Here is a 144,179-nt window from a genome sequence, read left to right as displayed (position 1 = left end):
TCTGTTTGTCTGGCCTGCTGTTGTGGAATGTTGTCCTCTGGCCACAACTTGGCCAGTGCATTCTTGAACGCACCACTGGTGTGAGTTACTGCATGATTCTCAAACAAGATTGGTTCATTAACATTCCGTCCTGCCGGGAAACTCCTGGAGATCTGCCGGCCTCTGCCTACCCAACCCACCCACTGACCAGAGTGCTGGAACTAAAGGCTTGTGACTAGACCCACCCGGCACAGAGTGATTGTTATCTTCCCATTCATTTGCTAATGTCAGTGTTTCCCACTGGCTAGATCCTGTGTTAGCTGCTCAGGCCGAAAGAAGAGAGGAGAAAAATGACAGCCCTGGAGAGGCACAGACGTGCTCCAGAGGCCAAGATACATGGCCATGTTCCTGAGTACCCTTCACTGTCTCTCCTGAAACTCAGAAGGTGCAAGTTGCATGCTCCAGCATAGGACATAAATGGGAGTGTCTGCTGCAGCACAAAGGCCCCAAATGCCTAGAGCACATCGAAGACTCTGCTTAGATTCGTTGAACCTTTGTGAGATCAGCAAATGTTTATCCTAACTTCAGATACACTCCCAAGAATTTGCTTTTAGGAGCTGTGCTAAGAATTTGGCCCCTCTTTTTCTGGTATTGTATTATGTTTTCAAAACATATGGGAGAGGACAAACTTATCATGGAAGGAAAATTGACCAAACATTTCACCTCTCCTATTTAGTTTGACAATGATTGTTAAGGCCAGGGTAACTGAAGCTTGTCTAGCCAGCCATTTTATGTTGTTACTACTGTTACAAGGAAATGCTTGTTTGTTTGTTTTTCAAGACAGGGTTTCTCTGTGTAGCCCTGGCTGTCCTGGAACTCACTCTGTAGACCAGGCTGGCCTCGAACTCAGGTATCTGCCTGCCTCTGCCTCCCAAGTACTGAGATTAAAGGCGTGCGCCACTACTGCCTGGTATAAGGAAACTTTCTTATGCCTGAGTTGACTGCATATTCTGTTATGTTCTGTGCTCTTAGAAACCAATCACAATAGAGGTCAGTTGAAACTGCTTTGTATAGTTAGCCACGATAAGCTTGGACCTGAACCAACTACCAGGCAGTACGTCCTGCACCTGCACACGAGCTTTTATGGTTTTTACACTTATAAGCTGCCTCTGGGGTGGATCCTAACATAAGAGAGACACCTGGACCAAAATAAGAAGCCATTTGGAATAAGACTTCCATTTTGAATAGGGATCAAGTAAAGTTTTAAATTACCAAGACCTTCCTGGATAACTGACATCCTCCTTGGGAGAAAGAGCCGTCTACCTGGATAACTGACATCCTGGCTGGCAAGCAAGATGTGAATGTCAGACAAGGCAAGTCCCGTCCCAGAGTTGAATACGCCAACCAATGGGAACAGGATAAATGCACAACCAAGACATGTTCCCAAGGAATTCCCTTATCCCTATATCCTGATTGCTGGAATAACTCGGCACTGATGTTTGTGAATTTCAGGGTTAAAAGCTCTGTAGGAGTCTGTCTCAGGGTTGCAGTCAGCTCCTGAGTCTGCTCTATTGCCCTGATCAATCAGTCTTGGTGTGAATGCTCAATAATCTATCCCTGTCTATATGATTTATGAGGTAACTCCTGTATCCCAATGAGGATAACTATGCTTGCATAAATAAATCGTCTATTAATCACTGAGGAGGAAGAAGAGAAGGAGGAGGAGAGGAAACCACCCCGAAGGTGCCAAGGTTCTTAGGTAGTGAGCCCTTTGTAAAATAGAAGGGCTCCTACAAGGAAAGCTAACACATTAGTTTCATCCTCCTTCATTTCTTCCACTCTAAACATGCCCAGGAGCAGGATGGCTGGCACATTCCTTTGATGCTACCACTGAGGTAGAGGCAAAAGGATTAGGAGTTCAAGGTCACCATTTAGGAATTCAAGGCCAGCCTGGGATTCCTGACATTGTGTTAAGAAAATGAAAAACAAAACAAAACAGAAAAAAATCCTCATTTTTGCATTGTAATAAAGACTACAACTAAGACAAATCCTTGACTGAAGCTCACATCTCATAACACCAAGTCAAGAAAAATATCCCTGTAATATTTAGTTAGCTGCCCAAAAGGTAAGATGGTAGATAGATAGATAGATAGATAGATAGATAGATAGATAGATAGAAGCATTAAGATATTTGTGAGTGGTATCTCTAGATGATAATGTTGATAATTTTAATTTTTCTTTTTTGCTCATGTGTAATTTTTGATGTTTAAACAAAAGTCTCCTGTGAAGTTGATGAATTTTCTATAAAGAAATAAGATCTAGCCTCCTGAAGCCAGCAGTAGTGAACTGCACCCAGGGACCTGACCAAGGCACTGCTGAAGTGAGCGTCATACCCTTCCTTGATGCGCAGAAAAAGCTGGACATCAGCCTAGAATCTCGCTTTCTGTTCCTAAGTGCTGAACAGCCCTACAAGAATACGCCTCGGTACCACGCTCCTGAGAAAGAGTGGGTAGAGTGTGTGCAGGGATCGGTGCGACCCAGACGAAAAGAGAGTGCAAGAGAGAGTTCTTCGAAGAGTGCTTTCTTCAGTTCAAAGCTTTCAGGAGAATGAGTGAAATCAAGCAACAGCAGGAAAAGCTAATGAAAGAAGGAAATACACCCGTCCACCTCACCGCGTGGGCATGGAGGAGCCCAGGCCCTCAGGAGAGGAGCTGGAGGCTTTTCATCCTGTTTTCCATTGGAGAGGATGTTTAATGAAAGCTCCTTCATCAAGTATGAAAAATAAAGAATTACTCAATCTTAACAAAAAAAAGAAAGAAAAGAAAAGAAAAAAGACAAGAAAAGACAAGACAAGAAAAGAAAAAAGATCTGGGTGCGGTAGAATTTGCCTGTATTCCAAATACTTGAGACGTGACAGTAGGAAAGCCAGTAGCTCAAGTCAGGTCAGCTTCAGCTATATGATGAGTTTTTGAGGCCAGACAGAGAGAGAGAGAGAGAGAGAGAGAGAGAGCGCTTTGCTCAGCCATTCACTCCATAGAACCCTAACCTAACTTTGGGAGATCAAAAGACCATCAGGATTTTTTGGTGGGGAAGCTGAGGCCCAGAGAGATGAAGTAACAACTTAATGAGTTGGACTCTTCCTCTGATTTAAACATTGTCTTCTGCTTCCAGAGCATTTGCCACACCTTTGATGAGTGTTGAAGCCCACACATAGTGATTAGGTTCTCATCTTTAATCTTTCTGACTTTTGATGTCTTTTTGGCATGGCAAGTTTTCTCTGCCCCTTCCTTCCCTCCTTCCATCCTTCCTTCCTTCCTTCCTTCCTTCCTTCCTTCCTTCCTTCCTTCCTTCCTTCCTTCCTTTCATTCTTTCTTTCAGTGTCAATTGAGTGCCTGATTTCTTTGGAATTTCTCCTTCAAGAACTCCTGGGGGTGGGGGGGTAGAGAAGCTTTCTACCCCTGGTGGGGCAGGGCCATCTTTAACTATATCCCTCCCACATTTGCCTCCTGATCTCTACTGGAAACTTTCTCCGAAGTTTCCAAGGGTGAATCACAATTCCTCCTGGCCATCATTCCTGCAATCAGGATCTTTTCTTGATTTGAGGGTTTTTTTTTTGAGCTGACAGTTACACTGCCTCAAGGCCTCAGTGTTTACATCAGCTTCTGGATGCATTCCCAACTCCCCTGATGTCCTTTTCTTGCTGAAAAGCTCAGTTTGTGAAGTTTGAATGGACTGAGGACAGAAGCCAAGAGAAATCCCAGCACTGCCTCTTCTCTTTCCTCCCCTCCCTTCCTTTTCTCACCACATTCCCTTTTTGAAGATAATTTTTATTTATTCTTTGACAATTTCCTATGCACATAATGCATTTTGATTATATTAACCCCCATTTTTTCCTTTATCACTCCCCAACCCTCTTTGAATCCATTCTGTTTCCTAATATGCTCCAACTCCTACTTTCATACTTGCTTTTACAACCCTGTATTTAGTCAGGGTGCTTTTCGAGTGCATGTGTGTGGAGTTATTTACTTTATTATACACAGTTATTTAAAGGTGGCTACACCACTGAGGAAAATGACTCTGTCTCCCCCCAGCAGTTAGTAACTACCAAACTCCTCATCTGTGGACAGGATTTTGTAAAAGTAACTTTTATTTGCCTGTTGTAATTGTTGTCTCAGAGGCTTGCTGCTGAATAAGCTCTCCCTTTCTAGTTCTTTCTGAACTCTGACTGGCTGGTTCAACTCAGCTGTTCTGGCCCAAACTCCTCTCCAAGCTGACTGATTCAAACTGGCTTCTCTTGGCTTCTGATTGAATTGCTCTGCTTAGTCTCAAGCTAACTCTGTCAATATGTTCTGATCTTCTGGCTCCTTCTCATTTTCTAGCTTGTTCTGTCTTCACCAATATCTAGATTGTTCTCTCTGCAACCTGTCTTTGTTAAACTGTCTCAGTAAAACTGCCCCACTCCCCACACCACCACCTATGATCCCATGCCACTCTCTTACGTTACCTCTCTTTCCTGTCTGTTCTCCTGAGAGTTGGGTATCTCTGGGCCATTCTGTCAAACCTTTTCTGACTCATCACTTTGTCTGCCCCTCAATTAGATGGCACTTTCAAACATGTCTGCCTTCCGGTGTGTCTACATTCCAGCCAGATCACATAGATCTAGAATGTCTTCAGATGTGCTCTCTTGCCAGATTGGCCATGTTGCTGGATTAAAATTCCTCTATAGGGCTTCATCCTCTTGGAATATTGACAGGCCTTGTGTAGGCAACCACAACTGGTGTGTTATGAGTACAATGGCCACGTCCTATCTGGAAGGCAGTGTATCACTGCACCTCAACCCCATCCTCTAGCTCTCCCTTTTTTCTTTTTCTTTTTCAGTGTTGTCAGACAGATTCAATTATCTGAGGCTCATCTTCAACTCCTCCTCCTGCATCTGCCTCACCAGTGCTGGGATTCCAGGGGTCCTCATTTTTATTTGTTTTGTTTCTTGAGACAATGTTTCATAGATCCCAGGCTGGAATTGAACTTGTTGTAAAGTTGAGGGTGAGGCTGACTTTGAACTCCTGATCTCCTTGTTTTTATATTTTAAATGCAGACTTATGCCACTGCACTATGCTTAGGTGTTCTAGTTTTGATGGAGTTATGTCTAGAACGCAAAGTCACCCTGTTTGGGGCCTATGCAAAGCCTATGAGAAATCCCAGCACTTCCTCTTCTCTCTCCTCCCTTCCTTTCTCTTCTCACCACATTCCCTTTTTGAAGATAATTTTTATTTATTCTTTGACAATTTCCTATGTACATAATGCATTTTGATTATATTAACCCCCATTTTTTCCTTTATTGGTTCCTTATATGTGGTTTCCTTGAAAAATATCAGTCTTGTAACTTATACACAATAACACACAGAGGGCTGGGGGAGGGCAGGGGAAAGAGAATGTCTGCAAGTTTCTAGATTCTGAGAGTATAGACTGGACCTATTGATGGAGATATAGGATGAATCACATATATAATTTAAATTCTTTCTTTCTCTCTGTATCTCTGTCTCTCCCTGTCTCTCTCTGTCTCTATCTCTCTCTGTCTCTGTCTCTCTCTCTCTCTCTCTCTCTCTCTCTCTCTCTCTCTCTGTGTGTGTGTGTGTGTGTGTGTGTGTGTGCAGGTATTATACATATACCAAGGCATGGACTTCAGAGGACAATCTCAGGTGTAGCCTTCACCTCTCACCTTTATTGACACAAGATTTCTAATATTTTGTGTAAGCCCCCTCTTTTGTGCTCCCAGAATTCTCCTGTTTCCTCGTCTCATTTCTGCCAAAGAGCACCAGGATTTCAGATGCTCAGGCTATGTGTTCAGTTTTATATGAGCTCGAGGGATTTGAACTCAGGGCTTTCCTGTTGCTCGGCAAGCACTTTACATCTCACATTTTAGGTGCTTCTGAGCACAGGTGGCTGGCTGTGGGTCTCCATTTAGACCCAGCTCAGGTCCAGAGGTTTCTGGGACATGCCAAGGTTCCTAAGAAAGAGAGGAAGATCAAGTCATACCTGAGCTTCCAAGGGTACTTAATCTCTGTGGTTGATGATGTCCAGTGGGTAGAAGTAGTCACAAGAATGAAAAGTCCCCATGACCTGGCCTATTCATGTAATGTCATCACTTCATGGATAACACGACCATCCCCACTCTGAATGCTGGGTTACAGATGAATAGCAGAAGTGTGTGTGATGCCGGGCCTAATGCTTCCTAATCCCACACCCTCAGCACTGCTGTGTGCCCCCCTGCACAGGAGTGGGCGGCAGTGAGAGACCGAGGCCTTGACATACTGAGACGTGATATGAAAACTGAAGAAAGGCATTCAGGTCACTCTGGTGACTCCTGAGTCAACTCTGTAGGTGAGACTGAGGACGTAGTGGCAGACTGGGAGAGCTGACCAAGAGGTGCTAGGGACAGTCTTTGGGGGCTTGCCAACAGCATTAAATAGTTGCAACAACATTTGAGGTATTCATAGTACTGAGAATGCTGGGTCTCAGGGTCCTGAAATTCAAAGCGACCAATTGATGGGAAGGCATTTCCTCCATAGTCAGGCTGCATGTGCTAAAGACAAATAAGGGCCCAGTCCAAGGGTTGATCACACTTGTACATTTCCTTTGCAAATCTGAATTGCAAATATAACCAAATTTAATGACCCTGGAACTCAGAACCTGGCTCTAGCCAGCAAGAGCTCAAGACCTGAAGTTGACAGAAAGAGGGGAGGAGGAGCCTGGCTGTGGAGAGATACACCTTTAATTCCTACACTGGGCAGAGAGAGGCAGATGCAGCTCTGTGAGTCTAAGGCCAGCCAAGCTACGTAGCAAGAACCTTGTCTCCTTGAGGAGTAGGAGGAGGGACAGAAAAGAAGGAAGGGAGCAGGAAGAGGAAAGAGGAGTGGAGAAAGGAGGGAAAGGGAGGGAAGGAGAGAGATTGGAGAGGAAGGAAGAAGAGGAGGAGTGAGGAACAGGAAGAGGTATAGGAGAGGAGAGAGGGAAGTGAGAAGAGAGGAAGAAGGAGAGAAGGAGAAAGGAGAAGCAGGGGAATGTGTGCCTGTTATAGAAATAGATGATGATAGATAGATGATAGATAGATAGATAGATAGATAGATAGATAGATAGATAGATAGATAGATGGAGATGATGGATGGATAGATGAAGAAAGATAGATGATGGATGGCTAGACACATACATACATGAAGTGATAGATAATAGATAGATTCGATAGATACATACATATATACATACATACATATGTACATAGATGTATCAATAGATGATAGACAGAGAGAGAGAGAGAGAGATGAGGGGAGAGGGAGGGAAGGGGCTTCCTTCACAGTTGATTGGTTTTACTCAGTCCAAAGATTATTTAACCAAGACTATTAATTCAAGGAGGCTGTCATGTCTAGGGCAGCCTATGCTGGAGCCCCAGAGAGGCCTGCAGGATGCGATCCCACTGAGTTACAGGTCAAGATCATCATCCTATATCCCTTCATGCAATATTGAAGTCATGACAGGAAGGACAGGATTTGCTAGGAAACAGGTCAAGTGTCAAAGTTGGTCCTAATGACACCCCGGGGCACTTTAGACAGTGTCTCTCAGTGACTTATTGTAAGATGCAGGGCATTTTGGGCCAGCCTTGCTCTCCATAGCTGCATGTCTTTGGGGAATAATTCTAACTTCTCAGAGTCTCCTCTAACCACCTATGTTCAGGGAGAACGGAATGGTAAGTTACAAGGCATAATAAGGGATTGGTTTATTTGCCTGTCTGTTTAATACTCCCTGGGGCTGCCTGACCCCAGCCTCCTACCACGCTCACCTTGACTTTAGGTGACCTTTCTCTCTACCTTATCTTGCTCACCTCTGACCTCAGAGCACCTCTGCTTTCTGTTACTCCTGGGAGAATAGAAGTAGGAGACAGTCAGAGACCCTGGCTTTGAGACCTTTCAGTTTTTCAGGCTTTAGACCCAACATGCAAAAAGCTGAGCATGGTGGTAATCCCAGAGCTATGGTGCTGGATCCAGGGAGCTTGCCGGCCAGCCTATCCAGCCTAATCGATGATCTCGAAGCTCCCAGATGGCAACAGCTACCCATTCAGCTCCCACAGGACCTGTGGTGCTCCCAAAGATGGTGTTCTGGGTCTAGAACCTGATCATTTATGGCCTGCTATTGTAAAGTCAAAGAGGGCCATGGAGACAGAGCCCAGACCAGAGCAACAGCTGGTAGCCATGATGCCCTTGCTAAGTGGTCACCAGGCGCTGTCTTTATCCCAGCAGAACAAGACTAGCTGCTGCTAGTTCCACGTCCTCCCCTCCTCCCATACCCCTCATGGGCTGAACAGAGTCCAGCACCTAGTTGTATATTAAAGGACAGCAGGCAAGTCCCTAGGGCAACAGGGACAGTGGGGAAAAACTACAGCTTGGAAAGTTGCCAGCTCTGGGAGCTACAGAAACTGTTGTGGTCTCATCGAGGCTTAATGGAGCTGGTGGCTTCAAATAGGTAGCGTGACTCAGGGTCAGACCTAGACACAGGGTATGCTAGAGCAGTTCTGCCCTCTGGATACTGTGTACAGTTGGGGGAAGGCTTCTAACCTCTCAGAGGCTCCTCTAACCACCTATGAGCCAGGAAATCAAAAGAATAAATTAAGGTGATAAAGGAAATACTGTAAGTAATTTTCATTCCAAGACCTGAAAAACAACCAGGTTTTTTTGTTTGTTTGTTTGTTTGTTTTTTGTTGTTGTTGTTGTTTGGATTTGGTTTTTTCGAAACAGGGTTTCTCTGTATAGCTCTGGCTGTCCTGGAACTCACTCTGTAGACCAGGCTGGCCTCGAACTCAGAAATCCGCCTGCCTCTGCCTCCCAGAGTGCTGGGATTACAGATGTGTGCCACCACCGCCCGGCTTTTTTTTTTTTTCAGCCAGTTTTAACTGGGCAGGATAGTGTACTCCTAGCTTTTGGAGGTAGAGTGGGAGGATCAGAAGTTCAAGGTCATTTTTGGTTCTACATAGCTAGGCCCTGCCTCAACAACAACCAATAAAACCCTTAGCAAATAGCAGTTGGCTTCAAGCTGAGTTTGGTTAGTAGGTAGCCGCCACCCTAGCACTTGGAAGCTGAGGCTGGAGAGTTGAGTTCTAGGACAGCCTGAGATACTTACATAGGGAGGTCCTGAAAGAAAAAGTGGTTTTTGTCTGCTTGCTTGCTGGTTCAGCTTTTCTGTAGCTATTTCATTCTATGCCTGGCCTTTCCCAGCTGACTGCCTGGGGTGCTGCTGGTTTACCACCAGTCTGCGCCAGTGGACTAGACAGGGCCTCTCCCTGAGCCTGGAGGGCACCAAACTCAGGTTCTCTGGCTTGTATGGCAAGTCCTTTATGGAGTGAGGTGCCTCTGCAGCTCCTATATTCCTCCCGCTCACACTGTGTCCTGCGGCTTCTCAGAGCGTCCCTGCTTCTCACCGGATCCTGGGAAGCCACTGCCATGTTACAGTCGTATCCTTTGCCACAACAGAGAACCACAGAAAAGGAGTACAGACTCAAATCCACTCATTACCACTAATGTAAAGACAACTCATGGCTCTCAGCCTCTCCACTGAACCGTGACTACCAGAGTAAGTGGTAGTGTCAGAAGGAAAACTATTTTCCCTTTCTTGCTTATAGTTCTTAGGTAGGAGGGGCCCTATAACATTAAGAGAGATTGTCTTAGGATTTTACTGCTGTGAACAGACACTGTGACAAGGCAACTCTTATAAGGACAACATTTAATTTGGGCAGACTTACAGGTTCAGTCCATTATCATCAGGGTGGGAGCATGGCAGCATGCAGGCAGGCATGGTGCAGGGGGAGTTGAGAGTTCTACATCTTGTTCCAAAGGCAAACATGAGAAGACTGGCTTCCAGGCAGCTAGGACAAGGGTGTTAAAGCCCAAGCTCACAGTGACACTCCCACAAGGCCACACTGACTCCAACAAGGCCATACCTCCAAATGGTGCCAATCCCTGGGCCAAGCATATACAAGACATCACAGAGGTCAACAAGTGAAAAAGGAAGAAGTGCCCTACTGGTTAGCCTCCTAGTTAGCCTTCCCAGACCCATGGGAGCCACCCAGAGAACTGAGTAAATCTCATTGCCTCTAAAATCAAGAAGAGGAACATATGGGACCCTCTGAATTGGGGACAGCTCAGTGGGGAGTCACCGAGGAGAAGTAGACAAGTAGGGCTGAGACTTGCCCACAGACTTAAGTGGCTGATGAGACTTCTCCCAGTGACTCAGTCATCCGATCCTAGCAACAGGTGTTCTCACTGATGGGACTGTTTCTAGACTCAAATGTTCCTTAGGAAAGTGACTATCAGGGCTAACCTGATGCCTGAAGTTTGCTTGATTGTCCCTACTCCATAAGTGGGATGGGGTGGTGTGATCTGCTGTGCCTGGGATCCTGTGCTATGGCACAGTGCTATGGACACATATCCGGATTCCACCATTTTCATAGTTACTGAGGTTCACTGGAGTAGAGAGCTGGGATTCTCACAGGCTTTTGGCAAATCAGAGAGTGCTCCTGTCTGTTGTATGTGTGCCCAGAGCCATGCATTTCTTGCTCCTCCCTGGGACCCCACTGCTTCCAGACTCACTGACTAAGTACACCCTCTGCACTCACCCACAGGGACCCAGCAAGTTGCCTCTTGCTCTCTACCTAGTACCAAGGTGCTCTTGCAGGACCCTTAGCGTGTCGTGACCCAGCAGCCAAGCCATGGTGAGGCGGCATCCTGCATTAAAGGTCACCACTGAAACCACAGACTGATTTTATGTTCTTCTTCCTGGTTCCTGACACATGGCCTCACATGGTCCAGGCTGGCCTCAGACTTGCAATATAGCAGAGGCTGTCCTTGGACTGTTGATCTGCTGGCTATCACCTCCAGAGTGGTGGATTCGCAGGCCTTCGTTGTCACAACTAGCTTGGCTTTAAGTTCCTGATGGGCAGAGGGAAACAGCTATTCATTCGTTCACTGATTCTCCAAATTGCCTCCTAACTCCTAGATCTCCGCTTCTCCTGGAAGAGCTCCTGGCTTTCCAGATTCCCTTCTTCCCCTGTTTTATAACTTCTTTTTATTGAATTCCTTGTGGACAAAATCACATGCTATTCTTTTTGGAATGGGACCCTTCATTGTGTCCCTGTCTTGAGAGCACAAGCAGCACACCTCCTCCACGCTGGAGAGCACCTAGGAGCTCTTTGGAGGGCCTAGCAGGGAGTGCAGCTATTCACGTACCTTGGCCAGTGACGGGTGCTCCTCTGGTGTGAAGGTCATCCTCTTCAACTGAGTGTGCACTCTGGAAAGGATGCATTTGGAGTAGTTAGGGAGGAAAGGGATGCCCTCCTAGCAGGCCAGATTTTTAGCTTTGATCCTGGCAATCAATGAGGTGTCAGATACTGTAGTTATTGCTGTAGTTTAGAAAGGTCAGTCCATTCTGAGGGCATCTATATTGATTGGGGCCTATGTTGGTCAAATTCAACCCTTGGGGTCTGTCTTAGTCAGGGTTTCTATTCCTGCACAAACATCATGACCAAGAAACAAGTTGGGGAGGAAAGGGTTTATTGAGCTTACACTTCCACGTTGCAGTTCATCACTAAGGAAATCAGGACTGGAACTCAAGCAGGTCAGGAAGCAGGAGCTGATGCAGAGGCCATGGAGGGATGTTTCTTACTGGCTTGCTTCCCCTGGCTTACTCAGCCTATTCTCTTATAGAACCCAAGAACACCAGTCCAAAGGTGGTACCACCCACAAGGGGCCCTCCCCACTTGATCACTAATTGAGAAAATGCCCCACAGCTGGATCTCATGGATGCACTTCCCTAACTGAAGCTCCTTTCTCTGTGATAACTCCACCTGTGTCAAGCTGACACACAGAACCAGCCAGTACAGAGTCCTGCGGTGGCGATGGGCCTTTGCTCCCCTCACAAGCCCGGGGCTTGCCTTGTTTGCCTCCTCTCCCTTCCCTGCACTTGAAGGATGCTGGGCCCTCCCTGGCCCTGTGGGCTGGGAGGTCACTCTCCTTCAAAAGCACAAAGCCCTCATTGTGCTCTGTAGCAGAAGAAAATGCAAATGGTGTCCAGGGTGTGACCAGTCCCAGAACTGGCCGGCACTGTTTTTCCCTTGTGGTGGCCTTGGTTTCCATTTCAGAGGGCTAAAATATGAGAGCGGATTATCACTGCTACTTGTGAGTGTGTGAGCGCGTGAGCACAGCCACGGCTGGGATGTGAGCATCATCAGCCCATAAGGCTGTGAGATGGTGTGTGCCCAGAGGTGCCCTGAAAGCCTCGTGATCAGAATTGAAGGCAAATAAATCTCACTGAATTCCCCCACACTTAACTGAGCACAGTGCTTCAGAGGTCAGGAGGATTATGCTTTAGTAGGCCAGACAAGGCTCTAAGACCTTGCATCAGAACACCAAAACAAACAAACAAACCTGGGTATGATGGCTCATTTTTTCAATCCCAGCATCAGGAAGCTAAGGCAGGAGGATTGCCCTGAGTCTGAGGTCAACCTGAGCTACTTACGGAGTTTCAGACCAGCACATAGGAATCCTTTTGCCTTACTCTTCTGAGTACTGGCATTATAGATTATATGAGCCACCATGCCTGGCTTTAAAATAGGAACTATTTTATTCATTCAGTCATTCAATCATTGATTCATTCATTTATCTACCCATTCTCTTCTCCCCTCTCTCTATCTCTCTCTCTCTTCCCCCATCTTCTTCTCTCCTCTCTTTCTCAGGCTGGACATTGAATAAACAGGGACCTTTAAAACACAAGAATGCTGCCTTCACACAGGTATGTTACAGTACAGGGGCTAGAGAGATGGTTCTGTGGTTAAGAGCAAGTGCTGCTCTTGTAGAGTTTCCAGGTTCAGATCCCAGCACCCACATGGTGGCTCACAACCAGCTGTTACTCCAGTCTCAGGGGATCCACAGGCACCAGGCACACATGGAACACATATATACATACAACATACATGCAAAACACACATATACATAAAATAAAATAAATCTAACAACAGCAACAGCAATATAGAATGTTACCTAGTAAAATCTTTGTTACGTAACCAGCCCCATGGATCCCAGGATTCCTGGAGCTTTTGAAGCTTAGAGCACTTAGATTTATAGGTTGCAATTTTTATTAAAAACCTCACCAGTACTGGTTTTTATCCTGATAGGCTAAGAAGGAAACTAACATCAAATGCGTACTTATTCCCCTGTAAACTCAGCCCCTTATGCACGCTGACAGTCAAAAGGAAGATGTCATCTGTGTACTTCCACTTAAGGCTTGGAAAAGCAGGACACACTGCTAGGCGGAGCAAGCAACAAGCCCCTGTGTCCAAGAACTGCAGTCTGTGAGCCACACGATTCAGCTTTCATTCTGTGGGTTTGCTTGTGTGTGTGTGTGTGTGTGTGTGTGTGTGTGTGTGTGTGTTAGATAGGGCCTCACTGTGTTGTTCTGCCTAACCTAGAACTTGTTATATAGATCAAGCTAGCCCCAAACTCACAAAGATCTACCTGCCTCTCTCTCCTGGGTGGTTCAAAGCAGGGGCTACTATGCCAGCAGGGGCAGAACACTTTAAACATATGAAAGCGATGCAGTAGTTACTGTGTCTATTGTTTCTGTCAAAGCATGTCCATGAACACAAGTCAGCCATGTATGATGATCGGACTGCTGGCTCTTAGGTCCAGGGCCTGCCTGCCTGCCTTCCTCGGCAGACTGCTGTGTCTTCTGGGTACTACCCTCTTCTACACAGCTGTATTAGCATTTCAGGCAGTGCAGGTTGTCACTGGCTACATGCCCCTCACCACAATGTGTGTCTGCAACTAGAATCAGCAGGACTACATAGCACAGTGTCTTTCACCCAACCAGGGGGAGGCGTTGTGCAGATTTATTTATTTAAGTGAATAAATAGTGCCTTGGGTTGTCATGTGCTCTGAGATGGAGCGTAGGTAGATGTTTGTTACTGGACAGGGAGCACAGGGAGAGACTGATCTGGAGACCTCTTACTGTTAACAGTTAGCCTGTGGCAGATTCTCACTGGGGATTCCTGAGGATGCTCAGACGGGGAAGAGACTTGGCAACTGGGAGAGTTCCCTGGGTGTTATGGCTTGAACATAAATGTACCCCATAGCCCCCCACTGGCTCACATGTTTAATCATTTGGTCCCCATCAGGTGGCACTATCTGGGGATAGTGTGAGACTTTGGGGAGCACCTCGATGCAGGTGCTGGGTCACTATGGGGAGGGAGGTCTAGCCTCTGCTCTCTCTGAGTGATGTAAGCTGCCTCTTAGAGAAGCCTCCCTACTTCTACACCTTTCCTGCTATGATGGTGAATATCCCTGCTAACTACTAGCCAAAATAATTATTTTTAAATACTGAGCAAAGTTTACTATTCAGAGTTCATATATCATCTAGTGTTTATAACTTCTGAGAAATAGAAATGCCTTTGGATACATTGTCATCTCAAGTCGACACTTACTAGTCCAACAACAAAAATCAAAGGATCAAATGAAATCAGAAGTTTCATTAAACAAAGAAAAGGCTATATATTTTTCCATTGTTACTTCACAGAGAGAAAAGGGATGGAACAGCAGATCAGTAAGCATGTCCGTGTCAATGTGCATTTGACATCAAGCATTAACTTTTACCAAAGTTAACATTAACATTGCAAAATTAATTAAAATTACAAAAGAAGACATTCTAGTTTTCCCACTTGTTTAATAACGAAAAGTGTACTAGTGACAGCAATTGTACAATTAAGTAAATATTAAAATATGCAAAATTAAACTTCTGATTATTAACCATTTTATTGATCAATGTAAATGGTAGCAAATTGCACATACTAAGATTTTCGTCTTCCTTCTTTATTGTGTTACCACTAAAACCTTTATACTCAGTCTGATTTAGTACTAATGCCACAGAGATGCCATTTTTAACATCATAAAAGTCAAAGACCATATTTTATTATCAAGTCTCTAAAATTACACTTTTATTAAACTAATAAAGTGTATTATAAAATATATAACTCAATGTTGACAATTTTTAAGTCATCAAAATAACGTATAATAGTTAAATACCTCTTAAATATACATGATATCTTCTAAAGTTAAAAGTAATATGCACTCGACCAGTTTTTAAAATCCATTTGGAATATTAAACATGATAGAAGTAGAAAATAATCTCTTATGAAGTTCTCTAAGAATGGAAACAAGTTTTTGATTAGACAGAAACTGTTCCATCTCCAGGGGAGAATACTCAGTGTAACTGTAGCTTCATAAAACAAATTGGGTAGTGTTCCTTCTGTTCCTATTTTGTGGACTAGTTTGAAGAGTATTGGCATTAGATGTACTTTGAAGGTCTGATAGAATTCTGCACTAAACTCATCTGGTCCTGGGCTCTTTTTGGTTGGGAAACTTTTAATGACTGCTTCTATTTCATTAGGGGTTATGGGACTGTTTAGATGGTTTATCTGATCCTGATTTAACTTAGGTGTTTGGTATCTATCTAGAAAATTGTCCATTTCATCCAGATTTTACAGTTTTGAAGAATATAGGCTTTTACAGTAGGATCTGATGATTTCCTCAGTTTCTGTTGTTAGATCTCCCTTTTCATTTCTGATTTTGTTAATTTAGATATGGTCTCTGTCCCTCTGGTTAGTCTGGCTAAGGGTTCCTCTATCTTGTTGATTTTCTCAAAGAACCATCTCCTGGTTTGGTTGATTCTTTGTATAGTTCTTTTGGTTTCTACTTGGTTGATTTCAGCCTTGGCTTTGATTATTTCCTGCTGTCAACTCCTCTTGTGTGCATTTCCTTCTTTTTGTTCTAGAGCTTTCAAGTGTGTTGTTAAGTGTGTGTGCTCTCTCCAGTTTCTTTTGGAGACACTCAGAGCTATGAGTTTTCCTCTTAGCACTGCTTTCATTGTGTCCCATAGGTTTAGGTATATTGTGCCTTCATTTTCATTAAATTCTAAAAAGTCTTTAATTTCTTTCTTTATTTCTTCCTTAACCAAGTTATCATTAAGTAGAGCATTGTTCAGCTTCCATGTGTATGTGGGATTTCTGTTGTTTTGTTGCTATTGAAGACCAGCCTTAGTCTGAGGTGATCTAATAGGATGCATGGGATTATTTCAATCTTCTTGTATCTGTTGAGACCAGTTTTGTGACTGATTATATAGTCAGTTTTGGAGAAGGTACCTTGAGGTACTAAGAAGAAGGTATATTCTTTTGTTTTAGGATGAAATGTTCTATAGATACCTGTTAAATCCATTTGGTCCATAACTTCTCTTAGTTTAATTGTGTCTCTGTTTAGTATGTGTTTCCATGATCTGTCCATTGATGAGAATGAGGTGTTGAAATCTCCCACTATTATTGTGTGAGGTGCAATGTGTGCTTTGAGCTTTAGTAAACTTTTCTTTATGAATGTGGGTGCCCTTGAATTTGGAGCATAGATGTCCAGAACTGAGAGTTCTTCTTGGTAGATTTTTCCTTTGATGAGTATGAAGTATCCTTCCTTATCCTTTTTGATAACTTTTGGTTGAAAGTTGATTTTATTTCATGTTAGAATGGCTACTCCAGCTTCTTTCTTGGGACCATTTTGCTTGGAAAAGTGTTTTCCAGCCCTTCACTCTGGGATAGTGTCTGTCTTTGACACTGAGGTACATTTCATGTATGCAGCAAAATGCTGGGTCCTGTTTACATATCCAGTCTGTTAGTCTATGTATTTTTATGGGTGATTGAGTCTGTTGATGTTAAGAAATATTAAGGAATAGTGATTGTTGCTTCCCGTTAATTTTGATGTTATTTTTATGTTTCTATGGTTATCTTCTTTTGGGTTTGTTGAAAGAAGATTACTTTCTTGCTTTTTCTAGGGTGTAGTTTCCCTCCTTGCGTTGGTGTTTTCCATCTATTATCCTTTGTACAACTGAATTTGTAGAAAGATATTGATAAATTTGGTTTTGTCATGGAATATCTTGGTTTCTCCATCTATGGTAATTGAGAGTTTTGCTGGGTATAGTAGCCTGGGTTGGCATTTGTGTTCTCTCAGGGTCTGTATGAGATCTGTCCAGAATCTTCTTACTTCTTAGTCTCTGTTAAGAAGTCTGGTGTAATTCTGCCTTTGTATGTTACTTGACGTTTTCCCCTTACTGCTTTTAATATTCTTTCTTTGTTTTGTGCATTTGGTGTTTTGACCATTATGTGATGGGAGGAATTTCTTTTCTGGTCCATTCTATTTGGAGTTCTGTAGGCTTCTTGTATGTTTATGGTCATCTCTTTTTTGGTTAGGAAAATTTTCTTCTATAATTTTGTTGAAGATATTTACTGGCCCTCTAAGTTGGGAATCTTCACTCTCTTTTATACCTATTATCCTTAGGTTTTTGTCTTCTCATTGTGTCCTGGATTTCCTGGATGTTTTGGGTTAGAAGCTTTCTTAGTCAAGGTTTCTATTCCTGCACAAACATCATGACCAAGAAGCAAGTTGGAGAGAAAAGGGTTTATTCAGCTTACACTTCCACATTGCTATTCATCACTAAAGGAAGTCAGGACTGGAACTCAAGCAGGTCAGGAAGCAGGAGCTGATGCAGAGGCCATGGAGAGATGTTACTTACTGACTTGCTTCCCTTGGCTTGCTCAGCTTGCTTTCTTATAGAACCCGGAGACTACCAGTCCAGAGGTGGTACCACACACAGGAGCCCTCCCCCCTTGATCACTAATTGGGAAAATGCCCCACAGTTGGATCTCATGGAGGCACTTCCTCAAATGAAGTTGCTTTCTCTGTGATAATTCCAGCCTGTGTCAAGTTGACACATAAATCCAGCCAGTACAGGGCTTTTTTGCATTTTCTTTGACTATTGTGTTAATGTTTTCTTTTTTTGTTTGGCCTAGTTTTTTTGTTTTTGTTTTTGTTTTTTTTTTTTTTGTTGTTTTGTTTTTTGTTTTTTGTTTTCGAGACAGGGTTTCTCTGCATAGCCCTGGCTGTCCTGGAACTCACTCTGTAGACCAGGCTAGCTCGAACTCAGAAATCCGCTTGCCTCTGCCTCCCAAGTGCTGGGATTAAAGGTGTGTGCCACCACCGTCTGGCATGTTAATGTTTTCTTTTTTTTTTTAAGATTATATTTATTATATGTAAGTACACTGTAGCTGTCTTCAGACACAGCAGAAGAGGGCATCTGATCTCATTATGGATGGTTATGATCCACCATGTGGTTGCTGGGATTTGAACTCAGGACCTCCCAAAGAGCAGTCAATGCTCTTAACCACTGAGCCATTTCTCCAGCCCCATGTGAATGTTTTCTATGGTATCTTCTTCTTTTTTTTTTTTTTTTTTTTTGCAGTTCAAAAGCTCAGTGGAAAATAATTTTTTTTAATTACATGCTCATGAGTTATGTGCTATAGCATCCCAAGAGAGGTAGGTGCCTATTCAAATGCAGGCACTGACCTCAGCACTGCACTATTTTTTTTTTATTATTCGATATAATTTATTTACATTTCAAATGATTTCCCCTTTTCTAGCCCCCCCCACTCCCCGAAAGTCCCGCAAGCCCCCTTCTCTTCCCCTGTCCTCCCACCCACCCCTTCCCACTTCCCCGTTCTGGTTTTGCTGAATACTGTTTCACTGAGTCTTTCCAGAACCAGGGGCCACTCCTCCTTTCTTCTTGTACCTCATTTGATGTGTGGATTATGTTTTGGGTATTCCAGTTTTCTAGGTTAATATCCACTTATTAGTGAGTGCATACCATGATTCACCTTTTGAGTCTGGGTTACCTCACTTAGTATGATATTCTCTAGCTCCATCCATTTGCCTAAGAATTTCATGAATTCATTGTTTCTAATGGCTGAATAGTACTCCATTGTGTAGATATACCACATTTTTTGCATCCACTCTTCTGTTGAGGGATACCTATGGTATCTTCTGTACCTGAGATTCTCTCTTCTATCTCTTGTATTCTGTTGGTGATGCTTGCATCTATGACTCCTGATCTCTTTCTAGGTTTTCTATTTCCAGGGTTGTCACCCCTTATGAATTCTTTACTATTTATATTTCCAAATTTAGATCCTGAAAGGTTTTGTTCAATTCCTTCACCTGTTTGGCTGTGTTTTCCTGTAATTCTTTAAGGGATTCTTGTGTTTCCCTTTTTAAGGACTTCTATCTGTTTACCTGTGTTCTCCTGTATTTCTTTAAGGGAGTTATTTATGTCCTTCTTAAAGTCCTCTATCAGCATCATGAGATGTGATGTTCAATCAGAGTCTTGCTTTTCTGGTGTGTTGGGGTATCCAGGACTCGCTGTTATAGGAGAGCTGGGTTCTGATGATGCCAGGTAGCCTTGGTTTCTGTTGCTTATGTTCTTGCCCTTGCCTCTTGCCATCTGGTTATCTCTGGTATTAGCTGGTCTTGCTGTCTCTTTTCCCTCCTGCAAGCCTGTGAGTCAGTACTCCTGGGATACCAATTCTCTCCAGGAGGAATCTGGGTATGGGAGCTGTGGCACAGGGTCAGCTTTGAGTGCAGAGTGAAACCAGAAGGATCCTGTCCATGGGTGTTCTTTGGTTCCTGTGTCCTGATGGCTCTGGGTGGGTCCCTCTTGGACTAGAAATTTGAATATAAGTGGTGGTCTTATCTGTGCTCACAGGTGTGTCCGCATTCCTGGGAGACCAGCTCTCTCCAGGAGACCAGTTCTCTCCAAACGGTATTTGGGTATGGAGTGCTGTGGCACAGGATCAGCTCCAGGTGTTCCAAACCAATTTTTTGTGTTGCTTCTTGTCATTAGAAAAGTAACAACTGAGCCGGGTGTGGTGGCGCACGCCAGTAATCCCAGCACTCGGGAGGCAGAGGCAATCCCAGCACTTGGGAGGCAGAGGCAGGTGGATTTCTGAGTTCGAGGCCAGCCTGGTCTACAGAATGAGTTCTAGGACAGCCAGGACTCCACAGAGAAACCCTGTCTCTGGGGGAAAAAAAAGAAAAAAAGAAAAAGTAACAACTACAGCTTGGCATGGTGGCATATGCCTTTAGTCCTAGCAGTCATTTCATTAGGCAGAGGCAGGTGGATCAATGTTGAGTTCAAGGCCAGTGTGGTCCACATAGAGAGCCAGTACTGTACAGATAGACCCTGTCCAAAATAATAACAATAATAATAATAATAATAATAATAATAAGCTATCAGGCAGGCATGGTGGCATATGCCTTTAGTCCTAGCAGTCATTAGGCAGAGGCAGGTGGATCAATATGAGTTCAAGGCCAGTCTGGTCCACACAGAGAGCCAGTACTGTACAGATAGACCCTGTCCAAAATAATAATAATAATAATAATAATAATAATAATAAGCTATCAGGCAAACAGGAATGTCTATATTTAGCCTGTCTTTCTCTTACCCATTAACTACTTAAAAATTCCCAAGGACAGGTAATAAAAATACTATGCCAACAGTATATTAATTTCTTACAAAGTTGTTACTTTGGGGACAGGGCATGGAAAGAGAGGGAGGGTCTCATGACCAGCCTCAAATTTACAATGTAACTGAGGGTCACCTTGAACTCAGCATCCTTCCTCCACTCGCCTAGTGTGGGGATCCCAGGGCACAATTCCTCAGTGCTGGGGCTGCATGCACAGGCAGCACTGCCTGGCTTTCTAGGTGGTGCTGTGGGTTTGAACTCAGGTTCTCAAACTTGCAGAGTAAGTGTTCTTACCCACCAGGTCATCTCTCCAGCCCCCAGTTCCTCACTGTTGAATGCACGCATGAAATAATCAAGCAAGACCTACACAATATGGTAAGTTATTCATTACCATCTGGCCTCCCCAATTAGGGAATCATATTTGTGAAGTAGAAGGTCCCACCATAGAAAAAGGAACTGCAGATACACCGTTGTCATGTTCTCAGTTGGTCTTGTCACTGAGATGTGGCTGAGGCTCTGTTAATTAGATGGCCTTGCCCCAAACTCAGTTGGAAGCTCATGACTCAAAGAAGGAACTGCATACTTCTGTTCTAGAGAGGGAAGCTCTCCTGCCATCTTTGATAACCCCTTTCATTTCTTTTTCCCTGTATAGAGATTGGCTGGGGCAAATCGGTGCCTCTTGCTTCCACTTTATGTCTGGGTGGAATATGTGTGTTCCTGAGAGATTCATCTACAAGTCAGACTGTGGCTTCTCAGTGAAGCCTCACCTTGATATAGAAACCTTGGCATACTCTGAACTTCTGCCTGGAATGTGAATATAACTGGAGTGACTACAGCCACCACCTTCCCACCATGAAGGGACGCTATTCAGGATTAAAGCCAACCTGCTGAGGGAGATAAAGAAGAAAGACAGAAAGACCCAGGGCTCCTGGTAGACTTCGGACACCTGAATTGATCCTGGAAGCAGAGTTATTAGTAAGCTGTCCTTAGCCAGATTTTTCTACCTCTCATATCTGTCTTTTCCTTTCTAGCCAGTCTGGATAGTTATGGTGCAGCGCGAGGATAGACTGAGAGACAAACTATCAGCTGAGAGTAGCCACAGCAGCAAGAACTAAAACTAGACCTCCCATATTGGCTAATTTGTTCCTGTTTTTTTGATTTCTTGGGATTTGTTTGTTTGTTTGTTTGATTGATTGATTTTGAGACAGGGTTTCTCTGTAGACCCCTGTCTGTTCTGCAACTCACTCTGTAGACCAGACTGGCCTCGAACTCAGAGATCCACCTGCCTCTGCCTCCTAAGTGCTGGGATTAGAGGTGGACACCGCCACTGCTGGGCCCACTGTTTCTTTGAATTTTATTCTAACTTTCATTTTATCTGGTAACTTCTGGCTTTGTGATTCCTGGCACATAGGCTGGGGAAGCCATGCTGTGTGGAGCTTGCCTAGTGTGAAGACCTCTAAGAATGGTGGGTGGACTTCCTTTGTCTCATAGATTTAAAGACTCCCCCTTGGAGACATCACCGTGTTGCCATTGGTGTGATGCCTTAGATTTCCCATCTCTCCCACTCAGGACCCCTGTTGCACTATTCACTCTAGCCACCTTTCCTACTCTCCCCGTCTCCTCAGACAGGACTCCTCATTGTGCGTGGTCCCTATGGCCGTGCTCCTATAACGCCTGATACAGATCTTCTGAGATACAGATCTCAGCTTCTTTTTCTAAAATGTCTTTTATCTATTATCTAACTGGCACGAATTAGGTCAGCAGGGGCCTTTGGAGGTGATATCTCATCTGTGGTTCCTTCCTGTTCCTCCCTCTGCTTCTCACCTGTGCTGAGGTAAAGAATACTCTCCACCACACGACGTTGCCACCTCATACTTTCGCCCGAGTGCTCAGGGCCAGGCACGCTGAGCTGGAACCTCTGTGATGGGCAGAACAAATCCTTGCAGCTTCAAGTTGCTCTCGAGGGTATTTCCATCACAGCTACACAAAAAGGATTTAATATGGCCATGTCCAGCAGCACAAAAATCTAGACACGGGGATACAAGATGAAGAGAATGTCACCCCTCTACCTACCAGCTTCCTGTTTCTGTTTCATCGCCTCTGAACCCGCTAGTTTTAGAATATTGGGGGCTGTGACAAACCCCACAACCAAACGCAACTTGGGCAAAGGAGGACTTATTTTATCACACAGTTCCAGGTCACAGTCCCTCACTGAGAGAAGTCAAGGTAGAAATTCAAGACAGGGCTTGAATGAGGAAGGACAGAGGAACACTGCCTGCTGGCTGCTGGCTAGGCTGAGTTGCTTCCTGGATTTCAGCTAAGCTTTCTTACACGGCCTAGGGCCATCTCTTTCAGGACTGTGCCACCTATAGTGACTGGGCCCTCTTACAGCAATTATCATTGAAGTCGGCCTCACAGATAAAGCCACAGGCCATTCTGATCTGAGCATTCCCTCCTCCCAGATAATTTTGAGTTGTGTCAAGTTCACAATAGAAACTAATGCAGGAGTCAAAAGGGATTCTTCTACTTGGAGGATTCTGGGACAATTCCCTGGAAATACATACTGGTCTCTCAGACTACTCATGACAATCAATGGGTTGAAGAAACACTAGCTATGCTGACATTAGTGGCTATGGTGGCTGTGGTAGCTATGATGGCTGTGGTGGCTATGATGGCTGTGGTGGCTATGGTTAAGATGACAGTATGAACGATGATAATAGTGATGACTATGGTGGCTATGATGGTTGTGGTGGCTATGGTAATGGTAATAGTTAAGATGACAGTATTGACGATGATGATGGTGATGATGACTATGGTGGCTATGACAGCTGTGGTGGCTATGACAGTTTTGGTGACTATGATGGCTGTGATGGCTATGATGGTGGTGGTGGCTATGGTGAGTGAGGACTGTGATGACTACGCTGCTGTTGATGATGGCCATGATGACAATCATTGCTGTGATCACCATGTTTGCTCTGATGAGAGTGATGACCAAGGGTTGTGCTGATGTGACGAGTGAAAGGACAGCATCCAGCCATGGAAACGTGTTCTCACACTGGCCTCATATCCAAGGGCAAACACTCACAAGCTAAGATCCTTCAGAAGATCTGCCCTGACAAGGGACTTGATAGAGAAAGGGAACACTGGGGTTGTAGCTAAAGGTTAGAGTGCTTCCTTAGTACTCACCAGATTTTGGGTCCCATCCATATCACTGAAAATAAAATTAAAAGGAAATGGAGATTATGTGTCTCAAAGTGAGGGGTCCACTGTATAACATGGATCATAGCTTCTGCTTTGTTTTGAGCTTGCCATGTCATAGCTATATTTCTGTTTGAAGTAATATACTTTTCTATTTGTTTTCCTCTACTTTTTTTTTTTACAGGACCAACTAGTGATAGACATCTTTTTTTGCTTTGTTTTGTTTTGTTTTTTGTTTTTGGGGTTTTTTTTTTGGGAGGGGGGGCTGGTTTGAGACAGGGTTTCTCTGTGTAGCCCTGGCTGTCCTGGAACTCACTCGGTAGACCAGGCTGGCCTTGAACTCAGAAATCCACCTGCCTCTGCCTCCCAAGTGCTGGGATTAAAGGCGTGTACCACCACGCCTGGCAATAGACATCTTAATACTTAATAAAAGTAACCATCAGGGCTGGAGAGATGGCTCAGCGGTTAAGAGCACTGACTGCTCTTCCAGAGGTCCTAAGTTCAATTCCCAGCAACCACATGGTGACTCACAACCATCTGTAATGGGGTCCGATGCCCTCTTCTGGTGTGTCTGAAGACAGCTACAGTGTACTTACATATATAAAATAAATAAATCCCAATAAATAAATAAAAGTTAACCATCTGTAGTAGCTACTTTTCTAGGTGCTGTGGAAGTACCCAATATGTAGGAGACAATTTAAGGATGGGTTTAAGAACACAGTTGGAGATACAGCCTTCATGGTGAGAGAGGTGTGACCATGGTCACATTGCATCCACAATATCAGAAGTGTGACTTTCAGAACCGCACAGCACCATATAGGATGGATACTATCTCCCGGCCTCCGGTAGCGAGCTCACTACGGTAATAACAATCTGCTAATGAGTAGGAGTCAGATGCATAGACATCATTTCTGGGATGAGTCCATAAACAAGATGAGTCAAATGCTCTTCAGTCCTCTGTGCTTTCTGATGCCTGCATGGGCTGTGAACTCAGTGGCCGCAGAGCAAGCAGCCACCTTGGTCAAGAGGTGTAGGACAGTATAGGACACCATATTCTTGCACAGCATAATACAAAATTCAAAGGTTGGTTTCTAAGGACAAATTATATTTCTTCAATATAATAAAATAGAGACAGATTTTTTTTCAATGTGCCAGGGGAGCCAATGGTAAGCAAGACGGTGCTTCTATCCAAAGGAAACTTACACAGATATCGAGATGACTGATAACTAGACAGGGATATTTCAGAAAGACACCGAGTATTTAGTCTAAGCGGCCAGCACATGGTGGAAGTTGTGCTTTATTAAGTCATTGGGACCCTAGGAGGCAGAGGCAGGATAATTGTAAGTTCACAGCCTGGTGAGATCCAGGATAGACAGAGCTACAAATGACACCTTATCTTGAAAACAAAGTTTCTGAAGAAAATAACCCAACTCTATACAGATAGGTGAAGGATTGCACAAGAGGTTGGGGAAGGCGTGAAGAATTATCTTGCTCAGGGGTCTCAGCAGGGGTTGGTGCTGGTCTTCCTTCCTTAAGAATTCCTTAAGTGGGGGGAGGGGTGCTGATACTGAGAAGGTGCAGGTGCAGTTAAGGGAAATTGAACTTGAGAAAAATAGGCAGGTATGATCTTTACAGAGATGCAGCTATTTTTTGCAGAAGCCACTGAAGAGGATCAAGTCAGAAGAAGGCAGAACAATTTGGTACCTAGTGGGAAAGATTAGATTTTGATAAGAAACTCCAGTCCAAAGGCATGTTGACCTTGTTTAACTGGGAGTAAGTAAATTGCAACTTTGAGGAAAAGGCAGCTTCACGTTAGGCATGGCTTCTTAAGCTAAAAGAACATGCAATTAGGCACGAAATTGAATATTAAATGAAAATGTGAAAGGGAATCAGAAGAGATGGAGCTGTGACTTGGAAAAGCCTGTTAACTGCTCCCGTGCCTACTCCTGCACACAGGCAGCCTGGTTTCTTGAGAGCTCAGTATTGTTTTATAAAACAAAAATCCCAGCCATTTGATTTTACCGAATGAAGACACGGGAGCCAAACACTGTGGTGAAAGCCTGCTAGCTCAGAGAGGCAGAGAAAGCCCCTGGCTGACTTTCCTACACCACCGGAAGTCACAGAAGGGAAAAGCTTTTTCTCCTTCTCCACGCTGTAAATACCCTTCAACTCAAAGAACTTCCTTTCTGTTTACTTATGTTCACTCCCCTCTGCGTAGGCTCTGCCTATTGACCTAGGATTAACTTTAGCTCTTGGAGTAAAGGTGTGTGCCAGGGCTGAGCCACACCACAAGTATTTGTTTACTGTAAACAGAAAGCTCTTGGGTTAAAGGTATGTACTAGGGCTGAGCCACACCACCACAATGTGATCAAACAAAGGTAGTGTATCGCAGTGTTGGAGATAAACTGAGTCCGTTTTATCTGAGACCAGAGAACCTCTGGGTAGCAGCAGATGAGAGATGGGGGTACAGGAAGAAAAGGGGTAGATCGGCTGGCACTGGTCTTAAGTGCTCCTATGCTCTGAGGACAAGCCCCACTCTGGCAGTCAGTTAGGGATTCTGGGAAAACACTGTGCAGCTCGGTCTGAGAGCAGTAGTTACTAGCACAGGCAGGCAAGAAATTCCAGCCCTTTGGCCATTTGCACTTAGAATTCAGCTGCGCCGCAGAAGCTGGCCAGCTCCTGCTTACATTTTAATTTTTAAATACGGGTGGGCACTGGAGAAGGAACTTGCAAAGTGGTTTGGTTTTTAAATAAAAGAGTGAACTGCAAAACCAGGCATCAGCAGAAAGCGCTAGGTCAAGAGCGCAGACACGCCCCCAAACCACACCCCCAACGAAATGCCAGCCTCAGACTCCCACGTCTGGAGTGCCCAGGCTTGTGAGGTCAAGAGCGCGTAGTTTGTGTGTGAGAAAGGGGATGCTCAGGTTGCACAAACCTCCTCCGTTACCAGACGGAGCTAGAAGTCAAAGAGATGCACTGAGTGTGTGTTATGAGGGGACACACAGTACAGTGACGCGCAGATACGCCCCAGCACCACCGATCGGATCTTGGGGGGCGATGCACGGATCCGGGACACGGATACTCCCCAGTCCCATCCCCAGCTGCGGGGATAATGCGGAGCGCACGGGTCAGGGGCACAGATGTTTTCCCAGCCGCAGCCATAGGGTCTTGAGAGGCCCAAGCACACAGGTTAGGAGCGCGCAGTGCACCGACGCGCGGATCACGTTAGTCTTGGTCGTGGGTCCCCACAGTCACAGGATTCTTGGCTCTGGAGCTCGGACCGGGTTTCAGTTCTAAGGCCGCTGACCCCAGGGCGCGCGCACCAGGGGCGCGCAAGGCCGGGGTGGGCGGGCCGGGTGCGGGCGCGCGCTCCCGGGGGCGCGGCGCTGCCAATCGCAGACAAAGGCCGCCCAGCAGATCATGTGGTGCGGCGGGAGGAAGTGCTGCTTGTTTTCCCGGCTCGGCCCCGGAGCGGCGGGCGCGGCGCGATGCGCGGGTACCCGGGAGCGAACGGCTGCGAGCCCCGATGAAGCTCGAGCGGCCCCAGCCTGATGGAGGCGCCTCGGTGGGAGCCGGTGCGCAATGGCTCGCTGCCTCCTACGCTGAGCCCCGCGGTGCCGCCCTACGTGAAGCTCGGCCTCACCGCCGTCTACACCGCCTTCTACGCGCTCCTCTTCGCGTTCATCTATGTGCAGCTCTGGCTGGTGCTGCGTTACCGTCACAAGCGGCTCAGCTACCAAAGCGTCTTCCTCTTCCTTTGCCTCTTCTGGGCCTCGTTGCGTACTGTGCTCTTCTCCTTTTACTTCCGAGACTTCGTGGCAGCCAACTCGTTCAGCCCCTTCGTCTTCTGGCTGCTCTACTGCTTTCCCGTGTGTCTACAGTTCTTCACCCTCACGCTCATGAACTTGTACTTCACGCAGGTGAGAGATGCTCACCTGCCCCGGGCGCCCACCATCCTCCGGGAGGGCGCTGGTCTCCTCGGCCGCAGGTGGAGAGGGTCGGGGCGAGGTGAGGGTCCTAGGGTCCTGAGACCGTCCATTCCATCTGCGGGCCCTATTCGCAGTCGCTATCCCCCTGTTCCCAGGAGGACCCACCGGGTGCCGGGAGTCTTCTGCGCACATCACATTCGGTGCTGATGTAAGGGGTGTCTGAATTCTACTTTTCCACTGTCTCCCTTGCTCATCTCAAGACACCTACCCCTTATCCTGGAAGGCCATTTGAGTGTTGGCTCCACTTTGGGGCCAGGGCACAGACTCTTGGAGGTAATGATGGGACAGGCTTGGCTTTGGTGAGATGTTTTGAACCTTCGGGATTAGGATCCCTACTGTACTGTGAATTAGTAACTCATTCCACAGGATTGCTTCACCAGGGCAGTCTGGTGACACACCCAACTCTGCAGTTGCAGGAGGTTTTTGGCTTGCTATCTGAGCTCATCGGAGAAGCCCCAAAAAATAAGCCATAAAATTGAACGTGGACTCTTTTACAGGACCAGCAGCTTCCGTTTATGAGAGCGGTAGTTAGTAAGCTGAAAGGTTGCACGAGGACTCTTGTGGCTGTGTCTAATGAAAGTACAATGATTGCCGAGGCTTTACAAATACCGAGTAAATACCGAGTAAAGCACTTAACAAAGGCTTAATGATACTGATGCTGCCCTTGCCGACTCCCGGTAGCTTTCCAGGCACTGAAATGTCCACTTTCAGTCGTACTCTGCCCAAGGGGCAAGCTCTTCTTGTGCCACCTGTTGGGGGTGATTTACTTGTCTTCTTCTTGGCCGGGGCCCCGTGCAAGCAGGCATTCCGTGCCTTAGTACAGTATCTCTAGTTTTCAAAAGAAAATGGTATTGAGGAAAGGATAATGGTCCTGGTTAGATATCCAGGATCCAACCATGGATAATGGTTGGAGTGTAGGTCAGTGGTGCAATGACTAGCTAGGGTCTGACTAGCTAGGGTCACAATTGTTCTTGCATGGTAGAAGCTGCTGATTGAAAATTTGGGAGAAATAGTTCTGACTAACAAGTACCAGCTGTATTGGTAGACACATGAAATCCTAGTACTTGAGTGGTAGCACAAAGATCAGGGGTTTTAGGCCAGCCTCAGCTACACTGCAAGTTTTAGGGCTAGCCTGGGATACCTGAGACTCTGTAGGGTAATCTAAAGGAGGGAGGAGGAAAGATATCAGACATTTTGGGTGTGGTGGTTCATACCTGTAATCTTAGAAGTTGGGTGGCTGAGCCAGGAGGATTGCTTTGAGTTCTGGCTTGAGCTACAGCTTGGACCCTGCATCCCTCCCCCATCAAATGTAATCTTTAGTGGAGTATGCTTATGCATATGTTATTAGTAATAATACTGGGGTAGTGGGCATGGCCTGTCAGCGTGGTGCTGTTGAACTCCAGTCCAGGCCACTGGGCTTCGTGAGATACACAGGTTTTTTAATTGGATGAAAATAGAGTGGTTCCTGCGAGATGCATGTGTCAGGTAAGGTGGTGTCGCTTGGAAAACCGTGTCTCAGGGAGATTTTATCTTGTGTCCCTTTTGAGTACATTGCCCTGGCTCTCTGGCAGTCACATGCCAAGCCTGCTCTTAGAGTCCGACTAAGGGCCGGCTGGTACATTTTCTGCACCATCTGCTGGTTGTTGAGTAAATGCTGAGCAAGGGGGAAAGTGACCAGGCAGACAGAACCACTGGCCAGGAGGCCCCCAGTCACCATCCTTGTTTCTTTTATGCCCCTCACCCCCAAACCCCTCCCCTCGTGGGCATTTTGTCTGAGGACTCAGAGAGCTGGCAGGAGAAGGCGGCACAGTGAAGGCATTCCTAGCTTCCTGATAAGAATTCTGCTCCTTCTGGAGAGTTAGAAAGTTGGCTCTTGGACTGCAGCCTGCTGGGATGAAATGTGGCTTTCCAAGGATTTCATCTCACACCATGTAAACCCGCAAGTGTGGGGGAGGGACATGACTACCAGTTAAGAAGTGTGTTTTGGGTGGGTCTGGTGGTGTCTGTCTGTGGTCTCAGCAAGTGATAGGTGGAGACAGGAGGATTGCTCAAAGTTCAAGACCAGGCTAGACTATAGGGTGAGACTTATTTCAGTTCCCCCTAGAAATATTCAAATCCAGTTGGGGTGATAAAATATGTACATGCACACTTGCCAGTGTGACTTAAGGGGCGGAAGAAAGGCAGGGCTGGGATGCTCGTGCAGGGCCATGTCTACATCCCCAGAGATGGAGGCCCTAAGGCAGGAGGTTAGGTAGGAGAGAGCTAGATGGCTTAGGGGTTGGAAATGATCCAGAAGAGGGTCTGGGAGGTAGCTGCCTCCTGTTGTCACATCCTTACACCTGGCACACTCAAGTCACTTAGCCTTTCTTGTCATCCACTAGCTGTTTCTTCTCCTTCCCAAGACTCAGAAAGAGAAGGAATTAGCTACAGAGTGAGCTGTCATCCCAGGGAGAATGGCCCGCTCTTGGAATGCCCCATGTATTTTTATTTTACACACACACACACACACACACACACACACACACACACACACATACACACACACACAGAGCAGTTTGGAGAAGGGTGTGTCCCACTCTCTCGGCCTGTCACTCTCCTTTGAGGGCCTGTCAGAAGAGCAGTGCCTTGCTTGGTAGCTCAGCCTGACTACCTGGTCCTGCCCTGTCTCTGCCTCTATGGGTGGCTACTTTGTCTATGAGGTAGCCTTTAGTTTCCTTCTGGCACACTTTCTGATTCTTTTGCATGGAGCCTTAAGAGCAGTAGGATCCCCTGTACTGTTTAGCCACACAGATGCTAGGCTGGATTTCCCATCTGGGCCTGTTTCCCTTGCTTGAGGGGAAGGCCCTCTCTCTTACTGAGAACTGAGCTGGGAGCAGGCACCACCCTGAGGCTTTCAGACTCACAGGATTTCAGTACGATGAGCTCTGCCAGAACTCTCTTAGTAAGTCACCTTACTCTGATAGCTATACCTACTGGGCCCACAGAGTCTCAGGCCAGTGAGTGCCTGTTGAGACTCCTCAGGGACCCTGGAGGAGATGCTGTCATGCGGGCTCATGAGACTCTAGTTCAGCCTCACTTTCTGATATAGCCAGAAAGATGGAGGGGCAGCCAGTGACTGGCTTGGCCTGCTAATTGGAAGAAAGCTGTATCAGCGTGAGTGTATGCTGTCCCTAAATACTTGGGCTCTATTTAATATACAGGGTATTAAGGACCTGATTTTCCCAGTGGTGGATCTTGCAATTGAGTTGCACGCACCTCTGGGGAGGGCCAGACATACGTAGAAGCCTTGGACCTAAAGTCTGCTGAGCACCACAACAGATCATTTTCTTCACAGTTTGGGCAGGATGGGGCTTTGACACTGAGGCCTGTGGTAGTTTCTGTACATGGGATATTGTAGTGTCCCCCTTACTGGGTTATAGGGGCAGATGGTCCAAAGCAAAAGGCTCCTTGCATGGGGCAAGCCTATTTTCACAACAGAGGCTGAAGGTCATGAGGTGGTTGGGGCTCTGAAATCCTGTTTGCTGTGTGTACCAGACACCAGAGAAATTTCTAGCCCAGGACTTCAATTTTATAGACTCCTGGTGTTGGCTGGCTGAGATGACTACAGAGTACTTTTTTGAACCCACGGGAGGAGTGTAGACATTGACTTGGGAAATAGGATACACCAGAAAATCAAGTCTGTGGACTAGGTTATGTCACCACTAGGAAAATGGGGTAGCAGATTTCGGACTGAGTGTATTCTTGTTATGGCTTCTAATGGTCAGTTCAGTCAAAAATTATCTGTTAAATACCTGTTGGATGTTGGGCCTTTGGGGGTTGGGAGGGGGAGTCCTGTAGGCCTCTTGGTGATTGTGAATGGTCTAAAGCTTGGGAAACAGACAAAGCAGATATTGCTGCTTCCCAGGCAGCTCGTGTCAGAGCCGGAACTACGCCTCCTCTGGGCTGTGCATGACGCATAGCCCAGCTGCATGTGTGACCACAGCAGCAGTGTTTCCGACACTGAATGTACTGAGTTGCTCCCTGTGTGCCTGCTACCTGTATGTGAGACACTATGCGTGCATGCTTGTATGTGTATGTATACAAACGCCTGCAAGTACATGTACCTGTGTACCGGATGTGAACCCTTATATATGTCAACATGCGTGCTTGCATATATGCCTGTGTGTGCCCTTTTGGGTTTTTTGTTTGTTTTTTGTTTTTGTCTTAGGGTTTTATTGCTGTTAATAGACACATGATCAAGGCAACTCTTATAAGGACAACATTTAATTGGGGCTGGCTCACAGGTTCAGAGCTTCAGTCTATTGTCATCAAGGTGGGAGCATGACAGCGTCCAGGCAGGCATGGTGCAGCAGGAGCTGAGAGTCCTGCATCTTGCCTGTGTGTATATGCTTGTCTATATTTTGGGTGTATACTCGTGTGTGTGTGTGTGTGTGTGTGTGTGTGTGTGCATATATCCTTGCTTATATGCATCTTTGGGTATACGCTTGATATGCACGCTTGTATCTGTCTCTCAATATCAATTTGTCTACATCTGTATGTGCCTTGGCATATTTGCATGTGCTAGTGTTTGGATAGCTGTGTGATCTGTGTGTGTGTGTGTGTGTGTATGTGTGTTTGTCTGCGTGCCTACTCACGGAGAGCCTGTACTCACTGCATCCACTGTCAGTGTTCCTGCCCCAGTGCCTCCTGGGTAGAGCCTCCTGTTGAGCAGGCCAGGCTCCTCTGTTGTCCCCTCAGTGCTGTCTTTGATTGATTGGGTTTATTTTTTTTTTTTGATTGTTTGCTTTTGTTTGTTTGAGACATCTCATAGATTGTTAAGGTTGGCCTTGAACTTGCCAAGTAGCCCAGGCAGGCCTTGAACTCTTGATTCAGGCTCCTGAATAGCAGCTGGGACAGCAAGCCTGGGTTACCATATGTAACTTTAACCTTTTTGTTCTCTGCATGTTGTTTCCTCCCTTTCCCCAAACTTCCTTTGAATACTTGGCCCTCTGGGAAGAGGCAGACACCTCCCACTGTATTTTGTGGTTCAAGTCCTCTGACCTTGGCTTCCCTCGGTGGAGGCTTCGCTGAGAAAACTGCAGAGCAGCAGTTAGTCGTCCTTGGGAGTTCCTAATGCTGGTCCCTGCATTTAAGTTCCTGCTTTTCCATGGTCAGAAAAATAGACATCCAGGACACGTGCCCTACACGTTGGTGTCATTGTGTGGATGAGTTGGCGACCTATGCCAGGGTGCATCTGCCATCGTCCCTACCTGCCAGGCCCCATCCCTGTCGCCTGTCCATTGGATATTCCTCCTGCTAGCTTCTCAGCGCTGAGCCCAGCATGGGAGCACGCTGAAGTGGGCAGGGAGCATGAGAAGGACTGAGCAGCCCTGAGGCACCTGCAGCAGTGCCTCCCTGGCAGGAGCCAGGGTTTGGGCAAGATCCAGTCCTGTGTCTACCTCCTTCCGCCCTTCCTGGAAAGTCGCCTTGAATTTCCCTGTGAGGAGAAAGCCACTTCCAGACTGGAAGTCCTGCTAGTCTTGAACTTCAGCTGGGCCTGTGACCACTTGTGGTCTCTATCACATCCCTTTACCCCTTTATTGTATCTTTAAATAGTCCTTATAAAGGTTAAAAAGCATTCTTAACATACAGGTTTAAAAATAGCCTCCAGGGTGGACTTGGTTAGTGGACTGCAGTTGGCTGGCTAGCCCTGGGGTCTTGGTCAGTGGACTGCAGTTGGCAGGCTAGCCCTGGGGTCTTGGTCAGCAGACTGCAGTTGGCAGGCTAGCCCTGGGGTCTTGGTCAGCAGACTGCAGTTGGGAGGCCAGCCCTGGGGTCTTGGTCAGCAGACTGCAGTTGGCAGGCTAGCCCTGGGGTCTTGGTCAGCAGACTGTAGTTGGCAGGCTAGCCCTGGGGTTTGGTCAGTGGACTGAGGCTGGCTGGCTAGCCCTGGGGTCAGGACAAACCTGTTTGTTGTCCTAGCTCTCACCCCACCTTTATTCTGTGGGGCTTGCTGAAGCAAGTCCTGCAGGCAAGCCATTCATTAAGTGTCAGGGTTCTTACTACTGACTTAGTATGGCCACAGGAGAGGCCACACTTCCAACATACGGAGCCTTGGGGCAAATTACATCCCACATGTAGCTTCATTGAGCAGTCAAGCCTTCCTCTTCAAGTCAGCCTCAAACAGCCACCACCATGTCTATATGGACATTACATATCAGAGTGACCCCGTGTCTAGCTTCTCTCACTTAGTATATTATTTATTTGGGGCTGGGGATTGGTCCTTGGTCCTCCCGTGTCCCACGTAAGCACAGCCATAAGCTAGGTCCTCAGTTCCCTTTGTACTTGCTGTTTTGAGGCAGGGTTTCCCTGTGTTGCCTGAGGTGTCTGGAATTCACTGTGTAGTCCAGGCCAAGTTGTGATCCTTGTGTCTGTCTTTCCAGGCAGCCAGGGTGACAGGCTTATACCATGAGGCAAAGCTGCCTTTCTACTTGGAACCAGCAATCCTTACTTACTGCCTTTCCTTGTTTCTCTGTTGTGATGTGGGCTTGTCCCTTCCCTCCTGATGGCTGTTCTTTAGAGTCCTACTCAGTAGCCAGACCTGCTGGCACAGGCCTGTTAACCCTCCTATGCAAGAGACTGAGGCAGAAGGACTAACATTTTAAGGCTTCCCTGGGTTACAGAATGAATTCATGGCTAGCTTGGGTACCTCGTAAGACATTGTCTTCAAATAAAAATGTAAAGAGAAGGTTAGGGATACAGCTCAGTGGAAGAGCACTTTATTTAGTATACACAAGGTCCAAAGTTCCATCCCCAGTGTGGGGGTTGGGGGCCTCAGCCAGGCCACTTCCCCTTCAGGGGTTCCCATTGTAGAACATGAGGAACACCATCTAGCACCGCATGACCCACAGGTCATGGGTTCATGGGAAAGTCTAAAAATCTCCACGTTTGCCTTATTTCTGAAGCAGAAAGTTACTTTATCAGAGGAAACCTGGCCATTTTGGGCACTAACTTGTTTTGTGGGTTTTGCAAATTTTGCTTTCCAAGAAGGAATCCTGTGTTAAGATGTGGAGGGTGCCTGCTGCATGCTGGCCAAGTGACCCTCTTTCATGGAGTCCTCGGGCTTGACTAACGAGTTTCTACTGTAGAAGAAACACATCGCCCCTGTCACCTGGTCAATCTCCCCTGGACCCCTGTGGCAGACAAGCAGCCCTGGCTACCAAACTTAGGCTGTGATTGTGCTTCTCAGTGCGAAGATGATTAATAGCACCCTGTCAGCTATAACCCTGTCACTCCTGGGGCTGAGGAGAGAGCTTGTGACAGAGGCTGGCCTCGGTTGTTAGTTTCCATGCCAACACAGATGAACAGTGTTTCCCTAGTCAGCTTGGGATGGGCAGGGCAGAGCTCAGACTGAAGTGGTCCTTAAGGCAGCCAGGCCCCCTCTGCCTCTCTGTTGGACAGGTAGAAGTATGCACAGCCCCTTTGAAGGAGGCCACAGTGAAACCTGTGGGTACAAGGACAGAGGGTACAGACATCTCTAGGAAATCACTCAGATGAATGTGTGTACCACCCTGGGTATATGACAGATGCTGAGCCCACACAAGACAACAGTCTGTTCCTGGACTCAGCATGTTAGTCCCTGAATCTGGCTCCCAGGAGACCAGCCAGGGAGAAGCAGGACTTCCGCTGATCAGCATTTGCTTTGGCTTTGGGTTCAACTTGAAGAGCTTTGCATAGGAGGATGGCCTTGAAGGCACTGTGTAGCCCGTGCTGGCCTGTAACTCATCATCTTCCCACTGCAGACTCTCTTAAGACCGGAATTACAGACATGTACCACCACATCCAGCTCTAATTGCCCTTCCTAAGTGATAGGGCATCCCTATGGGACCAAGAGTGATTTTGCCTTATGGGACCATGTGTACAGCATAGCCTGGGCCGGCCAGGCCAGTCAGCTCCACTGTCATGAACACAGGCATAGGTGTGCATTGCAAACCCTCCCCTGATCCTGAGACCCAGCCATATCTTCCATCTGGAAGAAGACAATTAACTGAGACTCCAAAAGCACATTTTCATGTTGCTGTCTTGCAATGGTGATGTCAGCGGCATATCCCCTACAGTGACTCTGAATTCTCCAGGGAACCTTGTAGGAGGGGCACACTCTGCACCTGATTTCAGGTACTCTGGCTGTCCCCCGTCCTGTTCTCTGAAGAGGGAAGCTCAGCGCCTGTAGCTGCACACCCTGAAGCAGCGGGATGATGGCTGGTGCTGGGTGGCAGTGGAGGAAGGAGGGGGCCAGTGCTTCTGGGTTTGTGTAATTTCCCCAGTCTGTCAGGAAGTGGGCAGGACAGCAGGACCATGAGTGTGTCACTGAGTCCATCACCTGATTCTGATGAGCATTCCCTTTATGGTCAAGAAAGCATCCAGCCTAGTCTTCTGATATTTAGAATCACAGTTTGGAGACATGTCTGATGATACACAACCCTAGTAGCCATGTAAGACCAGCACAGGTCTCCATGGCACCTGTCAGGAGGCAGGTGTTTGGCTAACCCTTTACACATTTGACTCACCTGGGTCTCAGAAACACACCTGGCAGGTGCTGTTATCCATCTTATTTTATGGATACCTGATAAAACAGCAAGGTCAGGTACTACCCCAGGTGCACAGCTGATCATTGGTGAGGCCAGCTAGATTCAAATCTGGATTCGGCACAAGACTTCCCACTCTTGGCCTAGATGTTCCTCTGCTTGAGATGGATATGCACAGGTGGCCCGTGGAGACCCAGTAGTGTGGAACTCGGTGAAAATGTAAGGATTAGAGCGCTGTGCTCTGAGTGTCGTCATAGCCATCCAGGCCTGGAGAAGGCTGAGGGAACTATGGATGGAAATGCAGACCCGTTCTCGTCCCACAGTTTGTTTCTGCATACATCAGCAGTTCTTAACCTGTGGATCATGACCCCTTTGGGATTGAATGACCCTTTCATGACGGTTGCCCAAGGCCATTGGAAAACACGTATTTACAACTCATAAAAGCAGCAAAATTATAGTTATGAAGTAGCAACAAAAAAATTTTATGGTTGTGGGTCACCACAACATGAACTGTATATAAGGATCACAGCTGTAGGAAGGTTGGGAACTACTGACATATGTACATATACCTAGGAAAAGTATAAGCCTGCCCAGATCAAAAACACTAGCCTCAGGGACCAGATCACCCTGGTAGTGAACAGAACCAAGCAGGACTTAGCTGGCACATTAAAAAAACAATCCAGGCGTACATAGTAACACATGCCTACAATCCCAGCACTGGGGACACAGACAGGAAGGCTCCTGGAATTCCTGGCTAACCATCATAGCTTAGTTGGAAATTGCCAGATTTGGTGAGAGATACTCTCAAAACATAGTCAAAGAATGATTTAGGAAGGAAGAAGATCATGATGTTGATTGTGTGTGTGTGTATGTGTGTGTGTGTGTGTGTGTGTGTGTGTGTGTGTACATGCAAATGCTGGGGATTACAAGTGTGTATACATGTCCTGAAAATAATGAAAGTATAAGTTAGGAAGCATGAATGCAACTGTCATTGCCATGGAAACATATATCATCAGGAGTTCCAAGGGCATGAGCCGCCTGTGACATCAACAGCCTATGATTTATTAGGGGACAAGGGCAGAGGTCAGCCACTTCTCAAAAGAACTGCGTCACTGGCAGGGCCCTAGCCCACCTTTTGTCCTCTAGAAGGATGTGGAGAAGGGCCTGGGGTTCCTGAGGGGTTTTAAGGTTACCTGTAGTTGGAGGGAGTCAGAATCCCACCATGCAAGAACCCCAAATCCCATCATCTGTCATCTGGAGCCGCTTCAGGCTGAAACTCAGATACCCAGCCATCAGCATAGAGAAGTTACTGAGTGCCATCGAAGACTTGTGTAAAACGCTGTCCTGGTTCTGCTAGGGCAGACCGGACCCCGTGAGGCTTTATGCCTGTCCTATACTCCCTTCCCTTTCCTCTTGCTGGAGACAGACTCTGCATCGTTTCTGATGTGAGGCGAGCAAGCTGTCTGAACCGCGTCCCCAGCCCCTTCTTACTTGTCTGGGACAGGACCTCAGCCATTTGCCGGAGCAGGCATAGAGCTTGGCTCCTCTCTCCTCAGCCTCCCAAGAGGCCTGCGTCATCAGCACTCAGCTCCTCACAGGATGTAAGCAGATGAAGCAGGCTGTGGTGGTGTGGGCCTGAGAGACAGAGACAGGTAGACTGATTTTGTTTTTTGAGGCCAGCCTGTGCTAACTGAAACCCCCTCCCCACAATGATAACAAAAGGCTGATGAAGCTAAGCTAAAACTAAAGGGTGTTTTTAAAAGCCCCTTGGAAAGTCCCTTTGCAAACTAGGTGGTGGTGGTGGCAGCGCACGCCTGTAATCCCAGCACTTGGGAGGCAGAGGTAGGCAGATCTCTGAGTTCAAGGCCAGCCTGGGCTACAGAGTGAGTTCCAGGACAGCCAGGGCTACACAGAGGAACCCTGTCTTGACACCTACCTCCCCCCAATTTCCCAAAAAGCCCCTTTGCTTCTGTCATGGAAGAGGCCAGAGAGGACAGGCCTATGGATAAGACTGGTGTATCCTCGCCCTCCTTCAAGGCCACTCCTGTTCCCTTTCTTTCTCACTGTGGGGGATCCCCTAAAAGCTGTGGTCTCGGGGTTGGGTGAGGAAAGAGGAAATGCCCATTTCCTGATCCAGTCTCTGGGAGCCTGTCTTCGTCACTGTTCTATTGCTGTGAAGAAACACATGACCAAGGCAACTCTTATAAAAGAAAGCATTTATTTGGAGGCTGACTATGGTTCCAGAGGCTTAGCTGAGAAGACTGATCCCCAGAGAGAGAGACTCAAAGCCCATGTCCAGTGACACATACTAACCCTTTCAATCCTAACACCTTTCCACTCTCTGGTGATTAAGCATTCAAATATTTGAGTTTATGGGGCCCATTCTTTTAAAAATACTTTCTATCATATTTTTATTATTTAAAACAATTTTAACTTTATATTTTGATCTTCTCCTCCTCTCTCAAGTCCTTCCAGATCGTTTCTCCATCCCTGCCCACCCAACTGTAGATTCTTTGTCAAAAAACAAAAGCTCAATACAACAATAAAACAAATCCAAACCAAGGAAACAAAATCAAACATTACCTCCAAAGAATCAAGACACCAAACTGTAACCCAATGAAATCACACAAAAAATACTGTGGAGTCCATTATATGATGGTCATCTACTCCTGAACACGAGGCCTGCCCTGGAGTGGTTGATATACCTGCACAGTGTCACTCCATTGGAGAAAACCGATGCTAGGTTTTCATTCATTTGTTTATTCATTCATGTTAAAAATATGTAACAATAAAGCATAAGAAAAAACAAAACTATATCACTTCAAAGTTGGACAAGACAGACTAACAGAAGAGCCCAAGAGAATACATAAAAATCAGAGACCCACTCATCTGCATACTCAGGTATCCCATAAAAATCTTCAACTAGAAACCATGATTTATGTGCAGAGGAGCTGGTGCAGAGCCATGCAGGCCCCTCGTCTCTGAGTTTGTATGAGCTCATGCGGTTCATAGGGCCTTGGTCCCTTGTCTTCCTCCCCTCTGGCTCTGACACTCTTCCTGCCTCTCTCCATGTGGCTGCTGAGCTCTGAGGGGAGGGATTTAATGGAGACATTTCGTTGGGGATGAGTGTCCCAAGTTCTCTCTCTGTAATGTGGTGGTGGGTCTGTGTTTGTCCCCCTCTGCTGCAGGAGGAAGCTTCCCTGATGGTGGCTGAGCAAGGTGCTGTTCTGGGAGGAGAGCAGAATGTCAGTAGGAGTCATTTTATTGCTACATTTCCCCCCCTTTTTTCAGACTAATATTATTTGGTTTTATCCTAGTTCCCTGGGCTGTCTAGTCTCAGGTTCATGGACACCAAGGCAGTGTCAGGTATGGGTATCATCTCCTAGAGTGGGCCTTAAAGGTCAAATCAGTTATTGGCTGGTAATTCCCATAAGCTTTGTGCCACCATTACCCTAGCATATCTTGTAGATAGTACACCATTGTAGATAAAGGGTTTATGGCTGGCTTGGTGTTTACAGTCTCTTTTGGTAAAGCCGCAAAGCATCCTCCTCTAACAAAGACACTGGAGTATAGAGAATGACGGCTCTTCTAGGCACCAACTGGACACGCCCATGTTCAATTAGTTGTGTGAGTGTTGCCTTCAGCAGTGGGGCCTTGCTGTCAGTTTGTGGAGAGCAACCTACAGCAAACATCCTGGTCTTGGTAACGTCCTGGGTTAAGAGATTCCCATGGGGTCCCTTTGGCCAACAACTCAGTTAGATAGATGTAACCCAAACCTGGTACTGGATGCTTCTTTTAGTGACAAGAGATGGCCAGTTGGGACTCTGTCTCCTTATGGGAGGCCATTCTTATTCAAACCATTCCAGATGCCACTGCCATCCCTTTGCTTGGTTCCTCGCCTCTACCCTGCTCAGGTCTCCCAGTCTTAAAATTTTAACAAGGGCCTCACATCCTCAAATAACCTTTGTCTTGCATGTCACTTGCATACGTTTTAAAGGGTGATTACGTCCAGGTTTGACTCATGGCTCCCACTTCCCTCTGCCTGTGGTTTTGGGTGTACACTTCCCTTCAGGCCTTCCCCAGCTGCCAGGCTCGGTGCCGGTGACCACAGTCCACACTGTCTCACCTCTTAGCACATGTGACAACCCTCCTGGTCCCCACACCTCAGCAGACTGACCTTGACTGCTGAAGAGGCCCCATGACACCTCCTGGTTTCTTTCTGCTCTTTTCTAAAAAACAAGCAAGCAAACAACAACAACAACAAAAAAGGGATAATTCATACCTCACATGATTCTCCTTTTAAAAGGACACTGTACCCAGGCAGCGGTCACGTACGCCTGTAATTCCAGCACTCTGGGAGGCAGAGGCAGGCAGATTTCTGAGTTCGAGGCCAGCCTGGTCTACAGAGTGAGTTCTAGGACAGCCAGGGCTACACAGAGAAACCCTGCCTCGAAAAACAAAACAAAACAAAACCCAATAAGGACAAACTTTATGTTCAAAATATACTTAAATATGTGTTGATACATAGAATATGTTATCTGGGCCTGGTTCTTCCTCCCAACCCCATGTTCCCAGAAATACAACTCAGACTCAAAATATATTTACAAATACCTATATTTACAAATACTTTGGTCATATAGCTAGGCTCTTCTCTGACTAGACCATAACTTAAAATATTCCTTTTATCCTAATTTACATTCTGCCACGTGGCTTGGCCACCTGTGCTCGGATTCGTCTGTCTTGTGACATCTTCCCACGCCAACCTCTCATGCCTGGCACGCTCCCTTTCTGCCTCCTGGATGCCCTACCTTCTATTCTAGCCTTTCCAATAGATTTTTTTTTTTAATTGACAGGTGATGCATCCATACAATGCATAAGGTATTTTCTCCAGAGTTGAATGTCCATTCTCGCGTCACTTACGCTATTCAGTTTCAAATGTCAGGGACTGGCATAAACTTTAGGGCACTTAAGGATGAAGGAAGAGCAAAGCTTGGGTGGCCTGTCTGAATTCAGACAGCACGGAGTTGCCATTCATGGAGGGTGGATGAAGCTTTTGGTCTTGATCTTGATGTGACCCTGGCTGTTAGCTTGGGAAGATCATGGTGATGCCCTTCTATCAGAGTGGCTTCATCTGAGTGGCAGCTTGAGCCAGGGCTGGGGGTAATATAAGACCCTACAGGATCCCTGGGTTCACTCTGATCCACTCAGTCTCTTTCCGGCATCATTGTGTGACTTAGGTCACACCTGCAGCACATGCTGAAAGCAGAGCTGGTGGCCCAGTCTGAGGCCGAGTCCATGGCCTGTAGGTCTGTGCTCCCACCATCCATAGTTAGAAACTTCTTTACAGTTCTGTGTATCTGGCCCTTTTCTCCAGTGAGACTGTAAGGCATTGAAAGCAGGACTTGTCTTTGCCTTCTCTTTTCTGACAGCATCAAGCATGGAGCTAAGCCCATTAGACATGACCGCTCAGTCATGTCCTGGCTGGCAATGCAGTTCCCAGAGGCACTGTGGGTAATGGCAGGTGATCTCACAGTAAAGTCACCAGAGCCTTAGGAACCTGTAGATAGTTAGACAAAGTTATATACTTTGAGCCCCTACTGTGGCACAACCTGATGTATTTTCCATGGTAATATCAAACACTTTGGTATATGTACATATGTGTATGACAAAATCTTGGTGCGTGCGCGCGTATGCATATGCGTGTGACAAAATCTCGCCTTGGTTGGCCTCAAATTGTTGAATCTCCTGTGTGTGGGGATGGTGGGTATATACCACCACGCCTGCTTTATATACTGCCATGCCTGCTTTATATATACCACGCTTGCTTCAAAAACACTCTTTGAAAACAATGTAGTTTCTTTCTTTTCTTCATTAAATATTTTAACAAAACTTCTGTATTTTACTTTTGAGATATGGTTTTGCCAAGTTGCTAAACTCACTTTGTAACCTAGGCAGTCCTTGACCCTGGTGCCCTACCTCAGCCTTCCAAGGACTGCTTCCTACTGTCAGGAAAGGTGCCTGGAATCCGGCTGCAAGAGGAGGACTCTAAGTGATGGTGACATTTTGTTGCTGTCTATATTCTATGCCCAACTTCCTTATTTTTCATTGCAGGTGATTTTCAAGGCCAAGTCAAAATATTCTCCAGAATTACTCAAATACAGGTAAGTACCCCCAGAATGGTGCTTCTTAGGCAGAAGGTGAAGTACTTGCATGTGGAACCTGTTCTGCCAGCCAGCGTGGACACAGTTACCCTTCTGTAAACATCCAGTCAGCCCTGCAATGGTCCTGTTTGCCTAATGGAGTATGTTCTTGTTCATGAGAGCCTGTACATTGATAGGATTTGCAGAGGGCCTCTGGAACAGCACACACACACACCACCCCCACCACCCCCTCTCATATTTTCTCCAGGTTTGCCTTGCATACTCTATCCACCTTCCTCAGCCTCCTGCTTGCTGGATTTGCAGGTATGCACAATTATGCTTGCTTCAAACACTATGTTGGTATAGTGCTCACTAACATGCATGAAGCCTCTCGTTCAATCCCTGGTACATAAAAATGAGGTGTAGCACACACCTATGATCTCTGGACTCTAAAGGTGGAAGTGGAGGGACCAGAAGTCCCAAGTCATCCCAGCTAGATACCAAGCTTCAGGTGTTCTGGTTTGTTCTAGGAGCCTGGAAGAGTGAGGTGGTCTGGAAGGACCTTGAGTGACATGCTCGGTTTATGGGAAAGGTGACAGTGCATGCTCCTCCTGCATCATCAGAGAAATCAGTCATTCTCCAAAGCTTAGAATGGTCAGATTTGGGTCAGGTATGATGGTGCACACCTGTAATCTCAGCTGTTGGGTGCTGAAGCAGGAGCTTGCATTTGAGGCCTCTCTGTGCTTTGTAGCGAATTTTGAGCTAATGTGGGCTAATTACACCCCATTTCATCAAGGGCAAGTAGGAATTGTCAGGTTTGGCTACGGGGGCATAGGAAAGACCTCAGGGAGGGCTGGGGCACGCGGCATGCTTTGTGTTTTGTGAGCTTGCCCCAAAGAACTCCATTACCACAGGCACAAAATGCTGGAAAGGTGAATCACTGTGTCACCACAGGAATGTACGTGGATTTTATTTCAATACAATCAGCCTTTCTCATCCTTGATTCAGTCATCAATGGCTCAAAAATACCAAGAAGTGAGCTGGTGAGCTGGCTCCGTGGATGAAGCTGTTAAGCCTGATGGCTGAGTTCTATCCCCAGGACCTACGTAGGAGAGAGTAGTAACTCCCATATGTTGTCCTCTGATTTCTACCTGTCTGCTGTGGCACGTGAACTGCCCCCGCCCCGCACACTGCACACACATAAAAAATGCCAAAATAACCCCTCAGGAAAAAACCCTCTCAGTACTGAGCATATACATGTCAGTTATTTATATAGGGTGTCATGTATGACATGTCCATGTCATGTATGACATGGACTTGATTCGGGTTCTGCAGGAGAATATGTGTACATAGGTCTAAAACCATCCTTTAAGGGTTGTCCAGGCATCGTTGGATTTTGGTACCTTTGGTGTCCTGGAACCAATCCCTTATAGGTACTGAGTGATGACTGTGTATGTAATGAGGATTTTCAGACATTTTTTATTCAACATTCTAAGAGTATTACTCTTAATTTAAATGGTTTTTTGTTTTGGTTTGTTTCTTTTTTTTTTTTTTTTTTGGTTTTTTGGATTTGTTTTTTTGGAGACAGGGTTTCTCTGTGTAGCCCTGGCTGTCCTGGAACTCACTCTGCAGACCAGGCTGGTCTCGAACTCAGAAATCTGCCTGCCTCTGCCTCCCAAGTGCTGGGATTACAGGCGTGTGCCACCACCACACGGTTTAATTTAAATGCTTTTAATCGTGTGTATGTGTGTGTGTGTGTGTGTGTGTGTGTGTATTTATGGGGATACCTGAGGAGTCAGAGGTGTTGGATCCTCTGGAGCTGGAGTCATGGAATTGTAAGCTGCTTTCTAGGGTTGCTGGGGATTGAACTCAGGTCCTCAGGATGAGCAATATACTTTCTTAACCACAGAGCCCCCAGAAGAGATGGCTTTTACTCCTAGTCTGTATCCAGGATACAAATTCAGAAAATTGTATATGGATTGAGAATATGTGCCCACCATTGACTGCTCTGCAGTCGTTGCTACTGCTGTGTATTCAGTACGTGCTTCCATCACGTGGTAGAGCGGGAGCTGAAGTGCTCTCAGATGCTGGGATGTTGGAGCCAGGAGGCAGAGCATCTCAAAATGGCAAATGCCCTCAACACTCAAGCACCTGGAGATGCATATGAAAACATAAATGGTTTGTTCTTTACACTTGGGGTCTGTTCCCAAGATGTCTCATTCTAATGTTACATTCCCAGCTTTTTAAAACAACTTGATTTTTTAATTAATTGTACTTTGGATTACACCAGGGCTTTTGCATAGTCACAAGCATTTTGGATGAGGGATACAGTTTGAAGTGAGTTCACATGGAAGGCTGTCATGTGGTCACAAACCAGCTAGTCTACCCTTACACTGTAATCTTCCATTCATGTACTAACCAGGCTGATCCTAACCTTTGTGGTTTCTGGATTAGTGATGCTCAACCTGTAGACACACGGACAGAAGCGAGAGCTACTGACGCCGCCTCCTCCTGGGCTCCTCCACCTCCCAGGGCCTGCAGTGGTCTATGCCATCGAGATTCTGTGTCTTCCCGACAAAGCATCTGAAAGTTTGTGTTCTGACCTCTTCTTTCCTTTTCTATTTTAGCGTGGTGGGGGTGGAGATCTGAACCAGTGTTTCAGCATAGGGTGTCCTTAAATGCCTTAGGTAGTAGAAAATAGCCTTCAACTCCTGATCCTCCTGCTTCTGCCTCCCCAGTGCTGGACTGTAAATGTGCATCACACATTTGGGGATGCCCACCCCAAATACTCACGTGGAGGTCAGAGGAGGCCATCAGGTGTCCTGCACTATCACTCTCTGCCTTTTTCAGGTTTCTCACTGAATTTGAACTAGGTTTGCAACTGGCCAGCCCTAGAAATCATCTCTGCACACCACAGTGCTGGCATGCCCGCAGGTGCGACCACACCTGGCTTCCGCTTCCTCGAGAGCGATCGTGCCGTGAGCACTCTTCCTTCCTGAGCCGTTCCCTTAGACTCACATTCTAACTTTAAAGACTGTTGGATCATGAAGGTTCAGAGAACAGGCATTTCTCTGTTCCCAGACATTTAGGAAAGGAAGGTCACGGGTAGGAAGATCAGTCTGTGTAAAGACCACAGTGGAGAGAGAACTGTGGATCTAGCCTGCATCTCATACCCTCTTCTCATGGGCCAAGGGCAGGTGAGCAGCAAGGAAAGGGAGGAAAGGAAGGTTTGTTGGTTTTGCTGTGGCAACTGGATAGAGCGTGGAATGCACCCACAGCTGGCAGCAGGCGCTAGGGCTCATGTCATTGGGTGCTGTGCCATTGTGCTCCATGATGCTCCTCAGTGCTCTATGGCGCCTTGTGACGCCCTTCGTTTTCACAATACTTTATCCTTTTGGTACTCTCCCAGTGTGCTTTGCTGTCGTGATGAAAGAACAATAGCCAAAGGTTTAATATTTACGTGCATCCCGAGGAGTCACCTGGACAGATGCCCAGCAGGCTGTGCTGGCCCAGCCTGGGGATGTCTTCATAAAGCCTGTGTGCCTATGCCTGCAGAGTCTAGACATAGCCTGTGCCTTTCGCCAAAGCTGAGCAGCTGCTAGTAGAGTACCAAACAGGGTTTCCGGGAAGCTAGCATGCCCTGGAATTTGCTCAGGAGGCTATACCTGTCCTCCTTCCCTCGAGGCACATTTTCCATTTCTGTGGAAATTTCAACACACATGGAAAACAGATACGATGGTCACAGCTTCACGTGCGTGTCCTTTTTGAGGTAGGCAAGAGTGACTGTGTTTGGTGTTTTGTGGGGAGTGGAAGAACTGAGTGAGTGCCTTGCTTGATATGAGAATGGCCACGCAAGGACCCAGTGCCTCAGGCGCATTGCGTGGCAAAGCCTTCTGGACTGTGGTGCTTTCAAAGAGAATGGTCCGCAGAGGCTCACATACTTGGAGGCTTAGTAATCAAGGCTTGGGACTGTTGAAGAAGACTGGAAGGAGGAAATATGTTACGAGAGGCGGACTCTGCCGTTTCAGAAGCCATGCCAGGCCTAGTGTCTCTCGGCCTGCTGCCCGTGGGTCAAGATGTCAAGCTCTCAGCTACTGTGCCCTGTATTAGTGCCATGCCTGCTTTCTGCCATGGTGATCATGTATTAACCCTCTGAAACTGCAAGCAAACCCCCAACTAAAGCCTTCCTTCTATAAGTCGCCTTAGTTGTGGTGTCTCTGCATAGCAATAGAGCAGTAACCAAGACTCAGGGAAACGGCGAAGCTTTCCCCGGGTTGGTGTGCCGAAACTGTCCACTGTACCTTCTTCCTAGAAGCCTGAAACTGTGTCCCTACAGAGACATCCCTACCGAAATCAGATACGCCTCCCTCCTTATTCACCTGTATATAATAATCCTACCTCGTTGTTCAATATTCAGGAAACTCCTAATTACATATATAAAATGTGCTAGGTTTGTAGGCTCCATCAGAGCACAAAGCCCCGGCAAAGCTTTTTTGTATCCATGTTTTCTTCATGCCAACGGTTGGGTCAGATCCTATAGCAGTGCAGGGTCTTGGTAGGAGCTAGAGTTTCCAGATGCCCTCTGCTGTAGGCCGTGGAACATAGCATCGGCTGCGTAGTTTCAGGAAGGGATGCAGTCCCTGGGGAAATGGCCTTATTTCTAAGATGGGTTTGAAGTGGTGCATGTTGCAGAGCTGAATTGGCGAGTGCATTGCACACTAAGGGCACAGTGGGGCCGCAAAGGAGAAAGTGCGGTGGGTTTAGAGGGCTGTGATTGGGACCAGGACTCTCCAGTGCCCCGGGGCTCCCTGGGAAGGCACAGACAGGTGCAGTCTCTCCCACCCAGGGCTGCTGCCTTAGTCCTTTCTGAGACCTAGCCGTGGTCAGGTGACAGTTCCAATACTCAGCCTATGTAACCAATTCCGCCCTACCCTTCCTCTGTCCCAAATGCCCTCTGTGCCAGTGTCCAAGCCCAGTCCGTGGGAACCTTATCTCTCTGGACACACACAGGGCACACATGGGGGGACAGGAAAGGAGGGATGGAGCGAGGAGAGATTGATCTCCAGTGAGCGAATGCACCCCTAGTCACTGTACACCTGGCTGGCTTATGTGACTTCCCCTTATCAGATCGTCCAGAGGTCCAAGTGGCTCTGGATTCAGGCCTGTGCACGTAGGTGCCCATAGTCCTGTCTACCCGGGAAGATGTCCCTTGTCCATGGCAAGCTGTCTCCCACAGGAGGTGCTGTGATAGAGACAGAGGGAGAATTAGTTAGGTTCAGGTTCTCACGCAGGACTTTGGGTCTGAGTTCTTCCTTCTTAGGTGAGGTCTCCTGTATTCCAGGCTAGGCTCCACCTCATGTTACTGAAGATGACCGTGAGATTCTGGTCCTCTCCTGCTTCCACAGCTCAAGTGCTGGGATGGCAGGAAGATACCATCCATTCCCAGCTTACACAGCACTGAGAATCAAACCCAGGACAAGCACTCCAGCAGCCAAACTGCGTCCTCCACCAGCTCCTTCCATCTCAAAACATATACAACAGTGGCAGGAGCCCCTGCCTGCTGTGGTGTGGGCACAGCCAGGCTTCAGATGCTGAACCGTGTATAGGCGGAGGCATGAGCTGATTCATCTCATGGACTCTGAGTATAAAGGGAGCCAGGAAAGCAAAGACAAGGGAGTGTGCATGTGCGTGTGTGTAGGTATGGAGGGTCAGAGTTGGCAGTGTGCACCTGCTGAGCCGTCTGTAAAGCCCTCACACCGATCCATTTTTGAGGCACACAGCTTCCGTCCATTTTGCTTGTCAACTGCAAGGGTCTGCCAGAAGAGAACGTAACATGGGGGGCTGAGAGAGGAACCTGAGGCTGCTGCCTCGAGTCTGTGACACCTGTGTGCAGCTCTGAGCGGCTGTCAGGTGAAACGGCCAGCAGAGTGAACGGTTAGAGCCCTGGCTCTGTAGTCTGGTGTTAGGACACTTACGGGAGGGGTGTGCAGTGCCCTGCCTTCCGTCCTTAGTAATTTAAAAAGGCAACTTTTATCTATTTAGCATTTATTACTTGCTATGGTAGGTTTTATTGTGGGTTTCCTGCGGTTAGAGCTCGGATCCAGGCCTCTGTGCTAAGCAAGGCTCTGTTCCCGCCCAGCTGTGGCAGTGTTTGGGTTTGAAACCTTGCATCATGTTGTACATGAATGTTTTGCCTGCATGTATGTGTATGTATCTCATGTGTGCCTGGTCTCAGAAGACATTGGCTCCCCTTGGACTGGAGTTATAGGCAATTGTTAGCTGCCTATGGATGAAGATGTAGAACTCTCCTTCTGCAGCACCACGTCTGCCTGGACGCTGCCATACTCCCCACTATGATGGTAATGGACGGAACCTCGAAAACTGTAAGCCAGCCCCAGTTAAACGTTTTCCTTTATAAGAGTTGCCATGGTCATGATGTCTCTTCATGGCTTCTAGAAGGTCCTCCGGAAGAGCAGTCAGTGCTCCTAACTTCTCAGACAGGTCTCGAGCCCCTGGGGCAGGTTTTTATGCACAGGGAGCAGTCTCTGCAGTTAGGGAACTGGGAGCTGGGGGGGGGAGTTAGACATTATAGAAATGATTATGTTAAACATATACAGCTGATCTTTACATTTGCAAAGAATAGTCTGTGACTCACAAATAACAAACTCTGGATGCTTTAGTCCCTTATAGAATTTGGTGTCGATCTGTGGCCTAAACTCATCCACTATAGTATGTAACATGTCTCTAAGTTAAATGCCTAGCTTAACGTGAATGTTATGGAAATAGTGTTTTGAGTAATAGTGTCGTCTTAGGGTTTCCATTGCTGTGAAGAGACACAACTCTTCACAAGTGTAAAGTGGCCAAGGCAACTCTTACAAAGGAAAGCATTTAACTCTTACAGTTTCGGAGACTTAGTCTATTATCATCATAGCAGGGAGCACGGCAGCATCCAGGCAGGCATGGTGCGGGAGAAGGAGCTGAGAATGCTATATCTTGACCCAAGGCAGCAGGAGGAGGCTGTGTGCTAAACTGGATGTATCTTGAGCATAGCAGACCCCAAAGCCTAACAAGTGCTTTGGAGGACACACTTCCTCCAACAAGTCCACACCTCTTAGTGCCACTCCCTATGGGCCAAGCATTCAAACCCAAGTCTGTGGGAGCCATAACTTTTCAAACCACCACACATATCAAGAGGTCGTATGTGTTCAGCACAGATGCAATTCAGTTGCTTTGGTTCTTGGCTGGTTGAGTCTGGGATAGGGATATAGTGAGTATGGAAGACCGAGAAATCTGTCATTAGCTATGGCCTTGTGAGGCAGACATCATGAAGTTTTATTTTTAGATGAGGCTTAAAAAAAGATTGTACTGTGTCCCCTTCACCCATACGGAGGGTGACGGGGCAGAGCAGTCTGCGCTCCCCTGGAGCTCCTGAGCCCCGAGCGTTCTCATCCTCAGCACTGGCGACTTTGGCAGGGTGCCCAGGCAGGCCAGCCAACAGGCACAGACCTGAAACAGTCCTCGCCACCTCCTAGAAATGAGACCTACGAAAGCTCCTCAGGCAAGGGGTCCCAGAAAGTGGTCATTTTGTAATTTGAAACTGAGAATGTCTATTGCCAAGAGCTATGCTCCTGCCTCAGCAGTTAGCCCAACATCCCAGCTTCTTTCTAGACTGACCCAGAAGGTATAGCTAATATGAAGCAACAGATCAGCCAGGCAGTGGTGGCACACGCCTGTAATCCCAGCACTTGGGAGGCAGAGGCAGGTGGATTTCTGAGTTCGAGGCCAGCCTGGTCTACAGCGTGAGTTCCGGGACTATACAGAGAAACCCTGTCTCAAAAAACCAAAAGATAAAAAATAAATGAAAAATAAAAGATAAATGGAGCGGCAGATGATGAAGCATGGCTTCTGTCTTCCCAGGTTACCCCTCTACCTGGCCTCCCTTTTCATCAGCCTTGTTTTCCTGTTGGTGAATCTGACCTGTGCTGTGCTGGTGAAGACAGGGGACTGGGACAGGAAGGTCATCGTCTCTGTGAGAGTGGCCATCAATGACACGCTCTTTGTGCTCTGTGCCATCTCCCTCTCCATCTGCCTCTACAAGATCTCCAGGATGTCCCTGGCCAACATCTACTTAGAGTCAAAGGTAAAGGTGGGAGTGTGATCAAGGTTCCTGTTCTGAAAATGGCTTCCTGGCTTGTACACAGGACACAACAGATCTTGTACACAGGACACAACAGATCTTGCTCACTCTGGATCACTGAACTTTGTGAACATTGTTTCCAGGTGGTTTAGCATAGTATAGTGTGTGTAGAGTCTCTGGGAAAACTTAGTCTGGTTTAGAACTACGGCTGTTTAACTGTTAACTTATTTTTGTGGTGTTGGACATCAAGCCCAAGGCCCATGTGTGTTAGGCAGGCATCCATCACAGTGTTACAGTCCTGCACATTTTAAAAATGATTTGGAGACAAGGTCTTTGTATGTTGCCTGGGCTGGCTTTGAACTCACTGTTACCTAGGCTGGACTTGGCAATCCTCCCGCTTCAGCCACCACCATCATAGCTAGGATTATGGATTTAACACCTGCAGGTGTGACTTGATGAACAGTTTTAGTGCATAAACTAATGTCAGTCTCCCATTTCAATGGGGTAGGTGGTATTAAACCCCCATTTAATGGACAAAGAAATCAGGCTCAGCGAGAGGTCAAGAAGCTTGTGCCAGGTCAGTGCTCATACATACAAAACTGAAGTGAATGTGGGCTGTCATGGGCCAGGGTTCAACACTAATAACATTTGTTGTCCCTCCATGATGACTCAAATTCAGGCTGTGTCCTCACCAGCCTCTCCCTGGCTATGGGAATGTATGTTCCCAGCACTTACTGAAAGATGGAGTCAGACTTAGAGGAGGCAGCTCGTGTCTCTTAACCCCCACTGTGTCTCACAACCCGACCCTCCATGCTGTCCTATCCCCAGGATTATGAGATGGGCAGATATACAGGTGCCCTGTGGTACCAAATGCGTCAGCCAGTTCCCTGAATCCCCTTTTCTGACAGGCTCGCAGCCTAAGCCCTGGGAAGCTTAGGTGGGTAAGAATGGGGTAGGTGGGTATACAGAGAACAGTGCTGGGCCTGAATAGCTGGGGAGGGGAGAGAATGACCCCCCCACCTCCATCCTTCCCCTCATTGCTGTTGCCCGGCCTTGCCAGTTGTGAAGACATTGGTTTTTCCGGTGTCTGCACTTCTGAAGGCAGAGCCTGTGTACCCCGTGACAGCTCTGCTGCAGGTTTCCTCTGGGACTCTCTGGCCTTAGCATGCCTCTGGCCTGAGAATTGCTGGGCAGCTGGACTCCCATCAAGTTGTATCTTTAGAAGTGATCAGTAGATGAAAATTTCTGCTTCCAACCCTCACCCGGCACCCTGTGATTCAGCTGGACTCATGAAAATCCTTCACATTAGCTGGGCCAGTTCTTTCATGATGAATATTGAGTTTTACCCTTGAGTTTTGCCATAAAGTTCATTACCTTATCTCTTATACATGAGATAAATTTTTGGGAAAACTACAGTTCTTTTTAAAAGGAAGGATTACATGGTAGATTGTCAGGTGTACTTAGCCGACCCCTGTGACAAAATGAATGTTCTCTGATTTAATGACTTCTCGGTGCGCAGTACGTCAGCTCTGCCTTTCTTTGTTCCTGCTAACTAGATGGAGGTCTGTTAACTGACTGCAGGAACTGACCAACTTTATAAAGAGGAATAAGTCACAGATACCTCAAGTGACCACACCCCAGGGGCCAAGCAGGACTTCATGTTCCCAGTCTAAAAGGTTCTTCTGCACCGTGACTAAGGCTATCTACCTCCTGACTGGGGCTGACCTGGAATTCTAATCAGCCAGGATCTTGTTACTGAGCAGTGGAGCTTAAAGGGATCTGATAAACATTTTGATATTCTGATTCTTAAAGATCATTGTGGGCTGGGGTGATACCTCAGTCAAGTGCAGATCTAAGAACCTGGGTCGGATTCCCCCAGAAACTGTATTAAGAGCTGAGGGCAACAGTATGTGCTCGGCAGGAGACAGGATCAGCTAGCTCCAGGTACAGACAGACAGACACAGGGAGGGTGGTAGCTCGTGTGCCTGAGGTAGGTAGAGCAGCAGTGGTCAGTTCCTGTTGGCTTTGTCTTCCAGGGCTCGTCAGTGTGTCAGGTAACTGCCATCGGTGTCACCGTCATCCTGCTCTACACCTCTCGGGCCTGCTACAACCTGTTCATCTTGTCATTTTCCCACATCAAGAACGTCCATTCCTTTGATTATGACTGGTACAATGTATCAGACCAGGTAGGTGGAGCAGGAGAGGTGCTGTCTGCACAGGGCCCAGGTCAGTGGTAAGATGTGGCCTCGGTGGGGACCGGGCTAGCAGGTCTGCTGGAAGGGCAAGCCCCGTTTCTGCTGTTGCTCAGTGCTAGGTGCACAAAGATAAACAGGCATTTTCCTTCCCTGTGGGAGTTGATTGCCCACTGAGGTGTAGACACAGATAACCCAGTGTGGTGGAAAATGAACTGTTCGAATGGGTCTCTATTGGATTCTTCTACAAACACTTAAGTGTCACTGGAAAACCAGCAAATACCCCAAAGTGTGTAAGTTTAGCTATAAAATTCTACCAGTGGTCACAACAGGAGCTGATCTGTTAAGACAGTGAGCTAAGTCCCAAATGGCTACATGCACATTACCCCCAGAGAAGCTGAAACTATGACTGTAACCTAGCAGTGCTGGCCAAGCCTGTCCCACAGGTGCAGCAGGGAGAAAGCTAGGCAAGGATGCTCAGGTTCATGGTGTTTGAGCAGACATGAGATTTCCAGGCTGTAAGCAGTGGCTGCTTATAGAGCTGTTCTTCATACACAAGGGTTTTTAAAAGCAGGCAGTAGCACTGGTATGTGTGGATTCAAACCATCATGGCTACCTACTTCACCTTTTTATCGTTCCAAACTCAAGTTCCATCAAGCAGCTGACTTGCTTTTAACAAATGACTTCCAATTTTCCTTCAATCGAGAGCTTAAGAGTGCTATGCTTTGGGGTGTGGTGGTCTTTAGATGCTCATTTCTAGTGGCTTTGAGTGCCTGTGCCTTCTCCGTGAAAGGGCAGCCACACAGGCCTGCGCTGTGCTGATGGGGGAGACGTGAGCATCGTCTCTGAGGACGGCCATTGGTCTGTGCTTTCAGCACCGCGTGAGACGTGGCGGCTTGAGGACTGCAGCTCAGTGCTCTCTTCCTGGGTTCTTCCCACCATAGCCATCCAGGGCTCTGCCTTGCTCAGAGCACGTTTCCTGGACAACCTGCTTCTGGTCAGGTCTCACGGGTGGGGAACAGTGTGGCTACTGTCAGGATGACGCTGGACAGACAGCTGCTCTCTAGGAGTCAGGGCTGGGAGGTCGGCTCTGGGCCCATTCCTGAACCACAAAAGTAAATGACTATTCCGTCATAAATCATCATCCTAAATGGTTTTCCATAGTCCTCCAGGGCCTGACCATCACTGCAACCTAGTTTCACAGTGCGAGCTTTAGGGGGAACATTTCACTGTTTCTACGAGTGCTTTCTGCTCTCTGTCCTCCGACACGAGGTCTCATGACTTCATTTTCCTTACTCTGGAACAGGCCGATCTGAAGAGCCAGCTGGGCGATGCTGGCTACATAGTGTTTGGCGTGGTACTTTTCGTGTGGGAGCTCTTACCCACCACCTTGGTGGTTTATTTCTTCCGAGTCAGAAATCCCACGAAGGATCTTGTAAGTATCCCGTTTGTTTGCTGGTGTCCCTAATGCTCCTGAAACTAACAAGTAGGATGTGTACCCGCCCCACCCCACCCCCTTCAGTGGACCTTCTTGCATCCAGGACTCTTTCAAGGTTTTGTTTGTTTGTTTATTTATTTATTTATTTATTTATTTATTTAGATTTTCTGAGACTGGGTTTCTCTGTATAGCCCTGGCTGTCCTGGAACTCACTCTGTAGACCAGGCCTCGAACTCAAGAGATCTGCCTGCCTCTGCCTCCCAAGTGCTAGGATTAAAGGCGTGCGCCACCACGGCCCGGCAAGAAGAATCTTCTTTTCCCTTAATTCTCACAAAGAAAATGTTTGGGGATTTAGCTGTACTTTACAAAAGAAATGAAAGTTAAGTACATCTCATGGTCTGGGGACAGTGTTCACTGTCCTCCAAACACATACACTGCTCCTTCAGCAGAAAACAGAGCACTAGAGATTTGGCATTTGGTAGAGTGTATGCCTAATATGTCTGAAGCCCTGGGTTTGATCCTTAGTTACACATAAAGCCAGGCATGTAATCCTAGCACTGGGGAGATAGAAGCAAATGGATCAGAGAGGTTCAGCTGTCCTTGTCTATGTAATGAGTTCAAGGCTAGCCTAAGCTACGTGATACCTTGTCTGAAAGTACCAGTTAAAAAAGGAAAACGGACTCACTTTATTCCAGAGTGACCACCACTAGTCAGGGTGGGAGAGTCGTGCATGGCATCATGGTGGCCACCCACATCTTAACCAACGTTACAAAAGAGAAAACCAAGCTCAGGATCCCCCAGAAGCCTTGCTGTACCACACAAGCTAGGCTACGGCTTTGCCGTCGGACATACACCAGGGGGGTGGGGTGGGGGGGAGTTCTGGCCAGTTTGAGCAGGGAGGCACTGAAGGACCCATAGGCGTGGCACCCCCTGGTCCACACCCAGATAACAGCTTGCCACTCCTTTTCCCACTCACCTCTGGGTGGTCACCCCTGAGCCAGGCGCAGTGGCAGAGCAGGGTGAGAAGGGAGATGAAGCCAACCCGGCTGTCTATGTCCTCTCTGCCAGAACGGACTCCAACAATGTATGCTTGCATTTTTGAGAATTCAGTTTGGGGCAAAAAGTATGAAAGGAGCAAGTGAGGATCTTGAGGTAAGAAACACCCCCAAGAGCCTGTGTAATTATACAGGTGTGCCTCTATGGGGACCATCTGCTTAGTCTAGGGAACTTCTTGAGACAATCCCACTATAGGGCATGGCTGACAATGAGCTGAACCTTGACCTATAATCCTCCTTGGTAGGATTATAATCACGTGCCTGGCTATTTAGACTTCAGTGAGGAATACAGTATAGTAGACTGTATATTGCCTGGTGGTGGTAGTGCACACCTTTAACCTCAGCACTTGGGAAGCAGAGGCAGGTGGATTTCTGAGTTCGAGGCTAGCCTGGTTTACAGAGTGAGTTCCAGGACAGCCAGAGCTACACATAGAAATCCTGTCTCAAAAAAAACAAAAAAACAAAACAGTATATTCATCATTGGAAGAGCTATGGATTAGCATTATTAACTATATATGTACATAATGGATTTCACTGTGGACTTTATAAAGGCATATATTATCTATCCACTGTTTCCTACTGATCTCACCAATTAGTCCTCTTCCTATTTTCAGGTCCTTTTTTAAAACCTATAGATCCTCAAGGAAAGAGCAGCTCTTCCCTCCTCTGTGCTGCATTTTGGGAACTGTAGCTCCATTGGTAGAGTGCTACTGAGCACACAGGAAAACAGATTCACTCCCCAGAGCCTGAGAGGTAGAGGAAAATAAACTCCAGTGACATCTTGGCTTGAGACTAGCCTGGGAGGCGTGAGACCCTGTACCCACTCCCGCCCCCAACCTCACAATGTGCACAGACCCATCAAGCACCCAGCTAGCGATAGCGCTCTTTCCTCACGCTAGCTGGCAGGCAGTTGTCAGTATGGATGCTAAGATGATAACGTCTTCTTCTAGACCAGTCCTGGGATGGTCCCCAGCCATGGATTCAGCCCCAGGTCTTACTTCTTTGACAACCCCCGGAGATATGACAGTGATGATGATCTTGCCTGGAACATTGCCCCCCAGGGACTTCAGGGAAGGTAAGAGCCAGCTCCTGCTGGCGAGTGCTGGACAGATGCAAGTGGAAGACGCCTGCTGCACAGAGCTGCTCTGCAGGGTTAGGTCACCGTGGGGTGTAGCCAGGTGTCAGAGATCTTTAAAGGCTCCCTCCCCCAGCAGTTTTCCTACTCAGTGTTCCACGGAATGCTTAAGAGCTGTGCTGGTTTTAAAAGAAATCAACCTTTACTTATAGGACCTCTCCGAGCCTACCCAGAGAAAGCCAGAGCATTTGCTGCTCGAATCACTCAGTGGAACGTGATCTGGGACATCCAGGCAGACATCTTGGATCCTCTTCTAAAGCCAGAGAATATATGAACAATTATCACTAGAGTGACTATAAGAACCAAAATGTGAAATTTGTCATTCTTAACCAGTTATTTACTAAGATATTCACAAGTGTCATCTCATGCATTGTTTGCTTCAGTCCTGTGAGGTCAGTATAATTAAGTTCTCATGGCTCAGGATCTGTGGGAGTCCCTCTACTGGGTAAGCAGCGTGGCTGGCCTGGGGCGTACCTCAGTGCCACAGCATATGGGAACTGCCTTCCTTGAACACTCACCTGCAGACTGGACTGCCCTTTCTGGGGTGGGCACTTAGACATGGTAGCATTCACAGTGGTGTGGGCGTGCTCAAGACAGGAACCGAGCTTTGCCTGGTGCCTGCAGCTAAGCAAAGGAGGGAGGGAAGCACCCTGAGGCCCTAGGCCCCACCTCCTCAGGCACCTGCGTCTAACCCAGGGCTTACAAAGCTGTGCTTGCTTTTTGCTCTGTCTGTGTGACGACAGTGAAAGTCCTTGGAAGTGGGGGAGGTGCTCTCAAAGGACCTTGGTTTGGGATACAGAAGTGAGACAGAACACATTGCTGTCTCAGTGAGTCTCAGTGAGGAGGGAGGAGAGACCCCAATGATCAGATAAACAAGACAAGGTAGCAGTTAGGGGAAAGCAGAGCTGCCGTGTCAAGTACAGACTCTGGAAGCGAGCCAACATGCAGAGTTCTCAGGGTCAAGAGCCATGCTCCAAGACTTTGAGCTCCACCTCTTCCTAAGACTTTTTTTCTCTAGCTGCCGGCACTCTCACCCTGTGACCCCGCTGGAGCGCCCCTAACCATTACTTGCCAAAAGTTACTGAGAGGGGAGTCCTCAGCCTGTACAGAGAGCTCAACAAGACCCTCTTCTAGGACAGAAGTGTCTGACAGATAGAAACTATCTATGATAGATAGTTATAGTTGTTTTCTATCTATGATAGAAAATAAACAGTGTTGTTGAGTTCTAATGATATCTTAGATATTGCTCTTGAGGACTTTTATAGGTGTGTAAGCTCAACTCTGAAAACAGCCCAACTAGAAAATTGCTAAAGCCTTTCCTGTTCCACAGACAAGCAACTTGCGACACATCTATTCAGCACACGTGATAATCTCCCACCTAGAGTTCAGACACCTCTTTTTTCCCCTAAACCTACGTTTTCCACAGTGGCTAGTTTTAGGTTACGTAGTTCCAAACTTCTAGGCTCTGTGGGGTTCAGGAGACTTGAATTCAGGCTGCATCATTGTGCGTAGCTGTTTGGTAGAAAATGGGCAAGATTAGCCTGAAAGACTCAGGTCTATTGCTAAAATCCACATGCCACATATATGCGACACACTGTGTCAAGTCACTGAACTGGTTTTGTTTGTTTAAAGTTTTGCTCCAGACTACTATGATTGGGGACAACAAAACAACAGCTTCCTGGCACAAGCAGGGACTTTGCATCAGGCCTCCACTGTGGATCCAGACAAAGCAAGGCAAGGGTAGCAGCCGCTGACAGGCCTGCGGAAGAGCCTTCTCCTGAAAACCTTCAGCCAGACAGAACGGATGACAGCTGAGTTTTAAGGCAGTTTTCCTTATGAAACAGAACTTTATTTTTTGCTGTGGCTCCACAGGGCTAAGCAATAATTTAGAGCAATGAACCCTTTAGTCCTGGGAGAACCTGGCTATCTCAGTGGGTATAATTTAAACTTTTAAAAGAGATTCTGTACTTTTATAAAGATGTATTTTATATAACTTAAATACTAATGCTAAAGTATATTAGGTTTTTCCTTGATTGTTAATTGCAACGTATGTTGTAGTTTGCACAGACTTTCATGCATAATTCACTTTAAGACGTATAGGATACGTGGTCTGATAGTTTAAAGCTTTTGGGGAAGGTTCCACAAATCTTACCTCTGAAGGTCACTCTTCTGAGTGCCTCTCCAGTGTTCAACGTAAGGGGAAGTGCAGTGCCACGCACGGCCTCTACGCAGCAGGCAGCAGGCTCGGCAGTGGAAGTTTCTCTTAAACTCTGTCCCAAGTCTGGTGCTTCTTCATTTGAAAGCACTACTCCGAGCACTCCAGTAACAAGTGGATCCTGCCAAGATGTCCCGGGCACAATGAAACCTCTCTGCTGCGTGTGTAGCCATTTTGTAGCATTTTCTTTGTTTTCTTCTGCTCGGTGTAACTGAATACTCACTACCTCAGTAGGATGGAAGGACTGCACCTTCCCTGACTCGCTATGGTCAGTGACAGCCAAGAGGTCCCCACAGAGTTTTAACAATAAATATTTCTGGCCTTCAAGCTTGAAAGGACTGCAGACTTCTGACAGCTTTTCTGTAAAACAAGCCTGTAATATGTGTGAGACTGACACGGTGCTCACTGCCTGTTATCTTTAAATAGTATTCTATTAAAAGCTGTGTGTATGAAAAAGTGGGCTCCAGCTGTCCTGGATCTCACTCTGTGGACCAGGCTGGCCTCGAACTCAGAAGTCTGCCTGCCTCTGCCTCCCAAGTGCTGGGATTAAAGGCGGGCGCCACCACCGTCTGGCTTCACTCCCACTTTTAACTTAACAGGGCCAGGCCCACTTTCTCTGTTTTGTTACATTTAAAATTGGGAGCCCAGGTTTCCTGTGGGTTGTGATTGGCTTTCCATTGTATTGAGCACAGCTGAAGACCCTGTATAGTCCCGCACCACGCCTTTGCCTTTGAGTGTGAGTGAACATCTGGGCTGCAAGCCACTTACAATCGTTTCTTTGCCAGGGAGAATTCTGGCAAAACCTAGATAAATTGCCTAAATCATTAGTTTGCACAGTTGTATCTGTCACTATACCTGTAATAATTTGGCTGTTGCAACCAATGCTCACAGCTCCTGTGTCCTTGTCTCCAGCAGGTCTGTACCTGTCAGCAGTCAAGGGCAGGGTTTTCTGGAAAGCACAGCATCATTAAGATTGCTCTGTATGCACTCATTTTGTAGCACGCACACACTGTGCAGTTGGTTAATGCCGGGTGTCTGTTTTCTTACAGTAACAAACAAGCTATAATCCACTTTTACAGCAATAAAAAGACTAAAGCTCTGAAATGTCGTCAACACATGCTGGAATACAAATGCAGTGGCTGTGGGGCACATGTAGGGAAGGGTACTTCTTCCCCTACCAAAACTGCCCCTAATGTGTTAAACATAGGAAAAGACAAATTCATGTCCAGCACCGTGAAACTGAAAACCTAGGGATACCAATAGGAAGTGCGCGGAGCCAAGCGTGGTGTTATGGGTATAACTCCAGTACGACGTCAAGTCTGAAGTTAGCCTGGCAGCAGTAACACTCTGAGATCAGTAAGTTCATGGGAAAGGCAATACCACTGAAAATATAAATATGGTACAAGCAGTGAGGACTGCTGTAACAAGGACAAGACACACATTGTTAGCTGCTGAGTCATTTGCCTGAGCAGGTAAGAATTCTGGCCAATCATAGCCATCTGTGTTCATAGCCATCATTGACACATATTCCTCGGAGAAGTCTCAGCCCTCATCTATTTTCATGCATTAGGAAACACCTGTACTTACCACCTAGCGTACTGCTGTATGCAAAGTCCTCAGCCCACGTGGCCAACGACTGCTGTTAGGACTGCAAAAGAGTCCCCATCAGACTATGCAGAAGTCTATTTTCTCCCTGATCCATAAGTTATAATCAAAGTCTCATAAGAAGCACTTGATATGGAGGAGGGGGGAAAACAGAGAAACAAAAGATTGCAGAAACATGTATTTTAATTCGGGGTTTACGTCCTGGTGGTTACAACAGCAAATTATTTGGAATTCTGCTCAGAAAACTCAAAGCTGCACCTGTAGATGTTATTTCAAATAAAGGACATGTGGATTTATGTCCTTGGTTTGTACCAAGGGGTTTCCATGACAGCATGTACCTGGTCTGAGCCTTTTGGTGACTAGCTATGGCTTCTGCAGGGCCTTCAGTCTGCAAACTGCTGAGAAGCCTACTGTGAACTGTTTTCAGGTGTCCCGCTGAAGGCACTGCTGAGGAAGACCAGCACAGTTGTCCTTCCTTATATACCATGGAACCTAGGCAGGGTCAAGAAACACGGCATAGCATTTCATACACAAAATACAGGGGCCCAACATTTGACTTGTCAAATTTCAAAACTGATTATCTTTTTGTTTGGCTGATCCTCCACATAATCCAAAACAAGAGGAGTACTGCACATTGACCATTTTAGTATGCAAAATCTGTCTAACATGGATGCCACTAAAGGAAAATATAGGCCACCAATGAAAATACGTCTTCACACTGATTATGGCACCAGGTACAATCGTTTTAGTCAGGCTTGCTGTCAAACGCTACATTTTTACAGTGGGTGATGAGGCACAGACAGCTGACAACCATCTCACAATGTAAGAGCGCTCGCATTTCCCCCCAGCACAGGTGACAGAACTGGCAGACAGCCTCCTACAGACAGACTCTTCACCAGGGCCACCCAACAGTCTCCTCAGATGACATGGTGATGTCGGCTATGCACACACCAACACACCGTAATGTATGTAAAAGTTAATCCAACCAATACCAAATTCAGAATACTCCCCTTACTGAAGAAACTCATTACGACCTTGAGGACATTCTGACCACCATGTCTTTCAGCTCCTAGAGCACATCCTGTCCTACTGTGTGTCCTAAGCTTGGAACAAACCACAGGTGAGAAAAATTCAGCAAGTGGAAATCAAGATTTTTCCCCTTAAGCAAATAGTTTAAATAATAACATCTAACTGCAGTGGTGATAAGGGACATTTCCATACAACCTCTGCATTTAAAATAAAAATAGAGAAAGTGCAAAATGTCCACATTTCCTTACATTCTCTGTGGGCGCTACAGAACCCGCCGACGCACTAGAGCAAGGTCTCTGGCGTTCGTTAACTTTGTGGGCTTTTTGTCTTAATAGTGGCCCGTCCCCATCACATGGGAATACTTGCAACTCTTTAAAAAAGAAAGAGCAAAGAAAAAGGAAAGCTTCAAGCCAGCTTTAAAAAGTAATCAACCTATAAAATTCACCACTATCATCAAAATATTAGGTTTATAAAGATTAGAAATTAGGAGCAGAACTAAGTGTAGCAGCCTCGGTCCCCGCCCCCATCATACCTCTGCAGTGGAAGGGTAGGCATGAAGAGGGGGACTGAGCCAACTAAATAATCTGGCACACACCATGAAGGTACAAGGAACACACTTCAGACTTTGGCAGATAAGATGTGGATTTAAGAGCACTTGCTATTTACTTCACAAAGACGAAATCTAAGGAGAAGCAAGACTTTGGACTCGCATTACTTTCACACAGATTAAAAACCTTTCAAGTAATCCAATTATACACTGCTACCTTTAAAAGAACCAAGATTTAAAATATTTAAAGACTTTAAATCCCAGGTTTAAAAAAATGACAATCTAGAGCCTTCAAGTCCTGTCACTGAGGATGGCTGATCCGGGATGAACAGAAGACAGAGCGACAGGGAGGTGACACTTACACTGAAGCATCTCACCAGATAGAGCCACACAAAAATAGAGGTAGAGGATTGCATAGATTGTGTTCAAAATCAAATATTTAAAAATGCTTACTTTAAAACAGCAAAATTTGTGTGTAATCCAATTAGCATTATAAACCCATAGGATCCCATTCAAATTTTGTGAAGAAAAAAAATCCATTAAATAAATAGGGCTTTTCATAAAACAACTGAAAATGTCTATAATTAGAAGAAGAACAAAGAGAAAAGTCAGATGGGGAGCTGTAGGCTTTAGGTGAAGGACGCTTCACTCTTGGGCCAGCCTGGCGTACACAGGCCAAGTGCGCATGGAGGGCACTTACCCACCTTCCCCAAGGCAGGTCCCTTTAGGCCAAAACCACAGCAGCAACAGCAACTAAACATCTCAACAGGGCTGAAGTCCTGGGAAGATTCCAGAACCTCGCACTAGTCACTGAAAGGCCTATTCATTATAGTGACAGCCCTGCGTTACGAAGGCTGAACACCAACTTCACCGTTTACACATTTCTGTCACTGGGACCAGCTCTATGCAGCACTGGTTCCCTGGTTCTTTTTCTACAACAGATTGAACAGTCTTCTCAGGATAGACATAGTCATTTAAAGTTTGACAACTAGGAATGCAGGGTAATACAATACAAACAAACTGTGAAACAAACATGGAATTAGTATAACTTACAATTTTAAAGTATATACTTCATTTATAAATATCTCTAATTGATATTCTATTAAGGATCATAAATATTCAAGTGGACATTTGAATTTTCTCTTAAAGAGTTCAGAATTCTTGCAGTCTTAGACACTCAGTCTCTTTGCTCAGTATCCAAGGCTAAAAGGCTTCATACAGTCTGCTATGTCTATGAAGACATAGAAAAGTCTTCATTACCTCCTGTGCTGCAACAACGCTTTAAAGTTCTGTAATTCTCTTATGCTTGTAGAAAGTCTGTAGGAGGAAAACAGGAGCATATTAGAACATACAGATGGCGTGATGCATACATACTTCAAATAGCCAGTATTGCTTCCTTGAGCTTTATAACCTGGAAGCAAAAAAAAATCTAAAAGAACCAAAACACTGAACATTGACAGTTCCATTTAAGAGAGAAATGCTGTCATAACTCCGACCAACACTGACAAGGCGTGGCGCTTTGGAGTTCTGGGCATGCTTAAAAGGGCAAAAGAAGCCAATTCGTCTCCACATTGAGACCATCCAGGAAGGCAGGTGTGCTGCCTTTCGTGGTGACCGTCCATGAAGGCTGGTGCACACCTTGGACTACAGCACTAATGAGGCAGAAGCAGACAGATCTCTTGAGTTTGGGGCTAGCCTGGTCAACAAAGTAAGTTACAGAACTGCCAGGGCTACACAGAGAAACCTTGTCCTGCAAAGCAAAACGACCACTACAAAGACTATATAGACAGGCTATATACACAGTGCCATCTTCTACACAGAACCTCCCACTCCCAGGACATGTCTATGTTCATGGCATTGTACACGTAATCACTGGCTCAGTGAGTAAAGAGCTCAAACACAGATGGGACGAAATGGAAAACCTACAAGGTCATTTTTCCTTATGTCCTCAGGGTTAATGTAACCATACCTAGTGATAAGAGTGTACACCTGTCAAGTGTATATACTTAATAAACTTAAAGAACATAACAAAAGTTAGCTAGAACTTTTCTTTTTATTTTTAGGTAAAACTAGGGTCAAATCAAGTATTTTTCCAGGATCCTCCAGGTCTCAATATGGGTTCTGTGCATGGAGCCAAGATTTGCTGAGCTATACTGCTGGCAAATAGTTCAATTTAATTTTGTTTGTACTTAAAATCTTTAAGTTATTTAAGATCATTTTTATTTCAAATAATCTATGTTTCACCTCGTCTCTTCCTTATTATTTTTTCAGACCACAAAAATGCATAAACTTAATGTTTCCTGAAATAGAAAAACATAATCAGGATCCTGTCTGTCTCATGGTTTGTATCTCAGTAAGCCTGACATCTTTAAATGCAGGGAGAAGCCGGGCTGGCAGCAGCTCACACTAGGGGCTGAGGTGGGTCACTGAGGTGGTTCCACAGCTCACACTAGGGTCGAGATGGGTCACTGAGGTGGTCAGGTTACCCAGAACAGAACCCTGCCTAGACAGAAATCAGTAAATGGAGGAACTGGGTGAAGGCTTTGGCATTAAGCTGGGACACATCTAAGATAGCTTTGAGTGATTGGTCTCCTTTGAACTTAAAAATCACACTCATAAAACATGCATTTTAATCTCTGCCATTTGATCCTGTTTTAAAAATAAACTTTCCCCTGTGATTTGGCTTCTTTTTGGTCTACCGTTACAACACAGAATATTATTTTCTATGATTCTTTTCCTTCTGCTTTATATCCCAACACTGCATATATTTCTGTAGGTAAATTCAAATTATTTAAACAACCATTTCTGATATAAGACAGTATCTATATGTATGGTAGGGGTGTATGGGAGAGGAGGAGTCCTCAGCGTAGGCAATACAGAGCAGAGGAAGGAAGTCATGTCTTCAACTTCCCAATCATGGTCTCCTTATGTCCACTACTGACTACAGCAGGCAGGGCCAGCCAAAGAAATGATTACAAGGACACTATTTCCCTCATGAAACTGAGAAAGCAAATTGAGAAGTACTGGAGCTGCGAACTGCCTGTTCTTCCCGGGACCCAGGAGCACCCGGCTGTTGGCCTGGGGCCATGCTGAATAATGGGTTCAAGGTGTCTGAGACAAGGCCCTCGCTCCATGAGCCATGCCAGCCTTGAACTCATGGTCTGTCTGCCTCAGCTTCTCAATGCTGGGGTTATGAGTGTGTGCCACCACAGCCAGCATTTATCTGTCAGCAAACCAAACCCAAGCAGACCTTTGGGAAAGATAATCTTTGCAGAATGTTGAAACCTACAAGGGGATCAGGTCTCGGCTTACCTTCCAAAAGCATTTAAAAGAGCAACTATTTCCTGCCGTGTGAGCTGGAAGCCTTTAGATGGACTGTTCTCCGGAAGTTTTTGGATTTCCTTTTCAGAGAATAGTATCTTCAAGGCAGTTCCTAAACCCTGAGTCTGAAGAAAATATTCAGAAATTTACAGTTACCTTTCCATAATAGCTACTATGAAAAAGTACTCAGTGAGGACACTGAAGCCCCTGTGAGGGAGCTGGACAGTGAGCCCGCAGCTGCTCTGCATCCCAAGGCTCGGAACCACCTGATTCCAGCTCCAGGAATCTGACACTCTCTACTTGCCTCTGTGGACACACACATACCCCTAAACAAAAACAAACAAATCACTTTTTTAAATCCTGTGACTGGAGCTTTACAACACAGTGCTGAAGTATGCATGAAGCACTATTTCCTCCTTCACACATCACACACACATAAATACAACACTTGACAATCTGAGCATCTGATGCTTGTTGAACACGGTTCCATTGCAGATTACTAAAATTGCTTTATCATCAGAACCACAGTGTCTGACTTGCCATCTTGAAAGCACTACTTTCTTTTCTTTTTTTCTTTTTTTTATAGTACTGGGGATATAATTATCATCATCTTTGTAAGAAAATGCGAGAGCCGGGCAGGCGGTGCTAGTGCACACCTTTAATCCCAGCATTCGAGAGGCAGGCAGATCTCTGTGAGTTCAAGTACAGCCTGGTCAAAAAAAGTTCCAGGACAGCCAAGGTTACACAGGAAAACCCCGCCTTAAAAACAAAAACAAGAGAAAAGCAGCAAAGAGCAAGCCACCCTCTGTACTCTGACAGAGCAGGCCTGCCCTGCACAACGGCTGCGTTCTGTGCTCAGCTGCTCTTCACCACTAAAGCTAACCATGTCCAAGATATTATGCTTAGGACTTACGTATTTTATCTTATACAAAAATATCTAAGATGGTACTAAGAGACCAAATACAAAACCTCCTTACTTAGGGTTATCCAGCAAGTTTGGTAAAGTCTTTCTGTAACAACACAGAAAAGCCAACCTAGGATTTGCCTTTTTCTAAACACTGATTCAATGATCAAAAGATATCTTGATAAAACTGAAGCAGAAAAATGTAAATCTATGGACAGTTTGAAAAGGAAAGATCATACACATACCTGCAGTTTCCCCCACAATCTGCATTTATCACACCCAACACAGTCCATGATTCGGGAGATGTTCTTGAAATGTAACCGGAATTCTTCCTGGTGTGCAAAAGAATCTGAATTAGACTTTTGAAATTAGGATACATTTGGTTGAATTATACATATAAAATAAATTTTAAGGTTTACAAAGTGACTGTTGTTTTTTAGTAGTTAAAACAATCTGAATGTGTATGGTATGACACAGAACATTAAACAGCAGACACTAATGAAGTAAGAATTCACGTTGCACATTACTTCAACACACTTTACCGAGAAGGCACTTTAATGAAGGGCTAGAATGCTAACAGTGCAGGGCCTTTACCTGTAAGACCTGAACTGTTGCTTACGTTGAGTAGCTTCTAAAATGTAGTTTGTCACGGTATTTTCTCACAGCAACAGAAAAAGTTACAAAAGTAAAACCTAATTTAGAACGCTGGCCCTAGAATAGATGCCACTGTGTGTCATAATGCCACACTGGGTAAGGTTCTCAGACAATGATCTCAATTTACATCAAAGTCTAAGTTAACCAGCATTACATAATGTAGGCCGACTGGAGGTGCAGGTGAATTAAGGTGTGGCCCCACACGACCCTCAGGTACCTTTAACAACTTGGCTTACATAATGTAGGCCGACTGGAGGTCCAGGTGAATTAAGGTGTGGCCCCACACGACCCTCAGGTACCTTTAACGACTTGGCTTACATAATGTAGGCCGACTGGAGGTGCGTGAATTAAGGTGTGGCCCCACACGACCCTCAGGTACCTTTAACGACTTGGCTCCCTTCTTGTCACCAGCAAACATGGACTTCTCATCAAAGTGCATAGGAAAGGACCTGAGGAAATGACAAAACTATTAGTATGTTACCAATGAAAAAAGAATTTTGTAACCCTACAAATATTTAAAATCTATTATTATTTATAATGTAGGAGAGTAACAGTTCACATACACACTAATACAGCAAACTACATCTGACTTTGTAATTTGTAAGACTATACTATCTTTTTCTTTCTTCTTATTTATTTAAATCCAAATGTTGCCCCTCCTCCTGGTCCCCCCTCGCAGAGGTATCATCTCCCATCTCCTGTCCACCTCTGAGTACCCTTATTCTCCACTCCCAGGTCATCCCTGCTCCCTGAAACATCAAGTCTTAACAGGATTCGGTGTATCTTCTCCCACTGAGGCCAGACAGGGCAGTCCTCTGCTAACACATGTGCCGGGCGCCAGCCAGCCCATGTATATATAACCTTTGGACAGTGACTGAGTCTCTGGGAGCCCCCAGGGGTCCAGGTTGACGCTGTTGGTCTTCCTGTGGAGTTGTTATCCCAAGACTGCATTATCTTAAGGACACAGGAAAACAATGTCCAAGTGCAGCGGCACTCATTATTCCTGCACACGTTAACGTAGTTCACTATAGGTCCTTCCCTCCTGCCTTCTCCTGCACACTTAACAGGCAGTGAATGTGTCTTACTTTAAAATGTTACACTTTGGAAAGTAGCTAACATTACTGTGGTGGTTTGAATATGCTTGGCCCACGGAGTGCCACCATTAGGAGGTGTGGCCTTGCTGGAGGAAGTGTGTCACTGTGGGAGTGGGCTTTGAGACCCAACTCCTAGCCACTGGGAGTCAATCTTCTCCTACTGGCCACAGTAGAATTCTCAGCTCCTCCTGCACCATGCCTACCCAGATGCTGTCATGTTACTGCCTTGATGATAATGGACTGAACCTCTAAATCTGTGAGCCAGCGCCAATTAAATGATGTCCTTATAAGAGTTGCCTTGGTCATGGTGTCTGTTCACAGTAGTAAAACCCTAAGGCCTTTTATGTTCAGTGTAATGCTTATACTTATGACGCTATACAACTTTAAGCAGTACAGAAATACCACCAAATTAGTAAGCACTTTGATGGTATATAAAATCTTAAATTCTTTATTAAAATATACATAGCCTATTTTCAAGTGTAAATCCTTGTGCAGCCAAGCTTCAGAGGAGCTTTTTGATCAGCATCTGGAAAGCTACTGTGCTTCTGCTGCCCCTGTGTCCCTCTTGTCTAGGCTCTAGTCAGGTCTTTATCTCCCCTTGCTCCTCGTCATCTGAGCAGAGGAGGATTGATTCCAAGACACTGAAAGCCAGGTCTTACTTTGTATCTTGAAAGATGCTGAGCAGAAGGGTCTTGGTGTCGGCGTCATCTTCCAAGTTGCCAGTGTAAAGATCAACAACTGAACGCTCAAAGTAAGGAGCCACCTTTGACAAAGCACGGAGCTCTATCAAGTACAGAAAGTACAGGTTCTTGAGCCTTCTTGGACCTTCCCCCTTTGTTTCCACAGGGTCAAAGCGACGTTTAAATTCTTTGATGTTAGGTCCCCAACTGGGTTTACCCCAGGTTTCTGAAAAGAAAAAGAAATACAATTTCTTTTAGCGTAAAAAGGTTTTGTTTTTGCTCTGCAGAATGTGTTTTTACTTCCCAACACTTTTTATGATATCTAAAAAGTAAAAAGTCTCCATTTATGAAATCTGATTACCTTCCAGAAGATAATTTGCACACAGATGTAAATTGATGCTGGCATGAAGTCCTGATATGAGCTTATAGAAGACTCTTTTCTCAAGACACAAACCTATTCAGAAAAACAGGAAAAAAGAGCCCATACCAATTAGATACAAAATATCAAATCAAAGACACTCAGTACATGGGTTTCAGGTTCTTAGTCAAGGACACTGCTAAGGCTGAAATGTGCTGTGCCCCGCAGGCCTAGGACTGGGCTGCTTGTTGCTCTGGTGAGGCCTAGCTATAGGAGATATAGCAGGGGTGGGGCAGGGCCTGGGGGGGGGGGGCGATGGTATACACATCTGCTTCCTGTCACTCTCTGCTCCTGCCTTCAGTATAGTTGCTCTCTGCCACATATTCCCTCCGTCATAATCTGTTCACAGGCTCAGGGCCAAGTCGCCATGGAGTGAACCCTCTCAAACTCTGAGCAACATAAATTGTTCTATATATAAAAACTTTGTCAGTTATGTTGATCCTTTGACATAAAAGTAACTAACACAGATAATAAAAACAAATCAGGAGATAACTGTAAAGGCAATTAGATGAAGATTTTCACTAGAAAACACTAAGATTCTAGACTTAACTGAACACGATGAAGACTTAACATAGAAGACAGAAAGGCCTGGTCCCTGAAGGTGACCAAAACACTGGATGCAGCTGTGCAGTTCCTAGGATACCAGAGAGCAGTTGTGCAGGTTGTGGTTTAGACTAAGAATGCACTATACACAGCTACGAGGATATGCTCACTGCTTTGCCTTAGCAATCCCTGTGTCATCCCTATACCTTCCCCGTGCTCTCTGTAGTGGAGAAAGACGAGCCTTTATGGCCTCGTGCCCTGGGATGGGCTAATTCTCTCTATCAACATATCACTCTACTTACAGAGAAATAAAACCTAGAAAACAGACTTCCAGGAATTTTTTTTTTCGAGACAGGGTCTCTCTGTGTAGCCCTGGCTGTCCTGGAACTCACTCTGTAGACCAGGCTGGCCTCGAACTCAGAAATCTGCCTGCCTCTGCCTCCCAAGTGCTGGGACCAAAGGCTGACTCCCAAGAATTTTAACACTTAAAAAAAAAAAACCCTGAGTTTTTATAATACAAGTCTCACCACATGGAATTCAAGGATGCGATGCAAAGTCACTTCATGCAGCCTCCTTAACTCACAAAGGCTTCTGCTCAAAATTTATGGCAAACACCAACATAATATCATAACCTTTCCCTTCTGCTGCTACTTCATAAGATTTTCTTTTATAGTAATATACAGTATAAGTGTACTTAGTGACACCAAACAGTAAACTTGAAGCTGGCTAAGACAGACCTGGACTGAGGCTCAGTAGCCAAGAACATACTTAGCATGCACATGAGCCCAAATAAAAAAAACCCAAGGTTAGCATGGTAATTCACTCTGTACTTATTACACCACATGAAGAAAGGAAAATTTTGAATGAATATTCTTTATAGAAAATTTAAAAATAAATGAAAATGCAGAATAATAAATTTATGATTTACTTTACTTGCATGAATGTTTGTTTGCATGTATGTATGTGTACTATGTGTGCATGTGATGCCTGCTGAGGAAAGCATCGGAACCCAGGGGCCTAGAGTTACAGATGTTTGTGAGCTGCCATATGGGTGACAAGGACCAAACTCAGGCCCTCTGCAAATGCATCTAGTGTTTAAGAATCGTTAGATGAAGCCGGGCGGTGGTGGCGCACGCCTGTAATCCCAGCAGTTGGGAGGCAGAGGCAGGCAGATTTCTGAGTTCGAGGCCAGCCTGGTCTACAGAGTGAGTTCCAGGACAGCCAGGGTTATACAGAGAAACCCTGTCTCGAAAAACCAAAAAGAATCATTAGATGAAGTTTTTACCACCCAACAGGCTTTGTTTGCTTTTTAACATCCTTCCTACGGGGAAAATGTAAACAGTCTCATTTATGTGCTGGAGAATTTTAACATAAGAGCATCTATGTGGCTTATTGCTGGATTCTTTTGTTTTGTAATCCCAGCACTCTGGGAGGCAGAGGCAGGCGGATTTCTGACTTTGAGGCCAGCCTGGTCTACAGAGTGAGTTCCAGGACATCCAGGGCTACAAAGAGAAACCCTGTCTTGAAAAAAAAAATCCAAAAAAACCCAAAAAACAAAAAACAAGAGTTTATTCATATCATCTCTACCAGCAGTGTAGGCGGTAGGTAGCACGATTATTGTCACCCTCCAGCTCCAGAAGACAAAATCATTTGGAAAAGGCGAAGCCCGTTGCCTATAGCTAGAAGTGCTCTCTGGAACCACATTCGAGGACTCCTTGCAGCAGGGCACTGGTCAGGTAGCTGATGCACGGTGCCTAAGGCCAAACTCTGCCAGGGACTCCATTTTCCTTTTCCATTACCAACACTCAAGTCTCTGACTACCTCTGAGTCTCAATCAGAAGAGTCCAGCTTGTGGCCCACGTGTAGCCTGCATCCAAGAGTATGTATAAATGAAGTCTGGTACATCTGTAGACCCCACTATCATATCACAGTGTCAAAATGTCAGATACTCCTGATATTAATCACTCTCCACAATGCTCATCTTTACAGTAGACTAAGATATGCATCTTTTATTAAAAGTATTTTCCAACACAACGCATAACAGTATTCATACATGTTCACCTTATAATAACCAATATATATGTGTGTGTGTATACATATATATATACACAGTTGACTAAGAACAAACAATTTTCATGAGAGAAAACAGCCGATTAACAACCAACAGAATTGACTACTTAGAGTTTAATACTGCTGGAAGCTTGTGGCTGTGAAACAATGATTTCTCTCTATCATTCAGCTTGCTAATTCTCCACTAATATACAACAGTATAGCATGATTTCAGAAGCATCATATTCCCAGTTACTAGCCAAAGCTGTTAAACTAGGGTGTTTAGCTTTGAACCAATAAGCTTTATCTCCAATATCGAGAACATGAAGAATGAAAAGTGCACTGCAAACTATATCACTTTTTCATCAGACAAATGCAGACAAGTGGACATGTTACAGCCTTCTGGATTTAATTGACCTCATCCTGTTTTACATATCACAGTGCTTCCTAACTATGGGAAGTAGCTCTACTTTAAAAGGCAGACTTATTTGCTAGTTACTAGTAAATGTATATAAGACAAGTAAGACTGAGGAGCCACCGAGGGACACCTAATGACCTTCTAGCCTGCGTATTCATCTGGTATTGAGTTTTGGCTCCCCGATATCCTCAAGATTTTTCACATAATTTTATCACAAAATATAACAAATGAAACAGTGTTATTTTCTTTCAAATATTGTTAGGTATCAGTTGTGTAGATAATCAACCAAAGCTTACCTTCTAGCCACGTATAGAATGATTCTCCTTAAAAAAAACAAAAACAAAAATTTGGTTAAAATATTTTAAAGAATTATTTATTATCTGTAAGTACACTTCAGACACACCAGAATAGGGCGTCAGATCTCATTACGGATGGTTGTGAACCACCATGTGGTTGCTGGCATCTGAACTCAGGACCTTTGGAAGAACAGCCATCTCACCAGCCCAAAATATTTTAAATATTCATGTATAAACAAGAAATCAGATCATTTGAGGACTATCTCTAGAAATGTCTACTCCTTTAGACTAAATAGTAAAATGAGCATATTTGTCTAGAAAGACCCACTGATAAATAGTTCTGGAGAATTTTCTTATAGAGGTTTTGATTATTAAAATATATGACAAAACAATGCAGTATAAGTACTAAAATATATCTTATTTTAAAGTTTTAAATTCAAAAGCATAGGCACAAACAAATCCAACTGGCATAGTATTTTATTATACCAGTAAGCCACAAATATAAAAATTAAATTACAATTACTCAATTTTTCTTAAGCCAATAAAGGAAGGTGTGTTTCCTCAATTATCTAAGGCTGAATTTCAAAGGACAGTCTTCAATGTAATGCTTAGAGTGACTATGACTCACTCTATGTGTGGGCCCTGAGACAGCTCCCTGGATTGAGAGGACAGCGGTCGAGACACAATCACAGCAGCAGGGCGTTCTACTACACAGCATGAAGAAGACCAGACTGGCAACAATGCCTCGTGTGCTTAGAAACTGCTGAGAGATTTTAAGTGTCTTTGCCACAAAAAGAAGCTAAGTATACAGACAAATTGATAAAGCGCTTCAAAACATAGTTTTGTCATTAAGAGAGAGTCGTTCCTGGCTCTTGTGGTAACGCTCTGTTGACAGAAGGAGAGGAAGTGCTGCTGGACTTTGAGAGAATGACAGGAACCTCGGTCATCTGTCCGTCCGCCCGCAGAGGTGCTGCCCAGTCCCTGGCAGCCTGAGTACCACCCCACCTCACCCCAGAACACCACAGGCAGCGTTGTGCAGCCACCTGCTCTCCTACACTGGCTAAGGATTGTCACGATCACACTTACTCAACCTCAACTGGCAGCTCCCAAATGCTTCCATGTGGCCTCTTAACTCATCCCTTCAGGTGACTCCAGTCCTTCCCACTGCAAACAAGTCCCACAGGATACAGAGGCTTCCTGCTCAGTTCCTAGGCTTGTGCTATTTTAACAAGCCAGCACGAGCTAATTCTACTGAGCTACACCTGCTCCTTTAAATCAGAATTTATCAAGCCGGGCGATGGTGGCGCACGCCTTTAACCCCAGCACCTGGGAGGCAGAGGCAGACGGATTTCTGAGTTCAAGGCCAGCCTGGTCTACAGAGTGAGTTCCAGGACAGCCAGGGCCACACAGAGAAACCCTGTCTCAAAAAACCAAAAAAAAAAAAAAAAAAAAAAAAAAAAAAAAAAAAAAAATCTCAAAGAAAGAAAGAAATAACAAAACAAAATCAGAATTTATCTTAAAGACCACTTCTTCCAGGAAACTTTTCTTATCCTTTTCTCATGCCTGAGAATGCTTTGTTTCACCCTTACTGAGACACACCTGTTGATGGGGCTGTGTGTCTGAGTTCTGTTGTGTGTGGCATTGGCTGTGTGCTGCGTCTATCTCCCTGTGTGTGTGTGTGTGTGTGTGTGTGTGTGTGTGTGTGTGTGTGTGTATGTCATTGACTGTGTACTGCATCTGTTTCCCTCTGTGTGTGTGTGGCATGGTTGTGTACTGCATCTGTCTCCCTCTGTGTATGTGTGGCATGGTTGTGTACTGCGTCTGTCCCCCTCTGTGTGTGTGTGTGGCATTGGCTGTGTACTGCGTTTGTCTCCCTCTGTGTGTGTGTAGCATGGTTGTGTACTGCGTCTGTCTCCCTCTGTATGTCTGGCATGGTTGTGTACTGCACCTGTCTCCCTCTATGTGTGTGTGGGAGGGGCATAGTTGTGTACTGCGTCTGTCTCCCTCTGTGTGTGTGTGTTGGGGGCATAGTTGTGTACTGCGTCTGTCTCCCTCTGGGCATCTGTGTCTCAAAGAGGGAATGTGTACAGTCTATACATCCTCTCGGTCTGCATAATGCCACTCAACACAGGTAAGGAGAAACTGACTGGAACTATTTTCTGGATGTTTCATAGCCAAATGCTGGGGGAAAACGTCTTTAATAAAATTAAACACATTATTGAAAACTGAAAATGTAACTTTCAAAGTCAATAAAAAATAAAGAAGTCACAAATTATCTGATAAAAAAATTTTTGCTACATCTTCTCAGAATATTCATGTAGATTAAAAAATACTATTCATTGTGTATGTGGTGGGAGGAGAGGTTCTTGCATGCCTAGCAAATGTGTGGAAGTCACAGGACAATTAAAGGGAATCAACTTCTTCCATCATCTGGGTCCTCAAGATCAAACTCAGGCCATTAAGCTTGGCAGCAAGAGTCTCTATCACCAACATTCAAAATCTCATTAACAGAAACAGGAAACCTGGGAAATGGACCTACTGTATATACTAAACACTTAGGTTAAACGGCCTCATGCTTTTTTTTAAGCATAAAACAACTTTATATTAAGAAAATTTCATCTATTAACAGTCACCATTCATTTCTGAAAAAATAGACTAAGCCATCTGGAAAGGGGGGGGCAAGGGAGGGAGGGAGGGGAGAGAGAAAGAAAACTACCAAATATTTAACAGTAAAAAGATTTCTTCCATGGTTGAAGTAAGCACAAGAGTTTCAACTTACCATCATCTTCCCCTAAAAGAAAAAAAGAGAAAGACTTTACAAAATGTCTCACCCAACTCAGATTCCAGTCCTGCTAATTAATGTAAAACTAATTCTCACTGTTAAACTGTTACTGTCTCGTGAACTCTGATCACTATTGCAAGCATCCTGCAAATAAGTTTCTTAACAAAAACATAGACCAAAGAGTACAAGATGTTCACATTCTACAAAAGAAACAGATGGAGAAGGGAGAAGGAACTGGGCCTGGTAGCACAGGTTCATAATCCCAGATACTTGGGCAGCTGAAGGCAGGACCTTCACTGAGTTCGTGGCCTGTCCGGGCGATGAGTTCTAGGCTGGGGTGGCAGCTCGGAGACTCTGGGGAGCTAGAGTGTGTAGTAACTGTGCTAAAACGTTAGTGTGCACAAGGCCTGGAATTTCCATCTTCAGCACAATAAAAGATACAAAGTCACTGAGATGGCCAGAGGCAGCTAGGTTCAGTTCTTATCGGATATAGGAAAATATCCTCGAGTCCCATACCCGCCACCCTGAGGATAGCACAGTCGCCATGCTGGGACTCTTCCAGGTGGCCTGCATAAGAGCGAGGACATCCTCCTGGGGAGGGAGAGGCCTGAAGGCTGAGCCCGCTTCACTGTTGCTCTGCCTGTTGCCTTTGCCTGACAGAGTCTGACAGGACTGTTTATTTCTCAGAAAAAGGTTTTGTTGCTTAAAACCTTTTGGAAAAAGAAAGGTCTAGAGCTGACACTGCTTCAGGCAGAGTGGAAGAAGCGGTGTCCTGAGCAGACAGCGCCCTCCACTGTCAGCCAGAGTCAGGCTTTGGTGAGCAGCAGAGGGACGGTGGCCACGCCCACTGCCTTGGCCCCTCCCTTAAAGGGGGTTTCTTCTCTTCAGTCTTTGTTGATTTCTTCCCCCCCCTCTTTCCAATAATTTCTTGTATAATTTATGGCAAATGAAAACAAAGTGTTTCTTTATATTTGTCACCTTTTGTTTAAAAATATAATTGTATTTTCTACTTTGAAACAAATGAATAAGAATTGCCTTCCTTAACTAATGAGGAACAGAAGAAGGAGGGATGTCCTCTTGTCCTTTATATCGCTTTGACAGTGTCTCAATTTTTCTAACATTTTGTGTAATTAAGGCATTGAAGTTGAAAAAACCGAAATTATGATGTAAAAGCAGCAAAGAAAATAAAAAATAAGTTATGGCCACTCTATTCATAATCCCAACCTTACCAGGCAGTTTCAGAATGAGCTTGGAGGAGAGCATCTTGCCTAGCTAGAGCCAGCATCTCAAAGCAATGCCTATATTCAATTATTCCACATCTATTTGGGCCACAAGTCAGAAGGTACAAATTTACATAGGAATGTCAACGTTTTGCCTCAGTCCCAACTTGAACACTAGACTACAGGGTCAGCTGCAGGGTCAAGTCTCAGGAATCCGCTGCTCCTGGAGAAGAGGCTGAAGATGTCCTGCTGACTACAGCACACTACACCCTGTAAACAGCACACTAGCTACCGTGCACCTTACACACTGCTGTGAGAGGTGACGCCCAAGCCTCCCAATTCTTGCTTGCCTTAATCACTAAAATTAAGCAAAATATAAAAGTGTTGCTTTGGTTTTGTTGAATTTGAAAAGCATGGAATGTATGGAAAACCCACCTCGGCTGGGTGCCAGCGGATTTAAGGGACGGTAAACAGATCGAGGCCTGAGAAAGAGCACAAAGCTCAGCTGTAAAAGGGTTAACTTACATGCAGTACCTCTGCCAACAGAAACAACACCTGCCTCTGCCCCCCCCTCCCCCACCCCGCCCCGCCCCACCCTGCCCTCAATTACTTGAAGCAGTTTTCTTCATAGATGCTATTCCACAGCCTCCATGCTGAGGAGCCCTTGTAGCCAGTGTACCGTTCCGGGTTCAGCAGCAGGTCCACGTATTGTGCAGCAGGCGACCGTTCATCTGCCAGAAGCAAGTGGGAAGGCAGGAAGCTCACTACTCAGCCACAGCTGGGCGCCACAGAGCAGAGACTCCCAACCAGGCAAGTTCCTGGTTCAAGTCAACGCCCTCACATGGTTGGGGGGCTAGCCCAGGACTGCACTTGACCCTGAATTTGCTCAAGAGAGGAAAGAACTTCTTTGGGTCCTCAAAGTTCACTCAGGTAATGTAACATTCTCTACCTTAGTTATATCCTCCACCCAGGAACAAAAAGAAATGAATCAGATTTGTGTAATTTCTTTCTATAATTTATCTATATAACACAGACTCAGAAGCACTACTTTGTTACATCTTATATTACAAAGATTTTTCCATTATTCTCCACAGAATAATTTCGTCATTAAACTCACTCTTCCTTTCCTACTTGATAATGTATTTTTATGTCGCTAAACAAGATGTATTAGCTCTTCATTGACTACTGTCCCCATAATCATAGGAAAACCAGGCAACCGGGCCCATGCCCTTCAAGGACTGCCTGCTGCTATCGTGATGTAGGGGGATAAGAAGGTAACCACAACTGTCTTATTAAATGGACAGACACAACAGAGACAATAGAAACAGGACTTTATAGAATGCAAGATCTTATCTCTAATCCTAATCACAAAGACATTGCATTATACAAATTTGGGCACCAGAAACAAGTTACAATTAGATATACAAAAACTCACAAGCAGTTTAATTTGACTTGAAGCCATTAATTTTTAAAATCCTAATGAAAAACAAAAATTGAAATCATGAGGGATTTTTTTTTAATGACTGTTTCCTGCCTGGTTTGTCTCCCCCGTCATCACCGTCCACGGGGCTCTGGGAAGTCCTAGGAATATACAGGTGAGACTCAAGCCCAGCTCCACCTCCAGCGCACATCACTGGGCGGTGGGCGCCCTGTGCTCCTGAGCCACCAGGACAGAGCCTGGGGAGAGTGACCTCCCCGGGTGTCCACACTCGCTGAAGACCACTATTTTATAGGGTTAAGGATGCAGGAAGCAGCTAAGTGAGGGACTTATGAAGATCTGGTTTTTACTACTTTTAAGCAAACACAAACTGTAAGAAGAAAATATACATAATTTTTGTAATTAAACAGTAAGAATTGTTAAAATGTACTATTTAATTTCTATTTTTTCCAGAGTAGTAAAAAGACTATTTTACGGAGTACACTTCAAGGGAGAAGAGGCAGGGCAGGAACAGAATGGCTATCTCATTTTATTTCTAACTTCTGTATCATTCATTTTTAAAATCTTATGTATGGGTATTTTGCCTACATTTACGCTTGTGCACCACATCATGCAGTTCCAACAAAGGCCTAAAGATGGCGTCAGATCCCTGCAGTTAGAGTTACAGACAGCTGTGAGCTGCCTGCCATGCTGGTTCTAGAAATTGCCAGTGCTCTTAACTGCTGAGCCCTGTCTCCAACACCAGTTATTTATTTTAAATTTCTTTGAGCTATTTTTTAAACTCTGTAAAACAGATTTTGTTATAAATAAAACTTCTTGAATATCACTGGATATCATTAATGTATTCTGATATAAATATGCTTATGTATACACATTCATTTTAAATTAATTTATATGTATATATATATGCACATATTTTCTTATATATCATGTGCAGGATCTGCTATGAATATGTAGGAAGGACTTGCACCAGTCTTCTTATCACAGAAAACAACTATAAAGAAAAGTTAGTCTGGCATCAAACCATGACGATTTACAATATATTTCAGGGAGTCAGCAATGTAGCTCAATGAACCCATACTTGCCTAGCATGTGTGAAGCCTCATGTGTGATTTGCAGCAGCACAGATGTGTGCACCTGCACCCACACACAAACCAGCTAAGAATTTTAAGGAAGTTTTTAAAAAGTGTATAAGCAATTGTATCAGTTTTTTGTTTGTTTTTGGTTGGTTGGTTGGTTATTTATTTATTTATTTTGGTGTTTTAGACAGGGTTTCTCTGTATAGCCCTGGCTGTCCTGGAACTCACTCTGTAGATCAGGCTGGCCTTGAACTCAGAAATTCACCTGCCTCTACCTCCCAAGTGCTGGGATTAAAGGTCTGTGACACCACTGCCCAGTATGTATCAGTTTTTGAAAAACTTATTAAATAAAACTTTTGTTCTTGGTTTTCTTTCATTTAAAAAATCTTTTAGCCGGGTGGTGGTAGTGCGTGCCTGTAATCCCAGCATTCTAGGAAGCAGAGGCAGGCAGATTTCTGAGTTCGAGGCTAGCCTGGTCTACAGAGTGAGTTCCAGGACAGCCAGGGCTACAAAACCTTGTCTTGAAAAAACCAAATCCAAAAAACCAAAACAAAAAAAATATTTTAATATTTTTTTCAAATCACAAAAGGGGGAGGACTTGTTACCTTATGTACATGGGTGTGGGTGGTGGTGGTGGTGGTGGTGGTGGTGAGCTACCCTCATGCCTGTGTGGCTTGGAGCTGGAAGGGGTGCATCACAGATGGAGTCTACAAAACCCCCAAGATTTCTATTTGGTGTTTACTGAAAAGCCCTATCCTGCCTGAGCCCCAGGGTGCAGCTAGCCCACAGGTGCTGAGGCGTCTCCGCCCAGGCCAGCTACAACGCGGATTCTACCTAACTCAAACAGAAGCTGTGTTCTCTCACTGCTCTATAATCCCTGTGCCCCTCTCTCGGAAAGTTTTCTTCCCCCTTGTAGTGGCCATATCTGGAATGAACTACAATCAAGAATTGGAAGGCTCACCTATGATCCTAATCTGGAGGCTCAGAGATACAAGTTTCTGACCTGGATCTTGGCATGGAGATCTTGAAGCATAGTGGCTAAGAATTCCAGAAGATTAAGACAGGGAGATTGGGCCGGAGAGATGGCTCAGCAGATAAGAGCACTAACTGCTCTTCCAGAGGTCCTGAGTTCAAATCCCAGCAACCACATGGTGGCTTACAACCATCTATAATGGGATCCAATGCCCTCTTCTGGTGTGTCTGAGGACAACTACTGTGTACTTACATATAACAATAAATAAATCTTAAAAAAAAAAAAAAAAAAAGACCAGGAGATCTCCGAGTTCAAGGTCATCTGGGGTTAAAGGTGTGGTGGCACACGCCTTAAATCTGGGACACACCCTCTGCGGGAGACTTACAGAAGGACACAAAGAAGCTGCTCTCACTCTCCTTCCTTGCCTGCTTGCCTCAAGGGACTGAGCAACTGCTAGATCCTTGGACTTCCCTCCACAGCTGCTGCTGACCATTGTTGGGGAGTTGGACTACAGACTGTAAGTCATCGACAAATTTGCTAACTATGTAAAGACTGCCCATACGTTCTGTGACTCTAGAGAACCTGACTAATACACCCCTACAAAGCTATCTTTTCTATTTGAACACGCTATTATCTAGGGATCCAAAGATTGGGATTCTGCTCTTCCTAATTTTGCAAATTTATCAAACTGGATTAATATGTCTTCCTTCAAATGTAGCATTGTTCCAGATGAACTTCCCTTTCACCGTCCTAACTTAGTAGCAGTGGTGTGAGGTTGCACTGTGGAGAGCAAGGCTCCTCCCAGTGACAGTGCCCTCTGTGAGGGGCTGCAGAAAGCTTGCTCTGTGGCTTCCCCTTCAGGAAACACAGAGAGCAGCCTGGCTGAGGAGCTGACAGGCTCCCAACCTTTGCCTGTAGCTAGAAAGCAGAGTTTTCTAAGAAAGTTTTAATCATCAAAGTGACCAAGCTATTCTGACCATTCTGACCAAGACAGGAAAAAATAAAAGTAAAGGTTCTCTGAATCACACCCCCCCATCCCTCCTGCTACTGGGTCCCAGGGAAGGCCCCAAACTGTCAACAATCTTGTTGCAAAAGTCCCTCTTCACCTGTAAATTTAAAAATACAGTATTCACAGTAATCCCCCCCTTGCCAATAGAGTATAAAAGATGTGTGCTTTGTTTGGGGTTGGCTGCCCCTGCGAGGATGAGTGACCCCACTACATGGAACAATAAACCTCATGCTCTTGCATCAATCTTTCGTCAAGCTGTGTGCTGAGGGGTTGCAGGCCTGAGTTCAGACCCTGAGGGGCTGTTGAGTTACAAACAGCACCTCATTTTCTAGTGTCCCAAACACAACGCAGTCACTTTACCTACACAATTCTTAAAGTACAGTACAGTATGGGTCAGCGCACAGTGCAGACTTGTTGCATATGTTACAGATTAAACAAGTTAAGATTCCTGGTTAAGCTTATAAATCCATTACCGACCCTATCTAATTTGTTCCAAATTCACTATAAAAGCATGGCCTGCACACCTGGGGAGAACCCATACCTTATAAAGCTCAAGTAATCGTAATAGCCAGATTTGGAAATCATTACTTTGAACAATGTTTTCAAATTATTAATGAGCATGTCCGACCCATCCCACTATGTAGGCCAATTGTTCATTTAGACAAGAATTCATTAAAGGCTTCCATGTCCACATACAAGTCTGAACATTAAAAATACAGCTCTGGAAAAAGCAAGAAATTAATCTTCTTTCAACAAACCCAAAAGAAAATAATCACACAAACATAAAAATTACATCAAAAATAGCAGGAAGCAACAATCACTAGTCCTTAATATCTCTTAACAGCAATGGACTCAATTTCCCCATAAAAAGACATAGACTAACAGACTGGATACTTAAACAGGACCCAACATTTTGCTGCATACAGGAAATGCATCTAAGCGTCAAAGACAAACACTACCTCAGAGTCAAAGGCTGGAAAACAGTTTTCCAAGCCAATGGTACCAGGAAACAAGCTGGAGTAGCCATTCTAATATCCAAAAAAAAAAAACCCAAAAAACAAAAAAACAAAAACAAACTCCCCTCCCTCCGAGATAGGGTTTCTCTGCCTCCCAAGTGCTGGGGTTAAAGGCATGTACCACCACCGCCCAGCTAAAATTAAACTTTCAACCAAAAGTCATCAAAAACCACAGAAGAACACTTTATACCTATCAAAGGAAAAATCTACCAAGAAAAACTCGCAATTATGAACATCTATGTTCCAAATGCAAAGGCAACCTCATTCATAAAAGAAACTTTACTAAAGCTTAAAGCACACATTGTACCTCATACAATAATTTTGGGTGACTTCAACACCCTACTCTCCTCAATGGACAGATCAGGGAAACACAAAATAAACAGAGACACAGTAAAACTAACAGAAGTTTTGGACATAATAGATTTAATAGATATCTATAAAACATTTCATCCTAAATCAAAAAAATATGCTTTCTTCTCAGCACCTCATGGTACCTTCTCCAAAACTGACCATATAATTGGTCACAAAACAGACCTCAACAGATATAACAAGATCGAGAACTAATCCCATGCCTCCTTTCAGATCAATATGGGGTAAGGGTGGTCTTTAATAACAACAAAACCTACAGAAAGCCCACATACATACACATGGAAGTTGAACAATGCTCTACTCAATGATACCTTGGTCAAGGAAGAATAAGGAAAGAAATCAAAGGCTTTTTATAATTTAATGAAAATGAAGGTATAACATACCCAAATTTGTGGGACACAATGAAAGCAGTGCTAAGAGGAAAACTCATACCTCTGAGTGCCTCCAAAGAGCAGCTGGAGAGAGCATACACTAGCAGCTTAACAGCACACCTAAAAGCACTAGAACAGAAAGAAGCTAATACACCCAAGAGGAGTAGAAGGCAGGAAATCATCAAACTCAGGGCTGAAATCAACCAAGTAGAAACAAAAAGAACTATACAAAGAATCAACAAAACCTGGAGCTAGTTCTTTGAGAAAATCAACAAGATAGATGAACCCTTAGCCATACTAACCAGAGGGTAGAGAGACAGTATCTAAACTAAAAAAATAAGAAATGAAAAGGGAGATATAACAACAGAAACAGAGAAAATTCAAAAAATCATCAGATCCTACTACAAAAGCCTATACTCAACACAACTGGAAAATCTGGATGGAATGGACAATTTCCTAGACAGATACCAAATACCAAAGTTAAATCAGGATCAGATAGACCATTTAAAGGGTCCCATAAACGCTAAGTGGTCAATGAAAGTCACCCAACCACAAAAAGCACAGGACCATATGGTTTTACTGCAGAATTCTATCAGACCTTCAAAGGAGAACTAACACCACCAGTATTCTTCAAACTATTCCACAAAATAGAAACAGGAGGAACACTACCCAACTCGTTCTATGATGCCACAATTTCACTGATTCCAAAACCATACAAAGATACAAAGAAAGAGAACTTCAGACCAATTTCCCTTATGAATATCATCGATGCAAAAATACTCAATAAAATTCTTGCCAACAGAATCCAAGAACACATCAAAACGATCATCCACCATGATCAAGTAGGCTTTATCCCAGGGATGCAGGGATGGTTCAATATATGGAAATCCATCACTGCTATCCACTACATAAACAAACTCAAAGAAAAAAAACATATGGTCATTTCATTATGTGCTAAAAAAGCATTTGACAAAATTCAGCATCCTTTCATGTTAAAAGTCTTGGAAAGAACAGGAATTCAAGGTCCATACCTAAACATAGTAAAAGCAATATACAGCAAAACAGTAGCCAACATCAAACTAAATAGAGAGAAACTTGACATAATCCCAATAATATCAGGGACTAGACAAGGCTGCCCTCTCTCACCATATTTATTCAATATTGTACTTGAAGTTCTAGCCAGAACAATTAGTCAACAAAAGGAGGTCAAAGGGATACAAATTGGAAAGGAAGAAGTCAAATTATCACTATTTGCAGATGACATGATAGTATACTTAAGTGACCCAAAAAACTCCACCAGAGAACTCCTACAGCTGATAAACAACTTCAGCAAAGTGGCCAGATATAAAATTAACTCAAGCAAATCAGTAGCCTTCCTATACTCAAAGAATAAACAGGCTGAGAAAGAAATTAGGGAAATGACACCCTTCACAATAGCCACAATCAGTATAAAGTATCTTGGTGTGACTCTAACCAAACAAGTCAAAGATCTGTATGACAAGAACTTCAAGTCTCTGAAGAAAGAAATCAAAGAAGACCTCAGAAGATGGAAAAATCTTCCATGCTCATGGATTGGCAGGATTAATACAGTAAAAATGGCCATCTTGCCAAAAGCAATATACAGATTCAATGCAATCCCCATCAAAATCTCAAGTCAATTCTTCACAGAGTTAGAGCAATTCTCAAATTCATCTGGAATAACAAAAAACTCAGGATAGCTAAAACTATTCTCAACAGTAAAAGAACTTCTGGGGGAATCAGTATCCCTGACTTCAAGCAGTACTACAGAGCAATAGTGTTAAAAAACTGCATAGTATTGGTACAGTGACAGGCTGGCAGATAAATAGAATAGAACTGAAGATCCAGAAATGAACCCACACACCTATGGTCACTTGATCTTTGACAAAGGAGCTAAAACCATCCAGTGGAAAAAAGACAGCATTTTCAACAAATGGTGATGGTTCAACTGGAGGTCAGCATGCAGAAGAATTCAAATCGATTCATTCTTATCTCCTTGTACTAAGATCAAGTCAAAGTGGATCAAGGACCTCCACATAAAACCAGACACACTAAAACTAATAGAAAAGAAACTGGGGAAGACCCTTGAGGACATGGGCACAGAGGAAAAATTCCTGAACAGAACACCAATAGCTTATGCTCTAAGATCAAAAATTGACAAATGAGACCTCATAAAATAAAAAAGTTTCTGTAAGGCAAAGGACACTGTCAATAAAACAAAACGGCAACTAACAAATTGGGAAAGGATCTTTACTAACCCTACATCTGACAGAGGGCTTATATCCAAGATATACAAAGAACTCACGAAGGTAGACTCCAGAGAGCCAAATATCCCTATTAAAAATGGGGTACAGAGCTAAACAAAGAATTTTCACCTGAGAAACACTGAATGGCTGAGAAGCACCTAACCAAATGTTCAACATCCTTAGTCATCAGGGAAATGCAAATCAAAACAACCCTGGGATTTCACCTCACACCAGTCAGAATGGTTAAGATCAAAAATATAGGAGACAGCAGGTGCTGTTTTTTTTAAATTTTTATTGAGTATCTTCTTCATTTACATTGCCAATGGTAAAACCTTTCCCAATTTCCCCCTCCCAAAAGCCCCCTCCCCAAAGATTCCCTACCCCTCCTCCCACCCCCTGCCTCCCCTCTACCCGACACACACCCACCTGCTCGCCCCCCATCCGTTTCCCTTTGTTGGGGCCTCTATTGAGCCTTCACCTGACCAAAGACCAGTCCTCCCACTGATGCCCAACAAGGCATTCCTCTGCCACATTTTTGGCTGGAACCATGTGTACTCCTTGGTTGATGGTTCAGTCCCTGGGAGTCTTGGGATGTCTGGGTCTCCGAAGTCCTTGTTCTTCCCATGGGTCTGTAAACCCCTTCAGCTCCTCAGGACCACCCTCCAGATCCTCCATTGGAGACCCCAAGCCCAGTCCAATAGTTGGTTGCTAGTTTCTGCCTCTGTATTTGTAGGCAGGGCCCCACTGCAGACAGCTATGGCATGTTCCTTTTGGTACATGCTTCTTATCGTAGTGTAGGGGTTTGCTGACTGTTTATAGGATGAATCCCCAGGTAGGGCAGTCTCTGGGTGGCCTTTACTTCAGACTCTGCTCCACACATTGCCTCCATTATTGCTCCTGTAAGTATTCTGTTCTCTTTCTCAGAGGAACCATAGCACCCTCATTTAAGTCCTCCTTCTTCTTAGGCTTCCTGGGCTGGGTGAATTGTAAATTGTTTGAGCTTTTGGACTAGCATCCGCTTATTAGTGAGTGCATACCATGTGCATTCTTTTGTGACTGGGTTACCTCACTCAGGATGACACTTTCTAGTTCCATCCATTTGCCTAAGAATTTCATGAATTCATTGTTTTTAATAGCTGAATAGTACTCCATTGTGTATATTTACCAGTTTCTGTATCCATTCCTCTGTTGAGGGACATCTGGGTTCTTTCCAGCTTCTGGCTATTATAAATAAGGCAGCTATGAACATACCGGAGCATGTATCCTTATTACATGTAGGAGCATCTTCTGGGTATATGCCCAAGAGTGGCATAGCTGGGTCCACAGGTAGTACTATGTCTAATTTTCTGAGGAATCGCCAAACTGATTTCCAGAGTGGTTTTACCAGCTTTCAATCCCACCAACAATGGAGGAGTGTTCCTCTTTCCCCACATCCTCTCCAGCATCTGCTGTCCCCTGAGTTTTTCATCTTAGCCATTCTTATTGGTGTAAGGTGGAATCTCAGTGTTGTTTTGATTTGCATTTCCCTGATAACTAAGGATGCTGAACATTTCTTTAGATGCTTTAGAGCCATTTGAGTTTCCTCAGTTGAGAATTCCCTGTTTAGCTCTGTACCCCGTTTTTTAATAGGGTTATTTGATTCTCTGGAGACTAACTTCTTGAGTTCTTTGTATACATTGGATATTAGCCCTCTATCGGATGTAGGGTTAGTAAAGATCTTTTCCCAATTTGTTGTTTGCCATTTTGTCCTATTGACAGTGTCCTTTGCTTTACAGAAGCTTTGCAGTTTTATGAGGTCCCATTTGTCAATTCTTGTTCTTAGAGCATAAGCCATTGGTGTTCTGTTCAGAAACTTTTCCCCTGTGCCCATGTGTTCAAGGTTTGTCCCCACTTTCTCCTCTATAAGCTTCAGTGTGTCTGATTTTATGTGTAGATCTTTGATCCACTTAGACTTGAACTTTGTACAAGGAGATAAGAAATGGGTTGACTTGCATTTTTCTGCATGCAGATCCAGCACCATTTGTTAAAAATGCTGTCTTTTTTCCACTGGATGTTTTTAGCTCCTTTGTCAAATATCAAGTGACCATAGGTGTGTGGGTTCATTTCTGGGTCTTCAATTCTATTCCACTGATCTTCCTGCCTGTCTGTATACCAATACCAAACAGTTTTTATCACTATCGTTCTGTAGTAGAGCTTGAGGTCAGGGATGGTGATTCCCCCAGAATATCTTTTGTTGTGGAGAATAGTTTTTGCTATCCTGGGTTTTTTGTTATTCCAGATGAATTTGAGAATTGCTCTTTCTCGATCTATGAAGAATTGATTTGGAATTTTGATGGGGATTGCACTGAATCTGTAGACTGCTTTCAGCAAGATGGCCAATTTTACAGTGAGAGAACAAGCTAGACACCGGTGAAGACAGAACACGCCAGAGAAAGATGGATAGAACATGCTGCCAAAGTTAGTCTGAGGCCAAGCAGGACTATTCAGGAGAAGCCAAGGTTGAATCAGTCAGTTTGGAGAGGAGTCTGCAGCCACACCAGCTGAGCTGAACCAGCCAGCCAGAGTTCAGAAAGAGCTAGAAAGAGTGAGCTTATTCAGCAATAAGTCTCAGAGGCTGAAAACACTCTAGGCCTAGATCAGATTGTAGGGAGGCTAGAAGCTTCCAGGACTAGGCCTAGGTTAGCAGCCTCAGAGACAACAATTACCTCAGAAGAATAAAAGTTACATTTACAATGAAGAGATACAAAGAAAAAAGAAAAAAAAAAGAATACAGCTCTGAGTCTAAAGACTCAGACCCTTGTCCACAGGTATATCACAGTCTAACTGAAGAAGGCAGACAACACACAAACCAAACCTCATAAGTAACAGGCTTATGCACACAGAAACACACTGGAAAGTGGGCCAGGCAGAAACCAGAAGTGTGGTGTCTGAGGGAAAAAAGGTGACAACTGAGCAGAAGTATGAGCTAAGGGAAGCAGCCAGCTGTGTCTAAGGCTAGCAGGGGAACATGAAGAGCAGCCTGAGGTAGTGGGCATGAAACCACAAAGTATTGAAAACCTCCTCCTTCCACACAGAGTAAAACCAACAAAACATCAGAAACAGGTGCACGCAGGGATTTTCATGAATACATCTGAGTGAATATTTTTGAGGTTTTAATTTTAATCCAATGAAATTAATACAACAGGCACGTCTAAACAATAATCCTGGAGCCTGACAACAGTAACACATGACAGGTAAAAGTCCCTGGGGCATGAGTGGACACTACTATTCAGAGGAACAGTATGTAGCATAGTTGTTGTGTCTTCAGACACTCCAGAAGAGGGCGTCAGACCTTACAGATGGTTGTGAGCTACCATGGGGTTGCTGGGAATTGAATTCAGGACCTTTGGAAGAGTAGTCAGTACTATTAACCATTGAGTCATCTCTCCAGCCCTGTAGCATAGTTTCATATGCATAAAATTGCATGAAAGTCCTAAGTGTTTTAAAGTCATAATCTTAAAAATTTTAAAGCAGAGCTAGGGAGATGAGTCAGTGGATAAGACATTTGCCCGGAAAGTATAAGGACCAGAGTTTGTATCCCAAGAGCCCAGGTAAAGGTTTGACAGGAATGGTGGCCCTATTATCATTCCAGCTCTCGGGAGGCAGGACGAGATCTTGGAGCAAGGTGGCTAGAGTAGCGGCAATAAGAGCTCTGGGTTCAGCTGAAAAGCCCTGCCCAAATATTCTTACAAGATAGACCTTCCACATTTCAAGAAACGAATGTGGGTTTGTCTGGTTGGTTTTTCAAGACAGGGTTTCTCTATGCAGCTCTGGCTGTCCTGGAATTTACTTTGTAGAGTAGGCTAACCTCAAAAAGAGATCTACCTGTCTCTGCCTCTCAAAGGTATATGCCAGCAAGTCTAGTGAAAACAGTATTTTTTTAAAAACAAAACTGATTAAAATGGGCCTGGTGGCTGTGGTAGTGTGAGTAGGAATGGCCCCACAGGCTCATAGATTAAATGCTTGGTCACTAGGGAGTACCACTACTTGAGAGGGACTGGGTGGTGTGGCGTTGTTGACTGGGTCTGACCTGGGCCCACTGGCACTCTCTCTTCTTGCTGCCTTTGACCCAGGTGTAGAATCTCAGCTGAGAGTGTCGCCTGCTTGCTGCCATGTTCCCCACCACATGAATAACTAACTAAACACTTGAAACTGTAAGCAAATCCCAATTAAATGTTTTCTTTTTATAAGCGTTATCATGATCACAGCAATAAAACTAAGACAGTGACACATACCTTTCTTAGCACTCTGGAGGCAGAGGCAGGTAGATCTCTAAGACTTCAAAGCTAATCTGTTCTATGTAGTGAGTTCCAGGGTAGCCAGGGCAACATACAGATAATCTGTCTGGAAAACAAAACAAAACAAAAAACCAAACAAGTGATGGGTGGTGGTGGACACTTTTAATGCCAGCACTTGGGAGGGAGAGGCAGACAGATCTCAAGTTCAGGGCCAGCCTGGTCTATAAAGCAAGTTTCAAGACAGCCAGAGCTATATAGAAACCTTGCCTCAACAAAACAAAACAAAAAAAACAAAAAAAAAAATTGTTAACACTGTATTACAGGTTATCTAGTATGTCAACTTCTGTGTTAGCAATCATCCTTCAGGATACCTGATAGGATGGATACTGGTGTTTGTGGTGAGCTATTTTTTTAACCCCATGTATGGAGTGAGTGAGTGAGAGTGTGTGTGTGTGTGTGTGTGTGTGTGTGTGAGAGAGAGAGAGAGAGAGAGAGAGAGAGAGAGAGAGAGAGAGAGAGCATGCATGTAGAGAGCAGAGGGCAGCTGTGGTTGTCTGTCCTTGCCTTCTACCTTGAGGTAAGGTCTCTTTCTGTTCACTATGTCCAGTTTTCTATAAGTGCTGAGAATTTAAACCCAGATCCTTGAGCTTGCAAGGCAAGTGCTTTACCCACTGAGCCACATCGATCAACCTTGAGTAGAATTCCATGAAATACCTATTTTGAGTGTAATATACATTCACAGAATACGTTAATATGAAAGTCTCCAAAATAACCATGCTTAATTTTTAATTCAAAGAAGTGATTATAGTAGTTTTTGTTTGGTTGGTTTATCTTTTAAAGATGAGGCTCTTACAGAGCTAGACTCAATGTAGCCAAGGATGACTTTGAATTCTTGATTCTCTCTCCTCCACATCCCAAGTACAGAGATCATAGCATGAGTTGTGGCACTCAGCATACTTGAGTGTCAACTGGAGCAAATCAAAGAATAGTGACATAAAATAAGAAATGCCAACTATTTGACATATTTCCACTCAAATAGAGAAAGTGGCTCTAACAAAACCACCGACTCTAAGCCTCACAATGGGGCCATTTACATTGCACTGGTTATGTATTGGCATACCCAGATAAACCATGGGGCACTCCAGCTCTCATCTCTCACCTTGACGCTGCTACAGCAGAAGCCCTCTGTAACTTATCTTAACGTACATTACGGCATAGTTCTGTGTGTCATCTGAATGAGAACGGTCCCCATAGACTCATGTCTGAGTACTTGGTATCACTAGAGGAACTGTTTGGAAGGATCAGAAGACGTGGCTTTGTTGGTGGAGGTGAGTTGGGGGTGGGAGGTTTCATCTTTCAAGACTCAAACCATTCCTGGTGTTCCCTCTCTCTGCCTTGGGTTTGAGGTTCAACATGTAAGCTCTTAGCTATTCATAGCGCCATGCCTTCAATCTACCACAATGAACTCTGGCCCTCTGAAACTGTTAAATCCAATTAAATGCTTTCTTTTATAAGTTACTTTGGTTGAGGTATTTTATCACAGCAATAGAAAACTAAAAAAATCTGAGGATCCTCTTCAAATCTTTACAAAGTAGTATAACCACCTGAGACCCCGAAGGACTTGGGGATGCTCTGCTTCCCACATTCTATTTCCATCCGTGTAGGTTGGTTTCATTGTTCTTTCCCACTTTCCACAAGATAACACTACAGTAAAAAGTGGAGAGGGGGTCAAAGGAATGATTCTGAATACACAGAACAGTGGAAATATTCTCGAGAAAATTTGAGTCACTGTAATTCTCTTTTGCTGAGTGGCAGTCACTTGGCTGGCCAGTGTCCTGCCAATCACCCTTCCAAGGACGCTTGGAGAGAGACGGCTATGAGGATGTCAAGTCCGAGCCCTCCCCAATACTGCAGGGGAGTTGCTATGGATTGACCTGTACATGGCCTGTTCACAGAACCAGAACCAAGGGATCTAAAGTGAAGGCCCACAGGAGACGGCATGCTGGAATGTTAAAAATACAGGCTTGGGACACAGATCCAGGATGGAGTCATGCCTCAGCCTCTGGCTATTATGTGATCGTGAGCAAGTTAGTTGCTTTTTGAAGCTCAAGTTTCTCAGCCATGGAACAATGCACATCTAAAGAAAGCTGTAAAGATCAGAAAGAAATAACACATCTACAGTACTTAGTACAGGGCCTCAAACATACTCTCTCAATAAATGCCACTATCAATAGCAACGTGTCAGCCGGGCAGTGGTGGCACACACCTTTAATCCCAGCACTTGGCAGGCAGAGGCAGATGAATGTCTTAATTCGAGGCCAGCCTGGTCTACAGAGTGAGTTCCCAAACAGAAGGGGTATACAGAGAAACCCTGTCTCAAAAAGCCTAAATAAATAAATAAATAAATAAATAAATAAATAAATAAATAAATTTGTATATAAAATGTGTCCACAGAAAGACCCCGTGTAGCACTAACTCAGGTCCTATTGTCGATGGTACAAACGTCTTATAGATTCTCAGAGTAAAGTGATGGCGACGACTTCTTACCATCAAGCTCACAGAAGTGATCCTGCGAGTCATCGTATCTCGCCCAGTCAATGAATGCTTCTTTGCTCTCATTACTACAGGAAGAAATTAAAAAAAAAAATTACATTTGGAGCTGAAATGTTAACAATGTATTTGAGTGAACAAAAATAAAGATAATTTCTTCAGAAGATGATGCCATAAATTCTAGCAGTAAATTACAGAATGATAAAATCAAGTCATGAAAAATATCATTATCACTTTCCATGGGTTGTTTATATTTCTTAACTACTTTAAAATAATTCTTAAAAAATTATAATTCTTAGCCCTAGTTCAGTAATTTAAATTTAATTTACAAATTACATAACACATACAAAACTCAAGGTCACCATTCCAAGTGACATACGAATTATAATTTTAAAAAAAAAGAAGTTCAATTTGTTTTATGATTTTTTTTAAAATTTAAGTTGCTTCTATATTTATAGAACCTCCAGATACAAAAAAACTTTATTATATTAACTAATTTATGATGCATGGACTCTTACCACACAGTTGATTCTCCAATCCTTGGAAATTTTTTTCTTTCTTTCTTTTTTTCTTTCTTTTTTTTTTTTTTTTTTTTTTTTTTTTTTTTTTTTTTTTTTTTTGGTTTTTTTGGTTTTTTAGATTTGTTTTTTTTCAAGAAAGGGTTTCTCTGTGTAACCCTGGCTGTCCTGGAACTCACTCTTTAGACCAGGTTGGCCTCGAACTCAGAAATCCGCCCCTGCCTCTGCTTCCCAAGTACTGGGATTACAGGCACGCACCATCACCACCTGGCTCAATCCTTGGATTTTTAAAACTAGGTAGTGTTATGTAACTTAGGCTGGCTTCATAAACTCCCCATGCTCTCTTCTCCACCACCAAAGTGCAGGAGTCCAGGCGTGCACCACCGACTCCTGGTGCCGGGAGTCCAGGAGGCGTGCACCACCCACCCCTGGTGCCAGGAGTCCAGGCATGCACCACCCACTCCTGGTGCTGCACTGTCCCCCTTGCCCAATCCAATGCAGTATTCTCCAGTTCACCAGCCACATCACTGTGGCCCACCATTTATTTTACATTCTATGTCACATTTTAAAAAAAAATCTATGGTAAAGTAATAAATTCTGATATAAGAGCTAATCACATTCATTCAGATCAACTCTGACCTGCATCTGCTCTAATCTGCATTCAGGTCTTCTCATTACTTAATACACAATGGCAACAATGATTACACAAGCTCACGATGCTGACCTCTGTTCACTACACAAAAGGGGTAAACACAACAAGTCAAAACGTAAGGAAGCGTGATGGGGAAGAACAGGTGGCATATGTGTAGATGTGCAGCCACGAAGCTATATATTCAAATACGCACATCACACTGAGTTGTCAGTTAGACAAAGATAAAGGTGTTTAAAATTATAATACTAATGTTAGAGAAATACAGAACTTGGATACCTCTGCTTCTCTTGTGTGTAGCATGCATGCACATGTGGGGTGTGTGTGTGGACATGTGGACATGCAGTGCCATGCTGCACATGGAGAAGTCAGAGGACAACTTCTGGGGAGGCAGTTCTTTCCTTCTACCTTGTCTTAAGGCACAGTCTCCTTCCGGTTGCCAGTGTGTACTCCAGCTGCCCCTGGACGCCCAGTCTGTCTTTTATTCCTACTTCCTATTATGTCACAGTAGTTACTGGAATTCCAGACGTGCATTTTACAGAGCCTTATTGGGGAGTCATACCACACTGTAGTAACTTGACATTAGCCAAGAACAATCCCTGGCTTCAGGCAGGAATCTGGCGTTAGGACAATAGGGAAGTAGGTTACAGCAGGAATTTTTATCCTAGGGCGGAGAAGCTCAGAGTGAAGGTTAAACTCAAAGTTCCTCTGCGAATTCCAGAATTAAGCAGGTGACCCACCCAGCTGCCTGAGCAGTAGATACAAGGACCTCCAGGAGCAGCTAGACAACTTCCGCTGGAAGTCAGCCCAGAGTCTGGGGGGGAAGGGTTTGCCAAACTGTTAAAAGGTCTGACTGTCATTAAAGTTTCCGCCTCAATCAGTAAAATATTGTCCTGGCCTTCTTTCTTTTCGCCCCTTCCCCATCTATCCCTCAGCTTCTGTTCCAGTTCCAGCAACCCAGTTCGTAGTAGCTGCAGGCAGCTATGAAATACAACAGGACATCACTACATGGCTTTTAACATGGATCCCAGGGATCAAATTCAAGTCATCAAGTCTGTGTGTCAACCACTCTTAGCTACCGAACTCTCTTGCTGGCCTTAAAGAATGAATTGTTATAAACCACTAGGGGCAATGTAATTTGCTATAGTAATTTTGAGAGACCATTTGGCAGTATTTAACTCCACTTCTATGATTATTCTTAAAAATGTACAAGTGTACAGCCTAGATGTTCTTAAAATGGCTTCTAAGTGAAAAGCATCTATCAATTAATATAATCCCAACAATACCATAGAATATAGAGAAGTGTTTATTTATTCAAGAACACAAAGGAAGCCATAGACATACTTTAAAGAAGAAAGACACAAGATGGTTATGATGCCACACACCAATAATCCCTGAACTCAGGAGGCTCAGGCAAGGAGAATCATGAATCACAGGCAAACCTGAGATCCCATTTCAAAGAGAGAGAGAGAGAAAAAGGAAGACTGGCAATGCAGCCTTTAATTCCAGCAAGTCTGCCTCAGAAGGGAGAGGCAGGCAGAGCTCTATGAAGTTGAGGCCAGCCTGGTCTGCAAAGTGAGTTCCAGTCCAGCCAGGGATATAAAATAAGACCCTGTCTCAAAAAAATAAATAAACAAAAGCCCACCCATAAATACAAAGGAAAATATTTTATATTATTCTATTTGTATAAATAAGCAACACTAATTTCTAATCCTGGTGAGTTTCGGAAGGTGGTAGCAGCTAGGAAAGGTCACATGGGTAATATGGTCACTACTAGGTACAGCTATAAAGGTGTAAGCTCATTCTGTTAGCATCTTATTGTTCCTGTATTATACTTAAGGTTGGTTAATTTACACAACTTCTCAGAGTAGCAGAAAGAGAGGTTAAGTAAAACACAACACAGTTACACAAGAAAACATCTTCCAGGTAAAGGAATGAGATAAATTTGCTTCACCCCATGCCTAATACACAAACTTACAATCAAGAAAAGTAAGGCGGACTAGGAATGCCGCTCAGTAGCAGAGCACTGACTGCTACAGGTGAGGCCTGCTTCAGGCCTCATAAGCAAGCATTGCCTAAAACTGTGACATTCATTTGAAGAGGGATTTTATAGCTGTTTTATACTATCCTTTCACTTTTCTACATTAAAATCTTAATAATAAATAATATAGGCTATTATCTTCGTGTATCAAAGATACTAATAAAGACCATTAACTTTATGATTTAACAGCAATTATAGTTTATAAATATAAATCTAAACAAATAGAAGTTTTAAAAGAATTTATGAATATTGCATCTCAACTACAAGTCACACTGAGTCACTTTATACTGAATAATCTGAGACTATAAATTATGCTGAACTTCAAAAGCAAGTTTCTGTTTAGAGCAAATAAGAAAAAGTCATCAGAAAAAATTATGAAACTTAAATTATGTTGAGAGCAACTTTCACTACTGCAAACACACAGCCTGAATTGCTGCCTATTAAAGACTCAAGGGCTCAGCTCCTTCCGTACAGTGCTCACGAGGGGCATCAAAGCCCCTCCGGTGCACTCATCCTCTGGCATTATCACTGAGGCTAAAATAGGACAAAGGGTGCAATGCTTACTGCAACTGTAGACATTGTTCTTTTTAGAAGTTTATTAGCTGAAAATGTAACCATCTAGTAAAAGATATTCTAGGAAAATCACAAGTTAGGACATGGTGGCGGCGCATGGCAGCACTCAGGAGGCAGAGGCAGGCAGATGTCAGCCAGCCTGGTCTACAGAGTGAGTTCAAGAACAGCCAGAGCTACGCAGAGAATAAGAATAAAGTCACTGATATAAACAAAGTACAAGTAACTTGCCTGAGTGTGCTGTTGACGGCGCCCAGCTTGCTCGCCTGCTCGCAGTCATCCAGCTCTTTGGAGGTGTTTGCTGCTTGCGAGTACTACAAGAAAGCTCACGCGTGGTTAAATGAGTGATTAGCTCTTCTTAGCAATCAATGATGACATGTTCCGTCATCAAAAGTCTTACAGTTAGAAAAACTTTGTTTAAAAAGGCATGAATCTCTACCATTAAGTGAGCAAAGGCATTAAAAATGCAAGTGTGCTGGTGATGATGTCATCAAGTAGAGAAATTGGATAAATATGTATCTAGAGTTTTACAAACACTTTAAGTCCTCAGAACAGCACTGTTCAATCAACTTAGACCATAAGTCAAGGCAAATTTATTTTTTATTATTACAACATCTTAGTGCATTGTATCATTTTAAAAAGCTGAGATACCCAGACCTTAGGGTCCAGCACCCCTTCTATACACAGTACTAGGGAATCTTTCATGTGTACACAATGAGGCCAGGGACAAAGTGCCAGTGTTCCGCTGCAAGAGCAAGAACCAGAATGACTGCAATGCCACATGCAGGGTGGCTGCTGTCAGTCGCACACAAGGTCCAATGTGCAAACAGAGAGACTTGAGCCAAATACAATTAAAAAGTACTTCCAACTTGAAGACATTTATATTACTAAAATTGTTTCTCACTTTCCATAAAGTAATCTCTATAGCACAGTATTGAGGACACATGCTCTTCACGTGTTACTTATAGACAGATACATATGGAATAAGAGTAGAGCCACTGAAGTCTCTTCAGGAAATGGCTGGCTCTGGAGAGGAGGAAGTAAAATGGGATTAGTGTGGTGTGGGGGGAGTGCAGGAGAGCATCAGTTCTGGAGAGATGGACAGACCAGGGAGACAGGACAACAGGGAGGCCGAGGGAGGAAAATCCCCACATATGTGCAGCAGTGGAAGATGAGAGTTATCTGCCAGCTAAGAGCATAGCTTACCCCAAAATAAATAAAAATAAAGCACATAGAATACCTTAACACCATTTCCAAGCACCTGGCTCAAAATAGCTTGGGAATACTTTTCTTTATACAATAAATTCTGAATCTAACAGATACTAACTGAAACAGGAGACTTAAAAGAGTTACTAGTATTTTTGCTGCAATTACAAATTGAGAGTTTTTCTATCTAGAGATTCTGAAAACAGATACACTTTTATAAGAAGAGGTTATAGGCATGCATAACCTCATGCTTGATTCAAGAGTAAGCATTTTGAACTCTGAAGTCAAAAGTCCCCATTCCCAGGTAGACTCCTGGCTCTTTACTGTCCCCACTATCTGAAAAGAGTCAAGGAAGAAAAGTAACTCACCTTATGTGAATGCCCGGCTTTAATTCCAACTGGAATTTTACTCTTAAAAGACAAACAAGACCATTACTTAAAAGACAGTCAGAGGGATGGAGGGCCGGGCCACTATCAGAGTAGAAGGAGATGTGTCTGCATTTTGCTTCCTATGTTAGGACTTCTCTTTTAAAAAATTGTTTTATGTGCTTATGAGTGTTTTGCCAACATATACACATATGTATATACATATACATATACACACCTGCACACGTGCTTGCCTACGCCTATGGCAGCCGGAGATGGGCCTGGGTCCCCGAGCGGGGGTTATGGCGGCTCCAAGCTACCATTTGAGTACTGGTAAAGCCAAGGCCTCTACAGAGCAGCAGACGCTCTCTCCAGCCCCTGTTGTGAGTGTTAAAATAAGCACTGTGTTTATTTCTCACTTGAAATGTATCAGAGTAGCTATAATGTGCTATACGTGGAAAGTAACTGATTGCTTGAACTTATGATTAAAACACTCAATTTAGAAACCAATTATGAACCAGCCAGCTTTGTGGCTCGCACATACATAACCCTACACAGAATGTAACATTCTCTTGGTAGTAAATATAACCTTTAAAAAAAAAAACATTGAAAATCTACTCTAACTGGATTTTCCTACTTCATGTACTGAAATCCCCATTTTAAATGTGAAGTTTACGGTCCAAAACTTCCTTTTTTGCCTTGAAACAAGATGCAGATTCAATAAAGCCCTTGTAGGTCTAATCCTTGAATAAGCCTCTGATCTCCCTCCCACGTAGAATCAGACCTGTGTCCACACGCCATCACCAACACCACTAGATACATGAATTTCTCAACCGATCTTTTAAGAAGTCTAGTCATAAGAGCTGAAAGCTTGTGAATCTGCTGACAAGTCCAACACAAGGATCATGATTCTTTTAAAAGCCAAGACGCCAGTCTGCCCCCTCCCACCCCATTATCACTCTCTTACCTCTGGACACGGCTCCACGTGACAGTCTTTTATTGAGCAGTGGCCATCTTCTGCCCAGAAAGGACATGGTCGCTTCAGATTAACCTTTCCAGGAAGAACACATCAGCATTAGTAACCGGGCATGATAATTACAGGATGCTTGCAGATACCACTGTGTTGGGCACAGGGACACAGTAGTGACGGGGAGGAGAAGCTGCCTGGCCCTACAGCACATATACAGTTAAGATAGTAAATGACTGCAGCTCTACAGGCCTTTCAATGGAGTGTTAACTTTTTTTTTTACTTTAGATTTTTTTCTTTTTTTCATTCTTTATTTTATTCAAAAAGGAAGTAAAAACATTTTATGATAAAATGGAAGATTTACATGGAAAATATTTCTGACAAAACTGAAGAAATATATAGAAAAACACGTTAAAATTGACAATTTTCAAGGAAAATTAAAGAGTAAAATGGTAGACATAAAAAACATTGCTAAATTAGATGAAAAGGAATTAAAAACATTTTATGATAGAATTGAAGATTTACATAGAAAATATTTCTGACAAAATTGTAAGAAAAATATAGAATAACATTAAAATTGAAGGGGCTGGAGAGATGACTCCACGGGTAAGAGCACCGACTGTTCTTCCGAGGTCCTAAGTTCAATCCCTGCAACCACATGGTGGCTCACAACCATCCTTAACAAGATCTGATGCCCTCTTCTGGAGTGTCTGAAGACAGCTACAGTGTACTTACATATAAATAAATAAATCTTTTTTTTTTTAAATTGAAGATTATCAAGATTATCATGGAAATTACAGATAAAATGGTAGACATAAAACTATTTCTAAGTCAATTGAAAGTAGAATTATAAACATTTTCTGATAAAATTGAAGATATACAAGGAAAATATTTCTGATAAAATACAAGAAATATATAGAAAAAAACATGTTAAAATTGACTATTTCATGGAAAATTATACAGATAAAATGATAGGCATAAAAATATTTCTGAGTTGATTGAAAGTGGAATTATGAACATTTTCTGATAAAATTGAAGATATACAAGGGAAATATTTCTGATAAAATACAAGAAATATATAGGAAAAACATGTTAAAATTGACTATTCCATGGAAAATTATACAGATAAAATGGTAGGCATAAAAATATTCTAAGTTGATTGAAAGTGGAATTATAAACATTTTCTGATAAAATTGAAGATTTTACATGGAAAATATCTCTGATAAAATTGATGAAATATATAGAAAAACACATTAAGATTGACTATTTTATGGAAAAATTATACAGATAAAATGTTAGGCATAAAAATATTCCTAAATTGATTGAAAGTGGAATTATAAACATTTTATGATAAAATTGAATATTTAAATGGAAAATATTTCTCATAAAATTGAAGAAATATATAGAAAATATGTTAGAATTGAAGATTATCATGGAAAATAATACAGATAAAATGGCAGACATAAAAAACATTACTAAATTAATTGAAAGAGGAATTACAAACATTTTCTGATAAAACTGAAGGTTTACATGAAAAATATTTCGGTTAGTCTATGTCTTTTTATTGGGGAATTGAGTCCATTGATGTTAAGAGATATTAAGGAATAGTGGTTGTTGCTTCCTGTTATTTTTGATGTTATTTTTAAGTTTGTGTGGTTACTTTCTTTTGGGTTTGTTGGAAGATTACTTTCTTGCATTTTCTAGGTGTAGTTTCCTTCCTTGTGTTGGCATTTTCCATCTATTATCCTTTGTGGGGCCGAGTTTGTGGAAAGATATTGTTTAAATTTAGATTTATCATGGAATATTTTGGTTTCTCCATCTATGGTGATTGAGAGTTTTGCTGGGTAGCCTGGGCTGGCATTTGTATTCTCTTAGGATCTGTATGAGGTCTGCCCAGGATCTTCTAGCTTTCATAGTCTCTGGTGAGAAGTCTGGTGTAATTCTGATAAGCCTGCCTATATAAGTTACTTGACCTTTTTCCCTTACTGCTTTTTAATATTTCTTCTTTATTTAGTGCATTTGGTGTTTTGATTATTATGTGCTGGGAGGACTTTCTATTCTGGTCCAGTCTGTTTGGAGTTCTGTAGGCCTCTTGTATGTTCATGGGCATCTCTTTCTTTAGGTTAGGGAAGTTTTCTCCTATAATTTTGTTGGAGATATTTACTGATCCTTTAAGTTGTAAAACTTCGCTCTCTTCTATACCTATAATCCTTAGGTTTAGTCTTCTCATTGTGTCCTGGAGTTCCTGGATGTTTTGGTTTACAAGCTTTATGCATTTTGCCTTTTCTTTGACTGTTGAGTCAATGTTTCCTATGGTACCTTCAGCACCTGAGATTCTCTCTTTTATCTCTTGTATTCTATTGTTGATGCTTGCATCTATGACTCCTGAATTCTTTCCAAGGTTTTCTATCTCCAGAGATGTCTTCTCACTTTTTGATTTCTTTGTTCCTACTTCCATTTTTAGATCTTAGATGGTTTTGTTCAGTTCCTTCACTTGTTTGTATTTTCCTCTAATTCTTTAAGGGATTTTTGTGTTTCCTCTTTAAGGGCTTCTACCTGTTGACCCATGTTCTCCTGTATTTCTTTATGGGAGTTATTTATGTCCTTCTTGAAGTCCTCTATCAGCATCATGAGATGCAACTTTAAATCCAACTCTTGCTTTTCTGGTGTGTTGGGGTATCAGAGGCTTTCTGTGGTGGGAGAACTGGGTTCTGATGTTGCCAAGTAGCCTTGGTTTCTGCTGGTAGGGTTCTTGTGCTTGCCTTTCGCCATCTGGTTATCTCTGGTGTTAGTTGGTCTTGCTGTCTCTGGCTGGAGCTTGTCCCTCCTGTGGGCCTGTAAGCCTGTGTCTATACTCCTGGGAGACCAACTCTCTTCTGTCAGGCTCTGTGCAAAGAAGGCTGTGGAACCACCTGGCTCCCTGGTGCAAATGGTGGCTGGAAGGGAAGGCTCCTGTCCCAGTTGCTCCACTGATCGTATGCCCTGTGTGCTCCTAGCTGGTCCCCTCTAAAGAGAAGGTGGAGGTCTCACCTCTGCACTCAGGAGAGAAAGTGCTGCTGGGAGATCACTCTCTCCTGGCAGGCTGTGCACAGAAGGCTGTGGAGCTGCCTGGCTCCTTGGTACAAATGGCAGCTGAAAGCAAGTGTTAACTCTTAAAATGAATGGCTATACTTTCTCTGTCACTGCAAAAGCGGGACAGCATTCAAATGCACTGCTCATTTGAAACACAGTTGTCACTGGGCAGCATTTCAGAATAACTTTTTCATTCCCTGAACAACCACCACCATCTTAGCCCTAGGGCTTCAGCACTATCTTAGTATGTGTTAAGCACTGGCTATCCATCAGACACCAGACTAGGCTCAAGGCCAAAGAGAGCCTTCTCTTCCAGGACTTATCCTAAAGAAACATCAAATATTGACACATTTATTTCATTGCAAATTATAGTATGTATTCCAAAGGAGAACTCAGAGTTTGGCAGTAACAGTGCTGATGGATGGAGCCTCTGAGGAGACCATATTTTAGGAAGATGAAAGGTGGGGAAAGGGTGCATTCGGCTACAGCAATGGAGAGCTTTGATGGTGCTAAAAACGAAGAACCAGCAGTTCCACCATTTTTGGTGGAAAAAGAATGAACAATAAGGGTAGAGGTCACATGGTAAACACTGATTCCCATATTCTTCATACAAGAAGTTCATAATCCCACAAAACTTACAGATGTATTGACCAAGCTAAAACCCAGATTTCTGTTTCCTCCCTTGTTACTTTCCACCACCTCCACCACCATCACGTCTCTTGGCCAGCTTCTGCAATAGTTTCCCTCCTTTGCCTACTACCTATTGCATGCAGCAACAGTTACATCAAAACCAAGGCAAACCTTTCCAGTGACTGCTCAGAATCTTCCTGTGCATTTTCAGCTCTCTTGGAGCAAATCTATCCCTGCAGCTGTTCTACACACACTACTATGTAACCATTGTCATCTGCCTCTATTACCTCATCTATTACACTGCATTTTGCTTGATACACAGGGCTCCTTAAGCTCCAATGCCTCTCTCTATACTGCCCATTCTCTGCCTGAATTATTGGTCCCACATAGAACCTGTTCTTCGACCTTACTCAGGTCTCTTGACAGCAGCAGGCCTTGACTAGACATTCTAAGGTAGTACTTCGAATGTATCCAACCCCCTACATCCTGCCATGTCATTTTTATGTGTGTTTGTGTATTTGTGCATGTGCCATGTGTACCTGTTCACGTTTTTAAAGCTAGCCCCTACCTACCTCTCCAATCCTCCTCCTCATTCACCTGCTTTCTGTGGCCTAAGCCACCTTCTAGTTCTTTAAATATACTAAGCTTACTCCTGTGTCAAAACTCTTAAATCTTTTCACTCAACTTCTCTGAAATGTTTTCCCCAATCTCACCAGCACTTATACTTTCACATTAGAAAGGTCTTTGCTCAAATATCACATTAGCATAAACACCATCCTTTCCTGATCATTTCATCAAAGTAAGGCTACCTATCTCTGTATTCCTTATCCTCATGCCATTTATATTGTCTCTTGCTTTATTTTCTCTATAGTAGCCACCTTATATCTCTGACAATACAGTTCAATGTCTACTTACTTGCTGTTTTTCTCCCTAAGCAGAACAAAAGTTTTGTCTTACTCACTGCTGAATCCACAGTACCAAGGGGGGTTAGGGTTAGGGGTTAGGGGCTGGGGTTAGGGGTTAGGGTTGGGGTTAGGGGTTAGGGTTAAGGGTTAGGGTTAAGGGTTAGGGTTAGGTTTAACAGTTAGGGTTACAGTTAGGGTTATGGTTAAGGTTAGAGTTAAGGGTTAGGGTTAAGGGTTAGGGTTAGGTTTAATGGTTAGGGTTAAGGGTTAGGGTTAGGTTTAACGGTTACAGTTAGGGTTAAAGGTTAGGGTTACCTTCAAAGGTTAGGGTTAGGTTTAAAGGTTAGGGTTAGGGTTAGGTTTAATGGTTAGGGTTAGGGTTAACGGTTAGAGTTAAGGGTTAGGGTTAGGTTTAACGGTTAGGGTTAGGGTTAGGTTTAACGGTTGGGGTTAGGGTTAACGGTTAGAGTTAGGGTTAGGGTCATCTGTGTGACCAATTGCATAGCTGCAAAGGTAGGTGGTTGCTTCTACCTCCATCTCCATGGTCCCATAATCCTCAGATCATATATGTGGATGCGAAATCAACTTCTCTTAGATTCTTAGTTAGTATACTGTGAATGGATAAATGTTTCTATTTATCTCACATGCAGGCAGAACAAGAAGCAGAGCATGTTTCTCTCAAATACCTGCCTGTTCCTGGGATGAAGGCATCAGCCAGATTAGGGTTAAACCCTCTTGGGGAACAGGCATGAGTATAATACAACCTTACAGTGTTAAAGCATTTTTTTTTGTTTTTTTTTTTTGTTTGTTTGTTTGTTTTTGGATTTGGTTTTTTCGAGACAGGGTTTCTCTGTATAGCTCTGGCTGTCCTGGAACTCACTCTGTAGACCAGGCTGGCCTCGAACTCAGAAATCCACCTGCCTCTGCCTCCCAGAGTGCTAGGATTACAGGTGTGCACTACCACCGACCTGCCTAGCTTGTTAAAGCATTTCTCACAAGCAGGAAAATGCAAACCTATGTAAATTGGCCACATGGTTACTTTTGCCTTAGCTTTTACTTTCTCTACTGTAACAGTCTTCGAATTTCCCTTTCATAAACAATGATTCCATGCTCCTTTGAATAGCACTGTCCCTCAAGGTGTCCTTCCTTCTTTTAGGAAAGGTATCACATGGCTTCCTGGACCAATCATGATTCGCTCCTCCAGAAATATAACTCTTTTATAAAGAACAAGAACAATATGGGAAAACAGTTCATTTGGCCTGAATGTTTGGTCTGAGGGCTGAAGCTACAGCTAAGTAACAGCGTTTGCCTAGCTACTCTAGAGTCAAGCACGGCCAAGTTTTGGTGTTACCATAAAGAGAACGCCCATTAGTACCACTCGCCTTTCAGCCTGTCTGACGTGCACTACTTCACTTTGTTTTCTAAGTTTGTAAACTACTCAGTTATCTTCTCTCTTAACCTTTTGTTTTTTAGTCAACAAAAGTATCCTACTTAGGATACCCAGGCCTATTATTTCTTCGATTTAAAAATGTGGATAATAAAAATTTCACAAGAAGATTAAATGAGATATCCATTCATCTAAATATCCAATTCCTTAATGGGACAGGAATTATATATTTCTGTATGTGAATACAGAAATAGAAGATGCAATCCCGAATCCAGGTGTGCTGAGTGGGGGTTGGGACAGATTCCATGGAAATGTTACCTGGACCCCAAATGAAAGCACAGTCTCTGACAGCAGTGCAAAGTCTCCACTGTATTAGACTGAACCACCTGAAACTGGCATGTTCAACCATTTTCAAAACATTAAAGTAACAATTTCATTTTGGTTTATCTAATATTATGAAGGAAACATCTATGTACACAGCTACTCATTTCATGCAAGGACTCAGGAACATCTGTCTTATTTGTATGAAAAATACCTAAAGATCAGCCATAATTTTAGGTAAAGATTTATCTTTGAAATAAGCCCACCAACTGCATTTCCAACAGATTCTGTACAGAGAAGAAACATTTACTACTTTCTGGATATTCGTTGTATCTGTGGTCTGTGTATTCTCTGTATCTGTGGATGGATTCCCAATCTGTAATTTTCTAATTTATCTTCTTGGACAATCTATAATTTCCAAAAACTAAAATTTTCACCCTCAATAATACTTAAAGAACTAAGATAATCTACTCAAAATCATAATTAAAAAAGAAACCATGTTCAAAATTTAAAACAAATTAAAATAAAAACCAAATTATATACCAGTCAAGAGCAAGAACAAGATTGAAATAAAGTCAAGCTTTAAAATATAGCTGTAAAACCCTGTGCAGCACGCAGAGGAGAGGGGCACAGGGGAGAGGGACACAGGGGAGGAGAGGGACACAGGGGAGGAGAGGGACACAGGGGGGGGACGGGCACAGGCAAGGGGAGGGGCACAGGGGAGGGGAGGGGCACAGGCAACGGAGAGTGAACATGGTCAAAGTGCTTGATGCACTTGAACCAGAAGAGGCCATTATGTAGCCTCTGCTATCCTGCTTGTACAATAAAATATACATGAATAATCATTTTAACTTATTAAGTTACCCTCTTGGTACCATCTCCTTAAAAATATAAAGTTACAATTGTTTCTTTGCATTCTGATTGTTGATGTACACCCGAGACACTCCTGTCTTTACAGTGGTATTTTAGAAGGCCTAGGACTCATGTGAGGTAAAACCGGAGTCCACAGGACTACTCTGCAGGCATGTTCTACTTGTAGCATTAGTCTGCAGCCTCACAATGAACAGCAAGGACCTTCTGTTACTCTGGAGTGCTTAAGATACACCCATTACACCAGCACGGTGCCCAGCCGCCTGACAGGTCCACATAACCTGTGCTCACAGAGGCTGACAAAGTCCGTGTGGGCAGTAGGAATCTTCAGCTCAAAAACTGAAAATGAAAGAATAATTCCCAAACATAAAAAGAGGAGTTCTGATTCTTGGTATAAAAGAAGTCACTGTTGCAGACAACTATATAGAAATCTTTGGATTAACAGAATTAAAAATTATCACCTTACCTTGTAATAACGAAAATAGTCTCGTTCTTGTAACTTTTTTATTTTGGGAAAGATTTTGTAGGTGTTGAAGTTATCAATGCTGTCAATGTCACATAAGCAATCATCCAGAACTCCAGTCACCTAGAATATACATATGTGTAAGACCTAAGATATAAAAATCACTAATGTTTATACCTTAATAAATCTACTGTTTTAAAGGATAATGTATTCATCCAGCTCGTCAGCTTTACTGATTAAGGTTTGTAATATTAGGGCCAATGAAATGGCGTAGTGGGTAAAAGTGCCTGCTGTCAAGTCTGACAACATGAGTCCAGTCTCCTTCCATATGGTGAAAGGAGGGTACCAACTCTTGAAACTTGTCCTCTGACTTTATATGCATGCCATGTCACATGTGTACTCAGTCCTCAACACACACACACACACACACACACACACGCGCGCACACACACACACACACGCACACACACAACCTATAAAAAGTATTTATAACATTAAAGCAGTCACTTTTTTTTTTTTTTTTTTTTGATTTTTGGTTTTTCCAGACAGGGTTTCTCTGTGTAGCCCTAGCAGTCCTGGAACTCACTCTGTAGACCAGGCTGGCCTCAAACTCAGAAATCTGCCTGCCTCTGCCTCCCAAGTGCTGGGATTACAGGCGTGCGCCACCACCGCCCGGCTAAGCAAGTCACCTTTTAACTATAGCAGTTGAATATAAAAAAAGAACAAAACCTAGGAAAATTACATATACCTACTTTGAAATACCAATCCTCCTTTAAGAGTTCAAATTGGACCTTTCCTCTGCCCAGTCCATAAAGCCTCAGCTGCCACTGGGTCCCAGACTCACCCAGAAGCTGCAGCCTGTATGCCATGCTGAGACCTTTTTGTTAGGTTTCTATTTACATGCCACACGTGGTGTTAAGAGCTTTAGTGTGCGGGCAGTGGTGGCACACGCCTGTAATCCCAGCAATTGGGAGGCAGAGGCAGGCGGATTTCTGAGTTCGAGGCCAGCCTGGTCTACAGAGTGAGTTCCAGAACAGCCAGGGCTACATAGAGAAACCCTGTCTCAAAAAAACCAAACCAAAAAAAAAAAAAAAAAAAAAAAAAAAAAAAAAAAAAAAAAGAGCTTTAGTGTGCCACATCATTTACTCTTTAAAACTATCCTGTAAATAACTCTCACTGTAAGAAAATTATGGTTTAACGAGCTTCCAATGATTGTTTTACATACATGGAACTTAACTCCCAAATCTATCAGGCTTTAAAAGTCTGTTATTCCCCACTACTCCATGAATCCATCAAGAGATATATATCAGGTAAATTTTGAGTCCAAAAATTCTGTAAGACATTCTTCAGCTTTATTAAAAATGACTCTCAATACATATGCACAATTTGAATTAATCCTGGGAGAAGTCTCATAAGTAAAAAGCAGCATTCCCCAAACTCACATGCCACGGTTCCATGCACAGAGTATGCTGAAAAGTTTTAGAAATGGTGGAAAGTGTGATGGTTTCAAGCTGGAATCGGAACAAGATGGCTCAGCAGGTAAAAACATTTATTCTCCAAGCCTGATAACCCAAGTTCAATCTCAGGATCCGATAACAGATAGGAAGAAGCAATCCCTAAAGGTGGCATCTGACCTCTACACGTGTGTCTGCACCCACACACACCCTCCCCTCCAAGGTGGTGGTGGTGATGGTGGTGGTGGTGATAGTGATGATGGTGGTGATGGTAATGGTGCTGACAGAACAGGATAGATGCTTCGATTGAGCATCTACACCCACATATTGCAAGCATGCAGACATGAAATGGGGAGGAGGAGAAGGGGGGAGGAGAAGGAGTGAGGAGGAGGATAGGAACAGAATAGATGCTTGAAGGGAATAACTTGATTCATATTTTCATTGTGGTGGTGAATGCCTGAAACAGAATATAATAAAAATGTGAATACAGCCAGGCAGTGGTGATGCACACCTTTAATCTCAGCACTTGGGAGGCAGAGGCAGGCAAATCTCTGAGTTCAAGGCCAGCCTGGTCTACAGAGTGAGTTCCAGAAGAGCTAAGGCTATACACAGAAACCCCGTCTCGGAAAAAACCAACCCCCTCCCCAAAAAAGTGAATATGTACACACAAATAATATACACAGAACCAGGAAAATATCAAATCATTCTACCAATGGCAACATCCTGTTTATAACGCTATAAAATGTTACCATTGTATAACTTGGTAGTGTGATATAGGACTTCTCTGTATTATTTCCTACAACTGCACATGAACTTGCAACTATCTCAGGTCAAGGTTTTAAAAACAATGGAACTCTGCCCATTAAATATTTTATTCGGGAAGCCCTCAGATAGGAGAGACATAGAAGCAGTGATCAGAAGCAGAAGTTCTAGTCAATTATTTTTCTTTCTCAGAGTGGAAATGTCTCTCTCAACTCTATCCCACACAGACACAGCAACATGTTACCTTTACGTAAGGAACAAGGGCTAGAATTCTCCACTTAATCACCCTATTTCCTAGGATCCTATCACTAACTCTCAAATTTCATTGAGCGTCTAGGTTCTCTATGTGTGTGTGTTTAAATACTTTCTACTCTGGGCATGATAGCATATGCCTCTAATCCTTGCATTCAGGAGGCAGAGGCAGGCAGATCTCTACATTTGACCCTGTCCTGGTCTACAGAGAGCCAGAAAAACCCTGTCCAAAAACAAACAAAAACCCTTTATTTGGTAACTGCCCTTTCTTAGTAATACTTTTTAAACTGAAAACTTTTGGTTTTTTAACTATTATTTTCTTTAAATATTTTCAGTGGCTGGGAAGATGGTTGTCAGCAAAATGCTTGCCTAAATTCAGATCTCCAACACTTATATAAAAAGCTGGGGAGGCTGAGACGGAGGCCCTGGGGCTTGGTGGTCAGACATTCTAACTGAATTGGTGAGCTCCAGCTTCATCAAGACATCTCAAAGACTGAGGTGGAGAAAAGACTGACAGCGCGAATGTTACGTCTGGCCACCATGCGCATGTGTGCACACACAACGGCCATTTTCATTGTGATAATAAATTACTGTTAAGACACATGTCTAACTTTTAAAACCTGTGTAAAATCAAAAGTTTGAAATATAGATGCAAATATTTTCTGTATCCTTGAAGTTCTTTCTCAAGTACAACTACCTAGAGGTTAAATTAATGCTGTTTTAATTTTCTTTGTAAGGCATATATATATATATATATACCCACAATTCCCATTTTAGTAACGTTAATGTCACTTCAGTTCAGCTCTTCTGCAAAGGTGTTGCTTTTGCTAACATTTACTTTGGCATTTATCTACGACCGTGAGTTTTATTTGTAGCTAGCTCATTCACTTTCCCTGATGTAAATGCTGTATAACATGAACAATCACAGCTTATACATTCCATTTTGTTCTATGCAGAAAAACAGCCCAAGATATGCAAGTCCTGATTCCTAAGACTCTATTTCACAAACCTACTCTTAGAAGGATACTCTTTTACAAAGTGTCTTTTTTTTTTAATATTTTTATTTTCTATATTCTTTGTTTACATTCCAAATGATTTCCCCTTTCCCAGATCCCCCCTCCCCATATGTCCCATAAACCTTCTTCTCTCCATCCATTCTCCAATCACCTCCCTCTTTTTTCTCTGTCTTTATATTCCCCTCCAATCCTAGATCAATCCTTTCCAGGATCAGGACCCTCTCCATACTTCTTCATGGGAGTCATTTGTTATGCAATTTGTGCCTTGGGTATTCAGAGCGTCTGGGCTAATTAATATCCACTTATCAGAGATTGCATTCCATGTGTATTCTTTTGTGATTGGGTTACCTCACTTAGGATGATATTTTCCAAATCAAACCATTTGCCTAAAAATTTTGTGAATTCATTGTTTCTAATCACTGAGTAGTATTCCACTGTGTAAATATACCACATTTTCTGTACCCATTCCTCCTTTGAGGGGCATCTGGTTTCTTTCCAGCTTCTGGCTATTATAAATAAGGCTGCTATGAACATAATGGAGCATGTGTCTTTATTGCATGCCGGGGAATCCTTTGGGTATATGCCCAGGAGAGGTATAGCAGGGTCCACCAGAAGTGTCATGTCCAGTTTTCTGAGGAACCGCCAGACTGATTTCCAAAGTGGTTGTACCATCTTACAGCCCCACCAGCAGTGGAGGAGTGTTCCTCTTTCTCCACATCCTCGACAACACCTGCTGTCTCCTGAGTTTTTGACCTTAGTCATTCTGACTGGTGTAAGATGAAATCTCAGGGTTGTTTTGATTTGCATTTCCCTAATGACTAATGATGTTGAGCACTTCTTAAGGTGCCTCTCGGCCATCTGAATTTCTTCAGGTGAAAATTCTTTGTTTAGATCTGTATCCCATTTTTTAATAGGGTTATTTGGTTCCCTGGGGTCTAACTTCTTGAGTTCTTTATATATATTGGATATTAGCCCTCTATCAGATGTAGGGTTGGTGAATATCCTTTCCCAATTTGATGGTTGCTGTTTTGTCCTTTTAACAGTGTCCTTTGCCTTACAGAAACTTTGTAATTTTATGAGGTCCCATTTGTCAATTCTTGATCTTAGAGCATAAGCTATTGGTGATCTGCTCAGGAACTTTTCCCCTGTGCCCATGCCCTCAAGGGTCTTCCCCAGTTTCTTTTCTATTAGTTTCAGTGTGTCTGGTTTTACATGGAGGCCCTTGATCCACTTGGAGTGAAGTTTAGTACATGGAGATAAGAATGGATCAATTCACATTCTTCTGCATGCTGATCTCCAATTGATCCAGCACCATTTGTTGGAAAGGCTATCTTTTTTCCACTGGTTGTTTTCCGCTCCTTTGTCAAAGATCAAGTGACCATAGGTGTGTGGATTCATTTCTGGATCTTCAATTCTATTCCATTGGTCCACTTGTCTGTCACTGTGCCAATACCATGCAGTTTTTAACATTATTGCTCTGTAGTATTGCTTGAAGTCAGGGATACTGATTCCCCCAGAATTTCTTTTGTTGTTGAGAATAGTTTTAGCTATCCTGGGTTTTTTGTTATTCCGGATGAATTTGAGAATTGCTTTTTCTAACTCTGTGAAGAACTGAGTTGGGATTTTGATGGGTATTGCGTTGAATCTGTAGATCACTTTTGGCAAGATGGCCATTTTAACTATATTAATCCTGCCAATCCACGAGCATGGCAGATTTTTCCATTTTCTGAGGTCTTCTTCGATTTCCTTCTTCAGAGACCTGAAGTTCTTGTCTATAGATCTTTCACTTGTTTACAAAGTAAGTGTCTTTAAAGATATGGCCAGGGCAAGCAGGATTTGGTCAGTGGGTCAGGATGCTTGCAGGCAAGCCTAGCGACCTGAGTTTGATCCCTAGAACCCCTGTAAAGTTGAAACAAAGAACTCCTGACAGGCAGGAGGCAAACATACATGCATGGGAAAGCACGCAAACACACATACAATATACACATTTTAAAGAAAAATTTAAAGATGTGATTAAGGATCTTAAGGCATAGCCAGGTGGTGGCATACCCCTGTAATCCCAGAACTCTGGGAGGCAGAGGCAGGCAGATTTCTGAGTTCGAGGCCAGCCTGGTCTACAGAGTGAGTTCCAGAACAGCCAGGGCTATACAGAGAAACCCTGTCTCGAAAAAAAAAAACAAAATAAAAAAAATATAATATATAATACACATAATATATATATATATATATATTGTTTTTAGTGACTAAACTGTGGTGATAGCAACACAGGATACAAATATATTCCATATTGATTATAAATTTTGCTAAATAAAAAAAGCTATGCAATCATCTTTGTACATCTATCTTGGGAGATATGTGGAAGAGTTTATCAAGGTAATAATTTCAGGTGTAAAATTGCTCCAAGCACACACACTGCTTTATTAGGGAATAGCAGGCTGACTTCCTAAGTTTTCATATCAAGTCTGTATCTCACCACCAATGGTCAGGAGTTACTGCTGAGACATGCCACTCTGAATACTAATATTAATCTATGGTTTAATTTTTACCAATCAACATGACAAAGAGGTATGAGGGACTAGTGGAATTTCATCCTAATGATAATGTGCTACATTTCTTTCTGATTCTGAAGCTTGAGATGCTCGTCACCCAAATGTAAATAATGGAGAATAAAAAGTTGGATATGGTGGTCTAGAACTAAAATTTCTTGTCTTCAAATATAAACTTGAGACTCAGGTACAGATAGGTTTTTAAAAACCAAGTGTTCAGATAAGATGAACAAGAAAGACAAACCCCGGGGTCTAATGACTGGTGATCAAGAGCAGAGGAGAATCAAGCCAAGTGTTCTAAAATAGACTAGGCCACTACAGAGGAAGTCAACCACAAAAGATAGCATTCTGGGTACCAAAGAAAGTAAGCACTTAAAAGAATAGGGGTTGAGTTGTGAAAAAAAGATTCTGCCAACAGGTTAAACCTGAGGTGTATACACAATGGAGTACTATTCAGCAATTAAAAACAATGAATTCATGCATTTTTTAGGCAAATGGATGGAACTGGAAAATATCATCCTAAGCGAGGTAATGCAATCACAAAAGAATACACATGGAATGCAATCATTGATAAGTGGATATTAATTAGCCCTGAAGCTCTGAATACTGAAGATACAATTAGCATAATGATTCCCATGAAGAAGAAAGAAGAGGGCCCTAATCCTGGAAAGGCTTGATCCAGCGTTGTAGGGGAGTACCAGGACAGAGAAAAGGGAGGGGAAAGATAGGAGAATGGATGGAGAGGACTTATGGGACATATGGGGAGGGGGAACTGGGAAAGAGGAAAGCTTTTGGATTGTAAACAAAGAATAGAGAAAATAAAAATATATATTTAAAAAATAGACAAATTGAAAAGAAAAAAAAGAAGAACTATAGTCTTAGCAACGAAGATACTGTAACCTTGACAAGAGAAAACAATTTCTGGGCAGTAGTGGAAGTACAGTACAGTACAGTCTGACAGTAATGAATAGGTTAAACAAAACAGGACAGGAAAAATAAAATGAAAACAGCTCGGGAATGTTTCTAGAGACATAAATTAAAAGGGGGAGGGGCAGCTCAATCAATAAAGTGTTCAATGAGGACCAGAGCTGAACACCAATAACCCGAGATCATATTCTAGGATGACAGTAACGGCTCATTAGGGAAAAACTAATGAGGTGGGGGAAACAAAGACATGATGGGAACCAAATCCTTGAGTGGGACCTTAATACATGTTATAGAAGCACAAATGATTCATCCATGGCTGTAACCAACAGGGTCATAATAGGTGGTACAGAGACCAGTAACTGGATTACTCTGTGGAAATTCTCTTGTTAGGTGTGAAGCGGATATGGCAGAAGAGCAGATGATGGATAAAGTAGGAAAATCTATAACAGTTATTTCTTTTCTTTTCTTTCTTTCTTTTTTTTTGGGGGGGGGGGATTTGGTTTTTTCGAGACAGGGTTTCTCTGTGTAGCCCTGGCTGTCCTAGAACTCACTCTGTAGAACAAGCTGGCCTCGAATTCAGAAATCTGCCTGCCTCTGCCTCCCAGAGTGCTGGGATTACAGGCGTGCGCCACCACTGCCTGGCTATAACAGTTATTTCTTAAGCTAGGTATACTCAGCTATTTAATTAACTCATCCTTTGAGTTTTAAATTTTAAATTTTACTTCCATTACCTGCTGGTCTTTTGAGCCAGAGACTCACATAGACTCACATAGGCTGACGAGGAGCTGGCTCTGCAATTAAGGGCAGCCTTGAACTTCTGATTTTGTCTCTACCTCTTGAGATTATGGGTACATACCACCATACTTGGCCTAAATTTTACTTTGAACATGTCAATTTCATTATTTTTAATCTTTTGGCCATTCTTTTAGATGTTTCTTTTAATACTTCTATGCTTTTCTTAAGGACACTAAAACTTTTATTAAATACCTACCTAAAAAACCTAAGGTATTGTGTTTCCACCATAGGTGTTCTCTAGTGTTTCCACCATAGGTGTTCTCTAGTGTTTCCACCATAGGTGTTCCTCAACTTTTCATGAGAAATTGCCCCCCAATAAATCCACTAAAACAAAAATATCAAATGGAAATGCAATTGAGACACAGAACCTACCATCCAGCTTAGGTGAGAAACTCAGGAGACAATTTGTGGAGTACAAGCTGTTTATTACCCTTGTGTTGGCATAGCTGATGGTGAACTGTTGTTCCCTGTCCTAGCACTGAAAGTACATAACTAGTATAACAGAAAAAAATGTATCAAAATATGGAGAGGTTTCTACTAAGCAGATATAGCTTTCTAACCTGTGCAATTTTAAAAATTCCAATCACCATAAGCCAAAAATCCAACCATCATAAGCCCGGGGCTATTTATATCTGATTCATGGTTCCCTATTGCCATGAGGTTTGTGATTACTTTTTTTTGGGGGGGGGGGCACACTCCCAGCTGTTTATCCCACTGATCACTATCTCTGAAAAATCTTAAGTCCTTGAGTTGAAAATATACTTCTCTAGGAGGAATGGATATTTGCTTTCTCTGGTAACCTAGGCTTGCCGAGAATTCCACTTCTAGCTGAAGTTTATCCCAGCACGAATGATACAAACTAGGTTTGAAACAGCAAGTGAGGTCTGCTCACAGTCACAGATTCTAACGGAGTTATCATCCCCTTCTTCTAGCAACTTTTTTCCTTTTCTGCAAAATGAGACTCATTTTCCATTCACACTTACACTAAAAATGCAGCTCTTTGGGGTCCAGGCTTTGTGGTGGGGTCTCTAGTGATTTTCCCATTTTAGGGAAGACACTTACGTTATTTCTTGCCAATTCTACTTTGCCAATTTTGAAGCTGTGAAACTAGAAGCTTGGTCTTCAGGCTTAAAGGAAACAAATCCTTGGGGTAATAGGATAGTTAGACACTGTGAGGCCCACATTTCCAACCGCCACTTAGTGGGGGGTGCGTGCTCCTTGGTTCCATGCCACCTCCAATGGGCATTTTAAAGGATTTCAAATATATCTGACTGAAATATCCATAGGAAAACTGTAGGTTAGCATGCCACGAACCATATTTGCATTTCATTTATAAGAAAATGGGGCATCAGATATACAAATGAACATCCTTTCACAGTCAAATATATCTTCCTGCTTTCAATATAGAAGGCAAAGTACCTATTTCCTTAAATGACTTTGATTTCTTATGAACAGAGATGTTTTTCAAAAACTCTACTTCTTCCCTTTACTTTTACTCTTTCTATTTTCCCCAAGTTTAGGATGCATGAGAAGTAGAGGAACTATCTGTCTTATGTCTTACTTCTGATTTTCTGGTCTCTGCTTTTCTGTACACTGAAGCAAGTATGCTGATTTGTTAGTGCTGTGTAGAGCACAAAGGGCTACATTAGGGCCCCAGTTTACGTAACTTAGGTTTATGTTACTTAACAAGCCTCTGAACGTCACTTACTTCCACTGCCTTACATATGATATGTATCAAATAAAATGAGGTATATATAATTAAACATGTTACATATTAAAATGCTATCTAAAAATGTCATCAAAACTGTATTAGGAAGTACCCACTGGAAACAAAATATACTTTTGTAGACCTGGCACACTGTTACTTTGAAATGCACAGATATTTGTTGGTGTGTGTGTGTGTGTGTATACACATACACATTTAGATATAAGAAATAGAATTACAGGTACATTATAAACCACTAATTACATGTGATTATTAGTAGCTAGAGAAACCTTAAATGAAGCTTCTAGACTGGTGATAAAAAAGTATACAATTAATATATGACATATATCAAGCAAGAAAACAAGAAATCAGACTTCATTAAAAAGTTCTAAATGTAAGTTCCGCTCAAACCAAACACTCAAACTAGTAACTACAAAGCAACTTTGCTATTGACAGCCAAGGAAATTTTTTCTAAAGTCTGAAAATTCTATCACAGTGTTTTCCAAGACCAGCTAAAATGTAGTGGAAAGAGCAATTGCATTACAGATACTTACGAGGCTTGTTTAAGAATTCCTTGCTCAGTTCCAGATGGACTCAGAAGGCACAGAAGGGGGTCAGAAAGTCTGCATGATTAATAAAAGGTTTCTTTTCCTTTCCCTTTCTTCCTTTTCTCTGATTCATTGTTTAGTTTTTTGAGAGTGGGTCATGCTATCCAGTCCTTGCTAATCCAGAAACTCAATATGTAGACCAGCGTCCAACCTGCGGCAATCCTTCTGTTTTGTGTTTTGTTTTCTGTTTTACTCCTGAGTTCTGAGGCTGTGTATGCCACTGTTCCCAGCTATTGTTATCAAATCTTTCATTTAAAGAGCACTTACACATGGACACAAACAATATTCATGCATTCTAGGATTTAGTGCTGGGCACTATCGCACCATTAACAAGGCTAGAAAAACATGTTTACACGGTTACTCTCATAGTTACCATTATTTTTTTTCTTAGCAATGAGCGTTAATTGCTTCAAACTACATGCCCCTCATTATCAGGCCATCTGAGACACTTGTTTTTCATCGGTTTTTGCTCTTCAAGCTAACACTTTGCAGCAGGTGCAAATAAGATACAGGAGCATCTGGCAACCTGTTCAAATCTTCCTCACTAAAAAAAGCAGCAACCCTACCTCTTTTCAAGGCGAGAGGCTGTGCTTTGGCTTTCTTGCACGTAGTGCACACTTCAGTAATACCCGCCTAACCAAGGCAACCTCAAAGTCTAACGGACTCTCCAGCCAGCAAGCCTCACTATGTATACAGACTTAAGAGGCCCACATTGGGGGCCTAGGCCCTCCAGTGTCACAACTGGGCTCACCTAGCATGTCACTTTGCATACGTAGGACAGGTGGGTAATTATAAAGCGGTAAAGCCTAGCTTTCTCTAAAGCACAAGTTCAAGAAAGTGAAGTGATGCCCCCTCTAGCCCAGGAAGAGGGTGGAGGGCCTGCCTCCCTGTCATCTCCTGAGGGAAGGGTGTCAGAGGTTTGTGTCCCCAGCACCATCACTACCAGGTCTTGCTCAAGACCAGTGTCTCCCGTCACCATCACAATGATAAAGCCGCTAGCGCTTACTGGCCGTCACCATCTTCCTCTTCCGTAAACCATCACCACGCGTGTCGTGTCCCGCGCCCGCCGCGCTTTACAGACGTTTCCCGCATTAGCCGGTGCGGTTCTCAGTCCCCAGCCGGCCACTCGCACCTGCATCTCGGCCTCTCGGCTTCGCCCGTGGCCCGTCCCCCGTCTCTGGTCTCTCGGGCTTACCTGGGTATTGACAAGACTTGAGAGGAGGCTCAGAGTGATAAACAGTTGCACCGCGGCCGCCGCCCCCTGCCCAGCAACCGCCCGGCGGAACCCCGGACTCATGGTGACCTCGGCCGATCGGGGCTGGGGAACGGCCGGACGCCGCGACGACGAGGGCAGGGGGCAGTGCCCGGGATCCGGGAACCTCCAGAACCCGGGGTCTGAGCGCTGGTCTCGGGCTGGGAACGCTCTACCGTTCCCAGAGCAGCGACTGATGTACCAGTGCTGCGCGCCCCCGCTTCATCCCAGGAGGCCCCGCCCCCGGCGTCCTGTTATGATCACGCCCTCTGCGCAAAGCCTTGTGGGAGTTGTAGTCCACGTAGCCCCTTGGGGCCCCCCCACAGTGGGAAGGTCTCGAAAATGGAGAACTACAGGCTCGGAGGTCGCTCTGCCTCCCTGAGGCGGGGCTCCGCGGCAGCCAATGAGGCAGGACCACGAGGGCTCCAAAACACCCAGGAGCAGGCGGGAGAACTGTTTTAGGGGTTGGCCTGAGGTGGTGCTGGAGAAACAAGGCTGCCCCCTTGTTTTGTCGCTCTGAGAAACAAGGCTGCCCCCCCACTCCCACCCCGCACCCCTCCGCAAGTCTTCAGGCACTATGCCAGTAGCTCCTTGTTACCGCGTGACCTCTTGGAACCAGGATTTCCTCGCCGAATCTTTGACTTGCTATCCAAAGAGCTATCTTTGCCTTTTTTCTCATCTCTGCAGCTACCTAAAACCACCTGGCATCTTGTCAAGAAGTCTACAGCACCTCCTTCGTGTCACACGCCCCAGAAGTATCATCGCTTGGTGTCTCCACTACTCTACCAACGCCAGAAAATCTATAATACACTTTAAAGCATGAAGGGAAAACCCAATCTATACAGTGAAAAAGAAGAATCCGGATAAACACACAGAAAAGCTTAAAGGGACATAGACTATCCCAAATTTAACACATTCTAGGGGGCTTTGCGGTCTTAATTACACCTCAAATATTGTTCTGGGATTATGTTAGATTATGTACATAGGCTTCCTGTATTCTCTAGCAAATAAGTGATCAATAAACGGTAACCGCTAACTTTGCCAATACTCCTGAGTTATAGGAAACTTACATTCAGCAGTGTGTATCAATGTGTCATTGTTGATGTAACAAATGACCAGAAGTGTAGTGATTAAAAACAAATCCAATGTATTATATTACATTCTGGAAGTCAGAAAACAAACAAACTGCATTCATTTGGAATATTCTAGAGAACAGTGCTTCCTTGCTTTTTCCAGCTTCTAGAGCCAATCAAATTCCCAGACTCAGGACCTCACATGACACTGCCATAACCCACTTCTCTTGTCATGTGCTTCCTGACCCAGTCTCTCTCTCTTGTGTCCCTACATATAAAGACCTGTGATTGCATGGGGCTCACCCATATAATCAGGCAATTTCCTTATCTCAAACTCTTTAGTCACATCTTCCAAGTCTCTTTTGGCTTCTCTAGTAACGTGAGAACACTCGCATCTATCGTTCCATCTAGACCGACTGCATAATCTTTAGGGTCAGCCTGAAATGAAAGTCCAGGGAAATGTGAAGAACTTCAAGACAGTGACGGGAGAACAATAAACCAAGTCCAAGGCCCCGGAGCTTCATAGGTCGTCTTCCCGTGTCACCAGCTCCCTTTTCTCCACATTTCGGTAGCCTCCACTTTGACCCAGGGCTGTCTTACCTACACAGCCAGCACAGAACTGTGACTTGCTTCTCGAGGCTGCCTTTCTGTGCTCCTTTCTCCGTGCATGGGATGTTCCTCAGGCCCCTTCGTGCTGCAATTGGCCCAGATAACGTATACATCGTGGAACATAACCATATTATTTTTTTAGTTATAAACTGCCTTATTTTTAATCTCACATTTTTTAAAGATTTATTTATTATATGTGAGTAGACTGTAGCTGTCTTCAGACATACCAGAGGAGGGCATCCGATCTCATTACAGATGGTTGTGAGCCATCATGTGGTTGCTAAGATCTGAACTCAGGACCTCCAGATGAACAGTCAGTGCTCTTAACTGCAGAGCCATCTCTCCAGCCCTAAATCTCACATTTTTAACATCTGATGTCAAGGGCAGAACCCACGCCTGTCATTCAGAGTACTTCAGGCTCTGTCATGAAAGAAAAACTTGCTTCTGTATCAGCTTTTCAATTGGTGGAAGAAAAAAACAAAGATTTTAATGGCACACGGCATTTGTTTTAGCTCAGAAACGACTCACAATGTTGGCAAACAAGTTTTTCTCTCTTGGTGAGTAAAATCAGACATGGGTGTTTTTCATGAAAAAGAAAGGTACCGCAAGAGTCCTTCACATGACCTGTGCTGTGATCTGTTTTAGCATTTGTTGTAATGAGCAGGGTAAGATGATTAATAGATGAATACACTACTGTCCTCTGTTTTAGCCTTGCTGTTTACTTCTTATTAGAGCAGGCATTGCCTTTATAATGACACACTCCTTAGCTTCAAACTTCCCATTCTAGTTATGGATTTGGAAGCTGAAACAGGCCCTTCATAGCAAGGTATAGAAAAATTCAGATCCAGCTACATTTAAAAACAGTAAGAAAACTCATAGTAAGTAGGAAAAAAAACGACAGCTTGTGGGCCTGAACAAGACCACCACTTACAGCTCCAGAAAAGTGAGTTCATTAGGGTGTGACTCAAGTACAGAAAGGCGTGTGGACCGTTGGCCAGTCGTTTCCAGAACATTTCCATTGGATTGACTCATTTTTCAGTTACTTTTCATCCTCTATCCTCCCATCAAACTTCAAATTCCTCAAGTTTAACAGAGGGAGAGAGAGAGAGAGAGAGAGAGAGAGAGAGAGAGAGAGAGCGCACAAATACTGACAACTCTGCAGGATTACAAAGAAGAGTGTAGGAACATAAATGCATGGAAGCCTTACTGTAAGTATGTCCCACAAATTCACTTTTTTCCCTTGGTAGTAGAAATTGAACCTAGGGCCTCAAACATACCAGAGAAGCACTCTACTGCTGAGCCACATCCCCAGCCCTCTTCATGGTTTCATTTTTAAAACATTTTTATTTATGTTATTTGTGTGTGTGTGTGTGTGTGTGCAGGCAGTGCCTGCAGAGGACAGAGTAAGGAATCAGATTCCCCTGACACCGAGTTACAGGAGGCTGGTGCGCTGTTTGAAATGGTGGTTGGAACAGAACTGGGCCCCTGTGCAAGGGCAGCAAGGGTTCTTAACCACTAAGCCATCTCTCCAGCTCCCCTTATTTTAATCTTGCTAAGTTGCTTAGAGAGGCCATGAAACTTCCATGCTTCTGCCTCAAGCCTCCTGAGCAGCCAGAATCCCAGGCCTGGCTTTAAAGTCACTTTTCTTTACCTTGGCTTGTACTCGTATATTCATTAAATTGTCACAGATATCCTGGTCTGTGGGTACACAGAAAAGTATACCCATCAGGACACTGGCCAACCAAATAAAGATGTAATAGGTTTTTTTTGGATAAAGTAATTTATTATTTACAAACCACCTGGCTTAAACAAGCCTAATTTTCTGGAACTAAGGGACAGGAAAATTATTTTTCTTTCAGTGGAAAAAATATATGAGCCTCCCAGATCAATGCTGGAAAGAGTGAAGACAATTATACAATTTTGTCAATTAGTACAAGTCCTTCAGGGCAAACAGATGATTTCTCATTGGCGTGGTTGGGGTAGATCAGTGTTCTCTGTACAGATGATGTGTTACTTTTTCCATTGCTGTGACCAAATGCCCAGTAAGCAAAAACTGAAGGGAAAACACGTGAGTCCGTCGTGGGGTAGAAGGATACACGGAAGCAGGGGACCAGGTTCTAATCTACAGCAGTGGGAGGGAGCATGAGGCTGAGTGCTCGTGTATCAGTGCACTAGGAAACAAGGCAAGCCAGGCTTTAAACCTTGTCTTAGTCAGGGTATCTATTCCTGCACAAACATCATGACCAAGAAGCGAGTTGGGGAGAAAAGGGTTTATTGAGCTTACACTTCTGCATTGCTGTTCATCACAAAAGGAAGTCAGGACTGGAACTCAAGCAGGCGCTGATGCAGAGGCCATGGAGGGATGTTCCTTACTGGCTTGCTCCCCTGGCTTGCTCAGCCTGCTCTCTTATAGAACCCAAGAACACCAGCCTAAAGGTGGTACCACGCACAAGGGGCCCTCCCCACTTGATCACTAATTGAGAAAATGCCCCACAACTGGATCTCATGGAGGCACTTCCCCAACTGAAACTCCTCTCTCTGTGTCAAGTTGACACACAAAACCAGTCAGTACAAACCTCAAGGCACCCATCCTCCCCTACATACCACACACCATACACACACACACACACACACACACACACCATGCATAATACCACATACACATACCATACCACACACCACACATAATACACACTCACCACATATACCACGCATAAACACAGACACACATACACACACACACACACTACAGTTACCACACCACACATACACACACATACACACACACACACAGCAAAAACTGATTTCCTCAAGCCAGGTCTCCCTTCTAAAAGGGCTCACAAACTCCCAAAACAGTACTACCAGTTGACCAAGGATTCAAATTCAGGAGCCTCTGGAAATATTTTAAATCCAAATTATGACAAATGGTGAGGCATGATCATATTTCCTGTAACTCTCAAAGGAGCCTGACTGGAACTGAGTATGGGTGGCCTGAGTATGCCTCAGCTTTTGGAATGGATGGTGTCAACGGCACCTAACCACTGAGCCATCTCTCCAGCCCCTTTTTGTTTGTTTTAATCTTCCTAAGTTGCACAGACAGGCCTTGCCATTTTGACCCTCCTTCCTCAGCCTCTGAGTAGCTGGGATCACAGACCTCTATCACGAGGTCTGGCTTTCTGATTTGCTCTTCATGGAAGTAGGGGAGTAGGAGTTAAGGGAGATGGCTCAGATGGCAAAGTGTTGGCCATAAAAGCCAGAAATGTGGGCATTGCATTTGTTATCCCAGTTCTGGGTGATGGAGACAGGTAGATCTCCAAGATCTTCCTGGCCAGCCAGGCTATCAAAATCTCAAAAAATAAAATGGAGAGTAATTGAAGAGAGAACTGCATGTCAACCTCTGACTTCCATACACGTATATCACACACATACATACACACATAGAGAGACAAAGAAAGACAGAGACAGAGAGACAGAGAGAAAGATGGAGAGAGACAGAAAAACAGACAAAGACAAAGATGGAGACAGAGACAGACAGAGACAAAGATGGAGAGAGACAGACAGAGACAGAGAGACAAAGACAAAGATGAAGAGAGACAGAGACAGAGTGACAGAGTGACAGAAAGAGAGATAAATACCTACACTGTAGCTATAGGTACAAATATATGCACAAGAGCAGAGAGGTCATTTCCTCAGGTTCACCATTCTGCTTTCAAATCTGAGTGGCTGTCCATTCCTCTTACGGATTCCTTTTTCTCTGCCTCTTCCTAGTCCACATCCCCTGCCTCTATAAGAATGTCTGATCACTAATCATTCCTGTACTTACCCAAATGCTAGGTTGTCCTACCCACGGCTCAGATAGTCTTCTGGTCTGAGTTAGAATTCACTTTTCCTCTGTCTGTGTATTATACTTCATCCAGAGTATAAGGTTTTAGGCAGACCTATCTCACACTTAGGGATTGAGTGCTATCTCGATCCCTAAGAACAGCAATGAATACATATTGTTGATTAGTAATTAGTATTTTTTCACTGTCTTCGTTTACATTATAACTTTCCAGGATGTAGGGCCCCTGAATGTTTCCTGTGACTGTCTGGTTAGCAGCTTTATTTTGGAAAAGAATGTTTCTAGAAAATAGAGTAAAATGAAATAGACAATTTTTCATTAAGAAACGAGCAGAGGTAGATTTGGAGACCAACAAAGACTGGGACTAACAGATTTCCATACTGGTGGAATCATTCCTGGAAACTTTTTTTTTAATTTTTTAAAGTTTTTTTTTTTTTAATTATGTGTTTGGTTGTTTTGTCTGCATATGTCTGGATACCGCATGGGTGTACAGTGCCCAAGGCCACCAAAAGAGGGCATCAGATCCCCCCCCCCCCCAACAGAGAGTGGCTAGCTGCCCTGAGGGTGCTGGGAATTGGAGCCTCTGGAAGAACAGCCAGTGCTCTCCACAGTTAAACAGCTTCCTGGGGGGGGGGGGGGGATGGGGTGACCAGTTGGGGGCACAGGGCAAGTGGCAGTAAAGGAGAATGAGTCCTATCAAAGTGTTTTCGGTCCACATATGCAAGTAAGGCCTTTTTGTTATAAAATCAACTTCTTTTTCATTGATTATCCTCAGCATACTACTTGAAATGTCTGTTACTGCTGTTGGCAAAAACTTAAAAACCTTCCTCAGGTGGATGACCAAAACAAAGAGACTTAAGTTTAACAGAGTGGCACTGAGCACGTACATTTCCAAGGTGTCTTCAAGCACATTGTGTTTCTTTGATGGCTTTCTGGTAACTTCTACTGAGGAAACTCTGACCAATGGCCCTAAATAAAAGTCAAGGCAATGGAGTGGAAATTTAGTAACTCCAGTCACTTTCTCTGGAAAGCAAGCTGAATTGTAACTAATGAGCCGACAGGGTGGCAATCTGGTGTGTTGAAACAACTGTGTTGATAGTCCTGGTGTGTCAATAAATGACCACGAGGGTTTTTTTTTTTTTTTAAATAGGATCTCCATCTGTGACTTATTTACAGGGGATTTTTTGTTTGATGATCACATCTCTGTATTTTAACCGAGGGGATTTCTTCGCCTTTTCTTTTGCAATGAATTGGGATTAAAAGTAATGCAAACCCAAGTGCTTGGCTGGCGGGTAGCTCTGTAGCCACTGCTCTCTCTTCTGAAGTGTTCCTTGTGCGTCTCTGTATTAACCCAGCTGCACTGGCCGAGTGTGTTCACTGAATAGTGTGCTCACTAAACTGAGACTCGTGAGTCTGTTGAGAGGCGTTGTGTTTCCTAAAGGCATTTACAAGTTTGTGCAATTTTAATAAAACCTTTTGTGTGACAGATTCAGTATGTTACTATGGTAAAAAGGAATATATAATCTTTTATTTTCTTTGTAACACTGGGGATTGAAGCTAGGCTTTCACCCGTGCTAGGCAACCGATCTGGCACTGAGCGTGTACTCTCAGGCCTCTTTTTACTTTTCTTCTTTATTTTGAGATGTGGCTTCATTAAGTTGTTCAGGCTGGCCTTAAACCCACACTATAGCCCAGGCGAGGCTTAAACTTGTTATCTTTCTGCTCAGACTTCCAAATAGTTGGGATTACAGGCCTGTATCACCAGGCTTGCCAGTAATCTATGATTTGATGGAGGTGAGGACAGTTAAATAAATGCAAAAAAAAAAAAAAAAAACTAGAATCATTCCTATGCCAATTTCTACCTCCCTCCTTGTGACAGTTGATGGCTAGAACCACCTGGGAGACAAGTTTCTGGGGATGCCTATATAGGAGTTTCTAGGCTGGGTTACCTGAGGTAGGAAGCCCAACCGGAACTGTAGACAGCATTACTCATGAGCCAGGGTCCTGGATTGAATGAAAAAAGAATGCGGGATGAAAACTACCACTCGTTGCCCTGTGCTTTTGCCCTTGGTTACATTAGCCTTGCATTTCACACCTTCTGCCATGCTTTCCCTGCAATGATGGAATATACTCACAAACTCTAAGCCAAAATGAGCCCCTCCGTTCTTTCTTTTCTTTTCTTTTTCTTTTTGATTTGTTTTTTTCGAGACAGGGTTTCTCTGTATAGCCCTGGCTGTCCTGGAACTCATTCTGTAGACCAGGCTGGCCTCGAACTCAGAAATCCGCCTGCCTCTGCCTCCCAGAGTGCTGGGATTACAGGCGTGCGCCACCATCGCCCGGCTCCCTCCGTTCTTCCTTAAGCAGCATTCATGAGGTATTTTGCCAAAGCACTGCAAGCACTCTAGTGAGTGTCTACTGTAGATCTAATGCTATGTGTCCCCCTAACGGATTTGCCTTTGAGAGAAACCCAGTGTTTAGTGGGTTTAGTCCCACAAAAGGGACTCTAGGGGCTGCAGCGATGGCTCAGTGATAAAGAACACTGGCCGCTCTTTCAGAGGTCCCAGGTTCAGTTCCCAGCGCCACATGGCAGCGCAAAACCATCTATCTGTAACTGCAGGTGCAGGAGATCTGACTCCCTCTTGTGAGCTCTGTGGGCACCAGACCTGCATGTGGTATCCAAACATACATGTAGGCAAAACATCCATACATGTGAAATAAAAGCAATTAAATCTTTTTTTTTTTTAATCAACTGGGACTCTAGAAAGCTCCTTCATTCTTTCTACTATGTAAGGACACAGGGAGACAATAGTCTATGAACCAAACCTGCCAGTCCTTCACTTTTAGACTTGCTTAGATTGGCTTCTTTTTGACTGGAGTGTAATTCCACAGAGGAGGAAGAGCCTTGCCTGAGTTACCGTCGCTGTATCAGCACACAGCAGAGCACTGGACATAGGGAACTAACTCAGCAACTATTTGTTGGCCTCGTGAATGACGACATAGGCTTCTTGCCAAGGACTTTCCAAACCACAGTCCATAAATGTCCTGCAACCCAGTGCCACAAAAATAACCTTATGAACAGTGAGGATAACAGAACCAGCCTGGCTTCAGAGGACAAGGTTCCTAGTTAAAACAGCTAAAATAATACACAGGAGACAAGGAATGCAGCAACCGTGAAGGAGTTTCCTGGTGCCCCAGGCAGCAAGAGTACTGAAGTTGGTGACAGCTGTATCTCTGCTGAGCCAGACTCAGAGTAAAGTGTGAGAGCAAAACAAAAGCATAATTAACTCAAAGTCACACCGCCTGTTATCCAGCACATGATTAATGCCTCCCCTCTCCATGTGTCCAATTCCCAAGACTCTCTGAGAATAGCGACTCATCTGGCCAACACAGAGTGGAGGAGAAAAGAAATCCTCACAAGGATCCTAGCAATGGGAAAAAAGTATAGTTTGCTCATGCTAAAACCACCAAACTTGCTAACGACTGCCAGAAATCCCCAAAGTTAGGGGCTGGAGAGATGGCTCCGCAGGTAGAAATGCTTAATGCTCTTGCTAAGGATTCAAGTTTATATCCCAGCACCCATGTCTGGTGACTCACAACTGCTTGCAACTCTAGCTCCAGAGGATTAGAAATCCTTTTCTGGCCTCAGTGGGTACTTGCACACACACACACACCTTCACAAACACACACACATGCACATACACACATGCACATACACACACGCACACCACACACACACACACACACACACACACACACAATTAGAAATATATTATTTAAAAGCAAACCCCAAAACTGAGAGCTAAGGACATGGTTCAGTTTGTAGAGTGCTTGCCTAGAATCACAAAGTCCTGGATTCAATTTCTGGTACTTTCTAAACATAACATGGTAGTGCTCACATACACATATAATTGATAATAAGATATATCTTTAAAAATCTTGGAGTTATTTATTATAGTCATGTTTGTTATCAGTCTTGTGATCATATCTCGATTGTACCAAGCAAGGAGTTTCTTTATGATGATTTTGTACATACAGATAATTTACTTTTACTCACCTTAGCTCAAGAGATGTCTCAGCAGCTAAGAGTACTGGTTGCTCTTCCAGAGGGCTGGAGTTCAATGCCCAGCACCCACATGGCAGCTCACGACCATCCCATTTCAGGGATCAATATGGTGGTTATTACTCAATCTCCCTGAGCATTAGAGAGAGCAGAGATGCCAAAGATCTTAGTGCCTAATTCCAATACATTTCTACAAACTTATTCCCACAGTGCAACTGCTTCCTTACTGGTGTGGACCAGGAGTTTCCCTGTCATCCTTCTAGTGAGTTCCTCCTCTATTAAACAGGATAAGCTAATTCTCTGTTGACTTTCCACTAAGACATAAAGTTAGAATAGGTGACTGTCCTGGAGGGAATGTTTTTCTGTTTGCTAAACAGGCTGAAATTCCAGGCTGAAAAGAATACCCAAGATGGTGAATACGATTCACTGTTTAACTTTAATTTTAGGTAGGTAGATTTTTGCCTGCATGAACGTCTATGCAGCACTCGCATGCTTGGTGCCTGGAGGAGCCAAAGGTGGGGGTCAGATCCCTTGGAACCAGAGTTATAGACAGCTGTGAGCTACCATGTGGGTGCTGGAAATCCAACCCAAATCCTTTGGAAGATCAGCCAGTGATCTTCACCACTGAGCCATCTCTCCAGCCCTTCCAAATTATATTTTTATCTAATAGCTAACAACAAGCGGTTGTTGTTGTTGTTGTTGAGAATTAACTTACTAAATCTCCACAACAGTCAGTAGCATTTTGCTGTCCTCATATCACAGGTAGCTTAAGCAAGTTGTCTAAGCTCAGGCAGCTTCAGAGTAAATGAAGGAATCAGAATCTGAAAGAGGCATTTTCCCAGCGTTCTTGCTCTGAACTACTGTGGAATCTTAGTGGATCTGACATCTTCTCTTGATACCCTGCCATGGCTGTCAGCTTTCTACTCCCATCATTTGCAACTGAAAGGTCATGTTGGAACCAATATCTGAGAGGGGAAATAGAGGGTATTCCAGGCTTAGAAACCACTGAAGAAATAGCATCCACATCCCATGTAATAGAATTCAACTCAGAAGATTGGCTTGTGACTCCTGGGAAAACACGGGGTCTCTGCTTCTTTAGATAAATGTTGAGAAATGGGCTGGGGAAGTTGTCTTTGTACAATGCTTGCCATGTAAGTATAATGATCTAAGTTTACTCCTCTGCACCTATGTAAAAAGCTAGGTCCAGTGTCACACAGCTATAACCCAGCCACCAACGTGGCAAAGGCAGGCAATTCCCCGGGGTTCACTGGCAAGTCAAGTTAGGTTAACTCAGTGAGTTTCAGCTTCAGTCAGAGACCCTGTCTCAAAAATAAGGTGAGGAGTGATTGAAGAAGACACCTGATGCTAATCTCTGACTTCCAGGTGCACATATATACACACACATACATGTACACACACACACACACACACATTGAGAGACTAAGTTGACTTTGAACTCTTCCTTCAGAGAGGGAGCTGGTCTAGTTCAGAGACACATTTCTTGCATAAAACTCAGCTACAGAGAGCCGATGTGCAGAGATTGAAGATGAGAACTCCCGGCACTGCCAGCAGCAGATCCGCCTGAGAACAGAGCAGGCAACCTTTGCTCCCAGAGTTCTTCAATTTCCCTTACAAGATGCTCTAACCACTGGGTGTCAGACTGGTGACCCATGGCCCCCTGTGACTCATGGAATAATTCTGTTTAGCTTACAAAGTACCTCCCCAGACTGTTAAAACACTGAATTAATTAACAACACTTATCAGTTGGGGAAATTTACATTAATGTCCAAGGGGCCAAACCAGTAGCCAGTGCCATTAGCATGGGGATTCACACCTCTTCCCACAGGCTCCTCTGACCCAGCAGCCCACGAAGCCAATGCCGGCCCTTCTCAGCTCCAATCGCAGTTGAAATGGCTGACCTGATTACAGCCTCCAGGTGCTTCTGCTCATGTCAGCTCTTTTCCCTCGATGCCTGTCAGTTTTCTGGTGATGGCTGTCCACTAAGTCAGTCATGTGCAGACGTAAGAAAACACCTTAGGTTCACATCAATGCAAACACCTCCTCAGATGTTTGTGAAGGACCTAGTTTGAAGAGTGAAGACCGGTTCCTGGAAAAGCTATTTAATCAAATACCCTTTTGGCAGAACTTGCTTTGTAATACATCATCTTCAGAATGTAAGTTACGTACTTTTTGGGACTGTAGAATTATTTTTTAAAGTTTTTTTTAAGTTTTCATTTTACAAATGGCCTTTTTAAGAAACTGCTAAATCAAGGTGCTAGAATTGTGTACATAATATTGTGTACATAAATTGTGTACATAAATTGTGTACATAGAATTGTGTACATAAAATTTTAGTGTTGTACTGATGTGAAGAGACACCATAACCGAGTAACTCTTATAAAGGAAAGCATTTAATTGGGGTTTTGCTTACAGGCTCACTCCATTATCCTTATGATAAGAAGCATGGTTGCACTGACTGGGGTGGTCTTTCGAAACCTGAAAGTCCACCCCAACAACACACCTCCTCCAACAAAGCCACACCCCCTCCAACAGAGCCACACCCCCTCCAACAAAGCCACACCTCCTCCAACAAAGCCACACCCCTCCAACAAAGCCACACCTCCTCCAGCAAAGCCACACCCCTTCCAACAAAGCCACACCTCCTCCAACAAAGCCACGCCTCCTCTAACAAAGCCACACCTCCTAACCCTTCTCTGCCAGCTGGGGACTAAGCATGCAAATGTAGAAGCAGATGGGCCCATTGTTATTGAAACCACCGGAAGAACCTCAACTGCACGTCTGCAGAAAGCTGTAGTCAAGATCCGATTTTGCTGACTTATTAAGGGATCATTCCTCAAAAACTCCTGAGTTAGCATACACAAACATGGGGAGACAAAATCCTTCAGAGGGAATTCCATCTTCTGAGACAGGTAATGATGTCCAGGCTGTTCTCAATTGCCTGATCTCCAGGGATACTTCTGCCTTAGCCTCCAAATAGCTAGGATTACAGACAGACCACCACACCCAGCAGTGAATTCACTTCATTAAAATATTTTATGTGAATTTTAAAAATTATTTTAGTTAGCATATAGAATAATGTGTTGAGGTTTGATCTCTTGCTGTGTTGTAATGCTAAATTCTGTATCCCATGGTCTAGGTGCCTCAAGAGCAGCAACTTCTCATGTATCCCAGCTTTTGTTGTTCAAACCTTGCCTTTAATGTAATGACTAATAAAGATGCCTACAGCCTGTAGCTGGGCAGAGGAGGGGAAGGGCCTGGGCTTGGGGTCTGAGGAAGAGCACAGAAGGAGGAAGGTACCTTGGAGGAGGTAGATCTTGAGTACATGGCTAAATTGTAATGTTTACATCATCCTACTGCATTAATGTGGCAATCATGCAACCATCTACGACCTCACACTTTTTTTAAAAAATAAATTCACCAGGAAATGGTCTCAGGACTTTTTTTTCTACATCATTATTGTCTTTTTTTTTTTTCATTTGTTTCTTTTTATTCACAGTGATGTTTTGCAAGTCATTATTGTCTTATTAGGGTTTCTATTGCTGCAACAAAAACAACATGACCAAAAAGAAAAGGTAACTTGGGGAGGAAAGGGTTAATTCAGCTTACACTTCCAGATCATAGTCCATCATCAGGGGAAGTTAGGACAGGAATTCCAGCAGGGCCAGAACCCAGAGGCAGGAGCAGATGCAGAGACCATGGAGGGGTGCTGCTTACTGGCTTGCGTCACATGGCTTGCTCCACCTGCTTTTTATAGAACCCAAGACCACCAGACAAGAGATGGTACCACCCACCATGGCCCTCAGTCATTGATCAGGGATTGAGAAAATGCCTTACAGCTGGATCTCATGGAGGCATTTTCTCAACTGATGCTCCTTCCTCTCTGATGACTCTGACTTGTGTCAAGTTGACACACAAAACCAGCCAGTGTAATGTAATTATCCTCTCTTGTTCTTCCCTTTTCTGTTAGGACCATCCCCACAAACCCACATCTATGTTTACGTCATATATATACATATATACATACATACATACATTTGCTTAACATAATGATCTCAGGTCTATCCATCTTCCTGAAAATGACATTATTCTTTATGTCTGTTTAAAACTCTATTGCAGGAGCCATAGAAAGGTTCCCTATGTAGCCAAAGATGACCTTGACTTTCTAATCTTCCTGCCACATCCTTAGTATTAGACTCACAGGCATGCACCACCGTGTTATGGGGTGCTAAGGTTCAGATCTAGGACTGTGTGTTAGATAAGCACTCTCCCATCCGAGCTATATGCCCAACCCTAACAATTCATTTCTGACTTATTCTCAAAACCCACTATTCAAAGAGAAATTCTATTTTTCTAAATCGTAAAGAGGAGAAAAGAGGAAGAAAAAAGTTAAGATGTTCTTATCTAACATCCCAGCTGCCCAGCGGCAACGTCACAGATCACACAGTCCCTAGCCTTCACTTTCCATAAGTAACCTAGGTTTTTGTTGCCGTGAGACAATTTGCCATCAAAATGGGGCTCTTTCAAAGACTTGGATCATTCTGTCTACTGTATCCCACTAGATTTTACAGCCTCAAATGAGCTATCATATTGCTTCCTTCACCATCAAAAGAAAAAACTAATGTGGGGAAAAGGCTAGTCAGCAAAGTGCTTGCTGTACTGGAAGGAGGATCTGAGTCTGACCCTCAGACCTGGAAAGGCATGCTGGGATGTGCTTGTAATCTCAGCACTGAGGGGCTGAAGACAGGTGGATCCCCCAACAGATGAGCCCCGAGTCCCCGAGAAACCTACTCCTAAGAGGAAGTTAGGCGATGTCTGAGGAATGACCTCTTGCCTTCACACATAGGTATGTGTGCCCACCCATGCGTGCTCACGCATGTGCCCGTGCATGTGTGCACACACACATACACACCTGCAAACAGAAACAAAAGAGAGTCTTTTGAGGAAGGAAAAAATGTTTTTTCCCAGAAGAAGCCCAAGGTTCCTGTTGTACCCCTAGAGAGCTGGCCACCTCAAAGCAGGGTGCTAACCTGGGATTCATTGTGAATTATGGCAAACCAGGAAAATCAGGCACTACCACCAGGAGCAGCAGCTCTGGTTGCAGAAGTTCTCTCCTTCCACTGTAATTCCACACTGTCCCATGATGCTCCGGCATACACACGAGCGCCCCAGGAGGGACACGCTGAGGACACGAAGGAGAGCACCACAGCGCCCTCGTCCTTCCAAGTCTATGACAGTGCCTCTCTCTCTCTCTCTCTCTCTCTCTCTCTCTCTCTCTCTCTCTCTCTCTCTCGGCTCTATGGTCCTTGTGGGTCAGAGATTCCTGCTGACAGGGTAGGGAGGGGGAAAGAGAGCACTCTGCTCACTGGGCTCGGCCTGCTTGGCTCTGAAGCCCTGCCCCACTCCTGAGACTCCAGCATGCCAGCAGACACTGACCAGCTTCTAATCTAACATAGCACAGGTGCTAACAGGCTAAAGCTGGAATAGCTCACCTCAGGATGGTGGGAAAGTTCACTTCATCGGCTGCACGGTGTGTTGGCACCACCTATAATGCCAGCACTCGAGGGCTGAGGGAAGCCTGGGTTTACATAGGGAGACCCTGCTCAAGTCTAAAAATTATAAATAAGTAAACAAATAAAATATCTCCAAGATACAACATTAGCAAAACCAAAACAGAAGTGTGGCCCAACTATTAAGGGAGGCAAACTGGTGATTTATCAAGATTGCAGCACACTTAGCCAAACTCACAACCACAAACCTCTGGGCCAAACACCTTAGCATACAAAGCCCACCAGTATTTCACCAATATTTATAAATAAGGCAGTGAATTCTCAATTGTTTTTAGTTTTCCAAGACCTCAGGGCACCAGCATAGCTGCCACAGCTCCTGCAGTTTTGAGCGTTGACTTACTCTCTCCAGGAAGTCTGAGAGCACTTACCAGTCAGCTGAGGCCAGGCTTTCTCAATACATTTTTTAAAAAGGGTTCTCACGCGTTTGATATCTGATCAAGTTTAGGTTTTTGTTAGGGGTGGATTATGTATTTATTATCTTTTATTTTGGGGTGAATATGAGCAGGCTCTGGCACACATATGAAGGTCAGAGGACAGCTTGTGGTTGTCAGTTCTTTACTTCCACTGTGTGGGCCCAGGGAACTGAACTCAGATCCCTCAGGGTGCAGGCCTGACAAAGCAATGTCTCTCTTTAAGTCTCAGAGCAAGGCTGTGAGAGGGCTCAGCCACCAAGTGTGGCGGCTCATCTCTGTATGTGTATGTATCTACGTGCGTGTATGTTTGGGAGCACGCATATGGACGGGTGCTGGTAGGAACTACAGGACAACCTTCAGTGTCATACCTAGGATGCCATCTACCTGCGTTTTGAGTCAGGGTCCCGCACTCACGAGGCTCACCACACGGGCATGGCCGGCTGGCCAGTGAGCACCAGGGGGTCTGCTCAAGTCTACCTCTCTGGTGCTGGATTACAGCATACACGGCTTTTTCAACAAAGTTCTGGGGGTCCAATACAGACCTCTGTGCTGACAGGGCAAGTCCTTTTCCTTTTGTTTGTTTGTTTTTTAAGATTTATTTATTTATTATATGTAAGTACACTGAGGCTGTCCTCAGACAGTCCAGAAGAGGGCGTCAGATCTCATTATGGATGGTTGTAAGCTACCATGTGGTTGCCAGGATTTGAACTTAGGACCTTCAGAAGAACAGTCGGTGATCTTAACCACTGAGCCATCTCTCAGCCTATAAATTAACTAAAGCTGTCTTTCTACACCAAAAGAAAACAGTCTTGTAGTACAAACAGCTGTCAGCCACCAAGCAGTGACTGGGATTTGAACTGGAATCCTAAGGATCTGCAGTCAGTGTCCTTACCTGCTAAGTCACAGCTCTAGCACCCTTTCCCTTTTTTTAAAATTCACTTTTATTGATTCTTTGTGAACTTTATATCATGCTCCCCAGTCCCACTTATCTCTCCCTTCCCTTTATATCTACCCTCTGCCATTAAACCTTCCCCTCAAAAGAAAACAAAAGCAAGCAAGCAACTCCCACCACTACCACCAAAACATCTGGCTGTGGGATCTGTGGTGAATCACGGTGTGTCTCACAGTATACCCATTGCACAAGTACTTTTCTGACTTAGCAATTTCTTCCCTCATCTGTTGTTTTTGTTGTTGTTTGATTGATTGATTGATTGATTAATAAGCCTATAGCACCTGGTATTCCCAGGTAGTTTCCCATCGGAGTGCTAGCCATGACCTCACCTGATCTTAGCTACAAACAGTGTTGTTCTCTTCTACAGAACATCTGAGTCTAAGGTTACACACTGGATGTAGTATGTATGTGTTATAGAAAACACAATTTCAGCTTTCATTTGGTTTAGAAATTTAACGTTGCTAAATTTTAATGTTTACATCACCCTACTACATTAATGTGGGGATCATGCAACCATCTATGACCTCACACTTTTTTTTTTAAATAAATTGACCAGGAAATGGTCTCATGAATTTGCTTATGCAGGAAAAAGTGCTTTATGCTTTTTCTCAAACCTGTTTCAGAAAAACACATTACAGCTGGGCATGGAGGCACATTCTTTTAATCCTAGCATTCAGGAGGCAGAGGCAAGTAGATCTTTGAGTTTGAGGTTAGCCTGGTCTACAGAGTGAATTCCAGGACAGCCAGGGCTATATAATGAAACCTTGTCTCAAAATAAATTATATGATTTTAAAGGACTATACTTTTTAAAATCTGGGTCCTTTATCTTAAGCTGGCCTCAAACTCATAGTTATATAGCTGAGACGAACCCTGAACTTCCTTCTTTTGTCTTTTTCTTTCTCGAAAGTGCTGAGATCACAGGTGTACACTACCACATATAACTGTAAAGACTATTTCTAAGTAAAATGTGCATCCTGTCTCTCCTACGCTCTGAGCATCTCTTTTTGGAAGGTGTGAATATGGCATTCTGGATAAGACAGCATGAGCAACGTCATCTTTCACTGACAAAAGATGCCAGAGCTTTTCCCAAAACGGTCATCAAATCAACACTATAGAGACATGGTAGGGCAGGTAACCCCCCTTAAAGTTGTGACTTCATTTCCTTCAGGTGTCTATTCAGGAAGAGATTGCTGATATGGAAACAACCCAAGTAGGTAGATTGATGCGTGGGTGGGTGGGGGATGTGTGGATGTGTGTGTGCATGGGTGGGTGGATGAGTGGGTATGTGCATGCATGTATGTATGTATGTATGTATGTATGTATGTATGGGTGGGTAGATATATGTATGTTTGGGTGTGTGTGTGTGTATGTGTAGATGTATGTATGGGTGGGTAGGTGGGTGGATAGATGGTTGGGTAGATGGGGATGCCAGGGGAAGGCTTAGAAGTGCCCAGCCTTTGAGGTAGTCAAGGCATTTTAAAATTAACTGGTGTGTGTGTGTGTGTGTGTGTGTGTGTGTTTCATTCTTGGATAGTTCTTGGGCAGGTGTACACATTGGATCTGCTGGGAGCACAAAGTGGTGCAGACAAAAATTCCCTGCTTCAGTACTGTGAAAAGACTTGAATGTTGCAGGTCCAGAGGCTAATTATTTGATCTTGGGCTAGTTCTAGTTCCCCAGAACTGCCATTTCATGTCTCCTCTGTGTCTGAACTAACATCTTGTGACTTATAAATAAAAAACTTCTTGGAATCTATTAACTTAGCAGACCATTAACTTCCAGTAACCCTAAAGCTAAGACTGTCATCAGATAGCATCTTGGGACTATAGAAAAACTTCCCCCATCTTTCTGTAACCACCTCTCTGATCTCCTCATCAACATGTTTTAAACGTATCTTGATTTATGACTCTTCATTCTGTAAAACTATAAAAATTCATGAAACTGCTTCCACGTTGGAACATGGAGTTTGGAGTAACTTAAATCTGAGTTCCACGGTCACGAAAAATGGCTCCAGAATAAACTATGTCTTGTTCCCTTTAAGATCAGGGCTGTGCAGGCCTTTTCCATGGACAGAAGGACGAGAAGGAGGGAACTCAAATATACAGAGGGCATAACCCGTTCTTAGCAGCAGGCAGAGCAGGGGAGAAATGGTGCAAAGCAGTGAGTGAGTGTGTAATCAAGAGGTCTACACATCTCCATGGATCACAGGGAGGATGGATGACACAAAGCCACTGCATCTGGGATTGATTCTAAAGGACTACATTGTAGCTACTCTTGTCCCAGGAACAAAATGAGTAACTATGTAGTATGTGGATAATTAATGTCTGTGGTTATGTTAGTTTTCTTCCCATAACACCGTGTAATGCCTCAAAGACACACATGAATTTGATTTTCTTTAAAAGAAATATAAGATAATCAAAATCTTTTTTTTCAAGCCCAGGATTTTGCTCTGTACATACTAGGTAAGGGACTCTCCTAACTGACTACACCCCCCAGGGCAAGAGAGCAGCCATCTTAATATCAGTTCCAGATTTCCTCCCCTGGATCAGGAGGGTGTCGTTTGTGGCAGAGGTTTAAGACTTGCCTGTTACATTACTCTGTGCACACAGGCAAGTGTGAACTAAACTTCACTGGGTATTCTCTTTTGCTTGGCTCTAGCCAGTGCAGGGTCCTTCCACAGGCTGTTTGCTTCACTTGTCATTTTAATGACTAAGGAAATGGCTGAAGAACAGTTCTATTTCAACATAAAAATGATTACCTTGAAAACATAAAACCAAATTTGCATTTTAAATAACAAGATTCACTGACTGAGGAGCCAACAGAATTTTGATGCTTATGTGTTCTGTGTTATAAAGGACGGGATTTATATCTGTAAGTTCTTGTTTTCTATTAAGTTCTCTGACCTTTTCCTGGGATCTCTGTCTCTCTCTGTCTCTGTCTCTGTCTCTCTCTCTCCCCCCATCTCTCTCCCTCTCATAGGATAATCTCAATCATGTGATCCTCCTACCCCAGCTCCTGAGAGATGGGAACACAGATGTGCCATCATACCCAGCTATACTTAGATGCCACAGAAACTCAAGTAGGAAAATAAATTTTTGACCCCTGCCTCTTCCTGAACTCAACTTGGGCTCAGCTCTGAGTTCATGGAATAAGACCCAGGCCTTCCTTGCAGCAGAACCATCAGTCACATGCCAGCTGGAGCACTCCCAATGGCATTAAGGAACACCCCTAAAACAACAAACAAGGACACAAATGGCGGTGAGCTTTATCAGGTCTCCTGAAATGGACAATGTTAGTCACGTCCCACTAGACCCACAGCAGCACCTAGCATCTCACGAACACATAACCGCAAAGGTTAGCTAATTTATATCCTAATTTATTTAGAAGCACAACATTTAGTAGTATTAACTACTGTTAAAGTAGATATTAGTGTCATAAGAGAAAGAAAGTAAGCGATACAACCATCTGGTCTGGTACTGGGCACACAATGTGTGCACCCCACTGCACCAAGGCCCAGTACAGCTCTAACTATAAAGCTAACTATAACTAACTATAACGCTAACAAGGGATCAGGAGCTAGAAAGATAGCTCAGTGGGTACGGGTTCAAATTCCTGTCCCCTATATTAAAAACTGAGCACAGCCATGTGTGCCTGTAATTCCAGTGTTGGGGACTGAGACAGATGGATTCCAGGAGCTCACTGGGCAACCAGCCCAGTCCAAAGGGTGTGTTTCAGGTTCAGCAAGATATTCTTTCTCAAACAAACAAAAAAGGAGGGAGACACCTGGCATTCTCCTCAGACCTCTGCTTGCACACACATGGTACATTCACATATATCACATATGCACATACATACATGCACACACACACACACACACACACACACAGAGACAGAATAAGAAAGCACATTTTATCAGGCTAGGACTAACAGAAACATACAAATTTCTAACATTCAAAACCAGTATCTTAGTTCCTTTTCTATTGCTATGAAAAGACACCATGACCAAGGCAGCCAAGGAAAAAAGACTTTATTGGGGGCTGACAGGATCAGAGGGTGAGTCCACGACCACCAGGGTAGATAGCATGGCAGCAGCAAACAGGAAGACACGGTGCTGGATATGCAACTCAGAGCTTACATCATGAAACACAGCCAAGTAGCAGAGAGAGCATATCCCACTTGTAGTGCTGCACCTCTTCCAACATGGCCACACCTCTTAATCCTTCCCAAACAGGTCCCAAAACTGGGGACCAAAAATTCATATATATGAGCCTGTGGAGACCATTCTCATTCAAACCACCCCATTTACAGAACTCCACAAGGGGGCTCCAGGATGTAGACAAGACTTCCTAGCCTATGAAGAGCGAAGGAAGCTGGGTTCAGAGTCCCATGTCCCTGACCTTTGACCATTCCTCACTGTGCATATAAACACCCCAAATTCTAGCAGGTACATACTGCCTTTGAAAGGAGTGGCAGTCTGTCAACACTGAAAGGGTGGGCAGCAGTTGGAACTAGAAAACTAAAAGCAACTTTTTTGTTAACCCAGGTGTGAGCATAGGCTCTAGGAAAGCCAGCTGCCAGAGTCACAGGCGTCATCTATGTAGCCCTCCAGTCATGACCGTCACAGGAACCACTGTGTCCATATGGTCACGCACAGGTCTGACTTCCCACAAGGACCACTGCTTGGATGATTACTGTTCCTTCCTCTACAATATCTGCAGATCTGCCTTGCTATTCCATCTCTTGTGGAGTTCATCCAGTCCCTGTGACAATGTGTCCCCAAGACAACATCTCAGTCCCCATTTCCAGGAATCTGCCTCAGACTCAGTGATCAGAATTGATCTCTGTATCTTGGAGTCTAGGCTGGCCTCAGACTCCAGGGGAGCCCCGGCGTGGCCAAAGGTTCTGCAGCTCCTAAGGGACATGGGCCTCATTGTCCTGAGTCAATACAATCGATTCAAGCCAGGATGATGGCTCGGCAGGTAAAGTGCTTGCCATGTGAGCATCAAGACAGGAGCTCAGGGGACGCATGCAAATCCAAGGACCCATGCAAATCCAGGCGAAATAGTTTGCATCTGTAATCCCACAGGGGGCGAGACAGGAGAACGAGGTGAGAATCTCCCAGAAGCTCATAGACCAGCAGCCTGGATTGTGTGTCACTGAACAGGAAAGAAGAGACCCCCTGACCCCATCTCAAGCAAGGTACAAGGTGAAGACTAACACCTGGGGTTGACCTCTGACCTGCACATGCACACCTGTGGCTCCACTGCACCTGTACTCACATGAGAACACACACAGTTAAAAAGTTTTAACCATGCCGGGCGGTGGTGGCACACGCCTGTAATCCCAGCACTCTGGGAGGCAGAGGCAGGCGGATTTCTGAGTTCGAGGCCAGCCTGATCTACAGAGTGAGTTCCAGGACAGCCAGGACTATACAGAGAAACCCTGTCTCGGGAAAAAAAAAATCCAAAAAACAAAAACAAAAACAAACAAACAAAAAAAGTTCTAACCAACAAACAAAAGTAATTTGAACAAACTGTCAGCCTGTCATGTTCTCTGAGAGATCAGACCTTAACTGACGGAGAGTTCATGACAGATCATTCATGGAGGTGAGGAGCTACCTTGAAGCCTGCCATGCCACCTTTTAATCTTGACACAGCTGTCACAAAACCTCCAGGTGCTGCATTCCCACAGCATACACATCTCAGCTCAGTGTCCCATAGGAAAAGTCTTCTTTAACGATCTTTTGACACAGGGGCCACCACCAGCCGTGGGTACAAAGTGCACTGATAAGCTACTTCAGTGCTAAAACATTTCTGGCCTGCCAGGTGTTTGCATGTGGTGTGCGCATGCCCCAAGACCTGGGATGAATTCCTTACCAGATCAAAAGCACAGAACGCTAACCACCTCCCTCCAGACAGGTACCATTGTGAACAGTTCATAATTTATGAGACAGGGTTACAAGTCAAGAAACAGCAAAGAAGCAAGATTTGAATCCCGGAGGTCTGACTTCGAAACCAGGAAGCTCCAGGAAGCATCCAGAACGTGGTTCTAGTCTCACCTTTGCACTAGCCTGGCCCCAACCTCTAACAAGCTGTTCACATCTAGGGTCAGATCCTTTTGCTGAAAGTTTGGAATGCTTCCTCAATGTTTCTGTGAACTCTAACCTTGTGCATTAACTGCCTACTTGACCATTTGTTGAGCCCATATCTTAGTTAAGTGCCTATTATGTGAACATGAGGGCCTGAGTTCGGTTCCCAGAACCAGTATACAAGGCCTAGGTATGGAGGCACCTGCTTGTAATCCCAGTAATATCGGGGAGGCAGACACGAGTGTACCCTGGAGCCCCTCATTCAGCCAGACTACCCTACTTGGCAAATTCCATGCCAGTAGGAGATCTTTCATTTTTTTAAAAAAAGTAGGGGACACCCACCCACATATATGCACATACAGCTCCCCCACAAGTAAATAAATAATAAATTTTAAGAAAAACTTATGGTACTAAAACATAGGCATACCATTCTACTGGCAAATAGTCTGCCAGGCTTCTAAATGTGTGTGGCTTTACCATCCCCGGGACTGCCCTCTAAAGAGCAAAAAAAAAAAAAAAAAATCCTTTAGTTGGTGCCTGTTTGACAGACAATGTAAGTACTTGGCTCTTTCTATGTCACTACAATAGTTAAGCAATTGTATAATTAAGAAGATTGCAAGCTGGGCAGTGGGCCGGGCAGTGGTGGCACACGCCTGCCTTTAATCCCAGCACTTGGGAGGCAGAGGCAGAGGCAGGCGGATTTCTGAGTTTGAGGCCAGCCTGGTCTACAGAGTGAGTCACGTGATAGCCAGGGCTACACGGAGAAACCCTGTCTCGAAAAACCAAAAAAAAAAAAAAAAAAAAAAAAAAAGATTGCAATGACAACTTACTTTTACTTGATGAAAATCAAGGGTATTGTTGAAGGTTGTGGGTTGCTGGCTTAGTAATCGCCTCACTGTGTGAGTGTCAATGGCATGGGATTAAAATGGAACAGACAATTTAGCTGTAGTTGTGGAAGGAGGTTTAGTTGTGATGGCTAACAGATACCGTGAAGTGGGTGACCAGCCTCTGAAGTGGCTGATTTATGCACTGAATTACTACATCTTGACCTAAGCGTAACTCGCCATTTGTGGCAGGTGGTAAGACTGTCGGTATTTATGTCCTCTCCTTGGCAAGCTCTCAAGACAAGGGAACTAGGACGAGCCTGTTGTTTTCCTTCTGTCTGTTTACAGAGCTATAAAACTCAACTTTTCTTTACTAGACAGAGAGGAAAGATAAATCAGATAAATTCAGGATAAAGTTTTCAATGATTAACGGTTCTAAAAAGGGGTGCAAAACAAGAGCTGTCAGTTTGAAGGTTTGTATAAGCAACAGATTGTGTAGGCTAGAGATTAACGCGTGCTATTCTTAGGATGGAAACTGAAGTAAACTGACTGACTGGTAAAGCCAGTTCCATGCCTCCTCCTCCTGGCTGCAGACTGTTCTCTACACAAAGCACAGTGCTGAACGTCAGTTATAATAACAGCTATCAAACTCTGTATAATTAAAGAACAGGCGTCAGCAAGAATATCCCATCAGAAGTGACAGGGGAAGCGCATTCCCCAAAGATCTTAGAAATTGAGAACAGCTGCTGAAGAAAGACCCACAGCTGGAACCTTCCCACAAGGGGCCCCAGGGGATGTCAGGATAAACCCACTGAGCCGAGTAAAGCATCCGGGAAGGCCGAGATGCCCAGTCATCCCGTGGATGTGGCTGTCCCTCTTCCTGCGCATCCTCTTAGCCAGTCAGAGCACTGGGCTTCCTCACAGTGGGCGGATCCGGAGCCCGGGTTTGCTCTTTTCCTCCACTCCAAACTCACCACCCCGTAGCTTTGCTCCTGAGTAGCCTACAAGTGAACACAAGCTACTTAATGCCCTCCAGGTCGGGCTTTATGACTTTGGGGTCAAAAGAGGCTCTTACTCTTGCAAGGCAGCAAGAAAGCTGATTTGCATCATTTGCATCGAGGCCTCGCCCTTTTTGCATCACCACACCTTTCAAGCTGAGCGGGCCACTTCGCGGCCCCGCCCGCGGCTCCACTGTGACCAATGACTGTAAACCACGTGGGCTCCAAAACAGTGGTAGAGTACCACAGCTTCACCCGCTCCTCCGCCCTCTGTGTCCACCTCGCCCCCTTCTGGTTTTTCTCCCAACATCTTGCTGTTGGAATCTCTAAATGTTTTCTTTACCCTGGCTCTCCAAACCAAGGTTCAGGCTTTCCGGAAAAACGGGATTCTTCTTGTTCAGACATAGAGGCTCTTGAGATCCAGGCTTAAGTTGAAGCTGATTTCAGAAACCTGTACCCCACCTGCTGCGCAGGTGCAAACACGCAGACCCAGTCCTGCTTCAGAGCTGATCTCCTTCCTATAGCTTTCTTCTGACTTGGGCTGGTGTTCAACAGGACCCAGCAGCATCTTCCACAGGAGTCCCCAGTTAATAAAGGGCTGGCATAGAATAGGGTTTGTGCTGATGCAGTTAGAAGTTACTTCCCCAGGAATCCCCTATGAGCTAGTACAGTGCCCAGAAGCTCCGACAGCTACTTGTTCCCCAACTCTGCAGCTGCAAAGTCAACTCCTGTTCACAAGCTGTCATAGAGCTGGTGTGTCTGAGAAATGCTCACAGACAGTAAGTACAATTTGTTAGAGACTGTTTTTTACCCCAAATGCATGCTTTTAACACCTTTGTCCAAAGTTAGGTGTGAGTTTATTTCTGGGTCCTCTGTCCTATTTGTGGGTCTAAATATTCGTTTTTTGAGTCAGTAACATGTTGGTTTGGTTACTGTGGTTACACTTTGAGATTGAGTTACACTTATGATAAGCCCAGCATCACCTTTTCTGTTAAGGACTGTTTGGGGTCTGTTTTGTTTTCAGGTGAGTTTTAAGATCACTTTTCCAGTTCTGAGAAAAATGACATTGGGATTTTGATGGGGGTTGAGTTGAATCTGTAGATTGATTTCAGCACTATTTCCATTTTCATAACATTCACGGAGAAGAATGAAACTAGATCCGTATCTCCCTTCCTGAACAAAAATCTACTCAAAATGGTTCTAAGATCTGAAACTGCCACAAGGAAATATTGTAACACTTTAAGGTTCAGGTAAAGACTTTCTGAAAGGCTCTTAGCACAGGAAACAACCCCAAGAGTTAACACATAGGATTATGTGAAACTGGAAAGCAAAGAATCTGTCTACAAAGCAAACAGTTTACAGAGTGGGAAAATATCTATCAACATCGAGTAAGGGATTACTATATAGGATACACAAAGAACAGCACAACAGAAATGCTAACAATCTCTCAATTGGTAAATGGGCTTATGAACTGAACAGATAAGTCTCAAAAGAAGAAATACAATTAGCTATCAAATACTTAAAATGTACTCAACATTTTTAGCCATCAGAGAAATACAAATTAAAACCACTGTGGGGTTCCACCTTTGTGCGGAGAGAGAAGCTTTATTCTCTCTCGGTGGGAATTTAATCTTATACAGCTGCCATGGAAATCACTGTGAAGGTTCTCAGAAAACAGATAAGTACACGTCGTCACCTTATGACGTGGCTTGGCGCCTCAGTTAGAGGCACTGCTGCTGTGACGAATGCCATGACCAGAGCAAGTTGGGGGAGAAGGTGTGTTTGTCCTACATGTCCATAGGGCCGTCCATCAGAGGAAGTCAGGGCAGGAACTAAAGCAGGGCAGGAGCCGGAAGGCAGGAGCTGATGCAGAAGGCATGGAGGGTGCTGCCTGCTGGCTTGCTCTTCATGACTTGGCTCAGTTCCTCCTCTTTGTTCAGCCCAGGACGCCAACCCCAGGAATGGCATCACATTTAAGGTAGGTCCTCCCGGCTCAGTCTAGAAGTTTCCTCACAGACATGCTAAGAAACTTCTTTCCACGGAGATTCTAGACAATCAAGATACACTGATACAGAGCAGTGGATGAAAATCTAGAGTCCAGGATGGTGCTTTGAATGGGTACTATTCTTGGCAAAGCCCTCCACTGTGCTCGATTTGAGTTCTTGTTAAAAGACAATGCATGTTTTTTTTTCTCTTGGCTCCTCTGCTGTCTCCTGCAGCAGTTGCTGGTAATCAGCTCTGGGGGGTTGCTTAGGAAACTGAAAGGTTCATTACTCCCCTCAGAACAACAGACATTTTTCCTTCAGCTCCCCGGGCTGCCAAGCTTAGAGAGTCTAAAATGCTAAGGTTTGCCTTTGTAATCCCATTTTATAAGGCTGTTATTTTCCCCCTTTGAAGACTAACTCCAAGTCATTTAGATGCTTAAAAGCCTAGACATAGCACATTTTATTCGTTGATGTGCTCTCCTCAAATGACAAGCAGGTATTGCCCTGCCTACCCAGGACGCAGGCCCTGGCTTATGTTGCAGACCAACTCATTTTAAAGTGGCAGGAAAGCCCAGAGATTTTTTCCCTCTACTTAAAATAACTTTTAGCATGCCAAACATTAACTTATTTATGGCATTTTCATGGATATGAATCATTCTAACTTATACTTATTCTCTTCCATGACCTTCCTTGCCCCCGTGCTAGTCCCTTGACCCCCCCCAAGAGTCTAATTCTGCTTTCACTTCAGAGGTGTGTGTTTCCATAGTGATTCTAAACTCCATCACGCTGTTTTTATATCTATATAAGTGTACATATGTACATATTTAATCTATATTAATTGAGAGAGAAAATATGTGCTACTTTATACACATCCAAGCTACCCTAGTTCAATTGGGTAACTCTTCAGCCCCCAAGTGCTTAGTTTTTGACTGCACACTTTAGCAATGCTATGAAGGTATTCTATTCCATTCAACTGTCTCCTATCACTTCATGCGTGCTGTACCTGTCCACGAGAGGGCGCTGAAGTCCTCAACTGGAACCAGGATGACCCTTTCTCCCTTCTGTTCTTTTTTCCAACACATTTTGACATACTATGGTT

At 44.0% G+C, this 144,179-nt stretch overlaps 2 protein-coding genes, 1 non-coding gene and 1 pseudogene across 6 annotated transcripts; 2 read left to right on the top strand and 2 right to left on the bottom strand.

Annotated features, from left to right (window-relative positions):
- Window positions 1-3,180, top strand: part of LOC127664620 (NADH dehydrogenase [ubiquinone] iron-sulfur protein 5-like) — a 9,947-nt pseudogene extending 6,767 nt beyond the window's left edge.
- A 23,383-nt stretch (window positions 3,181-26,563) lies between these two features.
- Gpr137b (G protein-coupled receptor 137B) lies at window positions 26,564-59,568 on the top strand. Of its 3 annotated transcripts, none has more exons than XM_052157196.1 (7): window positions 26,564-26,788; window positions 42,264-42,313; window positions 50,210-50,432; window positions 52,466-52,615; window positions 53,928-54,056; window positions 56,065-56,189; window positions 56,402-56,617. In XM_052157196.1, the coding sequence occupies exons 1-7, from the start codon at window positions 26,657-26,659 to the stop codon at window positions 56,535-56,537; spliced, it is 945 nt and encodes a 314-aa protein (XP_052013156.1). In that variant the 5' UTR covers window positions 26,564-26,656; the 3' UTR covers window positions 56,538-56,617. The 3 variants fall into 3 exon arrangements, with proteins under 3 accessions (XP_052013156.1, XP_052013154.1, XP_052013153.1); XM_052157194.1 differs by lacking the exons at window positions 26,564-26,788; window positions 56,402-56,617 and adding exons at window positions 27,015-27,519; window positions 57,882-59,568; XM_052157193.1 differs by lacking the exon at window positions 26,564-26,788 and adding an exon at window positions 27,015-27,519.
- A 666-nt stretch (window positions 59,569-60,234) lies between these two features.
- On the bottom strand, window positions 60,235-116,879 carry Ero1b (endoplasmic reticulum oxidoreductase 1 beta). 2 transcript variants are annotated; one of them, XM_052157191.1, is made up of 17 exons: window positions 116,595-116,879; window positions 105,338-105,457; window positions 97,687-97,770; window positions 96,723-96,764; window positions 95,380-95,462; window positions 91,368-91,441; window positions 76,635-76,755; window positions 76,460-76,506; window positions 74,802-74,813; window positions 72,023-72,049; window positions 68,660-68,752; window positions 68,278-68,524; window positions 66,904-66,973; window positions 66,116-66,202; window positions 64,958-65,091; window positions 62,906-62,962; window positions 60,235-60,561 (listed from the first exon to the last, which is right to left on the bottom strand). In XM_052157191.1, the coding sequence occupies exons 1-17, from the start codon at window positions 116,694-116,696 to the stop codon at window positions 60,546-60,548; spliced, it is 1,416 nt and encodes a 471-aa protein (XP_052013151.1). In that variant the 5' UTR covers window positions 116,697-116,879; the 3' UTR covers window positions 60,235-60,545. The 2 variants fall into 2 exon arrangements, with proteins under 2 accessions (XP_052013151.1, XP_052013152.1); XM_052157192.1 differs by lacking the exon at window positions 74,802-74,813.
- LOC127665349 (small nucleolar RNA SNORA73 family) lies at window positions 77,546-77,736 on the bottom strand. The gene has a single exon (XR_007973393.1). It is a non-coding gene; the product is annotated as a small nucleolar RNA SNORA73 family (small nucleolar RNA).
- Window positions 116,880-144,179: the final 27,300 nt, after the last annotated feature.

The sequence above is a fragment of the Apodemus sylvaticus genome, chromosome 14, assembly GCF_947179515.1.
Source record: "Apodemus sylvaticus chromosome 14, mApoSyl1.1, whole genome shotgun sequence".
NCBI lineage: Eukaryota > Metazoa > Chordata > Mammalia > Rodentia > Muridae > Apodemus > Apodemus sylvaticus.
Note: the sequence above shows the minus strand (reverse complement) of the source record. Positions and strands in the feature narration are given on the sequence as shown.

Bases quoted from the DNA above. Each gene is read 5' to 3' on its own strand.
- Gpr137b (XM_052157193.1), top strand. From the start codon at position 27,151: ATGGAGGCGCCTCGGTGGGAGCCGGTGCGCAATGGCTCGCTGCCTCCT. The intron at 27,520-42,263 runs GTGAGAGATGCT...TTTTCATTGCAG, and splicing joins TGAACTTGTACTTCACGCAG to GTGATTTTCAAGGCCAAGTC. The intron at 54,057-56,064 runs GTAAGTATCCCG...GTCTTCTTCTAG, and splicing joins GAAATCCCACGAAGGATCTT to ACCAGTCCTGGGATGGTCCC.
- Ero1b (XM_052157191.1), bottom strand. From the start codon at position 116,696: ATGAGTCCGGGGTTCCGCCGGGCGGTTGCTGGGCAGGGGGCGGCGGCC. The intron at 105,458-116,594 runs GTAAGCCCGAGA...TGTATATTCTAG, and splicing joins CAAGTCTTGTCAATACCCAG to GTGACTGGAGTTCTGGATGA. The intron at 68,525-68,659 runs GTAATCAGATTT...TTTTCTTTTCAG, and splicing joins TGCAAATTATCTTCTGGAAG to AAACCTGGGGTAAACCCAGT.